At 43.2% G+C, this 132,854-nt stretch overlaps 1 protein-coding gene across 1 annotated transcript; it reads left to right on the top strand.

Annotated features, from left to right (window-relative positions):
* Positions 1–12,124: 12,124 nt before the first annotated feature.
* LOC126456609 (proline-rich protein 2-like) lies at positions 12,125–127,956 on the top strand. Its single transcript, XM_050092353.1, has 4 exons — positions 12,125–12,147; positions 16,833–17,101; positions 125,259–125,641; positions 127,927–127,956. The coding sequence occupies exons 1-4, from the start codon at positions 12,125–12,127 to the stop codon at positions 127,954–127,956; spliced, it is 705 nt and encodes a 234-aa protein (XP_049948310.1).
* The last annotated feature ends 4,898 nt before the right edge of the window (positions 127,957–132,854 follow it).

Raw genomic sequence — 132,854 nt, 5'->3', positions numbered from 1 at the left:
GATGTTGTCGCCAGTGGTCGGCGGAAGGTGCACGTGACCGTCGACCTGGGACCGGACCGCAGCGACGCACGGATGCACGCCAAGACCGTAGGATCCTACGCAGTGCCGTAGGGGACCGCACCGCCAATTCCCAGCAAATTAGGGACACTGTTGCTCCTGGGGTATCGGCGAGGACCATTCGCAACCGTCTCCATGAAGCTGGGCTACGGTCCCGCACACCGTTAGGCCGTCTTCCGCTCACGCCCCAACATCGTGCAGCCCGCCTCCAGTGGTGTCGCGACAGGCGTGAATGGAGGGACGAATGGAGACGTGTCGTCTTCAGCGATGAGAGTCGCTTCTGCCTTGGTGCCAATGATGGTCGTATGCGTGTTTGGCGCCGTGCAGGTGAGCGCCACAATCAGGACTGCATACGACCGAGGCACACAGGGCCAACACCCGGCATCATGGTGTGGGGAGCGATCTCCTACACTGGCCGTACACCACTGGTGATCGTCGAGGGGACACTGAATAGTGCACGGTACATCCAAACTGTCATCGAACCCATCGTTCTACCATTCCTAGACCGGCAAGGGAACTTGCTGTTCCAACAGGACAATGCACGTCCGCATGTATCCCGTGCCACCCAACGTGCTCTAGAAGGTGTAAGTCAACTACCCTGGCCAGCAAGATCTCCGGATCTGTCCCCCATTGAGCATGTTTGGGACTGGATGAAGCGTCGTCTCACGCGGTCTGCACGTCCAGCACGAACGCTGGTCCAACTGAGGCGCCAGGTGGAAATGGCACGGCAAGCCGTTCCACAGGACTACATCCAGCATCTCTACGATCGTCTCCATGGGAGAATAGCAGCCTGCATTGCTGCGAAAGGTGGATATACACCGTACTAGTGCCGACATTGTGCATGCTCTGTTGTCTGTGTCTATGTGCCTGTGGTTCTGTCAGTGTGATCATGTGATGTATCTGACCCCTGGAATGTGTCAATAAAGTTTCCCCTTCCTGGGACAATGAATTCACGGTGTTCTTATTTCAATTTCCAGGAGTGTATTTGTATAATATTTGAACGTTAAGCTACGCATTCAGTGTCGTGCACCAACTTGTGCATTGAAACAGAAGAAGGCCTTTTGCCGTGGTACATGTGATTCTTGAAAATCAACTGAGTTTCTTTCATGTCGTGACAATTTTACCTATTTCAAAATGTAAATTTTGTTTCCAACAGTTTATGTTTCAAAAAGGTATTTAATTTGTAGCTGGTTTTTGATAATATTTCCTCTTGATTTTATTTTTCTTACTCATTACACAAGCCCAAAAAATTTGAGTTTCAAAACACTTTTTTTGTAACTTTAGCTTACTCTTTTTGTTTCTGAGTGAGCTGCATCTCAAAATTCTGTCACTTTTTCTCTATTACGTACTTTTGTTTTTAGTAAGAGATTCTTCTTGACGCAAATTTGTTCCGCTATAATTATAATGCTATATGTAACACAATATTATAATTATAGCAGAACAAATTAATATTGCTTACATTTATATGTTATATAAATTGCATACCAACTCTCTAGAATTTATTTAGCGTCATCATCATTCACGCGCTAATGTGTTCTCCTTCCCTTTTCATTCCTGCTATGAAATGACTCTGGGTTTTCTCGACGCAGCTACCAGCAATAGTCTGTCACCAGTTATACTAACATTCCAACTCCCTTGATATCATTTCTCCATGACACGAATATCCTGATCAAATCTTGCCCCCTGCTTCTCATTGATAGCTCCGAGATTTTCGGGACAGAAGCCCAAATGTGATTTGAGGAACTGAAATTTCAAGCTCATCAGGCAACAATTTTTCAAACCTCTGAAGCATTTTTGAGCAATGTTATAGTAATCTGCACTCTTTTCACTATCCAAAAACTTCGAAACGACGTCATTGAATGCTGTCCACGTCTCGTTTTCATCATACGTCATCGTAGCAACAAATTCGTCATCCTGCATTGATTTGCGGATGTCAGATCCAAAATACACCTTCTTTGAGTTTGCCCTCTGACAAATTAGGAAAACATTTCCACAAATCTTCAAAACATCTCCCAGTTTTAGGAAGCGCCTTCAAAAATTGCTTTATCATGCCTAGCTTAATGTAGAGTCGGGATTTCGGCAAACTGGAGGTTTGTGTCTGATCCCATTTGGATACTGGCTCTGCTGTCCCACTCTTATAGAAAATATGGGTACGTCGTAAATCCTTCCTGGTGGTCAAATACCTTGAATATAAGTCCCCACAGATCATCCACTGATGATCTGAGTACTTTACTTTTGTAAGTTTCAATTGTATGTTTTCTTTAGTTTCTTTTAAGTGCACTGAAGGCCCAATTGTCACTGAAGGACATTTGTAACTATAATGCAAACCAACAGCTTTTAAGCTTCTTTTGAGGAATCAATAAATAGCCTTCAAGATTATTTTTCATGCTCTATTCCACATTAATGTATTAATCCTGGTAAGGAAGGAAAAAAATGCCTTCCAGTTCAAAGTAAGATTTAAACTGAAAGTTTTCCTTCCTATTTTTTGCTTGGACCTAGGTCTCTCGAAAGGTCATTGAGTTCGGACTGATTAAATACATCACGGTTCGGATGTCTAGCACGCCCGAAAGTAGGATCTGCTTCCTCACTCCACTCCGTTGGATCACCATCACTTGATATGTCTGAAGGAAGTACAATTTCTTGTAGTGATTGTAGAAAGTTCCCTGCAGAAATGCTGAACCATGCAGCCTTTATAGCCGTCCATAATTGCAAAGTGTTGCTGGTGCAGGATGTTGTGCACGAACTGCCCTCTCGATTACGAAACACAAATGTTCGATGTGATTCATGTCGGGAGATCTGGGTGCCCAAATCATTCGCTCAAATTGTTCAGGATTTTCTTCGAACCAATCACGAACAACTGAGGCCATGTAACATGACATCGTTGTTTGGGAACGTGAAGTCCATTCAGGGCTCCAACTGGTCTCCAAGTAGCCCAACATAACAATTTCCAGTCAGTGATAGCTTCCGTTGCACCAGACGACACAGTCTAACCCATGTAAAAACATCCCACACCATTCTGGAGCCACCACCGGCTTGCACAGTGCCTTGTTGACGACTTGCGTCCATGGTTTCGCCTACCATCAACTCTTACAAAATCTGATCAGGCCACGGTTTTCCAGTCGCCTAGGGTCCAACCGATATGGTCACGATCCCATCAAAAATGTCGCAGACGATGTCGTTCTCGCTCTGTTCGCAAATGCACTCGCATCAATCGTCTCCAGCCATAGTCCATGGACGCGAAAGTTCGCCGCAGTGTTCTAATGGGTACGTTCGTCGTACGTCCCATATTGATTTCTGCGGTTATTTCACGCAGTGTTGCTTGACTGTTAGCACTAACAACTACACAAACGGCCCTGGCCTTTTATACCTTATGTACGTGATACTGCCGCCGTTGTATATGTGCATATCGCTATCGAATTACTTTTGTCACCTCATCACGTAGGCTGAATACTGTAAATCTAGCCCTCTAATTATATTGATGTTGATGGCTGCAACTGAGCGAATTGAAGAAGCCGCGGTTGCTAATCTGTGTAGTGTAAGATCCTCATACTTGGCCGGAACCTACCTGCGGTTGCATGCCAGCTGAGATGCCCGCTGCTGCTTGTGTAGCAGCGGCGCTGGAAGAATGAGGACGGGACCGCGGTAAATGTGACATTAATTGGCCGTCTGCGTGGGCGGCCATGGGCGCGACATCTCGCCGCTGACGCAGACATCGACGCCGCCCAGCTGAGAGCAGCGCGCGCCATGTTTGAGACGGCGCACCCAGACGCGCGGCTAATAAGCTACCCAATTAGCGTCTCGTCAGCACCTCAATTACGCTAATTATTTGGGTTTTCACGGTGGGCGGTAATCAGCTCAGACCCGGAGTGGGGGGGAGGGGGGAGGGGGAGGGCAGCTGGGATGGTCGCGCCGTCACGTCGCGGCTCAAAAGGGGGGAGGGGGAGGGACCGGAGGAGTGTGTCGCGTACGACGAGACGAGGGTGTACTTCCGGCTAGTCCATCGATCGGATGCTGTGCCGTAGTCCGCAACGCCTACAAGTCTCACACAATGGTCAGACCACCTTGTCTGTGAGTTCCTCTACGAAGATCGCAGTTGGTTACATTTTTCGGACTCGTTTTATGTTGATTTCAATATTTCGGCTGGGTGGCCAAGATAAAAGCAGGCCCCGTGTTGTACTGAACGTGATGGCGTTACTTCTTAACGCTAGGGCGGCGTTCGAGCGGTGTCACGTGACGCCGTGCGCCGATTTAGTTATAAGTGCTGCGTTGTCAACAGTCAGTTTGATGCTTGTTGTGAAGACAGTTGTTAAGAATGCCTTTTTTTCAATCGAGCAAAGAGTGTTTATTGTTGAAACTTCTTTGGATGTAAATCGTTTAAAATGTTAAATGAAAGGTTCACGAAGTTCATTGACCAGAAAATATTGAACCTGTTTACGAGTCTGTGGTAAGGAGTCAACCGAAATCAACTAGACGTTTTTCCTCCCAACTAAACACAAACTAAGGTTACGCCAGAACACGTTGAAAGCAGAATCAGAAAGAAATTATTATTTTCCGAAAGTGAATTGATAACGAGTGATACGAAATGCAGTGTGTTTTGAGCATAATTTTGAAAATAAATTGCCAGTTTCCGGCGAGTAACGCGTAAGCAATGAAGCAGAATTTCAGATATGGTATGTAGCATGTTAGTAAATACAGTAAATAGCCGTTTCCAGTAAAGGAAAATTTATTTATGGTTATATGTCATGTATTCGTTCAATCTCCGGCTAGTCGGTATAACTGCAAGCTTGGTGTATTCACTTTACCGGCTCAATTCGTGTGATTCACGTTCTCACGTTGGTTTCTTTTCTAGAAATTATCCCCAAACTTTCTAAGATTTGTCGAAAAACAGAATCACCTCTAATTTCCAGTGGCCCATCACGCTGCCTGATGAAAATACTGAAGCTCCCAGAAGGGGAAGAGGAAACACAATGACACTGCACAGGTTGAGAGGGTATTGTGGAGTATTTATAGCTTAACGCGTTCGATAGTAATCGGCCACTTTGACCTCCAATAACTCATGTACTATTTAAGTTACGTCCCTGTAATTCACACCAATTTAGGTTTACACTAATAGCTTTCTAAAGACACGGGATCAACAAAATCGGATGAAGCGTTTATATTTTGGAAATTCGTTGCTAGGTGTTACTTGTATAATTTACATTCATATACTAAACTTTAAACTAATAAAGATAGTGAAAATCTGATCACACCATCAGAATCATCGTGCAGATAATAATAATGTACATGTTTCTTTTTGAGGGATCATGATTCATCTGGCTACTATTAATTTCTATACTAACTGTGAAATGTCTGCCATTAAGGTTTCACAAAGTCCACCATCTTTGGCACTACCGGCATAGACATCTCCTCCATCGACACAATGCACCGCTCTCGTCACAGCGGAATTCCCAGCCACGCGGTTGGACCATGCGCTGGAGCTACCCCTCTCGTCCGGCTAACATATGGCACCACGTGTTTTCTGCCGGGCCCTGTCATTGACGAACGTCCTGTGCGGCCACCTCAACTCCGAACGTATAATATTTCCAGGGCGTCACAACTCGCCCGTTACCTCAGAGTATGCAATGTTACTTTTGTCGCTACAAAACCGAGTCAAATTTAAAAAGGACTTGCCGGCCGCGGTGGCCGTGCGGTTCTAGGCGCTCCAGTCCGGAGCCGCGCTGTTGCTACGGTCGCAGGTTCGAATCCTGCCTCGGGCATGGGTGTGTGTGATGTCCTTAGGTTAGTTAGGTTTAAGTAGTTCTAAGTTCTAGGGGACTGATGACCACAGCAGTTGAGTCCCATAGTGCTCAGAACCATTTGAACCATTTTTTTAAAAAGGACTTGGTAGTATGTACCCACCTACCGGTATGGCGTGTCACTCTTTACGGCGTGGATGCATCGGCTGATTCGATTGGGAAAGATCTCATAAAAGCTGTCGTATGCTCTCCTGTCGCAAGCTGGCCCAAAACTGTTGTATTTTCGATATCCTGGATACTGTCACTGGGATGGAATTGGCATCCGAGCTGGCCCCACAGACGTCCTATTTGGGAGAGATCTGGGATCTTCCTGACCTCACTAATACCTCAGCAGCAGATATGTTTGATATCCTGGATACTGTCACTGGGATGGAATTGGCATCCCAGCTGGTCCCACAGATGTCCTATTTGGGAGAGATCTGGGAATCTTCCTGACCTCACTGATACCTTAACAGCACTTGGAAATACGTGTCATGGTGGACAAGCATTGTCCTGTTGAAAAATGGGACCACGATATTGTTGCATGAGAGGTAGCACTTGGAAACAGAGGATATCCATGACATACCACTGTGCTATCAGAGTTCCGTCAGCCACCACCAGTCGTGACCTGAAGTCATCTCCGCCGGCCAGAGTGTCCGAGCGGTTCTAGACGCTACAGTCCGGGACCGCGCGACCGCTACGGTCGCAGGTTCGAATCCTGCCTCGGGCATGGATGTGTGTGGTGTCCTTAGGTTAGTTAGGTTTAAGTAGTTCTAAGTGCTAGGGGACTGATGATCTGAGATGTTAAGTCCCACAGTGCTCAGAGCCATTTTTTGAAGTCATCTCCGACGGATCCCCACGCCATAACGCCCGGAATACCACGGCTATGCCTCTTCTATACAGTGGAAGAATTGGACCCCTTCCCAGGTCCCTGTCGTACTTGCCGATGATGGTCATCCAGACTATTACAGAGTAGTGATTCGTCGCTGAACACAATGTGAGACCATTCATCAGTAGTCACTACTTCGCATTCATGGAATCACTTGAAATGCAGCTGTTTATATTGTGTGGCGTTAACGGAAGACAACGGATGGAGCGGTAATTCCCTACTCCGTCTGCTGCTAGTCTCCGAACCAAGTTGCTCGACGGTACACATTGTTGAAGGAAGTCCATTACTTTTTCTCGGATGTCAGGCGCAGATGTAAAACGATTACGATGTGCTTACTGCACGTTAAGGTGATCCTCACTTGTGATGGTCAGACAAGCTCCACCAGAACTTTGACGATTGATATGGCACCTCTCATCATCCTATGCTGTCCAAAATTGGGCCACTGTCACATCTGAATACTCCACAAACCACGTTATGGTGATCCTCACTTGTGGTGGTCAGACATGCTCCACCAGAACTTTGGCGATGGATATGGCACCTCTCACCATCCCATGCTGTCCAAAATTGGGCCACTGTCACATCTGAATTCTCCACAAACCACTTTATGGTGATCCTCACTTGTGGTGGTCGGACATGCTCCACCAGAACTTTGGCGATGGATATGGCACCTCTCATCATCCCATGCTGTCCAAACTTGGGCCACTGTCACATCTGAATACTCTACAAATCACGATTCGAGCAGCTGGTCAAATGGAGAACAACAATGAAGCCCCTTTCAATCCCTGTCAGGCGCTACAACGCAGTCTCAGACGAGTATGCGGCAGCACATTCGCAGTGATCACTCATCACATATCGCTATCACGCCCTTTGCATGGCTTACCAGGCTTGATAACAATACTTAACACGAAAGCAAAATGGTTCAAATGGCTCTGATCACTATGGGACTTAACATCTTAGGTCATCAGTCCCCTAGAACGTAGAACTACTTAAACCTAACTAACCCAAGGACATCACACACATCCATGCCCGAGGCAGGATTCGAACCTGCGACCGTAGCAGTCCCGCGGTTCCGGGTGCAGCGCCTAGAACCGCAAGACCACCGTGACCGGCAACACGAAAAACACTAGGGCTCTCTAGTTGCAGGTATACCTGTCACATACAACTGCGATTCTTAATCATTTACATATCCACCAATGGTGTGAAAGTGTACAAAGGTACGTTGATAACCGTCCATGTCTTGTGGGTGCTTCACTTGTTTTGTCAGACAATACATTTATTCGATACTTGTGTGCCGTGAATATCGTTACTCCACTGTACGCAACACAACTAGACTGCTGTGACAAGAACGTGATCCTTTGAACAACTACACGTTCCATATCGTAGTGTTTATTGTGAACATAATCTACGGAACCTACTTGCCAAATATGACTGCCTCACTTGTTTTGCTGATGAATTACGAAAAATAAGGAAGAATTGAGGGTTACCAACAGTATTTTTTGAAGTAATTACTGAATTTTTTAGTCCTTTATTTACCGAAGTATAGTTTTAAATGAATTTAAAAACTATTATTTTATGTGTATATTGTTTTATGTTTTAGATAGAACATCATAATACATAAAAAATCTTTTCTCGTTGTAGTGAAGTCTTTCTTGGGACGCCTCACACAGCAGGATCTTCAGACTGCCCGTCACCAATGTCTGTGGACTCCGCAACAGAAAAAAGAAAACTGACTTGTAATGACACTTATGTGTCTTTCTGGTAGTATTTCACACACTGATTTGAATTACAATGTCTAGAAGTCTGTAATGAAATAAATACTTTTAAAGCAGGAAATTATTGCGATTACTGCTGTAGGAATTTGCAAATACAGTACACCCTATCAGTTATATTGTATACGAGAACTCTGAGTTATTGAAGAGTATCCCCCGAGATATGTCTTCTTTTATTATGAGAAGTCAGTTTAATGGTAAACTGATCGATATTTTTAGCTATGTAATTGCGGTCAATCCATATTTACAGTTTGACTGATAAATACATACCTTCCAAAAACGTAAAGACAAAAGGCCTGACAGACGATTTGGAATTTGATTTCTTTGAAATAACTGAAACAGAACAAGATAATCAAACCAATTAGGTGTTGCAATATATTTAACATTTCAGAATGATATCGTTTTAATACTCATGAAACTCCATTATATGCATCACCACTTAGCAGTTAGTGAGCAAGGTAGTTCAAACCAGAGGCAGATGTCCTACGGCATGGAGAACCGCACGAAGTCCATTGGTCGGGTCAACGAAGTGTTACGTGCGTATGAAGGGATTGGGGTGGAGGGGATTCATGCGAATAGAGAAAGATATAAGTTTTTGGTAAGTGGTTCCGTTATCTTCTTCGAACTACGTATCATTCACTGACTAATATCTCATGAAAAGGAGCACAGCACACCTTTGCCGCTTTTTGTCAAACTAGAGGTATATTTCTGAAAACTATTGACGTGCATGAGGGACTTTTTCCTCGTAAAAGAAAACGCTACAGGTTCCTACCTTGCCTCTTTTCAGGAGGTATTCCTTTCACCCAAAGCGTGGTCCGAATCGTTGATTGTTGTATTCATTACTGTACAAGCGACGGACACTTGCGTCCGTCAGGAACTTAACAAAACAGTTACGACAAGTGTCAGTACCTTCGTTTCAAGGTCAGTCAGCGAAAAATTTCTGCAAGACGAAGTTATGATTATCTAGACCCCTTTCTTCCTTTGGGGCACACCAAAGTACGCTTCAAACTTTCGCGGCACCCTTACATTTGATTCTTTTCGTAGATGCAAAAAAGCAAATACTTAAAATACACACAGCACACTTTTTGAATCATTATGAGCGTAATCGCTTACAATGATGGGAGATTTCCTGCAAATTAGGGAACTGCCAGAACGATTCGGTGATAATTTTTTATGTTCTAGATATTTTATCTGCGGAAGACCATCAGACATTAAAAATTTCGCGACACCCACATCGGTTGAGAAACGCTGCTTTAAACAGTACCAACAATGAAGAGTAATGAAATGTTTAAGAAAATGAAAAAAAGGTATTTTCCCAAATGGTTTGCTTTACCAACAGTCTAATCTGTGATGTATTATTAATTTGGACGTATTACGTCACTGTGTGGCGTCGCTGAAAGTAAACCATTGCTGCCTACTTGTAACTAAACATTTCCAGTGATGCTATTGTGGGGTCATGGTGCGCAGTGCCTCATTTCATGTACACTGCCGGAAAAAAAAAATCGTAACACCAAGAAAGAAAGTGCGACTTTAACGAAAGTTGGTACCCGTGTTTCTACATCTGAAGTCTGATGTATATTCAAATTTCCCGCCAGTCGCTTGCGAATGGCGATAGTAGCACCACTGTGAGGATGCAAATAAGGTTTGCTTTAAATACACGCTGTCAGCGTTAGTTACCTTTGAGAATGGACATGGTGAGCTGTTATTAGTCAGGAATACTATTATGGCAACAACACCTCAATGAGTTTGAATGAGGTCTTGTAATAGGGATACGAGAAGTTGGACGTTACTTCTGCGATAACGTGGAAAGACTTGGTAGGAATGTAGCCACTATGTATGACTGCTGGCAGCGGTGGTCACGGGAAGGCCGGTCTGCGGACTGCCATGTACCTCTACCGCAAAGAACGACCATCGTGTTCGTTGTGTGGTACTGGATCATCGTACAGCATCTGCAGCAGCAATTTGAACAGCATCTGGCACCGGTGTGGCACAACGAGCTGTTACAAATTGGTTACTTGAAGGACGGCTTCGAGTCAGACGTTCTGTAGCGCGCATTCCGCTGACCCTAAACCAACGCCATTTGCGACTTCATTGGTGTCAAGGGACAACTCACTGGTGGGCAGTATGGAGGTTTGTGGTGCTTTCTTATGAAATTTGATTCTGCCCCAGTGCCAGTGATGGCTGTGTGTTGGCTAGAAGGAGGCCAGTTAAGGGCCTGCAGATAACCTGTCTGGGTGCTAGACAAACCGGACATACACCTGGAGCTATGATCTGGGATGAGATTTCGCATCACATCAGGAGTAGTCGCGTGGTTATCCCACGTATCCTGAAGGCAAATTTGTACGTGAATTTCGTGATTATACCTTTTGTACTGTCATTCACAAACAGCACTCCAGGGAGTGTTTTCCAGCAGGATAACGCTCGCCCAGATACCGCTGTTGAAATCCAACATGCTCTACATCGTGTTGATATGTTGCCTTGGCCTGCTCGATCACCACATCTGTCTCCAGTCAAATACTTCTACGACATCATCGGATGACAACTCCATTGTCATCCACAAATGGCATTAACCGCACCTGTACTGACCAACCAAGTGCAACAGACATGGAACTCCGTGCCACAAACTGACATCCGTCACCTGTGTAGCACAATGTTTGCACGACTGCGTGGCTGCAGTCAACACACTGGCGTTTACACCGGTTATTAACATATCAGCATTTTACATTTACAATACCTTATCTCGAGCTTAGATTAACCTGTAATCTTGCAAAGTTAACCACTTAAATGTATTCCTGAAATTTAATGATCCTACATTAATTACATTTTGGTGTTGAGTTTTTTTCCGTCTGCATATTTACCGGGTTGGTACTAAATTTACTTCACGTGGACGGTTTCGAAGGTAGGATGCGGGTATAAATACGTAAACTGCTGGTAGTCGGACAATATCTAAGACATGTTAAGTGATGAAACTATATCCCTAAATATTGTAGAAGAACAATTGTTGTCTGTAAGTTAACCCTGCAACACATGTGATCGTAACACACTAAAAGAAGAAGGGTATAATCATGGAAACTGTATGCACATTTCTTCAGTGGAGTGTTAAAGAAATATGAACAAGAAATATAATTTAAAAACTGTACGTATGACCGTCTAAGCTCAGCAATAACTCAGTCAGGCCACGTGCTCTTTCAGCCTGAAGAATAACTGCCAAAAATAAGGGCAGAATATAATTTTCGGAATTATCGTGCCTACTGTCCTTTGACATAAGTGACGCGACTTAAATAACAGTGATTGGTAGTTGCTGAAGCATAGATGTATATGGAATTTCCCCACATTTGTTCTATAAGTCCCCTGATTACGTCCACGTTAACATGTACGTGGATCCTCGTTGTTCTATGCAACAAATTTTTGAAATAAATGCGACCGAATAGAGATTCCTGGTGCCAGAAAGGGTATCAGGCTACCCTCTGCAACGAGCATTACCAAACCCACATTAACGTATCGACTCTGCGAAAACACTGGATAAAGACCAGGAAAAATAAGAAAAAAGTTGCACTTTGCCATCCGAGCAGTAGTACTGTCTAATACTGAGAAATTTACACAACGCATGGTAGGCCTTCTGATGAAGTATCAGAATGGTTTTCTGTCTAGTATACAGGTAAGTTCGAAAACGTGCACCCATATCCATATTCAAAATATTCCTAAATTTTGACGCATCCAGTTCCGAAACCATGCACCGATGTGTAGTGAATCCTTCAAAACTGATCAGCTTCGCATCTCACAACCGTTCACTAACGATGACGGCGTACGAGGTTCCCTCTTGAATACTGACGAAAGCTCCACCCTACACAAGATAATAATCACTGTTTTCTTTTCTATACACCCAGTACACAGGGTGAACCATAAATCCACCGATGATTTTCGAAAGTTGTTTAAAGATTCCTTCTGAGTATTTTGGTCTACGGCACTCACAGTCTCCGGTGGTTCGTTATACAGCAATAATGTAGCTATGATTTTTTTAGGTTTGTCATCGTAGCCACCATTGTAGTCACCATTGAAATGAAGAAGCCTGTAATATGCAATAACTAAACAGTAAGAAACGCGTAGTATTGCAACATCCTCAGACGAAACATGTACACTTTTATTGCACCTTGAGCGTAACAGACGACCGCCACCACGAATTTACCGGTTGAAGGTGTGGCTTTGAAGGTTTTCTCCAGAGGAGGGGTGATGTGGCGCCACTCCATAGATTGCTGTACTGTTTCCGCTTCGAAATGATGAACACATGTTTCATCGCTTGTGAATATATTCGAAAAAACTGTCACGATGAGCTTCGTAACGCGCAAGCCATTCTGCACAGATAGCCCTACAAGGAATCCAGAGAGCACACACCTTTGAGTATCCCAAATGATAGGTGAGGGTGTCAGCACTAGCAAAAGAGACGTCCAGTTGAGCAGCGAGGGGTCTGGTCGTGATACGTCGATCAGTTCGAACGAGAGTGTCCACACGTTCCAAAATTGCACAGCTGTGTGTGGCCGACCTGCACGCTAGAGATCAGACAAGTTTGCACGACCTTGTTGCGATGATGACAGACTCCTCGCCTAACGTCTAGCCGTGCTTTTGTTCACTGACAGGTCCGCCTAAACATTCTCAAAGCGCCTATGAACATCTGCGATGCTCAATGACATATCTCTGCTTGGAACACACCTCCACTACAGATGCCATTTTGAAGCTACCTCACGAAACTGTAAGGACTGAAGCGGGAACATTCCACGATGTCGCACAGCAAATTCGCATTTCTTCAATCGATATTGGCAGGGAAAAAATGTGGACGCCCCCCGTATACTTGTTTTTCGATGTTGAAATCTCGCAATCAGAAATGCGTTTCTCCTAATAATCAGGGAGGCAGGATTTATTTTCTGCAAGCAAGTGATACTTTTTCCAGCTAGCAGAATGTTTTACTATTAGGGAGATCGTCGTATGAAGCCTTTAACGTAGGGCCAATATTATTACAAGCTCTTAAAATGAAAATGAAAGAATAAAAATGCGACACGTGTCGCATTCCCGGTGTTATTATATTTTGAAAATAAAAAAGGTAGTCCAAAGTCTTTGAGGGATCACGCTTTAGCTGCACGTCTGGCGTGGACGAGATTCGTTCTCAATTTGGGTGCCCGTCTAAAAATAATAAAGGAGACTGGATTTTGTTAACATCACAGGTACAAAAGATGAAAGAAACAGCCAACACGAGAGAGCGAAGAAAACTTTTAGTGCGCCTCGTGGCGAAGATAAGGCGATAGTGGATGGATTTCTACTGGTAGGTGAAGTGGGGAGGGAGATGGGTAGTCAATATGAAAGTGGTGTCTGTAGGAGGCGATCAAACAACTGGGAACAACAGGGATCCGCCTGTTACAGTTGGACAATCAGTAATCTTAAATTTGTATGAAGTGACTTGGGAAACGGTACAAGGGAGCCTTGCCAGAATAATGGAGACTCCGTGGCAATAACGTCATATTGTGAGTTGTATGTATGCATACAATGACTTTTTAAAATATTCCCATCTCTTACGCCAACAGTAGCCACGGCTACGACGTTTTCGCTTGCTTGCATAGTGAGTTTTTAAGAAGATCTTTCAAGAACAGGAATCTGATTATTGGAAGTAATACGAGTTTCTCCTTCTAAACTGATGGACTGAATATGCCTGGCATTTTAAAACTTGTGTCTGGCCGGGACGGTGGGGACTTTAACCCAGAACCTAGCTTTCCTCGGCTATGCAAAGGTGCGGGTTCGGTTCCCGATCTGGTATGCAGTTATAACTAGCCAGAAGTTTCGAAACAACACATTTCAAGTTAAACTTTATTTATTTATTTTTGTTGCAAGGAGACAAGAAGGTGCTGAGTGAATGGTGAAGAAATGTAGTCATAGAATAAATATCATCGAAGCCACGTCGGTCAGCAACTTGATATAGCCAGGAGCAATTACTGCTGATCGTTGTTAAGAACTTATTGTATACGTTGAGAGAAGAATTAATTTAATATGCTCGATTATGAAAGCAGATTTTATCTCCTGCTGATTTCACTACATTAAAAACTTTGTTTGCAGTTATATTCATTATAGAACAGAAAAGAGAAATATCACTTTATTGCGATACGTAGTATCATCTAAAATGCAGAGGTTAATTAATATATTCGTTGCTTCTTGGCAACTGTCGGCAATCGATAATTTAAACAAATAGTTGTTCACTGCTACCTTCCTTGATTTTTAAGATTTTAAATAATACATTACATTACATACGTGTCAGTTTTATTACTATTTATTTGTCGATAGATCAATAAAAGGAAACTGGACCAAATTTCAAAACTGAGAAGAGATATCGAAGTTCTTCGGCATACAGTTACTAAAAAGTAAGATCGAAAAATCATATCTGATGACGCGTCTTCTTTGTTACTGCACTTTTGCACTTCTACAGACGCGAAATTTAACCGACAGGAAAAAGATGCTGTGATATGCAAATGATTAGCTTTTCAGAGCATTCACACAAGGTTGGCGCCGGTGCCGACACCTACAACGTGCTGACAGGAGGAAAGTTTCCAACCGATTTCTCATACACAAACAGCAGTTGACCGGCGTTGTCTGGTAAAACGTTGTTGTGATGCCTCGTGTAAGGTGGAGAAATGCGTACCATCACGTTTCCGACTTTGATAAAGGTCGGATTGCAGCCCATCGCGATTGCGGTTTATCATATCGGGACATTGCTGCTCGCGTTGGTCGAGATCCAATGACTGTTAGCAGAATATCGAATCGGTGGGTTCAGGAGGGTATTACGGAACGCCGTGCTGGATCCCAACGGCCTCGTATCACTAGCAGACGAGATGACAGGCATGTTGTCCGCATGGCTGTAACTGATCGTGCAGCCACGTCTTGATCCCTGAGTCAACAGATGGGGACGTTTGCAAGACAACAACCATCTGCACGAACAGTTCGACGTCGTTTGCAGCAGCAGGGACTGTCAGCTTGGAGACCATGGCTGCGGTTACCCTTGACGCTGCATCACAGACAGGAGCGCCTGCGATGGTGTACTCAACGACGAACCTGGTTGCACGAATGACAAAACGTCATTCTTTCGGATGAGTCCAGGTTCTGTTTACAGCATCACGATGGTCGCATCCGTGTATGGCGACATCGCGGTGAACGCACATTGGAAGCGTGTATTTGTCATCGCCATAATGGCGTATCACCCAGCGTGATGGTATGGGGTGCTGTTGGTTACAAGTCTCGGTCACCTCTTGTTCGCATTGATGGCACTTTGGACAGTGGACGTTACATTTCAGGTGTGTTACGACCTGTGACTCTACCCTTCATTCGATCCCTGCGAAACCCTACATTTCAGCACGATAATGCACAACCGCATGTTGCAGGTCCTGTACAGGCCTTTCTCAATACAGAAAATGTTCGACTGCTGCCCTGGCCAGCACATTCTCCAGATCTCTCACCAATTGAAAAGGTCTGGTCAATGGTGGCCGAGCAACTGGCTCGTCACAATACGTCAGTCACTACTCTTGATGAACTGTGGTGTGGTGTTGAAGCTGCATGGGCAGCTGCACCTGTACACGCCATCCAAGCTCTGTTTGACTCAATGCCCAGGCGTATCTAGGCCATTATCACGGCCAGAGGTGGTTGTTCTGGGTACTGATTTCTCAGGATCTATACACCCAAATTGCCTGAAAATGTAATCACATGTCAGTTCTAGTATAATATATTTGTCCAATGAATATGCGTTTATAATCTGTATTTCTTCTTGATGTAGCAATTGTAATGGCTAGTAAGGTAAATTACTTCAGTTCTGAGCAGCGAACGTGAGTTTAATCTGTATTCTAGGTTGAAAAATACCACTGAATCTCTTGAAGTTGCAACGTTGGTGATATAAGTGTTAACGTAGTACGTATATCAATCTGAGGGACAACTTCTCAGGTCTCTGCCATTAATAGTGTCATTTTCTGTCTCGTTCGGGAGACGTAAAGTTGTTGTCAGTAAAATGTGTGCCCAGCGAGGGACTGTGGAGGGATACTGCCCCCACCCTCTCCCAACCCCATGTCATAAAAAATGTTCAAAAACGAACTCATATTCATCTCTGCCAAACAGACGTATCAGCTCATCATTACTTTTAGGCGAACCAAAATATGTAATGGGTAGAGGTTGTAGCATTTGCACACAGAGCCAACTGTCGTGAAATTGCAGAACTGAATCGTCACAGATGTACCAAGCCCCTGCCGTGGTTGACGTAAACTGGTAGGGCCGCGGACATTTTGCTGTGCTGTTTCTGTCATAGTGAGGCGCCTCTCGCAGAGCGCCCCCGCAGGCGTGCGACACCGGAGACGGCGGCGGCGGCGGCGGCGGCGGCGGCGGCGGCGGTGTGGGAGACGTGACGCGCGCGCCGGAAGCACCCACACCCACACCCTGGTCCCCCCATCCCCCTCGCGGAAAGCGATACGGCCGCTCCGCGCCGCCTGCAGCACCCCGCGCAGCGCTGTGTCAGTTCCCACCCGCTGCCTCTCCGCCGCTCCGCAGACGTGTCAACAACAGCCGCGTGTGCCGCTTTCACATTCCAGATCGCGGTGCGTCCGAAGAGATCGGAAACAATATTCTCGACGAGTGTTCCAAAGCGTCGCCGGTCGGGACACGAGGCTGCAACGTTTCCTACATTTTCAGCTATTTTCAGCCATGTTGAATCGCTCATCTACATCTACATCTACGTGACTACTCTGCTATTCACAATGAAGTGCCTGGCAGAGGGTTCAATGAACCACATTCAAGCTATCTCTCTACCTTTCCACCCTCGAACGGCACTCGGGAAAAACGAGCTCTTAAATTTTTCTGTGCGAGCCCTGAATTCTCTTATTTTATCGTGATGATCATTTCTCCCTATGTAGGTGTGTGCCAACAGAATGTTTTCACAATCGGAGGAGAAAACTGGTGATTTCATGAGGAGATCCCGTCGCAATGAAAAACGCCTTTGTTTTAATGATTGCCACTCCAATTCAAGTATCATGTCTGTGACATTCTCACCCCTGTTTCGCGATAATACAAAACGAGCTGCCCTTCTTTGTACTTTTTCGATGACATCCGTCAGTCCCACCTGATGCGGATCCCACACCGCACAGCAATACTCCAGAATAGGGCAGACAAGCGTTGTGTAAGCAGTCTCTGTAGGCCTGTTGCACCTTCTAAGTGTTCTGCCAATGAATCTCAGTCTTTGTTTTGCGCTACCCACAATATTATATATGTGATAGTTCCAATTTAGGTTATTTGTAATTGTATTTACTTGAATTTACAGCCTTCAGATGTGTGTAGCTTATCGTGTAATCGAAATTTAGCTGATTTCTTTTAGTACTCATGTGAATAACTTCACACTTTTCCCTATTCACGGTCAATTGCCACCCTTCGCACCATACAGATGTCTTATCTAAATCATTTTGCAAGTAGTTTTGATCATCTGCTGACTTTACAAGACGGTAGATGACAGCATCATCTGCAAACAACATTGTCTTCTATATCGTTAATATAGATCAGGAACAATAGAGGGCCTATAATACTTCCTTGGGGATGTATATATATATATATATATATATATATATATATGTGTGTGTGTGTGTGTGTGTGTGTGTGTGTGTGTGTGTGTGTGTAGAACGTAAAGGAAAACATTGTTACTAAAAATCTTTCCAATTTACTTTAATTTTTACACATTACTGTAAGAAACGTTTAGACACATATAGCACGTATAGACTATATACTGTTTGATTAATATATAGACACATATAGCACGTATAGACTATACACTGTTTGATTTTTTCATTGTTAGACTTGCTGCTGCCTTACCCTTATTAGATTTTGTTTTTATAGCCTTGTACTCGCCTGACAAGAAAACCTGTTCTTCCTGTCATCACACTTCTCAAATTCCCACTGTATATAACTTCAGAGAATACATTTCCATGCTCCGACTGAGAGAACGCCAGCTTTGTTTTTCCTGATGATGAGATCCTCCTGAGTAACCATCCAGAGGTTCGAATAAGTAACTATTTTACGTCCGGGATATTTTACCGAAGAATATGCCATCATCACTTAACCATAAGGTAGAGTTGTACTTATTCTGTAAAAATAATGGATGTAGTTATCTCTTTCTTTCAGCTGTTCGCAGTACTAGAAGAGCAAGCTCGCTTTAGCTAATGTTACAAGGCCAGATTAGTCTGTCAACCTGAGTGTTCCCGTACAGGCTGCTGCCCCATTCAGGAACCATAGCCCAGTCCGGGCTTCCTTTGTGGTTACATCTTCGGTACGGCTATCTGTATTGTTGAGCCTCACAAGGCATCCCACCTCGGTAAAGTCCACAGTCCACCGATGTTTCCATTTGATTACTGTTAACAGCATTTGCTTCTTCGAAGACATTGATCTTTGCATGATAGTCTGACAAGTTTATTTTAATTATTGTCTTTAGACACGCTGGTGATATTTCTCCAAGCAAAGCAACTTGTCTCTTCTGGATGGCTCAAATTTCGCACGCATAAACTAGACTTGGCTGTACAATAAACTTTTACACTTACGGCTACGTCCGTATGTTCACGTGCTGTTTGTCTAAAATAATCGTCCGTAAGCAACCGGAAACTCTGCTAACACATTTGACACGGTGTCGAATTTCATTGTTTCCATATACCGATAGATGAGTGCCGATATAGGGAAGCTGATGTACATTCCGCAAGAAATCGCCATTACGTGTGATGTAGGGTGGCATTAAGGCTGATACATTTTATGATGCTTGTTTTTATTAAGATCTAGGTCAGCGACTTTACAATCTTCGCTAATAGCAATCAAAGTAACTTGTACATTATCTTCTGAGTTGGCCGAAACAAAGCTGTGATCAGGGTACTGGAGTTCTATAACGCCAGTTAAAGGAACATTGTCCCTGGTCCTTAGTCGTTTTAGGTTGAGCAATCCTCAGACAGTCGTGTGTTGTGTATTTACATCTGAGGGTAATTTTGCTTTCGACCGCTACAGTCGCAGGTTCGAATCCTGCATGGAAGTGTGTGACGTCCTTAGGTTAGTTAGGTTTAAGTAGTTCTGGGGGACTGATGACCTCAGATGTTAAGTCCCATAGTGCTCAGAGCCATTTGAGCCAATTTTGCTTTCACAGGATGGATGAGAATAAGCTGGGGACTATTGGGCGTCCCTGTATAGCACCAACGACTACTCCAAGTGGTTCTTGCTCATCACTAGAGGGAACTGTGGCATTCATGTTGTCATGCGACAGCCGAGAAACCTACATGCATTATTGTGGGCAGCCAATTTAAATGGTATATCTCACAGTGAGTCTGGCTTCACAGAGTTGAAGACCTTGACAATGTGTCTTGAGTGCAGGCGTTTAAGAACTGACAAAATTACGCCAAGAAAAAAATTCTGTCCACCCTTCTTGTCTTGGATACAATGTTATTAATATTTGTCAGAAAAATATGCGACTATGAATTACGAGGGTTAGATGCAAATTTTTAAGTATCAGCTTGATAAATGAAGCTTTGTTCACTAAATTCGGTGATGTTGTTCATCTTCCTCTATCAGGGTGTATACGCGGACAAGGATAAAAAATTCCCGGATTTTGTCCGGGTTTCCCGGTCAAAAATACACTTTCTCCCGGGTGAAAAAACACTTTTTCTGTGTTAAGTGACAGTATATTTTCCCTCAGAACTGCAAAACTTATCAATTCTTTTGAATGGTTATGGTTGTATACACGGTCGTAGAATTACCCGGCACTTTAGAAGACGAAACTCAGGGAAAAAGACACATTTTGGAAATATCTTTGATGAGCAGAAACATGAACGCTGTGTATTTTCGTATTACGAAAGTATACATTGGAATTGCACCAAACACTGCATGTTACTAAGCTAAGCTTTCGCATACAATGTTGATTTTTTGCGCGTGTTACACTTTAAGATATATCACACAAATGTGCCAGTAAAATTTTTAATAATGACATAAATGTCTGATCTTCAGGGTTCGAAATTCTTCTAAAAGGATCGTCATCTTGAATTGATTTTTAAATGAGAGTCAAACGCTCTGTGATTTAAGAAATCCGTGGTACATTCTCTCACATAGTACAACTTACGTAAAAGGATATTTACTTTGAAAGTAACGTTTTTCGAACAACAATTCGCAATATATTCCGCGACCTGTTAGAAATAGGTTCGTTTCAGCAGTTGCCAGAGAGCGCAGATAACAGTCGACAACGCGCTTGCGCAGCTACCATGAAAATGGCTGGTTCAAATGGCTCTGAGCACTATGCTCAGAGCACTTCTGAAGTCATCAGTCGCCTAGAACTTAGAACTAATGAAACATAACTAACCTAAGGACATCACGCGCATCCATGCCCAAGGCAGGATTCGGACCTGCGACCGTAGCGGTCGCTCGGTTCCAGACTGTAGCGCCTAGGACCGCACGGCCACTCCGGTCGGCAGCTACCATGACGTAGCCCGTATGTACGTACGTGTAAAACATTGAAAGATCATAATTATGACATAAAAGAAACAAGACATCAGAGGATATTCCAAGAGCATCGGAATTTTGTGAACCATACTAAAATGTGACATTTTAAGTGCATACTTAAAGCGTACATTCGTATGCCCAGATTCCCAATGATATTTAGCTTTTCAATGTGGTTTTCGGGGTGTAAATTCCCTTGGAGCACCATTACTGTTCTATATTATGTTTGGTTCTTTATTATGGCATAATGCCATACATGCTAGAAGATGAAAACGTGCACTTGAAATGAAGCCAACAGTTGAAACTAGCCAATACTGTGGAATTACATATTTCGTTTCAAATACATTGCCTGCCTCTGCGAAAAAGGTTAATAAAAGTCAAATTTCTTTAGCAAACAGACAAAACTAATTCATTGTTCTGCAAGGCGATTAATGCTTGACATTCAGAAAGGTGGAAACTTTGTAAATTCTAAGGTGTCTCTTATATGTTTATTCTTGTGTACTGTATAATATTCAGCTAATTATTGGTGCATGGGAGCACTCTTGACATCTATAAATGGTCTCACCGAGATATTGAATTTATGTATTTTGGGTTGACTTCTGAGGACTGGTGTTCATGCAGAGTTTTGTACTAAGTGCCGCGTGGAGGGGACGCTCGGTTTGAGGCGCCATGTCACGGATTGCGCGGCCCCTCCCGCCGGAGGTTCGAGTCCTCCCTCGGGCATAGGTGTGTGTGTGTGTGTTGTTCTTAGCATAAGTTAGTTTCAGTAGTGTGTAAGTCTAGGGACCGATGGCTTCAGCGGTTTGGTCGCTTAGGAATTCACACATATTTGTACTAAATTTTGTTTCTGTGCTTTTGTAACAATTTATTATTTAACGTCTTTTTTTCAGATTCGTTTGGAACTTATTACTTGGATCAATTTTAGGTTCTTCATCACTGTGTTTTTCGAAAAGTTCCTACTTACTCATATGTTCCTGTTTACCCATGAGCACTGCAACAGTTGGTTTAAAATAAAAGAAATATTGAATTACAAAAGGTAGACAATATTTATTAATATCTACAAAAGAAACATAAATGTAGTGGCAAATAAAGAAGAAAGATGGTAAATATCAACAAATTAATAATTACATAGCTTTACTTTTTGAGGTGATAATCAAAACTGTATGAATATCCGTGAAGCGTGTTTTGCGCCAGAGACATGTGTCTGCGGAACGAGAGGTTGAGACGTTGAAGAGAAACACTGCATTGGCCTCGTAGTCGTGCAGACAGTAATAGTCCTGTGCGAGGCGCACACTTGTTACGCCGCAGGTGCAAAGTACTCGCGAAATTTTAGCACGCCGCAACATATTACTCATTAAATCAACCAGTAGAGCGTGTGCAGGATGATTATCACGTATTCGATTTATTAGCGCGTCATAGATATAATCGCCTCCGTATTCATCGGAAGAGGAGGCAATAACTCGCGGTGCTATCTGTTGCGGTGAGGTGAGGTGAGGTGATGTATGCGTTGTGTGACGGCACGACATCCCGGCCCCTGCGCCCGTAACGAGCCGCTCTGCCGATAACAACCATTTGCTCGTCATCATTAGCGGCTGCCGGATGCCGCCGGTATATATATCTTCCGCATTTTTCCCTATACGATCCTCAATCATCCAGCGGTGTGTCGATACACTCACAGATGTGTGGACGTGAGCAGTATGGGGCAGAAGATTCATTTTGCTACAGCCTTTGGTTGAGAAAATTTTACCACTGGTCTAGCTAATTCGTTTGTCCAAGAAGCAGAAACAGTATCAATATATTCGTGTAGAGCATGATTCAGCAGCCCCTATCGCTGGGCTTTATGCAACCAAAAACGCCTGCAAAAACCATGCACGACATTTTCATATTCTCTTGTTCATTACTTGTGAACTATTAGTCCTAGAGACATGACGAGCAGTAATTTCTTGTAGGATAATATAGTTAAATTTTGTATTTGGAGACTTTTAGCTGGAGGCCCTAGTTCTCGAAGTATTCAAGGGAAAGGCATTTTAAGGTCACTTTTGTACATTTCTCTTGATTAATTCTAAAACTATGGCCTCTACCGAAAAAATGTCCCAGTATAAAATTTAACTGCATTAAATTTCCAACAAAAAGGCATGTTCACTTTTTGTAGGACTAGTTGTTTGCATGCAACGAGTGAGACAGTATGAAAGGCTTGAGCATGGCATTTGAAGTCGTTGCGGGTTGCATAAAACCAAGTGGTAGGAGCAACTGGAGCACCCTGTGTACTGGGAGTTTCAGAGCCTTAGTATCAAACGTCTTGGGCCACGATCACGTCATGGGGAACAAATTCTATTCGAGACGAAATGATCGCTGACACTTCTCAGTGATGCTAGTCGTCCTTCAGTATTCACCAGCCCTGGGTCGGCGAGTTTCACATTGCTATCAGGGTCTACTAATACGTGGTGCTGCATACTACCTACCCCAGTAAATTGATAGAGAGATTTCCAACAAGAAAACCTTTAGAATGAGTGTGTTTAAGTGGAAAAAGGTGTTTTAGAAGCGGGCCAGGTACTTTAATTTGCTCAGTGTATCCGCTTTCACATGGAGCAGAAGACTGGATTATAGGCAATACTCATTGCATTCAAACCTCTCATAGTGTCTACACTCTGCCACTCTTAGATAACCAATAAAAAAAGGATGCCTAAGATCACCGGGAAGTGACAGTGAACATTTTACCTCTAATAAACGTTCTTCATCAGGACTTGATCTATCACAACTAGATATTTGATGCAAAGATTTTGAAACACCCTAAACATTTTACACACACACACAGGAAATAAAATGAAAATAAGAAATACGTAGTACTATTATTAGTTCTTAAATATTTTACGTGGTGGGAGACTGTAGGTATTTTATTTAGCTATATCAGTTTCCTTTGTGAAGCACAAAACCGTTTTACATATAATTATGATCTTTGGATATTTCAACACTCGATAGAGTAAAAATTTTTCTCAAGTCTGAATACTATCAAACGCTTTCACACCACATTTTCTAACATTGCGTTATGAAAGTTTTTGTCTTTTGTGTCTAACAGGTCCGCTCAAAGCTAAGGTCGAGTAACCTTGACTTGTAGGATTCGTCTGAAATTACGAAATGAGTAGCCGCCATGTCGCCTGTAGAAAAACTATCGGAATTCTTTAATGTGATTTGGAAAAGATGCAGATTTCGTGTTACAGATAAATTTGACACACTAATTGTCGGTGAAGCCGAACAAAAACCTCTCCCCCAATGCTTCCAGTTATTACAATGCAGAAAGCCATGTTTTGCTAATTATTTGGAAATGGAATATGACCAGAGATATCTAAATAATGCACGCTACTCCAAGCAATAATTTTCTTTGAAATTATATTTTCAACTTGAATAGACTTACATGAATCAACAATGAACAATCAAAATGCAAGCTCAAGAGAAAACGTTAGAGGAGAAGTGAATGATTTTACATTGTTTCGTCACATTTATACTTTTACGAAAGAACAAATTTGACCATGTTGTGACATTCTCTACATCATGTATCTGGTTAACTTACAGTTTTTTGTTCTGGTACCTTACAGTGCTACGCACCTTGTCTCTTTATTATTTACAGTTTATTACTCGTATGAAAGGTAGCGTGAAAAAAATACGAAAAATAACTCAATTCAATAAAAGAGGCGTCACAACATACGTTAATACAAATGTTAAGTACTTAAATAAAATGTCGTCAGTTGTCATACAAAAATGTTTTCCACTTGCTTTTAATCTGGTTCACACTGTTTATGAACATTTTTAATCCACTAGGGAGTTGGTCAGACATCATTATGGGTTCATAATAGCCCCCACTCCCACCCTCAGTCTTTGTCTTATGGTTTTTGATTGACACGAGTCATAACAGGAAAGCCGATGGTGAGTTTCTAATGAGATGTGGCGCCACAGAGTCATCCGCTATCTGACTTCTGCCACAGAGAGCACTGAATTAACCCCGACGCCCAGCCGAGTGGGGAGAGGGGCCGTTGGACCGCCACAACGCTGAGGGAAGCAGTGCGCTGCTGGCGTCAGCGTCCGTGACCTCCAATGGTTGCCAGCCTTCCACGGGTCTGATGTCAGAAACGCAGAGCACCAGCTCAGCAGTCACAATGGGAGTCGCCGTCTATACGTCAGCACTGGCCAATAGACAACAGAGAGAGGCGTGGTTGCCTCAACACGATGTATTGAAGTCAATAAAAGTTACTCATAACTGTCAACAATGTTTCCACTGGGTGGGAGAGGGGGGTGACTTCGGCCACACCGCTCTCACCGGATCCGTGGTGTCGTGAGTTCTGACGTCGCCATAATCAGCAGTGCAGGGTGTGATACTCCTTCAGCATGACGTCCAAGCCACAGACTACATTGTCTTCATTTGTGATGATTGAGACTATTCTGTTCTTGTACGGTAACAGTCATGGGGTTGAAGTTTGGGGGTCGTAATTATACGATAGTTACCTTTCAACTGTGGATTTTTCACAGTTTAAAGAAAATTCTAGAAAAGAGTGGTTAGTACCTGTGCGTTGCCCACAGTGCAGTTTACTTGGCCGTCCTGCCCCTTCTGCCGAGTCTGTAGCAGTTATACGGACAAGCAATATAGTGTCCAGATGGCTCATGGATACGCAGAAGACGAGCACCACTTCCTGTTCTATCTGGGTTATTAGGAGATTATTGTTTTGTGATGTTTAAGATATTAATTTTAAGTAAGAAGAAGGCATTGCCAAAATCGGAGACGCAAATTGTCACCTGTGAGGAGGCTATATAGTCGTCGGTGAATCAGGTGGCTCTATTAAGGGCAGATAAAGTGGTCGCAGGCAATAAACTGACGGTGAAATATCAAAAAATAGAGGTGTTAAGGTCACAGGCTCTAGGAATCGATCTGGCAATTGCTAATCTACTTTCTTCCTTCCCTGGTAGGGCATCGGAGGATGTGTTGGCATTTGTGGAGAATCTCACTGGTTGGTTTCATGAATGTTGTTACCGATAGAAAAGTTATGTTTGACAGGGGAAGCAAACTCATTTGTGCGGTGCACAAAGGTGCTACGCAATGTGCAACTTATGACCAACTCAGACAGGGGCTAGAAAGAAGGTATAGCAAGCAGAATAGTGCGCAATTTTTTTCTTGAGCAATTAAATACTGCTTTAAAAAACGCATAACAAACGGTTGAGGATTTCACGGAGGGGTAAGAAACAAAACGTACATACTTATGAGTTACCACAGATTGAGCAGGTAACTAAAGTATTGTTACAGGAGGCCCAGAGACATCGGCTTCGTGCTTTTCTGACACATTTTGCGCTGGATGTGTCCACGAGGGCGCGCATTGGGGCGCCGAAGGATCTCCATGCAGCGATTAGCTTGGGATTGGAGTATGAGAATGCTGATGAGTCCATCGGCGTTAGGGATCCGAGAAGCGTGTTTGTGTCGAACGTAACTTAAAAAAAAAATGGTTCAAATGGCTCTGAGCACTATGGGACTTAACATCTGAGGTCATCAGTCCCTAGAACTTAGAACTACTTAAACCTAACCAACATAAGGACATCACACACATCCATGCCCGAGGCAGGATTCGAACCTGAGACCGTAGCGGTCGCGTGGTTGCAGACTGTAGCGCCTAGAACTGCTCGGACACTTCTCTAGAGGGTTTAATGGAAATAATAGCATAGATAATATGGACCAATGACAGGGCTATAGCTGTAATGAGAGGGGTGGTCTGGGTGGTAAAAGTACCTGGTAACGGGTGGTCTGGGTGGTAAAAGTACCTGGTAAGAAGTACCCGATAAACTCAGGAGGGAACCCCAGCGCCACTGGAAGGAGTTCGCAGTAAAGGTGAATGGAGTAGAAACAAATGCAGAAGCGGAATGTGATGTAGAGGGTGTGGCAGATGGTACAGAATATGTTTTCTTGGACACAGCGTACATGTGTCGGTGGCCTCAAGGGAGTTAGCAGGTAGGAGGAGTTTGAACCAACCGCATTAGAATTTGAGTGAGGTGATATATACCAAGTTTAAGGAACGTATTGAGGCGTAGCGCCGTATACCGATCCTGCCTTGGAGGCGGTTAAGTGGGAGGTGTGTCTCAGAGCTGGATAGTGACAGATGGTGACGCGAGATTGGACGCGCACGTAGTTTAAGTATCAGCCGATAGAGGACAATATTGGATAGGGGACCGATTTAGTTTCGATTGTGCCCACTAGAGTGCACTAAAGTAATAGAATGTTTTTCATAAACTGTTCTAGTATTTTCATAAAGTGTTATTATGTCTTTTTGTGTACGTAAAATGTTATAAATGTGTTTTAGCAGTACGATTGATGCGTGAGTGTGGTTTAAGGTTAATATGAAGATAAGTGATTAACGAGTTATGTAGTGGGATTTAGTGTGGGAACATTTCGAAGAAGTATGGATATGGACAAAGGGGATTTTTCTAGAATAGATTTGTAAAGTACGTTTATGGTAAAGGGAAAGTTAATTCAGGTATAAATAACAATAGTAAATAACTTTATGCATAAACAAAACTTGACCATATTAGATAATTACGTCGCTAAAAAGTGCAGTCGTTAGGTTTACTATTTTGCGATTGGTTATTGATGAAAAGCTCGGACTGACGCGGGAGAATGTTGTTTTGCTATTAGCTGTTGAGTAAAGTGACCAATGGTAAAGCAATATTCTTCGATCGCCTTTCTCTGCTGGTAGAGAAGACAGAGTATTCCAGGGAGGGGTCGGAGCCTAGCCATGAAACAGTTTGGACGTGTGTAATAGTAGTTCCGATGGAAATGATAAGTTGCCGGATATAGCAGTGTTTCATACGTCAAAAGTGTGGTAAAGTGACGGCATAATTATTCCGATGGGTGTTTAAAAATTTCGAAATTTTTAAATGAATTTTGTGACTAGGAAAGACATATATTCCGCGTGCCGTGTTGAGCAGGTCGGTGTCTAAAAACTGTGACTACACTAGGTACCGACAGACTTAATATTTGGCGAGCATTCTCAACCAAAAACAATACGTATTTTTGTAGCTATTACGTTTTCGGGAAATACAACACCATAAACTTGCTAACGTGAGTGAAAGGGATTGTGAGTGACTGTGTTAAGTCTAGCACGGGCTTGGCAGTGATACTTGTTCACCCAAGTTTCAGAATATATTAATTAAGGACAAAATTTCCAACCTTTCATTTCGTGTGAAAACTTTCTCCCGAAACTTAGATTAGTGACTTTCATTGCAGCCTGGTTCACGTCGAAGTACAGTAGGTTTCGCTCGGCTTCCCTACTGATGATCTGCTGAGACAATGTTCACAGGTAGGTGCAGGTTCGTCGTAAAGGGACGGAAGGAACCGCGCCGCCGCAGTATGGAGGTGGTGTCTCGTGTGAAGGAGCAGCTTTTTTGCGTGCCAGCCATGCTTTTTTTTTCAGCCAAGGCAAGTTTTAGACGATTCAACAATGAAGCATAATGAGGTAGAGTTGTGGTTCTGCCTTTTTACAAGTAATCTACGAGGATTATTCTTTTGGAATCCCCCCCTCCCCCACAAAAAGATCCGTCACCATCACTTTAGAAGCTGACAAAATTGTCTTTGCCTTCTTCGGTGCGCTGTGACAAGTCAATGTCCATTATTCTGACTGCCATTTTGATTCTGGTGTGTAATGATGAATCCAGGCCAGCAGTCACAGATCGGGGCACAAGGTGTTGCAGATTGCCATTCAACATCGCCAGGCATGAGTTGAAATGTTATTCCAGATGCGTTTTTTGTCGATTGTGTGCAATAGCGGCATCCTTCTCACACACTGCTTTTTCATAGCCAATTATCCGTGCAGGACATTATGCATTCGCTCAGTTGAGATACCTACAATCTCATCTCTGTGTCGAATTTTTATTCGGCTGTCTTGCATTAACTTATCATGGACTTCGTCAATGGTTCTCTTTGTGGTGACCTCAATTAGACGACTAGAGTGCGCTTTGTCTTCGGTGCTTTCCGACTTCGTTGAAATTCATTAATCCCAAAGTAAGTGGTCTTCGATGGCGGTGCTGTTTCCGGGTGAACTCCATACAATTCTGTTTTGATTTGCGCGGCAACTCAACTCTTCAAATGAAAATGTTTAGTAACAGAAAAAAACTCGGTTTTCTCCATTTTCAATCGCAGTTGACACACTGACCAGTGCAGACGGTTGCCAACAATGAACTGTACACTCTACATTCTTGAAATTCTGTATGCGCTCCTTGGAATAATCAAGATGATCAACCACGAGGGAGCAACGAGTATGTCCCATTCTTTCAAGGCAATTTAGCATGCTTATCAGACCGCCCTCGTAGTTGCCGTTACTCCCACCTACTTTGGGCGGTTGTGCTAAAATGCTAATCGTATGGAAACACAATTAGACCTTTTGGGATCAGTGAAAGACGACCTGTTATTGCCGAAGGCTGTAATTTTCAAAATACCTTGCCAATGTAGTTTGGCTTACATAGAGTTGACTACGAGCACTGTGAAAGAGCGTTCCACTGAACATCAGCGTCGAACTCGCCTTTTGCAACCACGCAAGTCGGCTATTGGCAAACACTGCAATTCCACTGGCATTCAGTAGAGTATGACAGAGTGCACAAAAGGCCGCGATGAGCGGTATTGCAGAGAACAGCCTAGATCCGCGATTCGACTACCGCCGGGAAGTGTGGTCCCTCTGTCAACTTGATTTTGACACATCCGCGGAACGGAACAACCGTAGCACGCTACATATTGCGGAATGAGGCATTTTTTCATCAGTCTTCGATGGATGACCGCAAGTCTCTAGAGGAACGGAAGGTGCCAAATGTTTGGAAAAGAGCACAGGTAGTCCCAGTCTTCAAGAAGGGACGTCGAGCAGATGTGCGAAACTATAGACCTATATCTCTGACATTGATCTGTTATAGAATTTTAGAACATGTTTTTTGCTCGCATATCATGTCATTTCTGGAAACCCAGAATCTACTCTGCAGGAATCAACATGGATTCCGGAAACAGCGATCGTGTGAGACTCAGCTCGCTTTATTTGTTCATGAGACCCATAAAATATTAGATACAGGCTCCCAGGTAGATGCCATTTTCCTTGACTTCCGGAAGGCGTTCGATACAATCCCGCACTGTCGCCCGATAAACAAAGTAAGAGCCTACGGAATATCAGACCAGCTGTGTGGCTGGATTGAAGAGTTTTTAGCAAACAGAACACAGCATGTTCCATGCAGAGACGTCTACAGACGTTAAAGTAACCTCTAGCGTGCCACAGGGGAGTGTTATGGGACCATTGCTTTTCACAATATATATAAATGACCTAGTAGATAGTGTAGGAAGTTCCATGCGGCTTTTCGCGGATGATGCTGTAGTATACAGAGAAGTTGCAGCATTAGAAAATTGCAACGAAATGCAGAAAGATCTGCAGCGGATAGGCACTTGGTGCAGGGAGTGGCAACTGACCCTTAACATAGACAAATGTAATGTACTGTGAATACATAGAAAGAAGGATCCTTTATTGTATGATTATAAGATAGCGGAACAAACGCTGGTAGCAGTTACTTCTGTAAAATATCTGGGAATATGCGTGCGGAACGATTTGAAGTGGAATGATCATATAAATTAATTGTTGGTAAGGCGGGTGCCAGGTTGAGATTCATTGGGAGAGTCCTTAGAAAATGTAGTCCATCAACAAAGGAGGTGGCTTACAAAACAGTCGTTCGACCTATATTTGAGTATTGCTCATCAGTGTGCGATCCCTACCAGGTCGCGTTGACAGAGGAGATAGAGAAGATCCAAAGAAGAGCGGCGCGTTTCGTCGCAGGGTTATTTGGTAAGCGTGATAGCGATACTGAGATGTTTAGGAAACTCAGGTGGGAAGAGAGTAGCTTGCTGTCCAGGTTTCGAGAGGGTGCGTTTCTGGATGAGGTATCGAATATATTGCTTCCCCCTACTCATATATCCCGAGGAGATCACGAATGTAAAATTAGAGAGATTCGAGCGCGCACGGAGGCTTTCCGGCAGTCGATCTTCCCGCGAACCATACGCGACTGGAACAGGAAAGGGAGGTAATGACAGTGGTACGTAATGTGCCCTCCGCCACACACCGTTGAGTGGCTTGCGGAGTATAAATGTAGATATAGATGTAGAAGATGGATGGCAGGAGCCCAGTCGAAATATCGTGGGATGCATTAAATGACGACCGGCTGCAGGCGCAAAATTTGTTCGAACACTGTACGTAGATACTTCTCACAGATCCATCCCAACATTCGCCTCAAGTGAGTTAACCCTTCCGTGTAGTTAATTTATATAGTGCAAGTGAGTTCTCCAAGATGAAACCAATGATCCTACAGCAGTCTCCGGCACTGCAAGGCGTTCAGGTAATGCGTATCGACCAGCGTAAGCAGGAGAGGCAGAAGTGAGTGCGGCCATACCGTACCCGATCACTGTCGGATTCCGTGATATTGGAGAAGCAATCAGTTGCACGCGGCAGAAACACAGAAACAACTGTGTCACGGGGGCGGCGCGCTGGCGAGCAGCGCCCGCATTTAACAGCGGCGAGGCTGCAGCGGTGCGGTGGGCGGACAATTTGTCGGCGATAAACATCTGCGGCGGCTGCAGCGCGGCCCGAACCGGCAGTGACTGCGTCCCATGCCGGCAGATGGCAGGCAGATAGCGGCCTAATGACGCCGCCGGCCATCAGTCTCCATCAGTCAGCGATAGCGCGTGCGGGGCCGCCCAAACTGCGGTTCCATGTCGTCACTTTGCCCCCTACCGACCGCCACGTCACAGCCGCAGCCGGCGTAATTATTTAGACCTACTCGGCGCGATCGCTTCAGCGTGTCTGATCCAGATTTTGAATATAGTCTGAATTTGCTGCGGTCTTGATTTTCAGGTTGTCAGTTCTACAGTCGTAATGAACTCACTGTTGCGTACGACTCCGTACACAACGATAAGGAGAGGTGGGCTACACAGTAGTGCGGCAGGAGCAGAGATGATAAGGAAACACGAAACACAACAAACAGAAGATTTACTTAATATGCATTTTTCCACACAAATGAAGACTCAATGCAAATAATAAAGCGATAAATTCAGTCCATCTGTTACAACAGCAACAATGATGGGGACAGGGCCACGGCTAGGTGGCGTCTGCATAGTTTCATGTATCGATGTGGCTCCAAGCACGATTGAGCAGAGTCGCCGCCGCTGGCCATCCTATACTACTGGCCATTAAAATTGCTACACCACGAAGATGACGTGCTACAGACGCGAAATTTAACCGACAGGAAGAAGATGCTGTGATATGCAAATGATAGCTTTTCAGAGTATTCACACAAGGTTGGCGCCGGTGGCGACACCTACAACGTGCTGACATGAGGAAAGTTTCCAACCGATTTCTCATACACAAACAGCAGTTGACCGACGTTGTCTGGTGAAACGTTGTTGTGATGCCTCGTGTAAGGAGGAGACATGTGTACCATCACGTTTCCGACTTTGATAAAGGTCGTATTGTAGCCTATCGCGATTGCGGTTTATCGTATCACGACATTGCTGCTCGAGTTGGTCGAGATCCAATGACAGCAGAATATGAAATCGGTGGGTTCAGGAGGGTAATACGGAGCGCCGTGCTGCATCCCAACTGCCTCGTATCACTAGCAGTCGAGATGACAGGCATCTTATCTGCATGGCTGTAACGGGTAGTGCAGCCACGTCTCGATCCCTGAGTCAACAGATGGGGACGTTTGCAAGACAACAACTATGTGCACGAACAGTTCGTCGACGTTTGCAGCGGCATGGACTATCAGCTGGGAGACCATGGCTGCGGTTACCCTTGACGCTGCATCACAGACAGGAGTGCCTGCGATGGTGTACTCAACGACGAACCTGGGTGCACGAATGGCAAAACGTCATTTTTTCGGATGAATCCAGGTTCTGTTTACAGCATCATGATGGTCGTATCCGTATTTGTCGACATCGCGGTGAACGCACATTGGAAGCGTGTATTCGTCATCGCCATACTGGCGTATCACCCGGCGTGATGGTGTGGGGTGCCATTGGTTACACGTCTCGTCCACCTCTTGTTCGCATTGCTGCACTGTGAACAGTGGACGTCACATTTCAGATGTGTTACGACCCGTGGCTCTACGCTTCATTCGATCTCTGCGAAACACTACATTTCAGCAGGATAATGCACAACCGCATGTTGCAGGTCCTGTACGGGCCTTTCTGGATACAGAAAATGTTCGACTACTGCCCTGTCCAACACCTTCTCCAGATCTCTCACCAATTGAAAACGTCTGGTCAATAGTGGCCGAGCAACTGGCTCGTCACAATACGCCAGTTACTACTCTTGATGAACTGTGGTATCGTGTTGAAGCTGCATGGGCAGCTGTACCTGTGCACGCCATTCAAGCTCTGTTTGACTCAATGCCCAGGCGTATCAAGGCCGTTATTACGGCCAGATGTGGTTGTTCTGGGTACTGATATCTCAGGATCTATGCACCCAAACTGTGTGAAAATGTAATCACATGTCAGTTCTAGTATAATATATTTGTCCAATGAATACCCGTTTATCATCTGCATTTCTTCTTGGTGTAGCAATTTTAATGGCCAGTAGTGTATATCGTGGCAGCAGAGGGCGCTGAAACCACAGAGCTGCTGCAGGTGTGGGTCAATGGACGGGCAGCATTGTGTCCACCACAAAGATAACACATACAACATTACATTAGATAATCATTAAGGGAAGGGAATGGTTCAAAAGGTCTCTTTACTCAGTCGGGCAGACAACCACTTGGTTGGTTCCTTCGCATGAGGCTGAAATCATCCTTCGTAATCAGCAACCAAGCAAAACACGCCCGCATGCCACTCCGAGCGCCGAGCCACACAGTATACAAGCAGACTCCTGTAACAGAGAAAGGAACACACTAAACTCACGTATCATAATGAGGCAATTATTTACACCAAACCTTTCTCTAACGTGCCCCAGTAGCAACGAACATCAGCACAGTAATGAAGTGATTTAACTTTAGCAGGCTTAGGAAACAGTAGTGAAACAATGCGGCGCTGAAGTCAGCTGGCCAAATTATCACGGAACAGGTAACAAATGCATAGTTCGAATCCTTACGGGTGAGAGCTGGGTTTCTGGAGCATGTTAACTTGAATGACACTACTTGCGATGGCATACACTACCAACATGTTCTAGGCACAATCTACACTGCGACGCCGGCCGCGGTGGTCTAGCGATTCTAGGCGCGCAGTCCGGAACCGCGCGACTGCTACGGTCGCAGGTTCGAATCCTGCCTCGGGCATGGATGTGTGTGCTGTCCTTAGGTTCATTAGGTTTAAGTAGTTCTAAGTTCTAGGGGACTGATGACCACAGTAGTTAAGTCCCATAGTGCTCAGAGCCATTTGAACCATACACTGCGGCACTTGAATTTGTATATGCCAAATACCAGAGAATCTGACACCGTGGTAACACATTTGTCTCTGCAGGAAACGGGGAATCTGACAGATCCTCACCAGTGATAGAACAGGGGAAACGGCCCTTAGTTGCACGGCCGTCGGCTTGATGCTGCAACCGCAGACTGCACCACGCCGTCTTTAGGCCAGGCGCAGGTCGCTGTCCTTTACGACGTACGTCCTCGTCTGCGGCGATAACAGCACTGCGTAACAGCAGGAACACAGCACTGCCTGACCGTAGGAACACAACCACTAGAGGGCCTCTCGTACCTCACGTACGCAGCTTCAAGAAAAAGAGCACGAACGACATCGACAGTCCGACGATAACTGAGTCATTGTCATGAGGAGGGGAGTGATTCAAGAAAAGCAAATTATACAGGAGAAGCAAGAAACTGCAAGAACTTGTATTTGCAAAATGGTTGCAGAAACTCCAAATTAAGTTTACAAATATATTTATAGCATGCTGTTACATTTGTGTAAGAAATATTATTATAGCGTACAAAGACAGCGGTAAAGTGCATGATATTTGATGTCCATCTCGTCCAACATCGCCCAGGATGTGCCACCATATCAAATGAGTCATGCTAACTGTCAGTGAATTAGCATATTACACAAACGTCCTCACTTTTATTTCGACAAAATTGGTTTATAAAACCGAAGATACCTGTTTTGACGATGACTTGGGTTCTATTAAAGGCTAGTGATTTATAACGCGTAAGTAAGAGAAGAAATCATGCAGCCCATTCATTGATTTAACTGTTTCCCCTGCTATTTTTCTGAAAGTTTGATATTTGTACTTTTATTGTGCTTTAATCTGTTGCAGTTGAAGCACTCGACAATGGTCTAAGGCCGAAATCTACATTGTGGAATAAAACCTGTTGTACAGTCAAATGGCGATTACATCTTTCAGAGGCTTTTTGAAAATGTGCTTCCACCACGGTTCCCTTTCATTGCACGAATCTTTTAATTTCGTTCATCAAATTAGATGTTTCAGGATAGTCTGCAATTGTGTCACTCATTATTCAAACCATGAATCTTTTATTTCTATAATGGGGAGCTTATCCCTCACAATTCTAATCCAAGTAGCAGAACTGATCTTCACTGGCGCTGAATGCAATAATTAATCTCATACCGAGGGGAAATGATAGAAATCTTCCTCCATTATCTTTATAACATTGAATGGGTATATGTTTTCCTGTTTCTCGAATCGTACCAGCAATTTGATCAGAAGACAATGGTTGCGGAACATTCTTTCTCCTCTCTTTTATGTAGAAATCTCTGTCGCAAGTCAGGCAGGAATGCCCCGAGACTGGAAATTTCAAGCTGACATTATTAGCCACTGCGTAGATAAGAGCCTTTCAAACCATCCGGTTTTTATTTTGGCTGGTGCAGTCGCCACGCCACACAGACGGTATCAGTCAGTGGTGGATAGTTGTCTTACGCTCAAAGTAGGATCGCCGATATTGCGGAGTCTTCTTTTGTTTCATCTGCGCTGTGTTGATTAAACCAAAAAGAAAATTACCTTGGCTTATACAGTTTTGGTTCCAAAAGTCTGAGTACAGCTTCCGTACGACACGACAATTTCATTAAAACCACGGCAGTTATATTTGCATTTACAAGTAGCCTGTGCAGAGGATCTATACAAATGGGTTAGGTCACAATAAAACACAGAACTAGGTGTTAGCACCGAATGAAATCAAGTAAAATGCTTTGCAGACGGAAAATAACTACAAAAAGGCAGACCAACGTTTATAGCATTTGTAGACTTAGAAAAAGCTTTTGACAATGTTGGCTGGGATACTCTCTTTAAAATTCTGAAGGTGAAAGGTGTGAAATACAGGGAACGAAAGGCTATTTACAATTTGTACAGAAACCAGATGGCAATTATATAAGAGTCGAGAGGAATGAAAGTGAAGCAGTGGTTGAGAAAGGAGTGAGACAGGGTTGGACCTATCCCCGATGTTATTCAATCTGTATATTGAGCAAGCAGTAAAGGAAACAAAAGAAAAATTCAGAGAAGGAATAGAAGAAATAAAAACACTGCAGATTGCCGATGACAATGTAATTCTTTCAGAGACAGCAAAGGACCTGGAAGAGCAGCTGAACGGAAATGGACAGTGCCTTGAAAGGAGGATATAAGATTAACATAAACATAAGCAAAACGAGGAAAACGGAACGACGCTGAATTAAATCAGGTGATGGTGAGGGAAGTAGATTAGGAAATGAGACACTTAAAGTAGTAAATGAGGTTTGCTATTTGGGCAGCAAAATAACTGATGATGGTCGAAGTAGAGAGGACATAAAATGTAGACTGGTTATGGCAAGGAAAGCTCTTGTGAAGAAGAGAAATTTGTTAACATCGAATATAGATTTAAGTGTCAGGAAATCTTTTCTGAAAGTATTTGTATGGAGCATAGCCATGTATGGAAGTGAACATGGACGATAACGAGTGTAGACAAGAAGAGAATAGAAGCTTTCGAAATGTAGTGCTACAGAAGAATTATGAAGATTGGATGGGTAGATCAAGCAGCTAATGAGGAGGTACTGAATAAATTTGGGGAGAAGAGGAATTTGTGGTACAATTGACTAGAAGAAGAGATCGGTTGGTAGGACACGTTCTGAGGCATCAAGGGATCACTAATTTAGTATTGGAGGGATGCGTGGAGTGTAAAAATTGTAGTGGGAGACCAAGAAGAGAATAAAATACGCAGATTCAGAAGGATGTAGGCTGCAGTAGTTATTCGGAGATGAAGAGGCTTGCACAGGGTATAGTAGGATGGAGGGATGGATCAAACCAGTCTCTGGACTGAAGGCCACAGCAAAAAGAGCAACATCTACATAGATAATCTGGAAGGCACCGTATGGTGCGTGGCGGAGGGTACCCTGTATCAGTACTTTCCCTTTCGTGTTCCTTTCGGAAATAGAGCGAGGGAAAAACGACTCTATATGTGCCTCCGTATGAGCCCTGATTTCTCGTATCTTATCTTCGTGGTCCTTACCCGCATTGACAACCATTTGTATGAAACAGGTTCCGGAGGCATTTTGTGATATCAGTAGCTCCTGATGACATCAATACCGCATCAATAACACAGTAATGAACTTTTGGTCGCAGAGTAAAAGCTGGTAAATCGGTGGCTTGCTGACTTACTCCCATATCTATGCCAGCTCACATGAAGTTACCATAAGTGAAGGGCTTATTTCAATAGTGGTACAAGTCCATTACCTCCACTTTTCTGCCTATAATGCTTCTGAAATTAATGATCCAAACAAACAGAAAGAAAGGTTCATCTCTAGCAAGAAGCCATATGCTTGAATATTTCTGATACCTCAACTGCGGATTTTTCACCACTCATTTAACTTTAGAACTCTGTATCTCTAAATGAACAAAAATGGACTTCTACCACTATTGAAATAAGCCCTTCAAGTGCCATCCTGGGTCGTTTGTAAGAACGCAGCCACTCACGATTTTGGCATTTTCTGCTTGTATGCCACTGGCGACGTGACCTATTCGATTAAAAAAAAAAAAATCCGGAATAAAATTTGTGATGACTTACTACCTGTCCCATGCCAGTGCCTCAATTTGTGTTACCATCGACTGGAATTAAAGAAAGAAATAGGAACGCGTTTTCTTTGTTCCGCACTGTTTCGACGTCGACTGGTGAAGACTTCATCGGAACGGCTATAACTGACGCTTTGCAGCGTAACGAACCAAAAGAGCGCTGTTACCCGTCTGGAGGGAGAACCGACAGATTGGCCCCGTCCATTACTGCCGGAGAAGCGGCTGACCTCTGAACCGGAAGGAGTGGTCGGCGGAATAACGAGATCTGGCCGGCGGCGCGTGGCGGACGGGCGGCGGGCAGCCGCGGGCAGATGAGCCGGCAGCGGGCGCCGTCCACCCGCTAATAACTCTGGCCGGCTAATAGAATTTAGCCGACGGATTAAGCGCCGGCCGGCCCGCCATTGTGGGCGGTGTTTTAAATCGGCGCCGAGCCGCGGGCCGGACTTTGTAGCGCTGCGCGGCCAGCCTTTGTGGCAGAGCGCCCGCGGCAGGCGGCGGCGACGGCAGCGGCAGCGGCAGCGGCGCCTAATTACCGCACGGGCCACGGCCGGCCCAGGCGCCGCTCCCCGCGTTTTCCACGTCCCTGGACAAACAAATAGCGCGCCGGGGCACTGCGGAGCGCTGCCGCAGTCGGCACGGTATCGCGAGCTGCCGGGGTGGTCGGCGTTCAGTGGAAACGCCGGCGCAGAGAGAGAACAAAATCACAAGTTAACAACCACCTGTACTCATCGCAAAGTCCCATGAAAGCGACACAAGTTACACGCAGAAATGAAAAATCGATGTGTTTTTTACATACGTCGGTGCTCAGTCTGTCAAAAATTATTTTGAAGAAGTTCGCTATCAAGTCGCGAGGTCATCGGTACCATCGGATTAGGCAATGGTGGGGCAGGAAGTCGGCCGTGCCCTTTCAAAAGCGAATATCCTGGCATTTGAAACTTCCTGGCATATTAAAACTGTGTGCCGGACCGAGACTCGAACTCGGGACCTTTGCCTTTCGCGGGCAAGTGCTCTACCAACTGAGCTTCCCAAGCATGACTTACGCCCTGTCCTCACAGGTTTACTTCTGACAGGACGGGGCGTGAGTCGTGCTTGGGTAGCTCAGTTGGTAGAGCACTTGCCCGCGATTGGCAAAGGTCCCTTGTTCTAGTCTCGGTGTGGCACACAGTTTTAATCTGCCAGGAAGTTTCATATCAGCGCACACTCCGCTGTAGAGTGAAAATTTCATTCTAGAAACATCCCCAAGGCTGTGGCTAAGCCATGTCTCCGCAATATCCTTTCTTTCAGGAGTGCTACTTCTGCAAGGTTCGCAGGAGAGCTTCTGTAAACTTTGGAATGTAGGATACGAGGTACTGGCAGAAGTAAAGCTGTGAAGACGGGGCGTGAGTCGTGCTTGGGTAGCTCAATTGGTAGAGCACTTAACCGCGAAAGACAAAGACATTTGAAACACGTTCATACTCTTTCACGATTTACACTTGACGCAGACGGCTGGGGTACACTCATCCCGGGGGGGTATGGGGTGGCGGCAGGAAGGGCTTCCAGCCACCCTTACAATTAACCATGCAAAATCCGTACTTAAACCTGCCGACCCTACGCACAATGCGGGATTGGTAGGGAAAGAAGAAGAAGAAGTGACAGCTGATGCAGTCTGTACCTGCAAAGGAAATTTCATGCTAAACGTCAGTGTGTGTAAAATTTTCTTTAAGTGGTTATCTACAGCTGATAAAAATTTGGAAAAATTCAGTTTTGTGCCAACAGCTGGTACAAAATGGTTCAAATGGCTCTGAGCACTATGGGACTTAACAGCTATGGTCATCAGTCCCCTAGAACTTAGAAATACTTAAACCTAACTAACCTAAGGACAGCACACAACACCCAGCCATCACGAGGCAGAGAAAATCCCTGACCCCGCCGTGAATCGAACCCGGGAACCCGAGCGTGGGAAGCGAGAACGCTACCGCACGACCACGAGATGCGGGCAGCTGGTACAGTTTTGCTTACTCTCCACCGGTTTCGGAACTGGCTACCAGCTTCACAGAAGATGCTGCGAGGTACGAGACAAGAACAACACAAGTACGTGATTTCCTACGACCTTCAAACATGAAAATAGGCATCAAAAATTGAAACATCTTAAGACCTACATAATGTACATCCATTGGCCCAAAATATGTCTCTGCCAAATCACGGCAATATTAAGTATAAAATGTGACTAATTATCACGATAATTATTTCAGTGAATTTCCGCTGTAGTGGATTTACAAAATGTAAACGAAGCATTAGAGAATAATTAAAATGTACAGCTCTTCGCACAAAAAACTGTTTTTTCTTAAATATTGTACAGTGTCAGCCTGCTGTTGTGGTCGAGTGGTTCTAGGTGCTTCAGTCTGGAACCGCGCGGCCGATAAGGTCGCAGGTTCGAATCCTGCCTCGGGCATGGCTGTATGTGATGTCCTTAGGTTGGTTAGGTTTAAATAGTTCTAAGTTCTAGGGGACTGATGACCTCAGATATTAAGTTCCATAGTGCTCAGAGCCGTTTGTACAGTGTCTGGAGTCCGCATCAAGTTTCAAGAGCATATCCAGAACCCGAGCTCCAGGCAATGGCAAGCCATGTTAACTATGTTAATTTCTGTGTGAATGGTGAAATAGTATCCAGGTTCGAATCCTGCCTCGGGCGTGGGTGTATGTGATGTCCTTAGGTTGGCTAGGTTTAAGTAGTTCTAAGTTCTAGGGGACTGATGACCTCAGATATTAAGTTCCATAGTGCTCAGAGCCGTTTGTACAGTGTCTGGAGTCCGCATCAAGTTTCAAGAGCATATCCAGAACCCGAGCTCCAGGCAATGGCAAGCCATGTTAACTATGTTAATTTCTGTGTGAATGGTGAAATAGTATCCAGGTTTCACGACAGGTAATTCTGGGTGGACTTGCTGATAATCACCATTAATTATGTGCTTCATCTTTCTCCGAACTGATGCTGGATTGATACATCCATCACTAGTAAGTGGGGCAGATCCCTTCTTCTTGTCAAGTTGTGCCACAAACTCCTCTTCTACCCAATTCTATTCAATACCTCCTCATTAGTTATGTGATCTACCCATATAATCTTCACCATTCTTCTGTAGCACCACATTTCGAAAGTTTCTATTCTCCTCTTGTGCAAACTATTTATCGTCCATGTCAGAGACAGCAAAGGACTTGGAAGAGCAGTTGAACGAAATGAACAGTATCTGGAAAGGACGATATAAGATGAACGTCAACAAAAGTGAAACGAGGATAATGTAATGTAGTCGAATTAAGTCGGGTGATGCTGAGGGAATTAGATTAGGAAATGAGACACTTAAAGTAGTAAAGGAGTTTTGCTATTTGGGGAGCAAAATAACTGATGATTGTCGAAGTAGAGAGGATATAAAATGTAGATTGGCATTGGCAAGGAAAGCGTTTCTGAAGAAGATGGTTCAAATGGCTCTGAGCACTATGGGACTTAACATCTGTGGTCATCAGTCCCCTAGAACTTAGAACTACTTAAACCTAACTAACCTAAGGACATCACACACATCCATGCTCGAGGCAGGATTCGAACCTGCGACCGTAGTGGTCACGCGGTTCCAGACTGAAGCGCCTAGAACCGCACGACCACACCGGCCGGCTCTGAAGAAGAGAAATTTGTTAACATCGATCATAGATTTAAGTGTCAGGAAGTCGTTTCTGAAAGTATTAGTACGGAGTGTAGCCATGTATGGTGAGGGTAGCATTCATGTGTAGTAAAGGAGTCCCATCTGACAGTTGGGCTATTCAAGTCGCCTCACACACCACACTGGAATCGGATGTAAGCGAGTCATTGAACAGCACTTTGAGGAAGATCTTTTCTCCGAGCCCTTACCGTCCGTTTTCAAAACCTAAGTGGCCACACGATCTTCAGGAAAAAGACGTCCCTTCGAAAATGAGGAAACAAATGACGGGACACACGTGTGGACTGAGACACTAAAGGAATTATCTCAACATTCAAGTAATTTGAGGAATAGCCACACGGAAATTTGAGCTTACTCCTCCAGATTGTGACCCAGTTGCAATGACACTGCATTTTCGTCAGCAACAACGCTTCTCATACCAGCTTCCGCTTTGCACCACTTTTATTTTCCTCTTTCTCTCTTCCAGTCACGAGTGGTCCGCGGGAATAACCATTGTTGGTAAGCCTCAATGTGAGCTCGAATGTTACTAATTTTACTTCCATTGTCTTTTCGCGAGACATGTGTAGGAGGAATCAATATATCACTTTAATCTACTTGGAACCTACGCTCCCACAACATTTAACAATAAACCAAACCGTGATTCAACGCACTTTTCTTGTAGTGTCTGCCAATGCAACTGTATGAGCGTTATTTCCTATCTAAGTCAATCCTATCTGGGACGGATCCCAGACTGACGAGCAATATTACAATATTGGCCGAACGAGGGTTTTGTAAGTTACCTCCTTCGCAGATGGACTACCCTTTCTGAGGATTCTTCCAATAAATCTCAGCCTGGTATATATTTCTGTGATAGTTCCACTTTAAATCTACTCACAAGAATACTCTCAGATATTTAATGGATGTATTTGCTTCGAGCGACTGTTTTACAGCTGTACAATCGTACAGTAACCGTATTTTCTGCTTCTTTAAGCGCACTGCGTTATATTTTCTCGTGCTGGGGGTCAGCTGCCACTCCCTGCTCAAAGTATCAATTCTCCGTAGGTCCTCCTACATTTCGTGACTATTTTCTAGCGTTGCGACTTCTGCGTTTACAATAGCATCATCCGCGAAAAATCCTCATGTGATTTCCGATATTATCCACTACATAGCTCTCACGTTATGGAAAAGTAGTTGTGCTATAACACTTCCCTTGTGATAAGGCTGAAGTTACGTATACATCCGAAAATCTCCCTTCATTAAGAATGACATCCTGTGTTCTGCGTTCCAAAAACTCTTCAGTGTGATCACAAGGCTGGTCGTATACTCCAGGTGACTTCGTTAGGTGACAGTGCGGAGATGTAGTGAACGCCTTGTAGAAGTCAAGGAGTGCAGCATCCACCAGGGCGCCGATATTTGATACCTTTCGGTCTCGTAAGGAACAGATGACGCTGGGTTTTACAATAATATTGTTTGTGGTATACATGTTGGTTGCTATGTGGTATACATGTTGGTTGCCACACAGGAAATTTGCAACCTGTCTCCAATAGATCCTCGAGCAGATCTTAAATGAACACTCCACCAAAAAATATAACTGTATTAGTATCATTGGTGGCTGTCGATATGTGGTCCGAACTGAACGTCATTTGCTACTATCCAAGAGGCGTCCGTCTGGAAAAGCGTGACTCCAACAGCGAGTAACGTTATGAAGTTGAGTACTGCGCGGAGAGCTGTAGTTATTCATCCACAGAAGATGCCCTACAGTTACGACGGGCTTGGTACGGCTTCTTCCCACATCTGCCACCTCCAATAACATAACGAGATCTTCCACAATGAGATTTTCACTCTGCAGCGGAGTGTGCGCTGATATGAAACTTCCTGGCAGATTAAAACTGTGCGCCGGACCGAGATTCGAACTCGGGACCTTTGCCTTTCGTGGGCAAGCGCTCTACCATCTGAGCTACCCAAACACGACTAAGGCCCCATCCTCACAGCTATACTTCTGCCAGTACCTCGTCTTCCACCTTCCAAACTTTACACAAACTCTCTTGCTCGCAGGGAAGGTTCTGTAAAGTTTGGAATGTAGGAGACGAGGTACTGGCAGAAGTAAAGCTGTGAGGACGGGGGTGAGTCGTGCTTGGATAGCTCAGATGGTTGCCGGCACGGTAGCTCAGCGTGTTCGATCAGAGAGCTGGTTGGAGGTAGCGTTCTCGCTTCCTGCGCCCGGGTTCTCGGGTTCGGTTCCCGGCGGGGTCAGGGATTTTCTCTGCCTCGTGATGACTGGGTGTTGTGTGGTGTCCTTAGGTTCGTTAGGTTTAAGTAGTTCTATGTTCTAGGGGACTGATGACCATAGATATTAAGTCCCATAGTGCTCAGAGCCATTTTTGAAGCTGGTTGGACTATGCAATAAAAAAATAAAAATAACAACTGAATGGAAGGATCAACAAACGAACTTGACCCGATGTTATGTGACGTCCGCAACGACCAAACACAACGATCAACAACGAACAAAATGAAAAAGAAAAAGAAAAAAAGAGATGGTAGAGCACTTTCCCGCGAAAGGCAAAGGTCCCGAGTTCGAGTCTCAGTCCGGCACACAGTTTTAATACGTCAGGAAGTTTCATAACGAGATCTTGTTCACGTTTCAATGGCAACGTCTTGGTGTAGCTGTAGATAAAAGTCACTGTTCTTTTTATTCACTGTTGCGGAAACCTTTTGCACTTTGCCGTTGAAACTTGGTAACAGCGCACAAGTTGACATGGATCTTCCGTACCTGATGTAGTTCTTGTTAGTTACTACCCTGAGTTATTCAGTTTCATCCTAAAAGTTTCCCATTGTTCCCTAAGTAACACTGAGCGTAACAATGTTATATATTATTCATGTTTTGGTTTGTTTTGAGATTTACGAGATAGAAGTACATCCTTATTTTCAGAGTCAAATACCACTTTTCTCATTAATTTAAGATTCATGAACTACCTAAGATTTTCAGGGTAGGCGATAAAAAATAAGAGAAATCGCAGCACTTACGGGAAGACCTAATTGTCGATTCTCCGTCGTGCTGTGAAAGAGTGGAATTATAGGGAAACAATTTGAAGGTGGTTCGATGAAGCCTCCACCAGGCACTTAGTCTAAATTTCAGGTTAATCATGTAGATGTAGATGTAGGCAGGAATGGTTCAATAACATATTTCCACACTAGCGGCTTATCACTTGATCACTTGGCGACCCCTGCAGCGCCCACCCTTCACCTCGGACACTTCCACCCGTGTCCCTGATTGTGACACGCGCTGTACGCGGATCTTGCGCTTGAGCGCGCCTCTGAGCTTCGACCCTCAAGCGGCCACTATTAATTGAGGGGATGAGAGTACAAGTGGGTGATGCAACTGACATTTGAAAAGAAAATAATCGAAACACGCATCTTCAGAGTAAAAGAAATACGGGCGTTTTTCTGCATTGTTCTCTACTCTGTGATGATGAATACAGTGCCTCAGCCGGCCGAAGTGGCCGTGTGGTTAAAGGCGCTGCAGTCTGGAACCGCAAGACCGCTACGGTCGCAGGTTCGAATCCTGCCTCGGGCATGGATGTTTGTGATGTCCTTAGGTTAGTTAGGTTTAACTAGTTCTAAGTTCGAGGGGACTAATGACCTCAGCAGTTGAGTCCCATAGTGCTCAGAGCCATTTGAACCAACAGTGCCTCAACTGCATTTAGGATACAACTAGTACAAGTGAAGTTCCGGACGAAATGATAAATGCTACTATTTTTAATGAAATTTCATATACGATTCCTTAAAACTAGTGCAACAGACTAATGTGCATGCTTTTAAGATTATTTACAGTAATATTTAATGCATGTTTAAACAGACTGTTTTGAAACAATGGATGTACATCTTGACGCAAAATCAGCGTATTGACGCAATGGATCACAAGTCGCTTGAATTTGGCCATAAGTACATGGAATGTGACAATACAAAGAAGCCCTTGCAATGTGTATTTGTTCCCCAAGACAGGATGGAAGCAGTGGAGAAGATCAGCCTAAAGTTTTGCCTAATTGTAATGAAAAGAGAATCCTTTTTTTCAATTAAAGCCGTGGATGTGACAGCAAAAGACAAAGTTGCTAAAGACACTCAAGGGAGCAATATACAGAGGAGGAATATTAGTAGGATCGGAATCAGCAAAGAAAATCCTCTAACAGTGGAGTACAGGTATTCAGTAAAAGGTGATCCTCAGTTTACTGAAGAGTGTTTTAGGAGGCATAACATTTGTCGCCTACCAATACCTCTGCAGCACTCTTTACATCAAGGTGAGATTGAAATCGAATTTGAGAAGTGGAGAAATATTCAGGAAATAACGAACTACATCTCTCCAATTTATCATCAGTTCTATAACAATATATCCCATTCCCAAACAGCAGTTATCATGGGTGTAAGGTGAGAGAGTGGAGAAAGAAGAGGTCATGGTCAATGAAAGAGAAAAAGAATGCTGAGAAATGCGTAAGATAGTGGTACAGCGTAAAGAGTGTTTTCCCAGGAAGGACTTTCTTCAAGAGATACCACGGAAGAGAAGGATTTTGAATCCATATTAAGGCACTGACTGTGAGAGTATTATGACAACGAATAATATTTTATATGTGTTGGAAACACACTAATATATTTTCGTTTCGGTATTTTATTTTATTTGCTATTTACCTATTTTTTCAGCTTGCTACATTTATTTTGCATTAATTGTACACTTATTCTTGTTTTCTAACAAACATGTATTGTACTATGAGCATTATGTGTGTTGTGCCAAAAATTCTTCAGAATAAAACACTGCATAGACAATTTTTTTGCACCTGCACCTCTGTTACTGTATTAAAGTTTTAAGATACAAGGAGTATAAGCACTTTTAATACATTGTAAAAAAGTAATGCACAAGGAATACAACTTATTTCTATACGTACAGATATACAATGGCCAAGTGTACATTAGAGAAAACGTATCTGATGTTTCGATGGGAGCTTACATAATTTATAAGAAGCCATTTAAGTTTGGCGTTCATTTCCTCAAATTGCTTCAGTAAGGACTTGTACCACCAGTACTCTCAGTCCCTCAATTGTGATGAATCCTGTTGGGCACCTTACAGTTGTGACACCCCTGACGCCCCTCTCAGCTCAGTGCCCCAAGGAACAGCTCGTGTCGCTTGTGGCTTACACCGGTTCTTGATGTAGGTTAAATCACATTACGGAAGTCTCTAACGGGACAAAAGTAAATTTAGGTGGAAAGGTTAGGCACCTCAACCAGTATAGTACTTTTCTCTTCTTGATCCAAGTAACACCACCCGAATTCCGTACCTTCATTTGTTTAGCATCCTGCACTGAGAGAAAAAAAACAGTTCTGTACCTCTTCCTCGAGGCCCTCCCGGTCTCACCTTTGTTGCTGATGAGTATCGCCACCCAATCAGTGCACACACGCCCGCCAGCGATCCCCGCCTGCCGCTCGCATACGAGAGGGGCTGCCGATGCGGCACTTGCGCCCCCGCCGGTAAATACAAATGAAGCCGTCGCCTAGGAGGCCGAGGAGCGCCGTGGAGTGGCCGCCCCTCTCCTCCCCCACAACGCCTCGTTATTAATGCTAGAAAAACAAGCGGCGCGGCGGCGAGCCCGCGCGCAGATTAAATTTACACATTGTTACGCCGCCGAACAAAGGTGGTGCTGGTAATGAACCCGGGCCGGCCGCGGCCGCGCGCCGCCTACACTGTCCAATATTTGTGCTGCCACTCGGCCAAATATTGACGCAACCTCTCGAGCTGGTGCCGCCAGCGCCGGGGTAGCAGTGGCAGCGGCGCGCCAGCAGCAGCAGGGCAGCGCAAGACGCAGGCCTCCGTGCCGCCTGTTTTATAATCGACCTCTTCTCACCAGTGGCGAGTCGACCAACGCTTGCGGTGACGAGGCCAGTTCGCTCTGTGGTTAGCTTTGCTAGATGTCAGGTAGCCGTTAACATCCAACAGGCAATTGCATGTACGCATTGTTAAAGATATGTCAACGGCCTAGCCGCACTGGTAATACCGGTTCCCGTTACATCACCGAAGTCAAGCGCTGTTGGGCTTGGCTAGAACTAGGATGGGTGACCGTTTGGGTCTGTCAAGCGCTGTTGGCAAGCGGGCCTCGTGAGGCCAATTGAGGAGCTACTTGACCTCGAACAAGCGCCGCCGGTCACGAAAGCTGACAACGACGAGGAGAACAGTATGCTGTACAGGATGGCCGTATGGGCAGGCGGTGGGCGTTACGGAATAATAGGGTAATTTTTAGAGAAAGGCCATTTATTGGCTAAATCATGTTGAAAGGTATCTTCTGGTAAACCTTGCGGGATGTTGAAAGGGACTACATCTACATCTACATTTATACTCCGCAAACCACCCAACGGTGTGTGGCGGAGGGCACTTTGCGTGCCACTGTCATTACCTCCCTTTTCTGTTCCAGTCGCGTATGGTTCGCGGGAAGAACGACTGTCTGAAAGCCTCCGTGCGCGCTCGAATCTCTCTAATTTTACATTCGTGATCTCCTCGGGAGGTATAAGTAGGGGGAAGCAATATATTCCATACCTCATCCAGAAACGCACCCTCTCGAAACCTACACCGCGATGCAGAGCGCCTCTCTTGCAGAGTCTGCCACTTGAGTTTGTTAAACATCTCCGTAACGCTATCACGGTTACCAAATAACCCTGTGACGAAACGCGCCGCTCTTCTTTGGATCTTCTCTATGTCCTCCATCAACCCGCACTGATGAGCAATACTCAAGTACAGGTCGAACGAGTGTTTTGTAAGCCACCTCCTTTGTTGATGGACTACATTTTCTAAGGACTCTCCCAATGAATCTCAACCTGGTACCCGCCTTACCAACAATTAATTTTATATGATCATTCCACTTCAAATCGTTCCCCGCGCATACTCCCAGATATTTTACAGAAGTAACTGCTACCAGTGTTTGTTCCGCTATCATACAATAAAGGATCCTTCTTTCTATGTATTCGCAATACATTACATTTGTCTATGTTAAGGGTCAGTTGCCACTCCCTGCACCAGGTGCCTGTCCGCTGCAGATCTTCCTGCATTTCGCTACAGTTTTCTAATGCTGCAACTTCTCTGTATACTACAGCATCATCCGCGAAAAGCCGCATGGAACTTCCGACACTATCTACTAGGTCATTTATATATATTCTGAAAAGTAATGGTCCCATAACACTCCCCTGTGGCACGCCAGAGGTTACTTTAACGTCTGTAGACGTCTCTCCATTGATAACAACATGCTGTGTTCTGTTTGCTAAAAATTCTTCAATCCAGTTACACAGCTGGTCTGAAATTCCGTAGGCTCTTACTTTGTTTATCAGGCGACAGTGCGGAACTGTATCGAACGCCTTCCGGAAGTCAAGGAAAATAGCATCTACCTGGGAGCCTGTATCTAATATTTTCTGGGTCTCATGAACAAATAAAGCGAGTTGTGTCTCACACGATCGCTGTTTCCGGAATCCATGTTGATTCCTACAGAGTAGATTCTGGGTTTCCAAAAACGACATGATACTCGAGCAAAAAACATGTTCCAAAATTCTACAGCAGATCGATGTCAGAGATATAGGTCTATAGTTTTGCGCATCTGCTCGACGACCCTTCTTGAAGACTGGGACTACCTGTGCTCTTTTCCAATCATTTGGAACCTTCCGCTCCTCTAGAGACTTGCGGTACACGGCTGTTAGAAGGGGGGCAAGTTCTTTCGCGTACTCTGTGTAGAATCGGATAGGCCTAGGGAGGTGAGGGTGAGCCAGAGCTTATAAATTGGCGAACATTGTTCGCGAAGCTACCGAAAGTTGTTGTCTGCCAAAAGTAAGTCCACAGTGCCGCAGCACCGGGGGAAGCGGGAGATGTTCAATACTACAGGGCGCGCATCCGACTCGCGGGTGAGCAAGAATACAAGAGGGCGAGCCTGGCGACGTACGGCCGGGTATATTCGACGCACCACGCGGTTTCCTCCGCCCTGATTGGTCAGGACCGAGCAAACCGTGCGAGCGGCATGAAACTTTCCAGAGCGTTGCCCGCTAAGCTACGCCTGGGGCGGCGTTACCTCGTCAGCACATGAGAGAGGCGCGTGAACAAGGTGCCCTTCATCGGTGCTGACTTCCTGTTGCTAAACCGTTGGACGAAAGAATTTACAGGCAGCTAACACTGCCGGCCGTGGCTTGGCCGCAATGGAAAAATGAATTTACCGTTTGGAGGCTCATATAATAAAGCAAAATCTCTTATTGTTTGGCTCATCCTTTACAATGCTGACCACACGCCCCTCCACATTCGTATCCAGTGATTCGTATCGGTTGAGGATGCTATGGCGGTTGGTCGGTATCGTTGGGCCTTTCAAGGTCTGTTTGGTTGGAGAGAGGGTTTATTAAAGGTATTTACACCTGAGAGGTTGCAGGGCATTCACACTTCGGATTTAGTTTTATGCCACTTCATGTTCTTAGGGAAGATGATGTTTATTACGATTTGACTTCATACATCATGACGAAATGGTGGGCAGTAGTTTGTTCTTCCTCCCATGCTCCAGGGAAGGAATAACGGTAAGCTTTATCTGTGTTCAAAGGAGCAGGGTGCCGATTTAAACGACTGCAGTAAAAGCACGGCAACGGTGGGCCGAGGGAAGCGCATTTTTTCTGTGGAACCTGGGTGGAAACATTTCTGGACGGCCGAGTTCAGCGGTCTCATTGTGCAGTCACGTTAGTTGGCGCCAGTTGGTCGGCATCTGTGTCCAGGTAGACTGACTAGCGCCGGGAAGTCGCCGCTGCAATGGCCAGTGCAATGTAGTCCGGCAATAAAGCAGAGGTTGGGCCGTTGTTAGGCAGGAAGCCGACGAGACAACTGTGAGCATTCTGCGAATTTCCGTAGGACAGGTCACTAGCGCCCAGTCGTCCAGACTCTGTTACAAAAAATATTTGCGAAAGCACAAGCCTTTAGTGAGTTTAAGGCCTTTCTTTGGAAACTTCGAAACGGACTAACAGGTGAGATAACAAGCTTTTTATGGAGGGGTGTGGTTTCATCCTGGTCATTTTTTTAGCAAAAGACATGGAGTAAACACGTGGGAAAGAGGCCGCAAAGCTGAATCTTTTTTCCTTTTCTCCCAGTTAACTTTAAAGTCTCCGATTGGTCAAATCGGTGTATGCAGAACAAGGGGCGCTCTCCGAGCTTTGAATGCCACGCTCCAGCCCGTGATTGGCTTGTTTTAAAGTGGGGGAAGTCTAAGATGTAAATGGGCTTTTGCCACCGAGCTGAGGAGGAAAGCGGACAGAGAGAGAAGATCACTCTTGTACTGGTGCTTCACTAGTAAAGAACTGCAGGTCTTTACCCAAATGGTGATACTTGTGTCCTTTGCTAGTGTGCCACTTAGAGCCTGTGCCAGTCACGTTCTGAACCGTCAGAGGTACTGCTTGGAGCATTACAGACACAACGAGTAATTCGTGGGTGTACTTATTTATCCTGAGTCGGCTGTCTAAACATTTGACATATTCCGTCACGCATAGTCGTGACACGGAGACGAACTGGTTTGGCAGACCAGCAAACGGGTCCACCTGCACACTGAAATCCACTGGGGTTTCAGAGGCTCATAGGGAAATACCTGCGTTCCGAATTAACCGAACGCGAGACCGTGTACTTTCATTTTACGGGCTCACGCCATTAATAACAGATTGCGGCCGTCCCTGACTTCAGTCGCCAATCACGTCGTGGTGTGTAGCCTTGACCAGCAGGAGGATAAAGTATTCGCTGCTACGGCGTAGGGCTCCAATATATGTTTCTCAGCCCTGTTTTTTCGAACCATATTTTTCTTTTTTTGAATAGTAGAGTATAGATGCTTGATGGTGGCGTAGTTTTTGTGCCATAATCCGGATTCACGTGTATGGAGTCAGATAAAGCGATTAGTGTTCTGGTTAGCGTCATGTATCGATCCCCAGCTGATCACTTTGTCCTCCATAGACCCCATGTTAGTGAAAGCGTTTGTCAAATGAAAATGTTTGTGTGACGTTTCTTTAGTCATTTTTTTGTCTTGTGATGTTAAGAGTGAATAAATCTATTGCCATGTAGATGACAACTCATCCCTGTGTTCTCATTAACAGTATCTTGCCATTTTTATTAAAGTGAAGATTCTAAAAGAAAGTTGATAGTTTGCACACTGTCCAGTCACTTAACTGTGACACTGCCTATGATTGATGTCCATGTGCGATAAAAACTCACGGACGGCAGGTAGCAGCACTAACAGCGGAGGGTATATAAAGCCTGTCAGGGTGACGTAGCATTCGTTGCGATTTATTTGACGTCCAAAAGGTCTTGATCGCTAGCTTTCGGGGCAAGGGTGGAGTCATTTCCGAAACAGCTAAGTTCATAAATTGTTCGCCTGCCACCGTGGTTAAAGTAAAGCGTGGCAATATCGGTGCCGAGGCAACACGAGCCACAGATGACAGGGGTGAACGACGGCTATGGAGGTGTGAACGGGCGAACAGACGCGCAACTGTTGACCAACTGACAGTTCAGACGATCCAAGTGGCAACTAACTGTGTCTCCTCAACGAACGTTCAACGGACGTTACTGCGTATGGGCACCTGCAGCATATGCCTGATTCTGCACCCATGCTCACTGCTGTTTATCGGTGACGAAGCCTGGAACTTGCGCGGCAGTACAACAATTGGACGTATATTCAATGGCGACAGGCTGCCTTTTCAGATGAATCACGTTTCATGCTCCTTCGGATAAATGGCCGTTGGCGTGTGCGCTGTGGAACGTGTGAAAGCAAACAGAATGCTTGCGTTGTGGCCAGGGGAATGCTTTCGTTGCATTCCTGGACGATCTCGTCATTGTGGAAGGCACAACGGATCAACGCAAGTGCGCATCTGTCGTTGGGGAGTTTGTTCACCACTAAATGCAGATTATTTCTCTTCGGCATGATGACAACTGCCAGCAGGACAACGCAAGGTCTCAGACAGCTTACAGTGTAAACGCGTCGTTGGAAGAGCACCAGGCCGAGTTTACCGTACTCCACTGGCGACTGAACTCATTGAATTGAAACCCAATCCAGAATCTGTGGATCCACCTCGGTCGGGCTGTTCGTGCCATGGATCCTCAAACGAGGAACCTAGGGCAGCTGCCCACGGCACTGCAGACGGCATGCAACCACATGCCTCTCAGCACCTTCCAGAACCTCATTGACCCTCTTCTGACCATTCTGTATTTTGACACGAGCTCTCATTTATTTGACTTTACAGCATAAAATCCGCCGGTGTAACTACACAAAACGAGTATTTTTTTACTACGAGGGCTATCCACAAAGTACATAACGTTTTGGAATTAAAAATAAATAAAGTATTGGAAATTTTTTTTATTATATACAGATGAAAGCAACACTTAAATACTACTTTTCTACATAGTTGCCATTTCAATTAAGGCACTTATCGTAGCGATGGACGAGCTTGGAAATTTCTTCGTCGTAAAATTCGGCCGCCTGCACCTTCAACCACGTGGATACTTCTTCTTGAAGCTGTGCGTCGTCATCAAAACGCTGCATAGCCAACCACTTCTTCATTGCTGGGAATAAGTGGAAGTCGCTCGGTGCCAGGTCGGGACTGTATGGCGGATGAGGAAACAACTCCCACTTAAAAGATTCGAGAACTTCTCGAGTGGCATTTGCCGTGTGGGCCCGAGCGTTGTCGTGAATCAGCAAGATCTTTGAGCCCAATTTTCCCCTGCGCTTGTTTTGTATTGCTCTTCTGAGGTTGTGCAGAGTTTGGCAATACCTTTGAGAGTTTATTGTAGTGCCTCTTCCCAGGAAATCCACAAAAATCACACCTTTTCTGCCCCAAAAGACAGTAATTACGTGGTTGAAGGCGCAGGCGGCCGAATTTTACGACGAAGGAATTTCCAAGCTCGTCAATCGCTACGATAAGTGCCTTAATTTAAATGGCAACTATGTAGAAAAGTAGTATTTAAGTGTGGCTCTCATCTGTATATAATAAAAAATTTTCCAATACTTTATTTATTTTTAATTCCAAAACGTAATGTACTTTGTGGATAGCCCTCGTATATGCATTAAGTTTCATTAATTCATAACATCGACAGCGGTAGTTTTTCTTTTTTATTCCGCCATATTTGAAAGTGTCGCCTATTCCAAAGTAATACAATGAAACACTAATGGAGAAAGAAATGCGTATGTTTTAGATGTTACAAAGACATATTTTCAGTAAGTTTACTAACTGTAAAGTAACTAAGGACATTATGGCCACACAAATAAAGCATTTCAGCAGCAAAATACAGATATATGGGGTATTTCACATTCGCCAGAAACTGTATCTTCCACAACCTTTCATCATTACAAAATATACAATATTGACCCTCACTTCACAGTTCACAGTTGATCGATTTCACCACTTCCACGAAACCTTTTGGTATTTTCGATACTTGTAAATCAAGCCAACACACAGTGGCGTCTTCAGACTGCCAAGTCGGAGTTTGTGTCAGAGCATTCCATTCATAGCTTCCACCATACAAATCACACAATTTTCTCCTGACTAAGAAATCATTAAGAAATCATTGTGAGCCATTGAGTAACTAGAAACTTACCCCGTCTGCGAAGACCTTTACGTGAAAACTCGAAAAAAATATAGAGGAAACTGTTATTTCCGCTCGCGAATACCGATGTCGGTGATATAACCGACTCCAAATCATCCTTATAATTTACAAAGTTAACTAAGATGTTTCGTAGGTAATACGTGATAGTTTTTAAATTTTTTACTTCACCATCACGTTATAATGGTTTTTTCAACTTTTATTGGCTCATCAGTTAACTTTCGAACCACTGCAGGTTCATTATCAGATCGTGGGAACTAACGCGAAACTTAAATTGTGTACTATGCAGAGGTCAGTGCTGTGACTGTGGCGCTGGTGTAAATAATTGGACTTAGATGCACTGATAAGTCAGAGCAGTACGGCCGCTACAAACCAAAGAGACTGGATGTAGCATGGTGGCGTTGCGAGCACTTGACGCTGTAAGAAAAGTACCCAAGATGAGCAGAGACGAATGGGAAGTCATTCTAGTGACAATACAGGCAACAAATGGGGAAATCCACTCCGGTGTACGACTTCGATAAAGAGCGGATTGTTATGTTCTGGCTCTCGGATCGAACATCTTGGAAACAACGAAGCTGGTCGGCTGTTCTAATGCTACAGTCACGTGAGCATCTGACGAAAGTGATTCAAAGACAGCAAAACCGCGAGTAGATGATACGGTGTTAGACATCAATGCAACATAAAAGACATGGTATTGTGCAGCTTGCCTGCTCTGCAAAGCAGGATAGGTGGCGAGATGTGCAGATCAGTCCACAGAATGTGCTGCTGGTGTACGCACAAATATCTTGGAACACACCGTTGAGCGCATTTTGTTGAGCATGGGATTCCGCAGTAGATGACCGCCATATCGTCTCATTTGACCCAGCGACATTATCAGCTACAATTGCAGTGACCCCAGAATCGTCGAGATTTAGCTATGGATCAACAGAAATGTTTCACTTGCTGAGATTAATCGTGTTTATTGTTGCACCAGTTTGATGATACCAAATATGCCACATCGAGGAGAATGGTTGCTCGAAGCGTCCACAGTGACATGGTCGCAGGCTGGTGTGGGGACATTCACCTGGGCTTCCATGGGATCTGTGGTAGGAACCAAAATCGCCGTGACAGTTGCGGAGTACGTGACCATCTACATCCCTTCATGCTTAATGATGTAAGGTGGCTTAATTATTCACGTAGTGCCACCCTACACATTCTGTGAGAAGCTATATTTTTTTCGCTTATTCGGTACAGCACCCTAGTAGAGAGAGACGACGAAAGGACACAAGCATTCGACTTTTGGTAAAGTCGTAAACATGTAGCTTTTAAGTTGCATGGGGGCTTAATTAAATAAGATTGGAAATATTTTTAGTAGCTGTTAGTCCGATTACGCAAGTCTCGTAATCGGTTGGCCCTGACTAGTATTATTACGCTATCTGACTGCAACAAACAATGTAAGAAAATTTTCGTAAACACAGTTAATTAATTAAGTCCCCAGCAACTATAAAACCTACAAAACCAATAAGCACAAGAGTAACTGTTCTGTATGTGAGAGTGTGACTCAACGTCCACATCTGGCACGGTTCTTCTCCAACAAGACAAGAATTCTTAAATACCAACTATACTGACGTGACAAAAGAAATTTAGAAAAACTGTAATTGCGCAAGAAAACCAGAATTCACTCTAATACAAGAACACAAGCCAGATGCTTTGTTGACTGAACCTGTAGTGACGCATTATTTCAGACACACAATTAATAAAAGAACATTGTAGTTTTTACCTTCATATATATTGACGAAATGCACTCATTACAATAACATCTGCTATCTCTCCCATCAAATAACTGGATAAAACATTGAACAAACACTCCTTACTACAACATCTCGCTCCAACTTCACGACAACCACGAGCTCTCGACAAGCTCTAACTGCTATGAACTCTCGACAACCACTGACTGCCACGATCTCATAACACGCACTGTCCTCTACGAGCTCTCTACTAGCACTAACTACGACGAGCTCTAAACAAGCACTGACTTCTACGATCTCTTCACAAGCACTGTGGAGGCGGCTTAATAGTACTCTTTGGCGCAATCTCTGGCGCAGTGGCACAGTGTAGCCACCTTTCATATGCCCCTCCTCCACAGGCCAGAATTTGATGGTATTTTTGCCAGCATTGGTGGTGAAAATACCACCAAATTCGTCCACAAAGATACAGACAAAAATAAAAGATAATATTAATACCTAAATATCACATAATTAGTTAAAAATTTTGGCTTTGCACTGACCTTTCACTAACCTAATATATGAAATACAGTAAGCAATACAACTTCTTTTCATGCATGTGGCTTTACATAATAGTTTACACAATATACAAAAAATCAGTTTATACAAATGTTCACATAAAATGCTTTCAATGATTAGTTTATACACAAAAAAAAGACACTAACAGGTGACATCTTTTTAGTAGAAGCAGTTCATCAGTTGCACCCAGTAGAGTTTAGCAGGTACACCCAGCAACAAGTCACATTAGTTCAGTAGAACCAGTCCATCAGAGGTACCCAGCAATGTTGAGTAGGTGCAGACAGCAACAAGTGACTTCATTTCAGTAGAAACAGTTCATCAGTTGCACCCAGCAATGTTGAGCAGGTGCAGACACCAACAAGTGACATCATTTCAGTAGAAGCAGTTCCATCTGTGGCACCCAGTAAAGTTGAAGAGGTACACACAGCAACAAGTCACATTAGTTCAGTAGAAGCAGTTCCATTAGTGGCACCCAGCAATGTTGAGTAGGTGCAGACAGCAACAAGTGACATTATCTCAGTAGAAACAGTTCCATCTGTTGCACCTAGTAGTGTTGAGCAGGTACACACAGCAACAAGTCACATTATTTCAGTAGAAGCAGTTCATCAGTGGCACCCAGCAATGTTGAGCAGGTGCAAACAGCAACAAGTGACTTCATTTCAGTAGAAACAGTTCATCAGTTGCACCCAGCAATGTTGAGTGCAGGTGCAGACACCAACAAGTGACACCATTTCAGTAGGAGTAGTCCATCAGTTGCACCCAGCAATGTTGAGCAGGTGCAGACAGCAACAAGTGACATTATTTCAGTAGAAGCAGTCCATCAGTGGCACCCAGTAAAGTTCCAGAGGTACACACAGCAACAAGTCACATTAGTTCAGTAGAAGCAGTCCATCAGAGGCACCCAGCAATGTTGAGTAGGTGCAGACAGCAACAAGTGACTTCATTTCAGTAGGAGCAGTTCCATCTGTGGCACCCAGTAAAGTTGCAGAGGTACACACAGCAACAAGTCACATTAGTTCAGTAGAAGCAGTTCATCAGTGGCACCCAGCAATATTGAGCAGGTGCAGACACCGGCAAGTGACATCATTTCAGTAGAAGCAGTCCATCGGTTGCACCCAGCAATGTTGAGCAGGTGCAGACACCAACAAGTGACACCATTTCAGTAGAAGCAGTCCATTAGTGGCATCAGCAATGTTGATCAGGTGCACACAGCAACAGGGGACATCTTTTCAGTACAAGCAGTCCATCAGTGGCACCCAGCAATATTGAGTAGGTGCAGACAGCAAAAAGTCACATCTCTCAGCAGAAGCAGTTCCATCAAATTCACTAGCACTGATCACACTGTTCATCAGAGTTTATGAGCACAAATTAAACATGTCCTAGTGGCACCAATCATGTAGAAAAGGTACAGGTAACAGTCCATAATTTTTTTTTTTTTTTACAATCACTGATCACACAGTTCATCAGCAGAAATTAAACACGACCAAATGTCACACATCATGTTGAAAAGTGCAGGTAACAGTTCAGAATATTTATCTTCACTAATCAGACAGTTCAGGCATGAACAATAGTTTGAATACACATACAGTGCTTTTACACTAACATACAAATCATAACAAACACACAAATGATGTCAGATAATTGTCCTATTAACTATTACAATACACAAATACCAGTAAACCTATAATATTCATGGGTGTCAGTGCAAGCCACTACCAACAAACAATTAAAATAATATCTAGGAGATAGGTGGGTAGGATTAGTAAAGGAAAACACACAGAACACACTCACTCATCTCTCATCCACATTAAGTACTACTGTGTAATTGAATAGTGTTAACTGTGCAAATGCAATTCTGTCAAAATTTAATGTTCATCATGTGTATCAAGTAGTACTGGCAGCAATGTATAACAGTCAATAATAGTTAGTCAACGTCATAGTCATCATGTCAAGACCAATGTTTGCCAAGCCAGATCAAAATGTACTGTTGTTGAACAACTGTCAGTGAGCCAAGATATGCAATTACTTCCTCTCTCCAAAAAAAAGTATATACTGCTTAGTTATTTAACAAAGTGTGTGTATAGACTATCTTCCTTCTATTTTAGTGTTCTAGTCTGCTATCTTCATCCTCCTTGTTCCATAAGACCAACAAAAAAAAATATGCTCCTCACTTACTTTACCTCTTATACACCAAAACTCCAATAATCATCAGCATCACATAATCTCAATAAGTCACTAATACTTCTTCAATACGTCGATACATATAACTCTTATCATCAATATCATTTACCTTACCTCTTGTCCACAAAAACTCCAATAATCATCTACTTCATATACTCTCAATACCTCAATAATACGTCGCTACATATAAACCTCAGCACCAATATCATTTCACTTCCATAACAACTCTTTCCTCTAGTCAGTCTCCTCGAACAAGTACAGATAAAATCCTAATGCAACTTCAATTCAGCATCCCATACAATCCGAAGACACAGTGTCCACACACAACCTCTGTGTAATCCATCTGACCCAAATTTTCTACTCATTATAAATTATAAACAAAGAAATGCATACATGACCTCTAACAGACTTAGTTCGAATAACTCTCAGTAATTAAGTACGATTACGGAGTGTGAATGATCATAATATTTCACAGTGTGTACACCACTTCAAGAATCATAGCAGAAGCAAACATGTGGAGTATTTTTTGTGTCAAGTGTCACTTCCTATTTCAATTGCTCACGAAAAATGCAGTGTAATAACTGTTAATGGTCTAAACCTAGTATTGGTATGTCATGTCGTTAGCTTCCTTCCTATTAGCATAAATTTATACAGCTTCCATAAAACCTCAGCTCATGTGACTTCTATGACTTTCTTGTACTAATGTCGTTCGTCGAATTATAGCAGTTCATTTTCTTATCTTAAAATATAAGGCACTGAGCGTAAGCAAAACTTGCAATAGCGAGTAAATATACCAGTAGAGAACAGAATGTCAACAAGTGTATGCAGCACAATCCCTACAACGAGGCTCTGCCAAGTGAACAATCTATAATTAATACAGTAGTGTGACCTAAACTCTATGTTTGTACACTGTACAACAGCATTGCTATATTCTAAATTAAAGAGTAGTTGTGACAACAAAACAGAAATGTGTAAATATGTAATCCATACGCATAGCAGTAAACATATATCTTACGTAATAAACAGGTCATTAGCATCATATCAGCCTAAGCAAATAAACGTTCATATGTCATCTTAATACGTAAACATGAAGGCGCAAGCAGATAAATCACAAAGTATAACCTACATACATAACCACAGTCAGCACAATTAATCAGGTTACCATTACAATTTAAATAAATAAGCACAGCAGACACATAATAAGAAAATATGACATCAGTGAAAAAGCATAGCAGCCAAGCGATGCATAATATACACAAGTTACAACCCAGTTCATTAATCAATAATTGTCAAAATCAGTAAATGTATACAAGCACGTCGCTTCACAAGTAAATCCATAGAACATGAAATTAGCACAAAGTATGAATCACGTAATCGCGAGCAGCAAATTACGTCTAAAGTACGTACCTAAGTGGAAATATGTTACCTGAAAAATAAACTCAATTAATAGTTACCTTTTTTAGTTAATTAGTTTCTTCTTGGAAATTACATTCGTTCTGAAATTTTCTCGATAGCAAGTCGTCTTAACGTCGGACACGCACAGAATTTACCTGAAGTTCTTAAATATTTTATACAACCGTATCCTGAAAAATACTGAATGTTAATAACATAATTCATCAAGTCACTATAGCTTTATACTGAATTTAGTCGGAGAAATTAGACTGAGTATTTGTTTACGGCTGTCAGTGCATTCGCACTGAGCGCTCGATCAGCTGTGGGCGCGTGACGTAGGAAGCAATTGTTCGCGGTCAACGACTGCCTTGTGCGGCGCGCAGACTTGACTGTTGCTTTGAGTATGTGCCGCCGCCAAAACACAGCGCGGTATCCTTGTACTCACCGCATGTTTACATCTAGCTGTTAGTTTCTCACAAGTATGTCATTCCATAAAAATTTTTCAAAAGTATATCATTCAACAAAAATTTTGGAAACTACGAACCTCACGTTTTGTGGTAGGAACAGCATAATTACGAATAGCGTCTATTTTTTTTTGATCAGGAAGAATACCTTCTGTAGAAATAATGTAACCGAGAAATTTCACCTGAGAACGACCAAATTCAGGTTTTTCTAAGTTCACTGTAATGCCAACTCTTGCAAAAATACGTAACAATGAATCCAAAATTTTGTTGTGCTCACTCCAAGAACGTTTCGCAATAAGAATATCGTCAACATATGAAGTAATATTGTCAGGAAGATAAACAGGTAAAATTTCATTTAAGCTAAGAATGAATGCTGCAGAAAATATAGTAAGTCCAAACAGTAATTTTCGAAATCTCATTTAGGTAAATTAGTCAAATCCGGTTATTGTTTACTTACTCACTAGATAGATTGATAGTCGAAGAGTTGGTTTGACAGATGCAAAGAATAGTGAAAGAGTAGGCAGCGGTACAGAAAACTAAAAGAGAAATAGCACCACTACAGCTCGGGGCCCCATGCTCGCTACCGCACATATTCACTTAGAATAGTGAATCCCCTGAGGACTTTAATAGCTGCACATAATTTCTAGTTTGTGACTTAGTGGCAAATTTGGCGGAAGTGCGTACGCAAATTGACCTGACCATGAACATGGATGTATGTCATTCTTAGAATTGCGGAAGATCTTAAATTTCCGGACAGTCAAAAAGTGTTCATAGTCAAAGTTTTCGCCTCGTGGCGACAAAGACCTACCGCGTCTGTCCCAGTCCGAATGTCGATTATTGTCAAGTTCACGCGCCTGGCGCTCTCTTGTTGCTTCTCGTAAATGAAATAAATTACTTTCTTCATACCCCTCTGCTAAACTAAGACTTGTCAATTTATCTGAGTTGTCCTCAACTTTTTCCGATGAGTCACTTAATTGTCCTTTCTGTTTATTTACGTCTTCTGTAAATGTCGCGACTCGGGTTTCGGTGTTGTCACATTTGGTAGTTAACTGTTCACACTGTTGCGTTAAGTTATTTATTCTGTCATTTGGTACGGATTCCTCGATTCTTTCAATTATTTCTTCCTTATCTTTTGCACGTTGTAAATTTAACTCTGAAAATTTCTGTACTATCACGCGATCTCTTTCTTCCTGTTCTCTATCCTGTACCTTTGTCTGATTTCTGTTGAAATTAAGCTATTATTGTGAGCCTTCAAAATCGGTTGTACTTCTTCTCTAATTTCTTTATTTGATTCGTCATTCGTGTATTTGAAAAATGTCCCTGTTCGTGAGCCTAACTGAGTTTCCATTGTTCCCCTATCAGTTTCTAATTCAGATCGTAACTGTGATCCCACTGCTTTCATCTCGGTTTTAGTTGTTCCTATTTCCTTTTCAATTGTTCCTATTTTTAAGCAAAACCGTGTTGTCATTGCTTTCATCTCAGTTCTAAATGTTTTTATCTCTGTTTTAATTGATCCTATTTGTGTTTCCATATCTGTTTTTAATTCAGATCGTAACTGTGATCCCATATTTAATATAGCACTCATCAACTGCTCCATAGTAACTGTTTCAAAATTCTTTTCACCCCTCACATTTCCCACAAAACCAGCTTCCTTCTGCATGGCTGTAAAGCTATCTGTGTTCGATACTATTCCAGAATCTTCTATCGTTACTCTCGTATTCTGTGAATTTTCTGATTGAGAAAAATTTTGAAATGGTTCCGGACTATTTTCCCGACCTTTTACATTGTTTTCAACTCCATTATCCACCACACTGTTTTCCTCTGTTGGCGAGTTCGCCATGTCAACAATTTCGTTATTCTCACTATTCATCATTTTTGCCTTTTTCATAGATCGCGTAATCATTTACAAAACATACAAAAAAATTCGTCACTGTACGAAAATTACACACGGTGACTCTTATCTCAACAATACCATTCAAATGCAATGACTCCCTCAAACACGATTGACGAACAATTGAAATAATTGCACAAGATTGTTAAACGCGTATACAAGGCAATAAAAATTAAATTTTGAAAAATACCATTAGAAGAATGCCAATTACCAAATCTACACATACAAAATAGACTACAATTACTAAACTACAAATTACTACAACAATACTACAGTCTACAATTTTCACAATCAGAAGAATCCAAGGGACGATCCGAAGCAGCGGTCGCCACGTGCATGGGGGCTTAATTAAATATGATTGGAAATATTTTTAGTAGCTGTTAGTCCGATTACGCAAGTCTCGTAATCGGTTGGCCCTGACTAGTATTATTACGCTATCTGACTGCAACAAACAATGTAAGAAAATTTTCGTAAACACAGTTAATTATTTAAGTCCCCAGCAACTATAAAACCTACAAAACCAATAAGCACAAGAGTAACTGTTCTGTATGTGAGAGTGTGACTCAACGTCCACATCTGGCACGGTTCTTCTCCAACAAGACAAGAATTCTTAAATACCAACTATACTGACGTGACAAAAGAAATTTAGAAAAACTGTAATTGCGCAAGAAAACCAGAATTCACTCTAATACAAGAACACAAGCCAGATGCTTTGTTGACTGAACCTGTAGTGACGCATTATTTCAGACACACAATTAATAAAAGAACATTGTAGTTTTTACCTTCATATATATTGACGAAATGCACTCATTACAATAACATCTGCTATCTCTCCCATCAAATAACTGGATAAAACATTGAACAAACACTCCTTACTACAACATCTCGCTCCAACTTCACGACAACCACGAGCTCTCGACAAGCTCTAACTGCTATGAACTCTCGACAACCACTGACTGCCACGATCTCATAACACGCACTGTCCTCTACGAGCTCTCTACTAGCACTAACTACGACGAGCTCTAAACAAGCACTGACTTCTACGATCTCTTCACAAGCACTGTGGAGGCGGCTTAATAGTACTCTTTGGCGCAATCTCTGGCGCAGTGGCACAGTGTAGCCACCTTTCAAAGTAGCCTCAACTCTTGCGCTTGCCCCGACTGGGGCTGGCAATGTTAACGCTACGGGGGGTAATGCGTCGGACAGCAAGACAGTGCTCTGCGAAAGAGTGATATCTACATAGAGGAATGTTTCCTTTACTTAAGGAAAGCGGCAGTTGAACGTTTTCTATGGGAACTACAAGACGCAGCGTCTCAAGGGCTGTTCTGGAACGGGGCTAGAAAGATGGTTAGCCTCTGCCTGTGCCCCCGAACACAAAATAAACAAAAAGTCTCGCGCTTGCTGGCACTCTGTCGAAATCTTGAAATTGCATCGGGGCAGCGATTGCAATCTCAGCAAAACTTGACCAGAGACTGGATGGTGCTCAGAATTATTACCGTCATTGGTGGATGACTTGGACCTTTTCCAAAACTGGAGAGAAAAGTTAGAATTTCTGTTTAGAAACTCTCTGCCTCCTGCCTCCATGAAAGACAGTCTTGCTGCACCTCACGGGCAGCACATGCGAAGACGGATCCAGCACGCTATTAATTGAAGCTCAAAGCCGCCGCTTACGTAGCTAAGTACTGGAAGTTTATTTGGTGAGATTCAGCCAGCAGTGATTTTCCGTGGAAAATTTCAGGGAGCGTGGTATTTGTTAACTTCAGGCAGTTAGTCGTTACGATAACTGTTGACCACACTCAATTGTTTGATTTGAAGGACGCACGACGCACTTTGCATCTGTGAACGGTGTTTGTTCTTCTGATTTCACTTTTCACTAGCACTTTCTAATATATTCTTTGCTTGAGCATTGGTAATATTCATTACACGATCTAAATTGGTACCTAGATCGGAACTAAACATAACTGTTCTCTAACTTTGCATTCATTGGTACCTTGTTGAAGATTTTCCTACTTTAATCCTCGATAGGGGAAACAAAAAATATCGTTTATAAGTGTGCATTTTCATTTAATAGTCAGGTGTCTACCTTATCTGCAACGCGCTGTCGTGTAGTGATTGCCTGCGTGCGAGTACTTCATGTCTGATCACGTTAGCGTGAGCAACAAATTAAAAATTGTGAGGTTCAAATGGCTCTGAGCACTATTGGACTTAACTTCTGAGGTCATCAGTCCCCTAGAACTTAGAACTACTTAAACCTAACTAACCTAAGGACATCACACACACCCATGCCCGAGGCAGGATTCGAACCTGCGACCGTAGTGGTCGCGCGGTTCCAGACTGTATCGCCTAGAACCGCTCGGCCACCTCGGCCGGCAAAAGTGAGAGGAACTGAACATAGTAACGCACTTAATTCAGAGGTAGATTGGTTTGGTAAAGTCTACAATGAACGCGTGGATCGAGAGTGATCATTGTCTCAACAGGTCATTCACGAAAATTCATAACCGCGGACAGGTGTACATTGATTAGCCCGATCGCGCCAGAAAGTCATATGAGATCGGCATGCAAGAGGCCGAGTCTGATTGTCATGGATGAGCCCTCAGGTCTCTGATGAGTTGTCAAATCGTGGACCCTTATCAACATCAGATGCAGCGGACCGAAGAAGCGCCCTAATCCTTCCCTTCACGGTTAGCGTACTCAACAGACAATCTCACCATAGTAGAAGAGCCGGAGCGTCGGCTACTGCATATGACGGAGTTATTCAGCCGTCGTGTAATCGGCTGACCCTCAAAAATACAAGTTCGGCCTTGGCCGCTGCTCCGAAGTAAGGACGTCTGCTTCTACATCAGTGAAAACAACTATGTATTTTTTTCGATCGCTATTAGGACGACATATTTCGTTCGCATCATAATTTGCAGTAATACACTTAAATGCATACTGTCGGTGTAGATTCTTCGGAATTGATGCTTTTCTCTATAAATTATAGAACATTAGGTATATCCCTCGTTGACCACTAGAGAGGGTGGATATGTTACGCCACCTTATTAAACACTCACAACCCACAAGCAGGACGAATTTCCAAAAGCGCAAGAACGTCGCCTACAGAAAGTACAGACAATTTGCGGACGAAAATTCCCTTTACATTTTGTTATCTTTCCAAAAGTCCAGTTAATAATTAACATCATAGCTTCTTGTTTAATGCGCAACATCCGTAATCATATGTCTACATCTACAACTATACTCCACGAGCCAGCTGTCCGAAAGAACAGACGCCATACATTCATATAACTGATTCGTCTAGATGGGCAATCGATCCACCTTCTTCAGTACTTGCGGCCTCCTCCGGGAATCTCAGAGTAGCGGGCATGGAGGAAATGGACAGGAGGCGCTTGATGGGCATGTGTGTCGGCCGTCAGGCGTGCCGACACAATCGCCGCAATGCGATGGACGCCGTGTCCCGGGTGGAGCAGTGGTCAACGCACCTGCCCAGTATGCAGGAGATCTCCGGTTCGAATCCCGATCTGGCACACATTTTCACTCGTCGCCGCTGATTCCGCGTAATTTCTCTATGCAGTTGACATCAGTAATCCTTTCTCTTTTCCTTTCCTTTCTCCCCCTTCCACGTTCAATTTACATGTCTTCAATCAAGTCACACAGCTGGTCTCATATTCCTTAAGCTCATACTTTGTTCATTAGGCCTCAGCGTGGAATTAAATCTAACGGCTTCCGGAAGTAAAGGAACACGGCATACACGTAGGCGTCTGTGCCTACTGCTTACTTGGTTTCGTACACGAACATAGCGATCTGGGATTCACACTATCACTGTTTTCGGAAAATATGTTGATTCCTACAGCGAAGATTTTCGGTCTCGAGAAATGTGACAATATGCCAGCACAAAAAATGTTCCAAACATCTACAAAAGACCAGTGTCAGAGATAATAGGCCGGAAACAGCAGCCGCGGGGAAATATTGGAAGGGCCACACGTCTACATCTACATCTACATCTACATCTACATCTACATCTACATTGATACTCCGCAAGCCACCCAACGGTGTGTGGCGGAGGGCACTTTACGTGCCACTGTCATTAGCTCCCTTTCCTGTTCCAGTCGCGTATGGTTCGCGGGAAGAACGACTGTCTGAAAGCCTCCGTGCGCGCTCTAATCTCTCTAATTTTACATTCGTGATCTCCTCGGGAAGTATAAGTAGGGGGAAGCAATATATTCGATACCTCATCCAGAAACGCACCCTCTCGAAACCTGGCGAGCAAGCTACACCGCGATGCAGAGCGCCTCTCTTGCAGAGTCTGCCACTTGAGTTTATTAAACATCTCCGTAACGCTATCACGGTTACCAAATAACCCAGTGACGAAACGCGCCGCTCTTCTTTGGATCTTCTCTATCTCCTCCGTCAACCCCTACCTGGTACGGATCCCACACTGATGAGCAATACTCAAGTATAGGTCGAACGAGTGTTTTGTAAGCCACCTCCTTTGTTGATGGACTACATTTTCTAAGCACTCTCCCAATGAATCTCAACCTGGTACCCGCCTTACCAACAATTAGTTTTATATGATCATTCCACTTCAAATCGTTCCGTACGCATACTCCCAGATATTTTACAGAAGTAACTGCTACCAGTGTTTGTTCCGCTATCATATAATCATACAATAAAGGATCCTTCTTTCTATGTATTCGCAATACATTACATTTGTCTATGTTAAGGGTCAGTTGCCACTCCCTGCACCAAGTGCCTATCCGCTGCAGATCTTCCTGTATTTCGCTACAATTTTCTAATGCAGCAACTTCTCTGTATACTACAGCATCATCCGCGAAAAGCCGCATGGAACTTCCGACACTATCTACTAAGTCATTTATATATATTGTGAAAAGCAATGGTCCCATAACACTCCCCTGTGGCACGCCAGAGGTTACTTTAACGTCTGTAGACGTCTCTCCATTGATAACAACATGCTGTGTTCTGTTTGCTAAAAACTCTTCAATCCAGCCACACAGCTGGTCTGATATTCCGTAGGCTCTTACTTTGTTTATCAGGCGACAGTGCGGAACTGTATCGAACGCCTTCCGGAAGTCAAGAAAAATAGCATCTACCTGGGAGCCTGTATCTAATATTTTCTGGGTCTCATGAACAAATAAGGCGAGTTGGGTCTCACACGATCGCTGTTTCCGGAATCCATGTTGATTCCTACATAGTAGATTCTGGGTTTCCAGAAATGACATGATACGCGAGCAAAAAACATGTTCTAAAATTCTACAAGAGATCGACGTAAGAGATATAGGTCTATAGTTTTGCGCATCTGCTCGACGACCCTTCTTGAAGACTGGGACTATCTGTGCTCTTTTCCAATCATTTGGAACCCTCCGTTCCTCTAGAGACTTGCGGTACACGGCTGTTAGAACCTCACATAGAGCCAAACAGCCAAGACATTAGCGTGCTGGTCCACCTCTGGAACCTTATACAGCGGTGACAGTCGGCCTGCACGTTGCCCTAATCCTGACGGTGGAGAAACCTTCGTAGCAGGAATTGCTAGGGGATTAAAGATGACGGAGTGTAGTTTCTGTTGACAATTCTGTTCTCCTATCTTCTCAGCCTAATTGCAAACTTCGTTGATGAGCCGTGGAAGTGAAGGTATGAGGAACACTTATTTATCCATAATTCGTGAAGGAATGTTATATACGGTGGCAACCACGGTACTTCTCGAGAAGATATGGCCAAGACCAGCACAGTGTAAAATCCTCGCGCTTCTCTCACTACCATCATCAAAATAATCACTGGAATATAGGCGTACTCGGCACTGTCATTTACAATGATGTGCTGTGGTAATAGACTGCATTAGCGCCTAACAAAGAAAAGGAATCAATGTGCGCGATTACAGAAAACTCTTTCAGCATACAGTTTTTGATGTTGACGAGCAACAGTCATACAACAATTTTTAAATGAATACACCACCATTTCACTGTATCGTTGTTTATTTAATTACGACTCATGTTTCGGCCATTTATGCCATTTTCAAGTGATTGAGTTTATGTCATTAACATATATTGCAGGACATCAAGCTCAAAATAGGTCGTAAAGGAAGAAAAATATTGGCCCTCCACGAAATGTCAGATATAAAATCATCATCTTGTAAAGAGATCAGTAAGTGATAGTGGGAGCATGTCATATTTAGTAAAAACAGATATCTTTCATATACCAAAGTACACCTATTTTTACTAATTATGACGTGCTCTCACTATTATTTACTGATCATTTTACAAGATGATGTTACATCTGAGCTCGATGTCCTGCAATGTATGCTAACTATATTGAAAGGGTACAGTACCGCCCGACATTGAAAATAGGTACGAAATACTTCATTATTTTTGTAAGAACAACACATTTTCTTTTGTAAAATAACTCAATTTCAATTAATACAGCGAAGCCGGATACCAGTGTGGGAAAGAATGACAATTTATTTATTTAATTGATCACATGTGCACTCCCACAAAGTAAATCCCTACATCCAGTTTGGTGAGATCTGTGAAATGAATGAATGTATGGTCGTCTGCTAACCGCAGATAGTGAATGTGAATATATGGTCCTCTTTGAGTCTATCCTTTGGCCACCTTTGGTGGGACCAAAGAGATGAAATTTACCAGAGCTTTGAGCGCCTGAAATGTGGCTGACCAATACGATAGCAAGGTGCTTCCCCCACCTCGACAGAGATGGGAGAGGACCTAGAGAACGGCCATGTTTCAGCACTCTGCCGCTGGACCTTGTGCTGTTAAGACCTGTTTTAGTTGTGCTTCGTAATGACGAAAGAGTGGAGACATGGTATGCATGTGGAATATTTAAGAGTAGTTTGAAATAATAATTTCTCGATTTCAGGAACTTTTGTGGGGAGAATTAAATGTCACGCAGGTAATATTAAAGGGATTGTAGTAATCTTCGGAAGTGACCAACGGTCACAATGAAACCACGTGTAGCATTAAGTTGAAATACTTCCGTGTGCTTAAGTTAAGCTGAATTACTAGCGTGTGTACAATAAGTTGAAATATTTAAGAAATAGCGTGTGTACCATAAGTTGAAATATTTAGGAAATGGCGTGTGCAGGACTTGAAATTAGAGACGAGTACTTCCACGTGGTGAGTACTGTGTGAGTCTCAATCTGTGTATGAGACAAAGGATAAAGAGAAGTACTCGTCCATGGTATCAGTTGAGGTCTCGCATGTGTGATGTTCTTAATATTACTTTGCACGATATGATTCCGTGTGACGCTTGATTCAAACTCTGAGAGAGAAGCAAGGTGAGTCGGCCGTCTATCCAGCAACGCCACTTGGCTTGCATTGCACAGGAAGACGTGCAAATATCTCCAGAGTTCGTAGTAGGAAAGTTGAATTATGAAGTGGGGCAGTGTCGTGTGAAACTGGAATAAATATTGATTGAAGTGGGAAAGATGAAAGTGATAATGTTGTGACTATTCTCTGTGTAGTATTTCATGTTGTAGTGTGGTGTATGTCATGTAATTTGGGTATGTGTGGTTTGCATGGGAGAGTAGCGAGGTAGTTTCAAAAGATTAGTGGGTTATGCTTGTTCCTTCGGTACCGCTCGGTCTGGAGGAAAGTTTAGTGATGATGATTGTGAGAGTCGAAGCGTGAGGTATAATAAAAGATCCGCCATCCTATCCAGAAAGTGCACTGTAGCGTTAAAAGTAATTACGAGACCATAATATAGACGTTCACCATTGTAAAGCCATGCCCACTGGGCCGAATTTCTCATGTGTTATTGTTTTAGGTTGTAGAATTTGTGTGTTTAGGTTAGAGAATTTATCGGAATAAATAAGATAGTGAAAAGAAAAAGATTGGTGACTTTTCCTTCGAATTGTATGTTGTAATAATGTCCCGAATTTATAATGTGTGCGCCATTCATATTCAGTGCGGTGGCCACGTGTCGATAAAAGCCGTTAAATAAAAGACAAAAAAGAAAATGTGGTATTGCCAGTGCGTAGTGTACAGTCAGAGTTCTGTAAATTACTGATAGTCAGATGCGTGTTTCCGTTGCGTATTAATCATATAGGAGGATAACTGGTAACTTAAGTGTGAGTACTAGAGTTCATGTTACTCGATAAATAAGAATGAATCCACTCGCTTGGCAGACCACTCATCTTGCAGGCCTGACTGCTTGATGCCACAGTATGAGAAAGGCATGTGGGTGCCTCTCAATATAAACTCAATCACTTGAAAATGGCTTAAAACGCCGAAAGCTGTGTCATAACTAAACAAACAACAATACAGTCAAATACCGGTGTGTTCATTTAGAAACTCTTACACGGCTGAAGTATTCTTCGGGATGGCTTTACATTTACGCAGAGAATCTTTCAGCGTTGAGGAAATCTATAGCGTTTGAAGTGCCTATGAGAACGAAGATAATGTGAAAAAATGTGAAAGTGAATTCGTTCTTCAAATATACTCTTAACTGTTTATAATTTAAGTAGTAACCAGCCACAAGTACGCTTTAAAAAGTTTAACTCAAGCTACTACCGGTTTCGGATTTTTACAAATCCATCTTAAGATAGTTTCTTGCAGTTTTCCTTTATTTCCCGCTGGCGTGTCGTTCAGTGTTCCTTACTAGTGTGACGCACTAAGATAACCAAAACGTTTTTTGTTCACATTACGCAAAGTTACGATTCTTTTTTTTCGTTTTGAACTTCACAGAAACACTCGTGAAATTATTTTTAAATTAATACAACAGAAAGAAGGAACTATTATTTATTGCAAACTGTGACCTAATATTACAGTACGTAAGGTTTATCATGGGAAACGCTGCAGATATTCGTTTTGAATTCATGAAATCTAGCAGACACCAGCTGTTGATCGAGTATCTATTAGGAAGGGTCCAGTGGCGACAGCAGAGCTGAGTGAGATTTACTACAACAGTCCCAGAACGTTGACAAATAGCGCGTGAATTCTATGTCTCCATGTATAGTCCGCAACTGACTTTACGGTGTGTGGCGGAGGCTACGTTAACTACTTATCATTCTTCCCTTTTTCTGCTCCACCCGCGAATGGTGCATGGGAAACGCGATTGTCTGCTAACTTGCGCATGAGTTCTAACGTCTTTGATTATTATTCGAAGCGTAAATGGTTGCGAAAGCATACTTGACCTTTTATTAACAAATAATCCTGGGCAAATAGTGAGTATTGTGACGAATACAGGTATTAGCGACCACATGTCAGTTTCTGCTAGGCTGAATACCGTAACACCTACAACCAGCAAAAAGAAACGCTAAGTAAATCTATTTAAAAAAGCTGATAAAAAAAATGCTCTTAACGCCTCTTTAAGAGACACTCTTCACTCCTTCCGATCTGATCATGTAAGTGTCGAAAAGTTGTATAATGTTTTCAAAGAGATAGTATCGAAAGCAATAGAGAGATATATACCACATAAATTAATAAGTGATGGTAATGATCCCCCATGGTACACAAAACGGATAAGATCCTTGTTGCAGAAGCAACGAAAAAAGCATGTCAAATTTAAAAGAACGCAAAATCCCCAAGATTGGCAAAGTTTTACAGGAGTTCGTAATATAGCGCATACCTCAATGCTAGATGCTTTTAATAGTTTACACAACGAAATTCTGTCTCGAAATCTGGCACAAAACCCAAAGGGATTCTGGTCATACATAAAGCACACCAGTGGCAAGACGCAATCAATACCTTCACTGCGCGATAACAACGGTGAAGTCCCAGATGACAGTGCCACTAAAGCAGAGTTATTAAACACTGTTTTCTGAAACTCCTTCGCCAAAGAAGACGAAGTAAATATTCCTGGATTCCAATCAAGAACAGCTGCCAAGACGAGAAACATAGAAGTAGATATTCACGGTGTAACAAAGCAGCTTAAATCACTTAATAAAGGCAAGGCCTCCGGCCCAGACTGTATACCAGTCAGGTTCCTCTCAGAGTATTCTGATACAATAGCTCCATATATAGCCACTATATATAACCACTCGCTCACGGAAAGATCGTTACCTAAAGACTGGAAATTTGGTCAAGTCACACCAATACCCAAAAAGGGAAGTAGGAGTAATCCGCTGCATTACAGGGCTGTATGACTAACGTCGATTTTCCGTAGGGGTTTGGAACATATACTGTATTCGAACATTATGAAGTACCTCGAAGAAAACGATTTATTGACACATAGTCACTACGGGTTCAGAAAATATCGTTCTTGTGAAACACAACTAGCTCTTTATACTCATGAAGTAATGAGTGCTATCGACAGGGGATGTCAAATTGATTCCATATTCTTAGATATCCAGAAGGCTTTCGACACCGTTCCTCTCAAGCGTCTTCTAACCCAACTGCGTGCCCACGGAGTATCGCCTCAGTTGTGCGACTGGATTCGTGATTTCCTGTCAGAAAGGTCACAGTTCGTAGTAATAGGTGGAAAGTCATCGAGCAAAACAGAAGTAATATCCGGCGTTTCCCAAGGAAGTGTTATAGGCCCTCTATTGTTCCTGGTCTATATTAACGACATAGGAGACATTCTGAGTAGCCGTCTTAGATTGTTTGCAGATGATGCTGTCATTTACCGTCTTGTAAAGTCATCAGATGATCAAAATGACTAGCAAAATGATTTAGATAAGATATCTATATGGTGTGAAAAGTGGAAATTGACCCTGAATAAAGTAAAGTGCGAAGTTATTCACATGATTACTAAAATAAATCAGCTAAATTTCGATTACGTGATAAGTCACACAAATCTGAAGTCTGTAAATTCAGCTAAATACTTGGGGATTACAATTAAAGATAACCTAAATTGGAACGATCACATAGATAATATTGTGGGTAGAGCAAATCAAAGACTGCGATTCATTGGCAGAACGCATAGAAGGTGCAACAGGTCTGCTAAAGAGATTGCAAATAAAATATACACAACTGCAAGCAGTCACTTTTTTCGTTAATAATGCTTTATTACATTAACCGGTTTTCGGACCCTTTCAGGTTCATCTTCAGATGATTTCGGGAGAATCCGGGAAGTTACATCTTTATTACTGGTAGTAGCATAATGCTGGGTGCTGGTTCTATGGCAGAAAGATGGGTCACACTTTAATGTATCGCCATGACTATAGATTATCTGTCGATATGGATGTAAATTTAGTTTTTACTTACTGCGACACTATAGGCGGCTTTTTTCGTATCTGTCTGCCTCCATTTTGATGTCCAGAACACTTTCACACGAACTATATTAGTTCACACTTTAACAGTGCCACTTTACCAGCATCCAGCATGCGCTTTGCAACTGTTGATTATAACAAAGATCTTGACAGAGAGATATGGCATAAGCCTACTTTGTACATAGATGTAATTTGTTGTTCTTTACATGTGTTAAAGTCGATATAAGAGCAAGTTTTTTCATCAGAATGGTGATAACATGAGAGCACTAGAGAAAATAATAATAATTTACTACAAGAATAAATTTCAGGTGATCTGTTATGTTATTTCTATTTGTATGTTACAGGCAGTTTTTATTTTTTTTTAGCAATTATCATGTTTGGCATTAACATGAATCCCAAGGAATCAATAATACAGAGTTATTGTATCTGCAGTGAGGTGCGGCTGTCTGTATGACTAGGACCTGTATATTTAAGTTAATAACAAATCTTCAGATGAACTGTTGGCTAATTTCTGTTGTTACGTTAACGTGATCTGGAGTATTATCAAGAGCAGATTCTGTTTATTTTAGCTAAAGGTATATGTATAAGAGTTAAAGTGATTGTAATGGATTAAAACTGTTTGAATGGCTGCACATTTAATATTTTAAAAATCATGAACAAAAATTCTTTAACTGTTGACTTATTTTTATTCTAACATTAGAGTGATCTGGGATATTGGTAAAGGCAGCTTATGTTTGTTCCAGCTAGAATTAATATGTGTAAAGTACTGATTTATGTTAGCAATGGAGGGCTTTAACATTTAGAGATATCGTACATGTCTTATTCTGTGGTAATATATTACATTGACACCAGTGTGGTTAGAATGTAAGGAGAGAGGGGGATCATTGGATTGGTGGGTTGGGGAGCTGGTGTAGATTTTATTGGGTGGTTACTCGTTTTGAACTAGTAGATCTTCAAAGTTCTGAAGGAAAAATTTTGTTTCTCAGTTCAGTTTGATCATTGAGTAGGTAGTCAGGTGCTGTATTTGTGTAGACAAATATATCAATTTCTTCAAGAAGGTCATGTATTGTGCCTTTGTTGGCAAAATGTAGTATTCGGAGATTCTGTTCTATGTTGTTTGCAGAATGATTGTGTTGGGCAAGATGTGAGGCAAAGCTGAACTTGTTCAGGGTGTTAAGATGGAGTGCATCCATGTGTTCTTTAAATCTTGATGTGAAGCTTCTACCAGTTTGTCCAATGTAGAAGCTTGGACATGAGTTGCAAGTGAGCTTGTACACACCTGACTTTTGATATTTTTGTATAGTGGTTTTGGTGGTGTGTGTGATTTGATTTTGTACTTTGTTGTTGGTGAAGAAACTTATTTGTATGTCTTGAAGAGGTTGGCAATTTGGTGAGAAATCTTCCCTAGGAAAGGCAGGCTAACAAATGTGGTTTTCTTGTTTCTGGATGGTTGTTCAGCAGTTGGTTGATTTAGTTTTGCTGTATGGATTAGTTTATCTATTATTGCAGGGTTGTACCCATTGGTGGAGGCAATTGATTTAATAATTGCTGTTTCTTTTTGTCTTTCATTTGTGTCCATTGGAATTTTCAGCATGCGATTAACCATTGTTCTGAAGAATGGTTTTTTATGTTGGTCTGGATGGCAAGAGGATTTGTGTATGGTAACATTGGTGGTTGTTGGCCTTCTGAAAATTTGAAATTTATGCTTCTGATTTTTATTTGAGATTGTTAGATCAAGATAGTTAGTGCCTTCTGGTGTTTCATGTTCTACTGTGAATTGGATTTTATTGTGTATTTTATTAAGTTCTTTGGCTAGATTATTTATTTCTTCTGTTGCTCCATTAAACAGAATGAGTGTGTCATCAACATAGCGTTTGTAATAAAGCAGCTTATCTTTTAGTTGTGTTTGGGACCTGAAAAAGTTATTTTCAAGGTTATTGATATATATGTCTGCTAGCAAGCCTGCAAGACTACTACCCATTGCCAGTCCATCTTCCTGCATGTAAAACTTGTTGTTGAACAGGAAGTAGTTGTGTGACAATATGAGTTCCATGATCTCTATGAGTCCATAGATTTCAGCTCTCCCATTGTCCCATGTTTCAGTAGGTTATTTCTTATTAAACTAATTGTTTCCTTGACGGGTATGTTTGTATATAGGTTTAATATGTCAAGAGATGCAAATTTAGCTGTGACTGGGATTGGGATATCTTTTATACTATTGATGAGCTCATAACTGTTTTTAATGGAGTAGTTATTTTCAAATACATATGCCTTGCGGATAATATCATTAAGTTTTTTGGTGATTTTATAGCTTGGGCTATTGATAGAGTTCACAATGGGACGTATCGGACATTCTGGTTTGTGGATCTTAGGCTGTGATCTCAGTTTTGGTGCTGAAGGGTTCATCACTGTACAGTGGTTTGCTACTAATGGTGTCAACAAGAAGTTGCTGTTTTTAAGTAACTTTTTAATTTGATCATGGAATTTGGGAGTAGGATCATATGCTATTTCCTTTATATTATTCTTTCTGAAGAATTCACAAGTTTTGCTAATATAGTCTGATTCATACTGACAGCAGCTGTGTTGCCTGTGTCTGCTCTGACAATGAGGGCATTTTAAACGGAAAGTTTCTTATTTATGTCACATAATACCTTATGTTCAGTATTCATCTTATTGTACATTTTGTTCTGGTGAATGTTTCTCATAATGATGTTGTTTGCCTTATGGGCTACAGCATTTTGTTCATTGTGTTTTAGTTTGGCTGCTGTACATGCAATTTTTGTGTTAACTATGAGGTCTTTAATGTTGCTTTTATTTAGTGAGGGGGCAATGTTGTGCTTAAGGCCTTTTTTTAACAGCTTTAATTCATTACTACTGAAGCATATTTCTGTAGTATTTATCACTTTATCAAAAAACTTATGTTCTGTTTCAGAAGGGATACTGGGGGACCTCACTGCATTCTTTGAAATTAGAGCATTTATCTTTTTCTCGTGTCTATGTGAGAATATAATACGTTCTTTGTTTACATATATATTGACATAGTCTAGGAAGACCATGAAGACATGAGCAACAAGTTTATGGCTAAGTTCTAAGTGCATGTTATACAGCTTTGAATTGAGCAGATATTTCTTTTTGTTAAGAGACCTGATTTCAGTTTTTACCAAATAATTTCACATTGTGCTTTTGCTATCTTGGCTGACATACTTTGACTCGTTATTTTTATTCTGCTATAATTTGGAGTCACGTTTTCTGAGGGACATTTTTTGTTAAATCTTACTGCAAGGATTGTTTTAGTTAGTTTAAGTTTACATTGCCGAAATTCGCGCATTGTTCTAATTACCTGGCGTGGTATCAACAGATTATGCTTATCCATTATGGGTATTTTAGAACCGTGACTGTATATTAATGTAAATAAATTATACACAACTGCAACCAGTCACTTTTTTCATTAATAATGGTTTATTACATTAACCGGTTTTCGAACCCTTTCAGGTTCATCTTCAGGTGATTTCGGGAGAATCCGGGAAGTTACATCTTTATTACTGGTAGTAGCATAATGCTGGGTGCTGGTTCTATGGCAGAAAGATGGGTCACACTTTAATGTAACGCCATGACTATAGATTATCTGTCGATATGGATGTAAATTTAGTTTTTACTTACTGCGACACTACAGGTGGCTTTTTTCGTATCTGTCTGCCTCCATTTTGATGTCCAGAACTCTTTCACACGAACTATATTAGTTCACACTTTAACAGTGACACTTTACCAGCATCCAGCATGCGCTTTAAAACTGTTGCTTATAACAAAGATCTTGACAGAGAGATATGGCATAAGCCTACTTTGTACATAGATGTAATTTGTTGTTCTTTACATGTGTTAAAGTCGATATAAGGGCAAGTTTTTTCATCAGAATGGTGATAACATGAGAGCACTAAAGAAAATAATAATAAATTACTACAAGAATAAATTTCAGGTGATCTGTTATGTTATTTCTATTTGTATGTTACAGGCAGTTTTCTTTTTTTTTAGCTATTATCATGTTTGGCACTAACATGAATCCCAAGGAATCAATAATACAGAGTTATTGTATCTGCAGTGAGGTGCGGCTGTCTGTATGACTAGGACCTGTATATTTAAGTTAATAACAAATCTTCAGATGAACTGTTGGCTTATTTCTGTTGTTACGTTAACGTGATGTGGAGTATTATCAAGAGCAGATTCTGTTTATTTTAGCTAAATGTATATCTATAAGAGTTAAAGTGATTGTAATGGATTAAAGCTGTTTGAATGGCTGCACATTTAATATTTTAAAAATCATGAGCAAAAGTTCCTTAACTGTTGACTTATTTTTATTCTAACATTAGAGTGATCTGGGATATTGGTAAAGGCAGCTTATGTTTGTTCCAGCTAGAATTAATATGTATAAAGTACTGATTTATGTTAGCAATGGAGGGCTTTAACATTTAGAGATATGGTACATGACTTAATCTGTGGTAGTATATTACATTGACACCAGTGTGGTTAGGATGTAAGGAGAGAGGGGGGTGGGTCATTGGGAGGGGGGGTTGGGGAGCTGGTGCAGGTTTTATTGGGTGGTTACTTGTTTTGAACTAGTAGATCTTCAAAGTTCTGAAGGAAAAATTTTGTTTCTCAGTTCAGTTTGATCATTGAGTAGGTAGTCAGGTGCTGTATTTGTGTAGACAAATATTTCAATTTCTTCAAGAAGGTCAAGTATTGTGCCTTTGTTGGCAAAATGTAGTATTCAGAGATTCTGTTCTATGTTGTTTGCAGAATGATTGTGTTGGGCAAGATGTGAGGCAAAGCTGGACTTGTTCAGGTTGTTAAGACAGAGTGCATCCATGTGTTCTTCAAATCTTGTTGTGAAGCTTCTACCAGTTTGTCCAATGTGGAAGCTTGAACATGAGTTGCAAGTGAGCTTGTACACACCTAACTTTTGATATTTTTGTATAGTGGTTTTGGTGGTGTGTGTGATTTGATTTTCTACTTTGTTGTTGGTGAAGAAACTTATTTGTATGTCTTGAAGAGGTTGGCAATTTGGTGAGAAATCTTCCCTAGGAAAGGCAGGCTAACAAATGTGGTTTTCTTGTTTCTGGGTGGTTGTTCAGCAGTTGGTTGATTTAGTTTTGCTGTATGGATTAGTTTATCTATTATTGCAGGGTTGTACCCATTGGTGGAGGCAATTGATTTAATAATTTCTGTTTCTTTTTGTCTTTCATTTGTGTCCATTGGGATTTTCAGCATGCGATTAACCATTGTTCTGAAGAATGCTTTTTTATGTTGGTCTGGATGGCAAGAGGATTTGTGTATGGTAACATTGGTGGTTGTTGGCTTTCTGAAAATTTGAAATTTATGCTTCGGATTTTTATTTGAGATTGTTAGATCAAGATAGTTAGTGCCTTCTGGTGTTTCATGTTCTACTGTGAATTGGATTTTATTGTGTATTTTATTAAGTTCTTTGGCTAGATTATTTATTTCTTCTGTTGCTCCATTGAACAGAATGAGTGTGTCATCAACATAGCGTTTGTAATAAAGCAGCTTATCTTTTAGTTGTGTTTGGGACCTGAAAAAGTTATTTTCAAGGTTATTGATATATATGTCTGCTAGCAAGCCTGCAAGACTACTACCCATTGCCAGTTCATTTTCCTGAATGTAAAACTTGTTGTTGAACAGGAAGTAGTTGTGTGACAATATGAGTTCCAGGAACTCTATGAGTCCATAGATTTCAGCTCTCCCCATTGTCTCATGTTTCAGTAAGTTATTTCTTACTAAACTAATTGTTTCCTTGATGGGTATGTTTGTATATAGGTTTACTATATCAAGAGATGCAAATTTAGCTGTGAATGGGATTGGGATATCTTTTATACTATTGATGAGCTCATAACTGTTTTAATGGAGTAGTTATTTTCAAATACATATGCATTGCGGATAATATCATTAAGTTTTTCGGTGATTTTATAGCTTGTGCTATTGATAGAGTTCACAATGGGACGTATCAGACATTCTGGTTTGTGGGTCTTAGGCTGTGATCTCAGTTTTGGTGCTGAAGGGTTCATCACTATACAGTGCTTTGCTTCTAATGGCGTCAACAAGAAGTTGCAGTTTTTAAGTAACTTTTTAATTTTATCATGGAATTTGGGAGTAAGGTCATATGCTATTTCCTTTATATTATTCTTTCTGAAGAATTCACAAGTTTTGCTAATATAGTCTGATTCATACATGACAACAGCTGTGTTACCTTTGTCTGGTCTGACAATGAGGGCATTTTCAACTGAAAGTTTCTTATTTATGTCACATTGTACCTTATGTTCAGTATTCATCTTATTGTACATTTTGTTCTGGTGAATGTTTCTCATTATGATGTTGTTTGCCTTATGGGCTACAGCATTTTGTTCATTGTGTTTTAGTTTGGCTGCTGTACATGCAATTTTTGTGTTAACTATGAGGTCTTTAATGTTGCTTTTATTTAGTGAGGGGGCAATGTTGTGCTTAAGGCCTTTTTTTAACAGCTTTAATTCATTACTACTGAAGCATATTTCTGTAGTATGTATCACTTTATCAAAAAACTTATGTTCTGTTTCAGAAGAGATACTGGGGGACCTCACTGCATTCTTTGAAATTAGAGCATTTATCTTTTTCTCGTGTCTATGTGAGATGATGATACGTTCTTTGTTTACATATATATTGACATAGTCTAGGAAAACCATGAAGACATGAGCAACAAGTTTATGGCTAAGTTCTAAGTGCATATTATACAGCTTTGAATTGAGCAGACCTTTCTTTTTGTAAAGAGACCTTATTTCAGTTTTTAACCAAATAATTCCACATCAATCTTTTGCTATCTTGGCTGACATACTTTGACTCGTTATATTTATTCTGATATAATTTGGAGTCACGTTTTCTGAGGGACATTCTTTGTTAAATCTTATTGCAAGGATTCTTTTCGTTAGTTTAAGTTTACATTGCCGAAATTTGCGCATTGTTCTAATTACATGGCGTGGTATCAACAGATTATGCTTATCCATTACGGAACAATGGTTAATCGCATGCTGAAAATCCCAAGGGACACAAATGAAAGACAAAAAGAAACAGAAATTATTAAATCAATTGCCTCCACCAATGGGTACAACCCTGCAATAATAGATAAACTAATCCATACAGCAAAACTAAATCAACCAACTGCTGAACAACCACCCAGAAACAAGAAAAAAACATTTGTTAGCCTGCCTTTCCTAGGGAAGATTTCTCACCAAATTGCCAACCTCTTCAAGGCATACAACGTAAATATAAGTTTCTTCACAGACAACAAAGTACAAAATCAAATCAGCCACACCACCAAAACCACTATACAAAAATATCAAAAGTCAGGTGTGTACAAGCTCACTTGCAACTCATGTCCAAGCTTCTACATTGGACAAACTGGTAGAAGCTTCACATCAAGATTTAAAGAACACATGGATGCACTCCATCTTAACACCCTGAACAAGTTCAGCTTTGCCTCACATCTTGCCCAACACAATCATTCTGCAAACAACATAGAACAGAATCTCCAAATACTACATTTTGCCAACAAAGGCACAATACATGACCTTCTTGAAGAAATTGATATATTTGTCTACACAAATACAGCACCTGACTACCTACTCAATGATCAAACTGAACTGAGAAACAAAATTTTTCCTTCAGAACTTTGAAGATCTACTAGTTCAAAACAAGTAACCACCCAATAAAACCTGCACCAGCTCCCCAACCCCCCCTCCCAATGACCCACCCCCCTCTCTCCTTACATCCTATCCACACTGGTGTCAATGTAATATACTACCACAGAATAAGACATGTACGATATCTCTAAATGTTAAAGCCCTCCATTGCTAACATAAATCAGTACTTTATACATATTAATTCTAGCTGGAACAAACATAAGCTGCCTTTACCAATATCCCAGATCACTCTTATGTTAGAATAAAAATAAGTCAACAGTTAAAGAATTTTTGTTCATGATTTTTAAAATATTAAATGTGCAGCCATTCAAACAGCTCTAATCCATTACAATCACTTTAACTCTTATACATATACCTTTAGCTAAAATAAACAGAATCTGCTCTTGATAATACTCCACATCACGTTAATGTAACAACAGAAATAAGCCAACAGTTCATCTGAAGACTTGTTATTAACTTAAATATACAGGTCCTAGTCATACAGACAGCCGCACCTCACTGCAGATACAATAACTCTGTATTATTGATTCCTTGGGATTCATGTTAGTGCCAAACATGATAATAGCTAAAAAAAAAAACTGCCTGTAACATACAAATAGAAATAACACAACAGAACACCTGAAATTTATTCTTGTAGTAATTTATTATTATTTTCTCTAGTGCTCTCATGTTATCACCATTCTGATGAAAAAACTTGCCCTTATATCGACTTTAACACATGTAAAGAACAACAAATTACATCTATGTACAAAGTAGGCTTGTGCCATATCTCTCTGTCAAGATCTTTGTTATAAGCAACAGTTGTAAAGCGCATGCTGGGTGCTGGTAGAGTGTCACTGTTAAAGTGTGAACTAATATAGTTCGTGTGAAAGTGTTCGGTACATCAAAATGGAGGCAGACAGATGCGAAAAAAGCCGCCTATACTGTCGCAGTAAGTAAAAACTAAATTTACATCCATATCGACAGATAATCTATAGTCATGGCGTTACATTAAAGTGTGACCCATCTTTCTGCCGTAGAACCAGCACCCAGCATTATGCTACTACCAGTAATAAAGATGTAACTTCCCGGATTCTCCCGAAATCACCTGAAGATGAACCTTAAAGGGTTCGAAAACCGGTTAATGTAATAAAGCATTATTAACGAAAAAAGTGACTGGTTGCAGTTGTGTATAATTTATTTACATTAATATACAGTCACGGTTCTAAAATACCCATAATGGATAAGCATAATCTGTTGATACCACGCCATGTAATTAGAGCAATGCGCAAATTTCAGCAATGTAAACTTAAACTAACGAAAACAATCCTTGCAATAAGATTTAACAAAAAATGTCCCTCAGAAAACGTACTCCAAATTATATCAGAATAAATATAACGAGTCAAAGTATGTCAGCCAAGATAGCAAAAGCATGATGTGGAATTATTTGGTTAAAAACTGAAATAAGGTCTCTTTACAAAAAGAAAGGTCTGCTCAATTCAAAGCTGTATAATATGCACTTAGAACTTAGCCATAAACTTGTTGCCCATGTCTTCATGGTCTTCCTAGACTATGTCAATATATATGTAAACAAAGAACGTATCATCATCTCACATAGACACGAGAAAAAGATAAATGCTCTAATTTCAAAGAATGCAGTGAGGTCCCCCAGTATCTCTTCTGAAACAGAACATAAGTTTTTTGATAAAGTGATACATACTACAGAAATATGCTTCAGTAGTAATGAATTAAAGCTGTTAAAAAAAGGCCTTAAGCACAACATTGCCCCCTCACTAAATAAAAGCAACATTAAAGACCTCATAGTTAACACAAAAATTGCATGTACAGCAGCCAAACTAAAACACAATGAACAAAATGCTGTAGCCCATAAGGCAAACAACATCATTATGAGAAACATTCACCAGAACAAAATGTACAATATGATGAATACTGAACATAAGGTATTATGTGACATAAATAAGAAACTTTCAGTTGAAAATGCCCTCATTGTCAGAGCAGACAAAGGTAACACAGCTGTTGTCATGTATGAATCAGACTATACTAGCAAAACTTGTGAATTCTTCAGAAAGAATAATATAAAGGAAATATCATATGACCTTACTCCCAAATTCCATGATAAAATTAAAAAGTTACTTAAAAACTGCAACTTCTTGTTGACACCATAGAAGCAAAGCACTGTATAGTGATGAACCCTTCAGCACCAAAACTGAGATCACAGCCTAAGATCCACAAACCAGAATGTCCGATACGTCCCATTGTGAACTCTATCAATAGCACAAGCTATAAAATCACCGAAAAACTTAATGATATTATCCGCAAGGCAGATGTATTTGAAAATAACTACTCCATTAAAAACAGTTATGAGCTCATCAATAGTATAAAAGGTATCCCAATCCCAGTCACAGCTAAATTTGCATCTCTTGACATAGTAAACCTATATACAAACATACCCGTCAAGGAAAAAATTAGTTTGGTAAGAAATAACTTACTGAAACATGGGACAATGGGGAGAGCTGAAATCTATGGACTCATAGAGATCATGGAACTCATATTGTCACACAACTACTTCCTGTTCAACAACAAGTTTTACATGCAGGAAGATGGACTGGCAATGGGTAGTAGTCTTGCAGGCTTGCTAGCAGACATATATATCAATAACCTTGAAAATAACATTTTCAGGTCCCAAACACAACTAAAAGATAAGCTGCTTTATTACAAACGCTATGTTGATGACACACTCATTCTGTTCAATGGAGCAACAGAAGAAATAAATAATCTAGCCAAAGAACTTAATAAAATACACAATAAAATCCAATTCACAGTAGAACATGAAACACCAGAAGGCACTAACTATCTTGATCTAACAATCTCAAATAAAAATCAGAAGCATAAATTTCAAATTTTCAGAAAGCCAACAACCACCAATGTTACCATACACAAATCCTCTTGCCATCCAGACCAACATAAAAAAGCATTCTTCAGAACAATGGTTAATCGCATGCTGAAAATCCCAATGGACACAAATGAAAGACAAAAAGAAGCAGAAATTATTAAATCAATTGCCTCCACCAATGGGTACAACCCTGCAATAATAGATAAACTAATCCATACAGCAAAACTAAATCAACCAACTGCTGAACAACCACCCAGAAACAAGAAAACCACATTTGTTAGCCTGCCTTTCCTAGGGAAGATTTCTCACCAAATTACCAACCTCTTCAAGACATACAAATAAGTTTCTTCACCAACAACAAAGTACAAAATCAAATCACACACACCACCAAAACCACTATGCAAAAATATCAAAAGTTAGGTGTGTACAAGCTCACTTGCAACTCATGTTCAAGCTTCCACATTGGACAAACTGGTAGAAGCTTCACAACAAGATTTAAAGAACACATGGATGCACTCCGTCTTAACAACCTGAACAAGTCCAGCTTTGCCTCACATCTTGCCCAACACAATCATTCTGCAAACAACATAGAACAGAATCTCTGAATACTACATTTTGCCAACAAAGGCACAATACTTGACCTTCTTGAAGAAATTGAAATATTTGTCTACACAAATACAGCACCTGACTACCTACTCAATGATCAAACTGAACTGAGAAACAAAATTTTTCCTTCAGAACATTGAAGAACTACTAGTTCAAAACAAGTAATCACCCAATAAAACCTGCACCAGCTCCCCAACCCCCCTCCCAATGACCCACCCCCCTCTCTCCTTACATCCTAACCACACTGGTGTCAATGTAATATACTACCACAGATTAAGTCATGTACCATATCTCTAAATGTTAAAGCCCTCCATTGCTAACATAAATCAGTACTTTATACATATTAATTCTAGCTGGAACAAACATAAGCTGCCTGAAATTTATTCTTGTAGTAATTTATTATTATTTTCTTTAGTGCTCTCATGTTATCACCATTCTGATGAAAAAACTTGCCCTTATATCGACTTTAACACATGTAAAGAACAACAAATTACATCTATGTACAAAGTAGGTTTATGCCATATCTCTCTGTCAAGATCTTTGTTACAAGCATTAGTTGTAAAGCGCATGCTGGATGCTGGTAAAGTGTCACTGTTAAAGTGTGAACTAGTATAGTTCGTGTGAAAGTGTTCTGGACATCAAAATGGAGGCACACAGATATGAAAAAAGCCGCCTATATTGTCGCAGTAAGTAAAAACTAAATTTACATCCATATCGACAGATAATCTGTAGTCATGGCGATACATTAAAGTGTGACCCATCTTTCTGCCATAGAACCAGCACCCAGCATTATGCTACTACCAGTAATAAAGATGTAACTCCCCGGATTCTCCCGAAATCACCTGAAGATGAACCTGAAAGGGTTCGAAAACCGGTTAATGTAATAAAGCATTATTCATGAAAAAAGTGACTGGTTGCAGTTGTGTATAATTCATTTACATTAATATACAGTCACGGTTCTAAAATATCCGTAATGGATAAGCATAATACTAAAGAGATTGCTTACACTACGCTTGTCCGCCATATTCTGGAGTATTGCTGTGCCGTGTGGGATCCGCATCAGGTGGGACTGACGGATGAAATCGAAAAAGTACAAAGAAGGGCACCTAGTTTTGCATTATCGCAAAATAGGGGAGACGGTGTCACAGACATGATACGTGATTTCTAGTGGCAATCATTAAAACAACGGAGTTTTTCGTTGCGACGGCATCTTCTCATGAAATTTCAATCACCAATTTTTTTCCTCTGATTGCGGAAACATTCTGTTGGCACCCACCTACGTAGAGAGAAATTATCATCACGATAAGTAAGAGAAATCAGGGCTCGCACAGAATAATTTAAGTGCTCGTTTTTCCCGCGTGCCGTTCGAGAGTGGAACGGTAGAGAGACAGCTTGAAGGTGGTTCATTGAACCCTCTGCCAGGCACTTTATTGTGAATAGTAGAGTAATCACGTAGATGTAGATGTAGATTTGGCTAGACGTGACTGGCAGTAGCATGTTGCTCAACTCTTCTTCGATTGTGCGCTATCGGAATTTCAACAATAAACGTCTCCGCCATACCGCAAAGTCACTCTTACGGCGGCTACCACTAGAGCTTGTTGATATCGCACCGACTAAACCACCCTGTGAAGGAAAGCCTCGCTCTTCTTTGGATCTCCTGTATATCCTGTATTAATTCGACTTTGTAAGGGTCCCAGACAGAACAATATCTGAAAATCCACAGAATAATTGTTCTACAAACCACTTATTTCTTGAATGAATTACATTTTCTTCAGATTCTACCAGTAGATCTCAACTTGGGATCTTCCTATAGTTAGCTTATGTAGTTATTCCACTTTAGGTTTTTCGAATGGTTACTCCTAGATACTTTCTGTTTGCAGTGAGTTTTCACCAAAAATATCAGACCAGCTGTGTGGCTGGATTGAAGAGTTTTTAGCAAACAGAACACAGCATGTTGTTCTCAATGGAGAGACGTCTACAGACGTTAAAGTAACCTATGGTGTGCCACAGGGGAGTGTTATGGGACCATTGCTTTTCACAATATATATGAATTACCTAGTAGATAGTGTCGGAAGTTCCATGCGGCTTTTCGAGGATGATACTGTAGTATATAGAGAAGTTGCAGCATTATAAAATTGCAGCGAAATGCAGGAAGATCTGCAGCGGATAGGCACTTGGTGCAGGGAGTTGCAACTGACCCTTAACAGAGACAAATGTAATGTATTGCGAATACATAGAAAGAAGGATCCTTTATTGTATGATTATATGATAGCGGAACAAACACTGGTAGCAGTTACTTCTGTAAAATATCTGGGAGTATGCGTACGGAACGATTTAAAGTGGAATGATCATATAAAATTAATTGTTGGTAAATCGGGTGCCAGGTTGAGATTCATTGGGAGAGTCCTTAGAAAATGTAGTCCATCAACAAAGGAGGTGGCTTACAAAACACTCGTTCGACCTATACTTGAGTATTGCTCATCAGTGTGGGATCCGTACCAGGTCCGGTTGACGGAGGAGATAGAGAAGATCCAAAGAAGAGCGGCGCGTTTCGTCACAGGGTTATTTGGTAAGCGTGATAGCGTTACCGAGATGTTCAGCAAACTCAAATGGCAGACTCTGCAAGAGAGGCGCTCTGCATCGCGGTGTAGCTTGCTGTCCAGGTTTCGAGAGGGTGCGTTTCTGGATGAGGTATCGAATATATTGCTTCGCTTCCCCCTACTTATACTTCCCGAGGAGATCATGAATGTAAAATTAGAGAGATTCGAGCGCGCACGGAGGCTTTCCGGCAGTCGTTCTTCCCGCGAACCATATGCGACTGGAACAGGAAAGGGAGGTAATGACAGTGGCACGTAAAGTGCCCTCCGCCACACACCGGTGAGTGGCTTGCGGAGTATAAATGCAGATGTAGATGTAGATGAAAATGTGATAGAACACTAATAGATATCTTCGGCTATTTCCGTGCTAAATGTTGCATTTATTTAAGCTCTGGGTCAATTGCCAGTCTCTACACCATTGACGAATCCTCCCCACGTCTCCCTGACTTTCGCTAGTTTCTACCGTTACCACATTCTTGTGGAGCACAGCATCACCTCCAAACAGTCTCTTCGAGCTTCCGAAGGTCTGTTATGTACTGGCTACTGAAAGATAATGGTCCAAAAACGCTCTGCTGGGTTACTCCACAAATTAAATTACGTACATTAAATTTACATCTGTCGTTTTAATCCGCGCATAAGAAAGGTAGTGCTATAGTGCTAACAGTTACACCGTTCAAGCAAGTATCATTGAGTTGTGGGGTGAGGGAGATTGTGGGGTGATGGAGAATAGAGTTAAAATAATTGTAGTAGTACTGGAAGGTGGCAACGGCCTTGCACCTTACTTGAGTTCATTTAACGTGACACTTTAGGTTTTGTTGGAGTAATACTCTAAATTACAGTGTAGGAAATCTATGGGGAAACGCATCGGCACGCGAGAATTCCGCGATTTTGTAATTATAAGATTTTGCGGAAAGGCAGTACGCGAGACAGAGCTCGACTACCTCCCCGCCTAGCCGTCGAAGGCCACAGCCTAACGGTATGAATGGTGAACTGGGGGATTTCTGTAATCCGTTTAGAGAGGCCACAGCGGCCGCCAACCTCTGAAGGACATGCGGCTGCAGGTGTTTAAGTATTTACCAAAACAGAGCAGTTGATAGCTGGACGGGCGTTCCTGTGCGTGCTCTTGGCTATGTCCCACTAATTTTACGCCTTCGAGTAACTCAAGTGGGGCAGGCCAGGAGTTCCGAATAACTAACTTTCAATGCAGGAATCTGTGTTCGCTACGATGGGGAATCTTGCCGGGAAAATCTCGAGTGGTCTCTTGGGAGAAAACTTCCAGTAAACGTGTTATTGCCCACAGCTGTGGTTCTTCGCAGCCGGCGAGGGCGGAGTTTACTTGTGAAATTTTGTAGAAATAAAAGAATGGTGGAAAAGAGTTCTGTTCCCAGGCCGTACATTGGTCGGCACTGGAAAACTGGGTATTTTGAGAGTTTGTAGTGTAAAAGTTGAGAGGAGAAAACGAAGGTGCAGAGCGATCTTTCTGGACTCTCGGTAAGGGTCTTCCGTTCTGGGCTCTCGTACTGAGAGCACGTCAGCCAAGTCGTCTCCCGTCTTGGTCTTTCGTTCTGAGTGGACGTTAGCCGCGCCAGCTCTTTGCTGCCGGGAAGATCGTTGCAAATAGAGAAGTTTATGGACAGCGGTCTGTTGTCTGAGTAGTGTAGAGGTCTACTTTCCGAGACGCGACACGCCAGCCGCACAGCCGCGCCGTCGCCGTCGGAGACCGCCGCTGCCACGGGAACGTTACGGTGAGCTTGCTCCCGCTTCGTCCTGTGCTAGGAGTAACGTCAAATAGCTGGATCACGTGCAATTGCTGTTTCCACAGAGGTTTCACGGTACTTTGGGGTGTAGTGGTTCTTCGTATTTTACGTTTTGTGTCGATGTCAGTCGGTCAGCCAAGTTATAAGAGATCGCGTTTTGGACCAATTTTAACACAGTTCACTGCCAGTGCCAGTCAGGAGGATAATTTCTAAATTGTTCATTGTGTTTTATTCAGCATTGATCTGAAGGTTATAATAAAATTATTGGGGTTCAGTAGAGCCTTTACTTTCAGTAGTTGATCCTGAATTCACCCTTTTGCGTTATTTTATTTTTGTGTGTGTGTTTCATGTCATTGAACACTCTAAGTGTTCATGATCATTCATGTTTGGAAGTAAAAACAGGTGTGATTCATCGTCAACGCCACCACCGCAAAAAAAAAAAAAAAATGGTTCAAATGGCTCTGAGCACTATGGGACTTAACTGCTGTGGTCATCAGTCCCCTAGAACTTAGAACTAGTTAAACCTAACTAACCTAAGGACATCACAAACATCCATGCCCGAGGCAGGATTCGAACCTGCGACCGTAGCGGTCTTGCGGTTCCAGACTGCAGCGCCTAGAACCGCACGGCCACTTCGGCCGGCGCCACCACCGCAGATTACTTAGGGGTGACAGGGCCACATTTAAATCAAGCGTTATCCATTTTTGCGTAGAGTTCCACTCCCAATTTCTCTGTAAGTTGTTTGTCAGGGGCGAACACACGCAAAAAGCGGACAAGCAACGGGTGCGGCATTACAGTAATTTCTAATAATATTGTCGTACCTAACAGTAATTACCATCATACACAAATGTATTAACGTGGTATGTATAGTTGTATCGTCTGTTCTAGTTACTTACGCCATGGTTTGATTGTCATTGTGCAGGTGCTGGTAAAAAACGTTGTGTCGTTGCTAAGTGTACAAAAATAGCATGGGGGAGGTGGGACGTTCTGGGGGTTATATAAGCTATGAAATCCAATACGATGGTCATTGGCCGTGGTCATCTGAAGGATGTCCAAGGACTTCCTGGAGAGGGCGAGGCGTGGCAGGCGGCATTTGGGCCGCCCCGCTGTGTCCACTTAATTTTTTACAGCCCGCGCGGCCCGGGAGGCGCTAATGTAATTTACGCAGCGCTGTAAAAGCGGCGAGCTGTCTGTGTGTGCGAGCGTGCGTGTGTGCCACCGTGTGGCCGGCTCCCAGCCTCCGGTCGTCTCAGGACGGCCTGCTGCGCGCCACGCCACCTGTTCGCCGGAGGACTGCCATCCAGGTCCCCACGGGGTTTGTCCGCGCTTCCGTCGCTCGCTTACTCGAGAGCAAGGCAGGCACAGTTCCTTTGTTGAAATACTTGAGCTTAAAAATGCCACTGCCCTGCTCGGATCTCAGATTTAGGTAGCGTGTAGTTACCACCAGTAAAATTATAGCCTGTGTGATGTTAGTGACTTAGGAATCACCTAAGATTCACCAGCTCCTGAATGGGACGTTCAACATTCCTTTCATTGACGCCATTTGTTTGATATCTCGTCTTACCGCTTGTTGTTGTTGTTCTCTCTCCAAAGACTACATTGATGCAGCTCTTCTCACTCGTCTATCCGGTAGAAACCTCTTAATCTCTCCATAACTACTGACTCTGGTCTGGAGCTTCCTATACAATTTTTACTCCCCGCACCTTAATTAACAAACTGACTTCCTGGGTACATCAGGATGTCGCCTACCAATCGATCCCTTCTTTAAGTCAAGTGATAGGGTTCCTGCACTTAACTTAGGATCCACTTAGCAACTAATAAATACACGAAACCCTCCGTTGCCAAATTTACCTTTATTGCAACTTTAATCAACGTGGAAGCCATTAAAACACCAAACATGGAGGCAAAATGTACGCATTTAAAAGCTATTTAAAAAAAGGAATAAATTCACTTAAATTTGTTTCCACAAGAGGAGAATACAACATCCCAATTCGGACGTCGCTAACACATTTTACTGACATTAAATATAACAAGATAAATAACCATACATGTGACGAGGACAAATGAATAACACTATCAATCAATACAGATGAGAATACGACTATATCCACGAAGGTTCGCGTCCTGGCAAGGGAGATACTTAACTTCAACATATAAGGTGATTACAGTGAGCCCTAATTCCACTCGACAAACGTAGTAACGATATAACCGAGACAAATGTACTGAAGGAGAATAGCCGGATGTGCCGTAATAAAAAGGCCACTATCAACTCCGTCAGGACGCGGCCCCTGTGAACACGTCAGTTTCAGCTACCTGCAACATACACAGAGTCATTCGTAGCTTCTTAAAAACAATGAACATGAAAAGGCACAACGCGTAACACACTAATAAAATATAAACGACTACTTCACAGAACTAGCTCCTCTGTAGACAAAGCAAACAGCAGAATATTAATAACATGCAAAATACTTTTAACCTATAACAAACTAAGGTACCACGTAATATAATATCGTCTTGAGCTCATAGAATACTCAGTGTGACTTGCCTCTTTATAGGTCTTACAACTTAACAGTGTCAGCTTAAGCAAACCCGCGAATACAAAACTCGAGATATTACAGGAATAATGATTGAAGCCATTGACAATGTTAAACTGCCACACAGAGGAGACAATAGTAATTTACAGCGGCACACAACAGACCTTACATCTCCAATTTAGTATAATCAGAATAAACAATTTTGTGTATAATAATTACTTACAGTACCATGACAACCTCCGAATAACACACTGGTATCAAAAATGGTTGAAATGGCTCTGAGCACTATGGGACTTAACTTCTGAGGTCATTAGTCCCTTAGAACTTACAACTACTTAAACCTAACTAACCTAAGGATCACACACACACATGCCCGTGGCAGGACTCGAACCTGCGACCGTAGCGGCCGCGCGGTTCCAGACTGTAGCGCGTAGAATCACTCGGCCACACTGGCCGGCCGGTGCCGGTATCGAAAGGCACCTTTAGTAACACAGAGTTCGAGAGCATTCACTTATTGGAAGGGTTTCAACTTTACATCCCTTTCCACATACCTCTCTGTTTACACACTTCTGCAACTGAAGAAGGGCATATAAATGCACATATAACTGACACAGATTTAAGCAGAATAAAACATTACCTTAGTATGGCGCAAATGGCTCCATTTGCTTTACTCGTGGGATATCTTCACCATTCACTACTTCTGAAATATATTCAACAACGCGTGAGAGCAAGACGTCGCCGTGGTATCAGCTATTTACTTCACATAATTTCCTGCACAGACACAAGGCAGACGAAGCGTTTTCACATGCAACAGCGGCGAGCATCACACATTTCCTCCGTCACGCCACAGACATATCTCAATTTCAATGGCCAGTAACAAGAACCTATACATGCCCTCGCAGCAGAAAATCCCCAAAACATAACAGTGCACTACCGCGATACCAAACCCGAGGTCCCATCAAGTCACTGCCGGGATCTCTCGCTGACCCTGCCCATAGCGTACAAGCGTCGTACCACAGGCCTCACGGTAAACGTCAACAAGCCACCTCCGACCCTGCAAATATCCACTCCACTGTCCCTTTTCTCTCTCCTTTAACCACCCGAACACCGGCCTGAATTGTGGAAGGCACAGATGGTGACCCTATAATCGGTGGCAGCGATGCCATCCTAAGTGCGAGAACACTGGCGCCAGCCGCGCCACGGCTCATCAAGCTGTGCCACAAATTTCTTTCCTCGCCAATTCGATTCCGGTCCTCTTCGTTAGTTACCCTCTCTGCCCAGCATTCTCCAGCATTATACACTGGAGCAACAAAGAAACTGGTATAGGAATGCATATTCAAATACAGAGATATGTAAACAGGCAGAATACGGAGCTGCGGTCTGCAACACCTATACAGGGTGTTACAAAAAGGTACGGCCAAACTTTCAGGAAACATTCCTCACACACAAAGAAAGAAAATATGTTATGTGGACATGTGTCCGGAAAGCTTACTTTCCATGTTAGAGCTCATTTTCCTACTTCTCTTCAAATCACATTAATCATGGAATGGAAACACACAGCAATAGAACGTACCAGCGTGACTTCAAACACTTTGTTACAGGAAATGTTCAAAATGTCCTCCGTTAACGAGGATACATGCATCCACCCTCCGTCGCATGGAATTTCTGTGGCGCAGAGGCAGCCCTGGAGAATGGCGTATTGTATCACAGCCGACCACAATACGAGCACGAAGAGTCTCTACATTTGGTACCGGTGTTGCGTAGACAAGAGCTTTCAAATGCCCCCACAAATGAAAGTCAAGAGGGTTGAGGTCTGGAGAGCGTGGAGGCCATGGAATTGATCCGCCTCAACCAATCCATCGGTCACCGAATCTGTTGTTGAGAAGCGTACGAACACTTCGACTAAATGTGCAGGAGCTCTGACTCTGTGTTGATGACGTGATCGCACAATTGCCTGCGGATTCTCGTCAGCCCACACATGTTGATTGTGAAAATTTACAATTTGATCACGTTGGAATTAAGCCTCATCCGTAAAGAGAACATTTGCGCTGAAATGAGGATTGACACATTGTTGGATGAACCATTCGCAGAAGTGTACCCGTGGAGACCAATCAGCTGCTGATAGTGCCTGCACACGCTGTACATGGTACGGAAACAACTGGTTCTTCCGTAGCACTCTCCATACAGTAACGTGGTCAGCGTTACCTTGTACGGCAACAACTTCTCTGACGCTGACATTAGGGTTATCATCAGCTGCACGAAGAATTGCCTCGTCCATTGCAGGTGTCCTCGTCATTCTAGGTATTCCCCAGTCGCGACTCATAGGCTGGAATGTTCCGTGCTCCCTAAGACGCCGATCAATTGCTTCGAACGTCTTCCTGTCGGGACACCTTCGTTCTGGAAATCTGTCTCGATACAAACGTACCGCGCCACGGCTATTGCCCCGTGCTAATCCATACATCAAATGGGCATCAGCCTACTCCGCATTTGTAAACATTGCACTGACTGCAAAACCACGTTCGTGATGAACACTAACCTGTTGATGCTACGTACTGATGTGCTTGATGCTAGTACTGTAGAGCAATGAGTCGCATGTCAACACAAGCACTGAACTCAACATTACCTTCCTTCAGCTGGGCCATCTGGCGGTGAATCGATGAAGTATAGTACATACTGACGAAACTAAAACGAGCTCTAACATGGAAATTAAGCGTTTCCAGGCACATGTCCACATAACATCTTTTCTTTATTTGTGTGTGAGGAATGTTTCCTGAAAGTACGGCTGTACCTTTTTGTAACACCCTGTATAAGAAAAGGATCTGGCGCAGTTGTGCTACAATGGCAGGTTATCAAGATTTAAGTGATTTTGAACGTGATGTTACGAGGTGCATTCAAGTTCTAAGGCCTCCGATTTTTTTTTCTCCGGACTGGAAAGAGATAGAAACATGCGCATTGTTTTAAAATGAGGCCGCGTTCATTGTCAATACGTCCCAGAGATGGCAGCACCGTACGGCAGATGGAATTTTACCGCCAGTGGCGAGAATGAGAACTGTTTTAAATACTTAAAATGGCGACGTTTTCCTTACTTGAACAGCGTGTAATCATTCGTTTTCTGAATTTGCGTGGTGTGAAACCAATTGAAATTCATCGACAGTTGAAGGAGACATGTGGTGATGGAGTTATGGATGTGTCGAAAGTGCGTTCGTGGGTGCGACAGTTTAATGAAGGCAGAACATCATGTGACAACAAACCGAAACAAGCTCCGGCTCGCACAAGCCGGTCTGACGACATGATCAAGAAAGTGGTGAGAATTGTTTTGGGGGATCGCCGAATGACTGTTGAACAGATCGCCTCCAGAGTTGGCATTTCTGTGAGTTCTGTGCACACAATCCTGCATGACGACCTGAAAATGCGAAAAGTGTCATCCAGGTGGGTGCCACGAATGCTGGCGGACGACCACACGGATGCCCGTGTGGCATGTTGCCAAGCAATGTTGACGCGAAATGACAGCACGAATGGGACTTTCTTTTCGTCGGTTGTGACAATGGATGAGACGTGGATGCCATTTTTCAATCCAGAAACAAAGCGCCAGTCGGCTCAATGGAAGCACACAGATTCACCGCCACCAAAAAGTTTCGAGTAACCGCCAGTGCTGAAAAAATGATGGTGTCCGTGTTCTGGGACAGTGAGAGCGTAATCCTTACCCATTGCGTTCCAAAGGGCACTACGGTAACAGGTGCATCCAACGAAAATGTTTTGAAGAACAAATTCCTTCCTGCACTGCAACAAAAACGTCAGGGAAGGGATGTAAGTGTGCTGTTTCACCAAGACAACGCACCCGCACATCGAGCTAACGTTACGCAACAGTTTCTTCGTGATAACAACTTTGAAGTGATTCCTCATGCTCCCTACTCACCTGACCTCGCTCCTAGTGACTTTTGGCTTTTTCCAACAATGAAAGACACTCTCCGTGGCCGGACATTCACCAGCCGTGCTGCTATTGCCTCACCGATTTTCCAGTGGTCAAAACAGACTCCTAAGGAAGCCTTCGCCGCTGCCATGGAATCATGGCGTCAGCGTTGTGAAAAATGTGTACGTCTGTAGGGCGATTACGTCGAGAAGTAACGACAGTTTCATCGATTTCGGGTGAGCAGTTAATTAGAAAAAAAATCGGAGGCCTTAGAACTTGAATGCACCTCGTATAGTCGGCGTACGAGCGATGGGACACAGCATCTCGGAGGTAGCGATGAAGAGGGTTTTCCCGTACGACCATTTCACGAATGTACCACGAATACCAAGAATCCGGTAAAACATCAAATCTCCGACATCGCTGCGATCCGAAAAGGATCCTGCAAGAACGGTACCAACGATGACTGAAGAGAATCTTTCATCGTGACAGCAGTGCAACCCTTCCGCAAATTGCTGCACATTTCAATGCTAGGCCATCAAATAGTGTCAGCGTGCGAACCATTCAACGAAACATCATCGATGTGAGCATTCGAAGCCGAAGGCCCAATCGTGTATCCTAGATGACTGCACGACATGACGCTTTACACCACGCCCGGGCCCGTCGACACCGACATTGGACTGTTGATAACTGGAAACATATTGCCTGTCGAGCGAGTCTCGTTTCGAAGAGTATCGAGCGGATGGACGTGTACGGATATGGAGAGCAACTTCATGAATCCATGGTCCCTGCATGTCAGCAGGGGATTATTCAAGCTGGTGCAAGCTCTGTAATGGCGTGAACAGTTGTAGTGATATGGGACCCCTGATATGTCTAGATACGACTATGAAAGGTGACACTTACGTAAGCATTCTATCTGATCACCTGCATTGTGCATTCCGACGGACTTTGGGCAATTCCAGCAGGCCAATGTGACACCCCACACGTCCAGAGTTGTTACAGCGTGGCTCCAAGGGAACTGTTTTGAGTTTAAACACTTCAGCTGGCCACCAGACTCCCCAGACATCAACATTATTGAGGATATCTGGGCTACCTTGCAACGTGCTGTTCAGAAGGGATCTCCACCCCCTCCACGTCGTGTTGCACCACTTCTGCGTGCTCGCAGACAATATTAGGTAGGTGTACCAGTTTCTTTGGCTCTTCAGTGTGTTTTATTTAAGTTTACAACCTCTCCTTTATGGTCATATTACCATGGTGTTTGTAAATCTCTGGCCTCTCCAGGCACAATTAAGTTAAACATAAAAAGTATGCTGGTTTTGTGTCAAAAGAATGGCCATCGATTACTTTTAATCGAGAACGATAACTCCAGCCAGCATCATTTACACACTCGGCATCATGTGAAGGTGTGTTGAAACCTATAGACAGCTTTATATAGTCGAGAGCCCATGCAGCCTTTGATGCAGCTACATGTCCTACAACTTGCCTTGTGTTGCGCGGAATTGCCACCCCATGCCTCCGCTGGTTTGGCCAATATATCTGCCCTGCACCGCTCGTGGTTCTCCGAACTGCAAAAACATGCAGTCAGTTCCATCACCTCTAATTCCTTCATGTTGTTGTTGTTATGGTCTTCAGTCCTGAGACTGGTTTGATGCAGCTCTCCATGCTACTCTATCCTGTGCAAGCTTCTTCATCTCCCAGTACCTACTACAGCCTACATCCTTCTGAATCTGCTTAGTGTACTCATCTCTTGGTCTCCCTCTACGATTTTTACCCTCCATGGTGCCCTCCAGTACTAAATTGGTGATCTCTTGATGCCTCAGAACACGTCCTACCAACCGATCCCTTCTTCTAGTCAAGTTGTGCCACAAACTTCTCTTCTCCACAATTCTATTCGATACCTCCTCATTAGTTATGTGATCTACCCATCTAATCTCGAGCATTTTTCTGTAGCACCACATTTCGAAAGCTTCTACTCTGTTCTTGTCTAAACTATTTATCGTCCACGTTTCACTTCCATACATGGCTACACTCCGTACAAATACTCTCAGAAACGACTTCCTAACACTTAAATCAATACTCGATGTTAGCAAATTTCTCTACTTCAGAAATGCTTTCCTTGCCACTGCCAGTCTACATTTTATATCCCCTCTATTTCGACCATCATCAGTTATTTTGCTCCCCAAATAGCAAAACTCCTTTACTACTTTAAGTGTCTCATTTCCTAATCTAATTCCCTCAGCATCACCCGACTTAATTCGACTACATTCCATTATCTTCGTTTTGCTTTTGTTGATGTTCATCTTATATCCTCCTTTCAAGACACTGTCCATTCCGTTCAACTGCTCTTCCAAGTCCTTTGCTGTTTCTGACAGAATTACAATGTCATCGGCGAACCTCAAAGTTTTTATTTCTTCTCCATGGATTTTAATACCTACTCCGAATTTTTCTTTTGTTTACTTTACTGCTTGCTCAATATACAGATTGAATAACATCGGGGAGAGGCTACAACCCTGTCTCACTCCCTTCCCAACCACTGCTTCCCTTTCATGTCCCTCGACTCTTATAACTGCCATCTGGTTTCTGTAAAAATTGTAAATAGCCTTTCGCTCCCTGTATTTTACCCCTGCCACCTTCAGAATTTGAAAGAGAGTATTCCAGTCAACATTGTCAAAAGCTTTCTCTAAGTCTACAAATGCTAGAAACGTAGGTTTGCCTTTCCTTAATCTTTCTTCTAAGATAAGTCGTAGGGTCAGTATTGCCTCACGTGTTCCAACATTTCTACGGAATCCAAACTGATCTTCCCTGAGGTGGGCTTCTACCAGTTTTTCCATTCGTCTGTAAAGAATTCGCATTAGTATTTTTCAGCTGTGACTTATTAAACTGATAGTTCGGTAACTTTCACATCTGTCAACACGTGCTTTCTTTGGGATTGGAATTATTTTATTCTTCTTGAAGTCTGAGGGAATTTCGCCTGTCCCATATATCTTGCTCACCAGATGGTAGAGTTTTGTCAGGACTGGCTCTGCCAAGGCTGTCAGTAGTTCTAATGGAATGTTGTCTACTCCCGGGGCCTTCTTTCCATTTAGGTCTTTCAGTGCTACTTCCTTCATAGAACTACGTAACGCCATAGCCTACTACTAGCCGGCCTCTGCCCGTGGGTGGTGGGACACCTGCAGCCCAAATCACGTCGTACACCTTGCCTTCTGTTGCATGACAGTGCCAGCCCGGGCCTTACCTGGTTTAGCCTATACGCCCAGTCTTGGGCCCCGAAAAGACATGTACCCAACTCCTACAAGTGACTAGCTAATACCGTAGGCCACTACGAGCTATCCTCTGCCTGTGGCTAGAACACCTCTTGCCACTCAGGTCCTATGCTCCACCTTGCTCTCTGTTGCATGGAAGTGCCGCCCGAAGCCTTCCCTGGCTTGGACGATATACCTGATCCTGCACTTCTGGATCTCCATACTAGCTCCAATAATATAGCACAGCAGCGGCTCTGATCTTCCGAAAAAACGTGCACTTAGTTCCATCAACTTTAATTTAGCCATGCAACTAGCTATTAATTAATTCAGTATGACAATCAGTATCAATCATCTTTAACAAGCGTCTTTGATCACAGAATACACCTAACCTAATGAAAATGCGCTAATTATGTGTGTCCACCTGACTAATTAAGTACAGGGTGATTCAAAAAGAATACCACAACTTTAAAAATGTGTATTTAATGAAAGAAACATAATATAACCTTCTGTTACACATCATTACAAAGAGTATTTAAAAAGGTTTTTTTTTCACTCAAAAACAAGTTCAGAGATGTTCAATATGGCCCCCTCCAGACACTCGAGTAATATCAACCCGATACTCCAACTCGTTCCACACTCTCTGTAGCATATCAGGCGTAACAGTTTGGATAGCTGCTGTTATTTCTCGTTTCAAATCATCAATGGTGGCTGGGAGAGGTGGCCAAAACACCATATCCTTAACATACCCCCATAAGAAAAAATCTCAGTGGGTAAGATCAGGGCTTCTTGGAGGCCAGTGATGAAGTGCTCTGTCACGGGCTGCCTGGCGGCCGATCCATCGCCTCGGGTAGTTGACGTTCAGGTAGTTACGGACAGATAAGTGCCAATGTGGTGGCGCTCCATCCTGCTGAAATATGAATTGTTGTGCTTCTTGTTCGAGCTGAGGGAACAGCCAATTCTCTAACATCTCCAGATACTGTAGTCCAGTTACAGTAGCACCTTCGAAGAAAAAGGGACCAAAAACTTTATTGGCTGAAATGGCACAGAAAACGTTCACCTTAGGCGAGTCACGTTCATACTGAGTTGTTTCCCGCGGGTTCTCAGTGCCCCATATACAGACATTGTGACGGTTGACTTTCCCGTTAGTGTGGAAAGTTGCTTCATCACTAAACACAATCTTTGAAACGAAAGATACATCTGTTTCCATTTGAGCAAGGATAAAATCACAGAAATCGATTCTTTTAATCTTATCAGCTGCAGACAGTGCTTGAACCAATTTCAGACGATAAGGTCTCATAACTAACCTTTTTCGTAGGACTCTCGATACAGTTGAGTGTGGAATTTGCAGCTCTCTGCTAGCTCTGCGAGTCGATTTTCCTGGGCTGCGAACAAATGCTTACTGGATGCGTGCTACATTTTCATCACTCGTTCTCGGCCGTCCAGAACTTTTCCCTTTGCACAAACACCCATTCTCTGTAAACTGTTTATACCAACGTTTAATACACCACCTATCAGGAGGTTTAACACCATACTTCGTTCGAAATGCAGGCTGAACAACTGTCGTCGATTCACTTCTGCCGTACTCAATAACACAAAAAGCTTTCTGTTGAGCGGTCGCCATCTTAGCATCAACTGACGCTGACGCCTAGTCAACAGCGCCTCAAGCGAACAAATGTACAACAAAATGAAACTTTATAGCTCCCTTAATTCGCCGACAGATAGTGCTTAGCTCTGCCTTTTGTCGTTGCAGAGTTTTAAATTCCTAAAGTTGCGGTATTCTTTTTGAATCACCCTGTAAATACAGGAAATGTATTCGCAGTTGTTAACACGAACAATCATAAGGTGTGTATGGGAAAGGTGAGAATGTGCGTTGGATCAGGCATCAAACCCAGACTTGCTGCTTCTTCACGCGAGCGGTCGTCTTAATTGTTTTGGCTATCCATGTACGATTTACGCTCAGAACCCATCTTCCGTAAGTCATTGTTCCTGCGACATAAGCTGTACTCGCACACACTTTATGTACTCCCGTACAGGAAAAGACATTTTAATTGAAAGTCGTTGCCTGGTATGAGTGGATGAATATGACACTGCAGCGCCTGTTTTGTCGAGAAGAACGATGCAATGTTCAGTCGGACATGCATCGTTCTTCTTAACGACGCAGGTACTGCAGCATCGTTGAAACGCCTGCTAAATCTGCTGGGCGTAACAGATGATTAGGATTGTGGAAAGGACCAAATAAGGTGGCAGTAAGTTTCACTTCAAAATTTTAATTTATTGTAATTTAATAACACTTTTAAACCAAAACGGCACATAGCCGAACCTTTACAACTACGAGTTTCAAAACGCAATTCTTTCACGGCTGAAGGCCTCCAAATCTTAAAAATCAACAAGGTAAATTTCAAGTGACTGAAGACACGCAGTTGAAATTGCAAATAAAATATATATCATAGCTAGGCTGAAAGCCTCAAGGCAAAAGTCGATAGAAAAGATATATACAAGGTGCAATACAAACGGCAGAAGGCAATAATTAAATTTCATAATTTTAAAATACATTACCATAATCTTTTCAGGCAGAAGGCCGCAATGTTTTCGCTTAAGGGGAAATTTTGAAAATAAGGTTTTAAGCGGCTGAAGGCCCACAGTTTATTTTCCAAAAATTCAAAATACCTTAAACCTTTAAATTTTAAGTGGCTAACAGCTCACTTTGGCCAGAATTCAAACTTACTTATACGGGCTGAAGGACTTTGATTTACATAAAGCACAATAAAAAATGATTTCTTTTAAAGCATTGGCTGTAATAGATTACCAACAGACCATTAAACACCCATCAAAAGGACACTATAGACAATGGCACTCAGACGCCTCCAGGGGGAGGAAGGGGGGGGGAGGGGGGGGCGCCCTCGAAACATTAATGTTCACTTAGATGAGACAGGTGGTGGGCCCAACTACACTTGATCCGTCGGTAACCCAACCAAGAGACAGTCTCGGACCGACCGACCAAACAACTTGCTAGCCATCAATCGGTACAGGAAAACTCAAAGTCCAAACCGTTACAGGCGTGATTTATCCACAATGAAATATGTATTAAACTGTCAAAACTACACACCGTGTTGGACAGCAACAACAAGTGAGGAAAGGAGACTGCCTGACATTACGTTAGTGGCCAGGGCAAGTAACCGGAACACTAACGGCCACAAGGCAGAAAATTCCGCTGGTGCACTTGAATTATAGGGAACCAATATAGTTAATTCCATCGCACGGCGGCTACATTTGTCCACTACAGGCACTCGGTGTTGCTCACAGGAAAAGCTCCCCAACAGTGAACCACCGAAACGAACGACACAACATGAACAGACGTGGCCTGGGTGTTTAAGACACCCCTCAATTTTGACGTCCTGTGTCGGTGAGCCACGAAGCTCGTAGCGATCGGACAGCTCCACACACGCTCCGACACTGCGCAGGGACCGCAACCGGAGCCAGCCGACTGCGCCGCGCGGGGATATTCTCCCTGGTCCGCACCAACCGACCGAATACCCACAGAATGCCGACAGCATCTAAAATAGTAGTCAGTGGAAATAACGCCAACTACATACACAACCTGACAAACACTTGCACGAAGACGTAAACGACACCCAACAGTAACTAAGCAAGCACGATGGCAAATCGGGAGTCGATGCACACACACACACAGACGACTCATGAACGATCGGTGAGCCAAAACGCATCGTCCGGTAGGACGACCGACCGACGATCCACCAAGACCGTGTCCCGGCTCAAGTGATGCGTGGAGGTAATGGTTGGGCGATCCATGTCGACGCAGACCTCACAGCTCCAACCGGACTGCATTAGTGGCGCACTGCAACTCCCCGGCTGGCAGGTCCGGACTGCGCTACAGGCGTGATCCAACTGACTGGCAGCCCCAACTCGCCACCCGGACTCTTACGACAGGCAACGAGCGGGAAGTAATAGCAGTCGAGCGGGATGTAAAATACAAGATGGCGGGAACATGAGCCACGCACGAATCATTCGTAAATACATAAAGTAGAAGAAAGGCGAGTCCAAAAGGTTTGCCATCTTTGAACCACCGTGATTATCGGTATTTCGAGTAGCACTACGATGTAGTGCAGACCACGACTATGCGAACATGTAAATGAGGGGAATGATGTTTCCAGATTGGTTTACACTTACCTTTGGGTAGCACGTTTCTATTGTTTTTTTCTTATTTCCTTCGTCGAGGAGGGTCTTTCCGGTTCTTTATTACCAGGAGTTTATGACCGTTGTATGAAGCGACACTTGTGTGGCAATGGAATGTGGACATTTCTGCGAAGTCTAAGGCATTTCACCGAGCGGGCAGGCGCAGTGGTTTCCGCACTGGACTCGCATTCGGGAGTACGACGGTTCAAACCCGGGTCCCGTCATACTGACTTTGGTTTTCCGCGATTTCCCAAAATCGCTTAAGGCAAATGCCTGGATGGTTGCTTTGAAACGCCACGGCCGCCTTCCTTTCTTAATCCGGTGGGACCGACGACGTCACTGTTTGGCCTCTCCCCCGAATCAACCAACAACCAACCAACCAGCTAATGCATTTCATGTAGTTTCTTTGCTTTCACATTCACTGAATTCACCAATTCACAACCAAACTGTCACATTTCATCCTAATCTTTACCTCGCCGGAAGGTGAATAAACCTACCTGAATATGACTAATGAAAAATAAATTACGATCAAAAGCTGATTGGTTGCTGCTTTTACAGCCTCACAACATATTTTAAAACAAAATCCTAGCAACAAAATGGTTCAAATGGCTCTGAGCACTATGCGACTCAACTGCTGAGGTCATCAGTCGCCTAGAACTTAGAACTAATTTAACCTAAGGACAGCACACAACACCCAGCCATCACGAGGCAGAGAAAATCCCTGACTCCGCCGGGAATCGAACCCGGAAACCCGGGCGTGGGAAGCGAGAACGCTACCGCACGACCACGAGATGCGGGCTCCTAGCAACACTCGTTGTAGACTGTAGCACACTGTAGTACACTGCAAGAGGGGAACCAAATTGTTAGTGCGCATGTGTGCGAGCTGCAAAAAGACACTTATCCCATTTAGAGCCCTACACTCTCCAGGAACGTCTATTTGCGGAAGTGTCACTCTGCACTCGTGTTCCAAACCAGATTGTCAGTGCTACCTCTGGACCCACTAACGGTGTCTGATTAATTATGGGCAGCGGGTATAGTTGGCCTGTAAATGGGGCCCTTTCTTCTGCAATGTTTACCACAGGTGGTTTCCCCTTAGGAGGGTCAGCCCATCCACCTAGAAAAGAAACTAAAGAGTATCTTTTATAAACGTGGTTCGTGATTTTCTAGGGAGAAATATATACAAATAAACGCCACCAATCGGTACATGAAAACTCAAAGACCAAACTGCTATGGACGTGATTATCCACAATGAAATATGTATTAAGCTGTCTAAATTACACACCGTGTTGGACAGTGGCAACAGGTGAGGAAAGGACACTGCTTGAAACTACGTTAGTGGCCAGGGCATGTAACCGAAACACTAACGGCCACAAGGCAGAAAATTCCGCTGGTACACTTGAATTTGAAATAAGGTTGTAAGTAGGCTGTTTAGGTTTTTATGTTGGTAACGCCACGTAGCACTCTGTATGAAAATCACTGACTGCTGTGTGCAGTCTGAGGCTGGTCGGCATTGTTGCAGTATTTGCTATTGTAGTGTTGGGCAGTTGGATGTTAAAAGCGCGTAGCGTTGCGCAGTTGGAGGTGAGCCGCCAGCAGTGGTGGATGTGGGGAGAGAGATTGCGAAGTTTGAGAGCGGATGATCTGGACGTGTGTCCATCAGTCCATCAGAGACAGTAAATTTATAAGACTGGATATCACGAACAGGATATATATATATATATATATATATATATATATATATATATAATGACTTTTGAATACTATTAAGGTAAATACATTCTTTGTTCTCTATCAAAATCTTTCATTTGCTAACTATGCCTATCAGTAGTTAGTGCCTTCAGTAGTTAGAATCTTTTATTCAGCTGGCAGTATTGGCGCACGCTGTATTGCAGTAGTTTGAGTAACGATGAATTTTGTGAGATAAGTGATTCGTGAAAGGTATAGGTTATTGTTAGTCAGGGCCATTCATTAGTAGGGATTTTTGAAAGTCAGATTGCGTTGCGCTAAAAATATTGTGTGTCAGTTTAGTGATGACCAGAATAAGTAAAGAGAGAAATGTCTGAGTACGTTCAGTTTTGCTCAGCTGTTTGAAAATCAAATAACGTAAGGGGTTTACCAGCACAATCATTCATAAATTTTTCCAACGGGACGTTTCAAGGTAATATAGTTAACTCCACCAAAAAGAACACTTCCTGAATTTACGTCAGTGGCTAGGGCAAGTAACCAGAACACCAACGGCCAGAAGGCAGAAAATTCCGCTGGTGCATTTGAATTGTAGTGAACCAATATAGTTAATTCCACTTCACGGCGGCTCGATTTCACCACTACAACCACTCGGTGTTGCTCACAGGAAAAGCTCCCCAAAAGCGAACCACCGAAACGAACGACACACCACGAACGGACTTGGCTTGGGTACTTAAGTCACAACTCAACTTTGACGTCCTGGGTCGCTGAGCCACGAAGCTCGTTTCTGGGGTGGGGGAGGGGGTTTCACGACACCCTTCATAATTCCCTTGGTCCGCTCCTGGGACACTGCGTGTTAGTTTATAAGTGATTGTGGCGCTGAAGTTCGATACACTAGAACAATGTGCATTATTTCCTGCAAGATTTTACATTAGCAGTCACTTTACAAGAGCTGTTATCTAAGTACAGTATCGTTCAAAAGTATTTTGTAGTTGAACTGGAAGGCTGGTAGACGAGTTTATCTATATCCTGAATCAAAACAAACGTGTTGTTTAGATGAAAGACTACTTGACTTCGCCACGATTGCATGTATTGACTGCTGAGTGCAAGTAAGCATGGACTTTAACCAAAAACAGTTTTTCCGAGGATTCATTAGTATTTTGCGGAGTTGGAAGACTTCAACAAACCTAACTAAGTAAGGGAAATCTAATTGTGATACTTTTATTTACTTATAGCAATGTATAAAACTGAATAATATTCAGTAGATTTGAGACACATTGTCTTAACAGGACTGAGTCAAGGGCAAACGCAGTCCTTCGTTGCAAAGGAGTCTGGCATCTCAAGATAATTTGTGCGCGTCTGGGCCCGGCTTCAGAAAAAAAGGGACGATAGACGACAGTGGACGAAGTGGTCGGCCCCACAAAACACCCAAAAAGATGACAGGATCATCCGAGGGCAATCGATGGCTGATCCCAAAAAATCAATCTGGGAAATACGTGATGACCTATAGGTAAAATACGGTGTGCAGGTCCATGTTTCGACAGTTAAACGTCGCTTAGCAGATATACATCTGGACGGCAGGCGAACTTCCCAAAAACTTAAGGCAAGCGCGGAAAGCACGAAGGCCAGTGTACTGTCTACTAAGAAGTACCCGTCATAGACCACTGAAGACTGGTCAAAAATTGTATACAGTGATGAAAGCAAGTTTAGTCTCTTACCCGCAGAGGTGACATAGTACGTTCGACGGCAGAAAACAAGAGGAATGAAAGAAAGCCCCGAGTAGCCATGATGAAGCACGGAGATGTAAGTACCATGTGAAATGTCCCCTTAGAAAAATTATACATGACTGTGCTTAAACTGACACACAATATTTTTTAGCGCAACGCAATCTGACTTTCAATAATCCCTACAAGAGATTGGCCCTGACTAAATTAACGTATACGTTTCACAAATCACTTACAAAAATCTTCGTTACTCGAACTACTAAATACAGCGAGCGCCACTACTGGCAGCTAAATAAAAGATTCAAACTACTGAAGGCACTAACTACTGATAGGCATAGTTAGCAAAAGAAAGATTTTGATAGGGAACAAACAATGTATTTACCTTAATAGTGTTCAAATGGTTCAAATGGCTCTGAGCCCTATGGGACTCAACTGCTGAGGTCATTAGTCCCCTAGAACTTAGAACTAGTTAAACCTAACTAACCTAAGGACATCACAAACATCCATGCCCGAGGCAGGATTCGAACCTGCGACCGTAGCGGTCTTGCGTTTCCTGACTGTAGCGCCTTTAACCGCACGGCCGGTTAGTGTTCAAGAGTTATAATATATATATCAGTCCATGATATCCAATATTACGAATTTACTCTTTCTTAATGACACACGTCCAGATCGTCCGCTCTCAAAACTCCGCCATCTCTCTCCCCACATCCACCACTGCTGGCGGCTCACCTCCAACTGCGCAACGCTACGCGCTGTTAACAGCCAACTGCCCAACACTACAATAGCGATTACTGCAACAATGCCGACCAGCCTCAGACTGCACACAGCACAGTCAATGATTTTCATATAGAGCGCTACATGGCGTTACCGACATAAAAACCTAAACAGCCTACTTACACACGGTGTGGGACTGTTCCTCACGAAATGGTGTAGGTCCTCTCGTCCAGATTCATGGGGTAGTCACTAGTCTGATAGGTGATGAAATATTAACACACCATATACCTCACAGAAGATGAAATATGCCTCGTAATTCTCAATTCCAGCATGAGAACAATCCAAACACACTTCTGGTCATGTGAAGACCGTTCCGAAGCAGCACAAAGTAAAGGTATTCGAGTGGCTAAGCCGAAGTCTAGAGTTAAACCACGTAGAACATGTTTGAGACGAGGTGGATAGACGTGCTCGTCAGTAAAACTGCACCAGCAAGGAGGCCTTCTAGAAAGAAGTGTGTGAGCAATGGTAGAAGATTCCGCAGGCGTGATTGACCAAATTGTAGGCTAGCCGTAAAATGCAGGTAAACAAGTATTCAGGAGGAGCAGTGTAGGGGATTGGGAGGGGGTGGGGTGGAAGGGTGTGCTGTGTTAACACTGTTACTAGAGAGAACATCAAATAGTCAAAGCATGGTCGTTAAGGAATTCTGTATTAGAGAACATTTCCTTTCCTCGATATTAACACAGGTGGCAGGGAAAAGGCGAGGGCAGCTCACGCACAGTGCAGGTGCGAGGTATGGGAACGCAGTGACCCGGCCCCACGCTCCTCGCTCCGCCACGGAGCGCCCGTGACCAATCCGCGACCGCCGCCAGCTGTGCGAGTGCGCAGGCGCGCGCTGATAAGCGGCCCGCATTGTCCGCGCTGGCTCTTTACGGGTCCAGCGTACGCGGAAGCCGCGACGACTTCAAAGGCACCGCGGCCGGCTCGCCGCCTCGAAGGCGGGACCGCGAGATGGGCGTCCGCCGCTCGCCTGGGCCGGTCGCTAATGAGCCGCGAGAGCCACTTCCCGGAACCTCTGCCTGCGGGAACAACGCCAGACGTTCCGCCGCCAGTCTTTGTCTCGAGAGCGAAGCATTCTGCCCGACTGAGAGGACCAGTTTAGCGCGTGCGACACACACCCCAACGAGGTGTTTTACAGGAGAGGGGCGTTCAATAAGTAATGCAACGCATTTTTTTCACTGCCAATTTCGGTTTGAAAAAAATTAGGAATTTGTTGTTGAACACCGAGGAATATTTCCGCTGCAGCTGTTATAGTTTCATGAAATTCTGATAGGCGGCAGTGCTATACATAGTCTTCAAAAATGGCGTCTGTAACGGAGATGCGTACCAAGCGGAGAGCTGTCATTGAATTTCTTCTGGAGGAAAACCGGAACATCGCAGGTTTTCATAGACACTTGCAGAATCTGTACGGAGACATGGCCGTGAAAAAAAAGCATGATGAGTCGTTGGGCGAGGCGGCTTCAGCATCGCAGCAAAGTCGTGCAAGCCTTTTCGATCTACCGCGTGCCGGCCGGCCATATACAGCTGTGACTCCTGCAGTGTTGGAACGTGCGGACACTCTCGTTCGAGGTGATCGACGGATCACAATCAAACGTCTCGCTGCATAACTGGACGTCTCTGTTGGTAGCGCTGACATCCTCGTCCACCAGTGGGGGTACTCGAAGGTGTGTGTTCGTTTGGTTTCTCGCCGCCTAACAGAAGACCATAAATAGTTACTTAGGACCACCTGTCAAGAATTCCTTGCGACTTAGGTGGATGATCGTGAAATTTTTTTGTCGAACAGCGTTATAGGCGATGAAACGTGGTTTCATCACTTCGACAGCAACCCATGGAGTGGAGCAACACCACTTCTCCTCCTAAGTTCAAAACCATGCCCTTAGCAGGTGAAGTCATGGCGACGGTCATGTGGGACTCTGGGGCCCTATTCTGTATTGTTCATACCGATCGGTGCAGTAGCTTAGCCTCGGTAGTGACGTCATTTTCGGCTCTTTTTCCGAAGTTACTATTCTGCAAGCTTCTGAGACCTGTTACCGATCAGTCCTCCTGCCGATTTTTCGACAAATGTACCGAGAGGTTTTGAATTTCGGTATGATCCTCTCATTCGGTTCGGTATGATTTATTTACACCTAGAATTTTTTTTTAACATATTGAGTGGTTTAAGCGTCGGATTTAGTGGTTGTGTTACTGAAGAATCACACATTCGGATGGAAAATGAGTTCATAATACACTATTTTCCTTTGTTAGAAATATGGTCTGTGTTGTTGTCACTATGAATAATGCCGGCCGAAGTGGCCGTGCGGTTAAAGGCGCTGCAGTCTGGAACCGCAGGACCGCTACGGTCGCAGGTTCGAATCCTGCCTCGGGCATGGATGTTTGTGATGTCCTTAGGTTAGTTAGGTTTAACTAGTTCTCAGTTCTAGGGGACTAATGACCTCAGCAGTTGAGTCCCATAGTGCTCAGAGCCATTTGAACCATTTTGAACTATGAATAATTGTAACAAAAAAAAATTTCTGTCAATATTCTCTCAAAATACCTGTTATTTTTACGTAATTTAGAGTTTTAAAAAATCATTAAATTTCAAAAGGTCGGCTCTGCTTACGTATATCACATAAGTGTTAGCTGAAATTACTAGTCACTTCACGTACGTTTTTGAGCAAATGGTTTACTTATTAACTATTGAAACTTTTAAGTAACAATGATTCGATTCATAAAAACAAAATTTAAGGAAACGCCTTTCGAGAGCTTGTGGCGTGTGCAGCTACAGAAGTCGTTGTAGTTTTTAACATGCATCTTAAAACATTTAAGTAACAATGCAAAGGAATTTTGTGAAGCTTCATAGAGGAAACCTTCCAAAATTTCATGCATTTACAGCGTACGTCGTTCGGCAACGAAGTCATTCTGCCTCTCTCTCGACTGGGATTATGGGGAATAAAGCGCTTCAGACTAGCGAGTTGTAGTCGCGTAGAGGGCCGTGTCAAAGGTTACTGGTTCGCATACCGCTGGATATCAGATTTTTCTTTCCTCTCCGTGTTTGTAACACATTTTGAGACTTCGTTAATCGTCAGAGTTAAGCATTTTTCTGATATATTCGTTGTTATTTACACGTAAGAACGCACATTCTCAGTAATGAGTATCTTCGATTTCGTGACTTCCATATGTTTAAGTGTCACAAATAATTCATTTCTTTCTGAATGATTAGCAATTTCCGAGTGTGTGGTCAGACAGGAATCTAAAAGCACAACTTAAATTACCGCGAACGAAACTAGCAGCAATCGTCTTTATACTTCAGCTTGTCACAAGTATTTATCTGCGATCGAATCCTTAACAACAGTAGACAGAGATGAAAGATTTCCGCCACAGTATCTTTAGACTATACCACCATATGTGAAACATTTTGGTTCATCAGATGCATGTTATAAACTACAACGAACGTTTGTAGCTGCACTTCCCACACGCTCTCAAAAAGGAGTTTTTTTAAATATTTGTTTTTATGATCTAAATCGTTGATTTATCATATAGAGAAGTGGGGTACTTCATCATTTGGATCTCTAGGTGCTAATTACAACCACATTCTATGCATGTTCTTATTCTTTGACTCTCTTAAACAATTTTTCTGGTTCGTGGAGATGTGTTCCGTCTATGCAATTAATTGAAAGCAGTCTGTTTATTGTCATACGCGTTATGCTTATGCCAATAAACAAACTGCCTTCAATTGGTTGCATAGACGGAACGTACTTCCAAGAATTTTGAAGCAACTACGGACTGACGCAAAACAGAAAAAAATGGCGATTTTTTTGGGTATTTCTATAAATGTATTTGTACAATGTGTACTACACTCCATTCCTAACTCATTTTACGAAACGTGAAATCCAAAACAAGATGTCGATGTGAATAAGAGTAAAATAACATAATGTGACATTCATGACAGTTTCCAGAACACAGTCAATATTTTATCGTTGTCATACATTCATGGAAACACATGATCAGCGAAATTTAAACAATATTACGTACTCTAATCGCTCTTTTCGGCACTGTGGAAAATAGCGTACCTGTGTCAGCTGTTAGCCGCTTCGGGTTCGTGCCCCTGTGATGCTGCAGTGCGCATGCACGGATCTGAGGCAGATTTCTTTTAATTGGTTGGCGCGAGGAGAACTGACGACAGTGTTTTGATTCCTTAGGACCATTCGGCATCACTTCCGAAATGCTTACAGAACAATGTTGGGGATCTACTTCGAAACCAAGACCGTTCGGTGCGCTCGCGTACCGAACCGATCGGCAAAATGGCGGAAAGATACAGAATAGGGCCCCTGAAGGGGTTACGGTGTTTGATGTCCTCCCACACAGTTCAACGATCAACTTTGTATTCTGCTGTTCTCAGTTTGATCTCGTTCTGCATGACAATGCAAGGGCTGAAAAAAAGTCTACATACCTGTCTGGAGCTCACAAAACTTCATTGATCTGTTGTTTTTCATCCAGCCTACAGTCCGGATGTCACACCATCCGACTTCCATCTGTCGGGCCAAATGACTGATGCACTCTGTGGGAAGCAGTACATGCACGATGAGGAGGTTATCGATGCACCAAGACGTTTGTTCCGATCTCGACCACTAGACTAGTGCCACATGGGGATAGAAGCCCTCCCAGTAAGGTGGCAAGGTGGCGTAAGGCTATCGCATTGAACGGAGATTATGTTGGAAAATGTTTTAGGGTAATATGGTGTATTGGAATCTTGAATAAAACCAACCTACCATCAGAAGAAATGTGTTGCATTCCTTATTGAACGTCCTTCATACCGAGCAATTAGGTGATAGTGGTAAATGTCACATACAAGTGTAGTGATAAAGCTTTAAGTGTCACCGTTCAACAACACATTTCTCCCAAGAATGGATGACTTGACGGAGTCCTTGAATATAGAAGTCTTTCATCAAGCGATTCATCTTGAAGAACAACCTCGTTGTCATTCAGGAAGTAACTGCCTTGCAATAATTTCTTAATCAGAGGAAGATATCACTGGGACCCATGTCAGGACAACACGGAAGGGGAGGGGAGGGGGACATGAGGCATAATTTGAGTGCCCAAGAAAGTAGCTTGTATGACTATGTCCCATTCCGAACAAGCTGATACTCTACAGTGAGGCAAAAACATCTTTTGACAGTCTACTCCTTACAAGTGTAATATGTTAGTACCACACCACGATTCTCCCAAACAACGCTAGGCCTCACGTTGACCAGTGACAGTTATGTATTCACCTTTATCTGTTACACTACTGGCCACTAAAGTTGCTACACCAAGAAGATATGCAGGCCATAAACGGGTATTCATTGGACAAATATATTATACTAGAACTGACATGTGATTACATTTTCACGCAATTTGGGTACATAGATCCTGAGAAATCAGTGCCCAGAACAACCACCTCTGGCCGTAATAACGGTCTTGCTACGCCTGGGCATTGAGTCAAACAGAGATTGGATGGCGTGTACAGGTAAAGCTGCCCATGCAGCTTTAACACTATACCACAGTTCGTCAAGAGTAGTGACTGGCGTATTGTGACGAGCCAGTTGCTCGGCCACCATTGACCAGACGTTTTCAGTTGGTGAGAGATCTGGAGGATGTGCTGGCCAGGGCAGCAGTCGAACATTTTCTGTATCCAGGAAGGCCCGTGCAACATGCGGTCGTGCATTATCCTGCTGAAATGTACGGTTTCGCAGGGATCGAATGAAGCGTAGAGTCACGGGTCGTAACACATCTGAAATGTAACATTCACTATTCAAAGTGCCGTCAAAGCGAGCAAGAGGTGACCGAGACGTGTAACCAATGGCACCCCATACCATCACGCCGGGTGATACGCCAGTATGGCGATGACGAATACACGCTTCCAATGTGCGTTCACAGCTATGTTGCCAAACACGGATGCAACCATCATGATGCTGCAGCTGTAAACAGAACGTGGAATCATCCGAAAAAGTGACGTTTTGCCATTCGTGCACCCAGGTTCGTCGTCGAGTACAGCATCGCATGCTGTGATGCAGCGTCAAGGGTAACCGCAGCCATGGTCTCCGAGCTGATAGTCCATGCTGGTGCAAACGTCGTCGAACTGTTCGTGCAGATGGTTGTTGTCTTGCAAACGTCCCTATCTGTTGACTCAGGGATCGAGACGTGGCTGCACGATCCGTTTCAGCCATGCGGATGAAATGCCTGTCATCTCGACTGCTAGTGATACGAGGCCGTTGGGATCCAGCACGGCGTTCCGTATTACGCTCCTGAACCCACCGATTCCATATTCTGCGCCCAGTGATTGGATCTCGACCAACACGAGCAGCAATGTCGCGATACGATAAACCGAAATCGCGGTAGGCCACAATCCGACCATTATCAAAGTCGGAAACGTGATGGTACGCATTTCTACTCCTTGCACGAGGCATCACAACAACGTTTTACCAGGCAACTGCTGTTTGTGTATGATAAATCTGTTGGAATCTTTCCTCATGTCAGCACGTTGTAGGTGTCGCCGCCGGCGCCAACCTTGTGTGAATGCTCTGAAAAGCTAATCATTTGCATATTATAGCATCCTCTTCCTGTCTGTTAAATTTCGCGTGTAACACGCCATCTTCATGGTGTAGCAATTTTAATGGCCAGTAGTGTATAACTGCAGAAAATTAGAATAAGAACAAGCAGGATAGGAAGTATGTGTATCTAACGAGTAATACACCGAGGAAGCAAGAGTCAAGGGGTAGCTTCTAATATCGTGTCGGACCTCATTTTGCCCAGCGTGGTATAGCAACTCGATATGGCATGGACTCAACAAGCCGCTGGAAGTCCATTGCAGAAATACTGAGCCATGGTACCTCTATAGCCGTCCATAGTTGCGAAAATGTTGCCAGTGCAGGATGTTGTGCACGAACTGACCCCTCGATTATGTCACGTAAAAGTTCGATGGGATTCATGTCGGGCGTTCTGGGTGGCCAAATTATTCGCTCGAATCGTCCAGAATGTTCTTTATACCATCCTCGTACTGCTGTAGACAGGTGAAATGGCGCATTGTCATTCATAAAAATTCCATCGTTGTAGGGGAACATGGGGTCAACGAATGGCTGCAAATGGTCTCCATGTAGCGGAATATAATATTTTACGGACCATGATCGGTTCAATTGGACGACCATCTGTATATGTGCATAACGCTGTCCCTGAGTTTTGTCACCTAAGTGTGTGTGTGTGTGTGTGTGTGTGTGTGTGTGTGTATGACACGTGGAACTGCTACGGGAACCGGCGAAATGCTGAGAGTAATGAGGATAAAGGGCAAGGGGCTCTACATCAGTAGTGTCTGGATAAGTAGAGAATTTGGGTCTGAGTGGAGGTGAGCTAGGGTAGTCTGTGCAACTGTGATGACCACTGTGTCCGGATGGTGCATTGCTCAGCGCATCTGCTAGTAAGCAGAAGACTCTGATCTGAAGCCCGGTGTGGAACAAATTTTCAACTTTTCCCATTGATTTAAATCAATTTACACTCTCAGCCAATGTCTGTATGTCCTAGTCTGCTTTGCTTATTTTCATTCGCTACTGACTTACAACGTTATACGAGGGTTGTCCAGAAAATAAGTCCCGATCGGTCGCGAAATGGACACCACAGTGAAAACCCAATGAAGCTTTGCACAGATGTGATGGGTAGTGTCTCTAGTATGACCGTCGATTGCATCAAGACTCTCTTTTCAGTTGTGAGCACACCGTGAACGAGAAAAGGTGCCTAGAACAACGATGTCTCCCACCAAGTAGGAGGGCTAGCTGAGAGGCTTCGCCTTAATGAATGCAGCCCACCTAACACAACTACCACGCACTTTCTTCTTCATGGCAATTCTCGGTCGCACTCTGCAGGGGCAGCGAAGAGGCTCCTGCAGCCTTTACTATGGTAAGAGTTCGATCACCCACAACACAGCGCTAAATGCCTCCTCCTGAGTATCATCTCTGTTCACATGAAACGCTGGATACGAAGACAACACTTGGGCGCAGACTGCGCGCTATAGACCAGCGTAGAGAATTATTGGGAAAGCACAGGCGGCTGCCTACTATGACAGTGGTGTTGGAAATTTGGTACAACACTCCGACAAATGTCTTAGTCCGAGCGGCGACTATGTAAAGAGGTATCTGGAAAGTGTAGCTAGCTCTTGCAAATAGAATGTTTCTGATTTTCACAGTGGTTTCCATTTAGCGACCGATCTGAACTTACTTTCTGGACCACCCTCGTATTCTGGAGTAACTCGTCCCATTTACAAAGGGTATTTTTGGGTCAGAAACGGGCAGTCCGGTAAATATGTGGTGTAAGTTCGCGAATCTCTTGTCGATCCCTGTTCAGGAGTCTGGTAGTTCTGTTAGATACTTCTCACTATTTATTTTTTGTAATGTCGTTTGTTGATAAAAATATGAGCTTATCCCCAAGAATTATCTGCATTCACTCTGTTAATACTAGGCAGAAATCCACTTGCATTTCGGTCGCACTTACTTGACTCTTCTGCAGAAACGCATGCAGTATTTTGTTTCATCCATTTTCAGTACCAGAGGAATTAACAAATCTTGGCAGTAACCCTCCCACATTCATGTCTAAACTAAAGAGTTTTCTTATGGATCACTACTTCCATTCTGTCGAGACGTTTCCGGAAAAATTAAGCTAATTCCTGTGCTACATTGCTGACTACGGTAATATTTATTCGCAGCTTGTTATCTGCATAGGATTCGTCTACATTTTATTTTATCTATGTTCATTTCGTGTTCTGACTCGTTCTATGACCTCAGAGATTTCTCCTCAGTTTGGTCCTACGGAACTAGAGGCGTAAAATAAAAAAAAGTGTCACCTTACTATTTAGTAATTGAGTTGTACAGACTAATAAAAACAAGCTTCACAGATTGCTTGCTCGTCGAAAGCCGACAGCATTGCATAAACGTCTCAGTCTTCAGCAATTAGGAACATTGTTTAAATGTGTCACCTACACTCTGAGCAGAATCACAAAAGGGGTCGCAACGTCAAAAGAACAATCAGCAGAAATAGGGTTGTCCCACATCATCAACCCTTTGTGATCGTGGTGTTCAACAAACTACGGAGCACTTACACCAATGTGGACTGTGTCGTGCAGAATGTATCATTGACGACTTGGCATCTGCAAGTTCTGAAGTTGTAGTGATTGCGAAATAGGAGCTAAAGTCGATAAGGTTGTCATCTTTGTCTTAATTTCTTTTGTTTCAACATCCCTTTAATGTATTCTTCAAATTCCAAAATGCCGTAGTTTATAAGTGATGGTGACGTTGAAGTTCGATACACAAGAACAATATGCATTATTTCCTGCAAGATTCTACGTTATCAGTTACTTTACGAGTGCTGTTATCTATGTACAATCTGGATCAAAGGTATTTTGTAGTTCAAATGGAAGGTTGGTAGACGAATTTATCTATACCCTGAATGAAAACAAACGGGTTGTTTAGATGAAAGACTACTTGACTTCGCTAGGATTGCATGTATTGACTGCTGAGTGCAAGTAAGCATGGACTTTAACCAAAAACAGGTTTTCCGAGGATTCATTAGTATTTTGCAGAATTGGAAGACTGCGACAAACCTAACTGCTTAAGGGAAATATAACTGTAATAGTTTTATTTACTTACAGCGATGTCTAAAGGTGAAGAATATTCAGTAGATTTGAGACAAGTTGTCTTAACAGGACTGAGTCAGTGGCAAATGCATTCCTTCGTTGCGAAGGTGTTTGGCATCTCAAGACAGTCTTCAGAAAACAAAGGGGATGACAGACGACAGTGCACGAAGTGGTCGGCCCATAAAACCACTCAAAAAGGTAACAGGATCATCCGAGGTCAACCGATGGTTAATCACAAAAAATCAGTCTAGGAAATACGTGGTGATCTATAGGTAAAATACGGGGTGCAGATCCATGTTTCAACAGTTAAACATCTCTTAGCAGTTATAGATCGGGACGGCAGGCGACCTTCTCGAAAATTTATGGTAAGTGCGAAAAGTAGGAGGGCCAGTGTACGGTCTGCTAAGAAGTACCTGTCATGGCCCACTGAAGACTGGTCAAAAATTCTATGCAGTGAAGAAAGCAAGTTTAATCTCTTATGCCCAGAGGGGACACAGTACGTTCGGCGGCAGAAAACAAGAGGAACGAAAGAAAGCCCCGAGTACCCACGATGAAGCACGAGGTAGAAGTGCCATGGTGTGGGGCTGTTCCTCATGAAATGTTATAGGTCCTCTCGTCAAAATTCATGGGGTTGTGACTAGTCTGATGTATGGTGAAATATGAACACACTGTGTACCTCAAGGAAGATGAAGTATGCCTTATAATTGGTCATTCCAGCATTATAACAATCCTAACACACTTCTGGCCATGCGGAGACCGTTCCGAAGCAGCACAAAATAAAGGTATTCGAGTGCCCAAGCCGAAGTCTAGACTTAAACCACGTAGAACATCTTTGAGACGAGGTGGATGGACGTGCTCGTCAGTAAAACTGCACCAGCAAGGAGGACTTCTACAAAGAATGGTGTGAGCAATGGAAGAAGATACCGCAGGTGTGATTGACCAAACTCTTGGATTCAACGCCATCCAGGTGTACTGCAGCAATACACGCAATATACTGTACAACCACGTATTAAGCCAAGGACATCATGGATCAAGACTTCTTCTGTTCAGTTCTAACATAATACTTTTGAGCCTAGGCAGTTTGTTCTCTTGTATTTTATTATTAATGCAAAGATTATAATTGTGTAATATGTGTAAGAGAATGAAATACACATTATAACGATTTGGTAATTCATTTCTTTCATTTAAATTTTCTCCTAAGGAATTTGTTTTACGAATTTGTTATCTCTACAAAATACTTTTGAGCGATACTGTATATGTATGTACCTTGTGGGTTGAAGTTTCATGCTTTTGACATAAGTAAATAAATAAATTCGTTTTCAAGCTACAACCATCCATGCTGAGTTGAAAGTGCGCAGCAGCAGTGCGCCGTAATATGACACAGTGGGTCACATGGTAAGGACGCCTCCAGTCTGGTCAAACAAATCAGAAATGACGAAGAACGATGTGGTAGACAACTTCTCCGTGAAGAACTGGGCACGCCGCCGTATCACAGTCTAGGTGAAAGTGGGAAAAGTGTGCACATTTCATCGACCAGTTGTTAAAACATTGGCCAATATTTTGAACATGACAAACGTCGCTGCCTGCTCGGTTCCGGCGCTGCTTCAGAAAGCCTTCAGCACCGAGGTAGAGGCGCAAATGTTGCACTTGTGTCAGGCCAGTCCAAATGAACGCTTTAGCCGCTTAATCCCCAGAACAGAATGCTCTGTGAGTCACTATGACAAAGAAGCAAAGGGAGCACAGGAAAAACGAGGATTCATCACCGTCGAAAAAGATGGCTCAACTGCCATCAGATTATCTGATACTCAGTGTTATTTTGCAACTGCCATGGTTCCTCCAGAAACAGAAACCATTGTGTGGCAAGTATTTCTGGAAGGACGACGAAGTGATTCTGGAGTTGGAATGTTTTGTGAAAATCCAAAGTCTCCGTGATCCACTGTGGTGGAGAAAGTGTCGCAATTAAGGCTGAATGTGTAGACGTGGTCTAACATTATAACCAAGTCATGGTCGTGCTTGATTTTTCGAAGTGCTACTTAAAACTTTGTAACTACCGCTCTACCTCTCAATAATAAACAAAACGTCTGGGCTGTATAATAAGTCTAAACTTTCACTTACAGAGCTTAGCACGGGTCAGGGAGGCGACGCTGTTTAAGAATCATGTCTGCCAAGAAAGAGCATCTCAGTCTATCTTTACAGGATTCAGGTCCAGGGAGGACTTGGGCCTTCCCACACGTCCAATACCTGAACTTTCCAGTTTGCCTGACACATTATCGGTCCTGTGTGGGCGGTGATTGTCGTCCATAAACCAACCGCACCCCTAAACAGACGGATATGATAGGGAATAATCTCCCTGCAATACCTTTTGCATCTGTGTTCGTCCATAGTGCCTAATGGCTACCCACACCGTAACGCCTAGGCCATACTAATAACATTTATGAACATTCTGTGGCGTCTGACGTGTTCCCCTCTCTTCCCTCACTAACTGGTGGCCGGAATCACTTCCCACAGTGAAGCGGGGCTTCGTCGGAGAACATCACTCTGGATCACTTTTGCTGGCCCCCAACCGACATGCTGCCAGCGCCAACGAACTCTTTCTCAAAGACGGCGTGACCCAAATGGGATGCATTTAACAGGCTTCCGAGTATACGAACCAGTCCGATGTAATCGCCACCAAATGGTTCTAGCAGTGACACACGTACCGGTAGCGGTTCCAAGGTCTGCAGCCATCTGCGTGGGAGTGAGATGTCTGTTTCTTTTTGCCACTACGGCTGCATATCTATACTCTTGCCGTGTGATGGTCTGTCTACGACCACCAGAATGCTTTCACATAGCATTTACAAATTCAGCGCCCTTTTTTAATCACGAGATGACACTTTTGGACACACCTATTACTGAGGCCGCAGTACTGACTCCTTGACTGGTGTCGAGCTGTCCAACAACTCTTCCACGATTGTAAGCACTCAAATGATGTCTTGAAGACATCTGGCCATATCACATGAAATGTCGCTCCAATCGGTTTCACAATAATCTTCGTCACACACCACAGTACATGAGCTTACATATACAGGCTTAGCTGCAGTTAATATATACCGCCCTCTACATTGCCTTTTGCTATCATTGGTCGGTGAGCCGTGATGCGGCTCGCGTAGGTGCCATTGCCAGGTTGGCATCGTTTAATTGGTGTTCATTGGTGCCACTCCGTTTGCAAGCGTTGTCTGGCCACTAGTGGTAGTAGCGGCGGTTATCGATATCCAGTAACGGTAGTACTATCTTTGGGGCGACGTTGTGGTGTTTCGGTGTCGTGTGAGTCGGCAGTTCGGTTGGGGACTGACGAGCAGCCAGGTCCTCGCAGCGCAAGAACACGCCAGGAACATTGGCGGCACGCATGCACCGCCGGATGGAAGGGCTGTAGTCGCGAGGTGTACAACCTCTTTGTCAACCGGACCCAGGAAGTTTAAGTTGAGTGGACCTTGTTATATCCTAGCCAGTAATGCCAACCGAGCCCGCTGCCAAAAGGTTGGCAGCATCAAAGTCCGGACGCCGTCCGCATAAGCAGCGCCAGCGATACAGAAAATCGCCGCAAGTCTGCGCGCGCCACCGCTGGCTTGGGGCTTCTTAAGCGCTGGAGTCGCGAGCGCTGGGACAGTTCTGTATTCGCCGCTCAGTTGTATACTCGCCACCGAATTGTGTACTTGCTAGTCAGTTGTGTGTTCATCGCGGCAGAGTTGTTGTTTGTCGTCAGCCGACGCTGACCTAGCCGCTCCGACTCGAACTAGACAGATTTCTGTAGACACCGAGTTCACTACTGTGTTACTGTATCTTCATTAATAAAGATAAGTACCGACTTTTATTTAATCAGAGTGTTTGGGTATTCATCTTTCTGTTCACTGTTCCAGCGGACCGGTCGACCCGCTATTAAAAGTGTGGCGGTGACTTCGTAAGCCGTTTCTACAGCGAATTGCTTGTCGCTACGAACACTGCCACAAAACTGGCGACGAGGACTTCCGAACTCGTGTGCAGGGCTGGTTCGACTTGTTTCTGGTTATACTAATTATAGCGAAAAAAATTTTGGGGGCTGGTTTAATTTGTGTTCACTATGTCTGCCGAATTACAACAGTTGATCTTGTTACAGAGTCAGCAAATACAAAGTCTGGTGGAAGCGATCACCAAACGAGCGGCTAATCCTCCAACACAAAAGGAACAAGCACAGGCAGCACCATCGTTCCGTGCTTTTGAAGCATCCAGAGAAGAATGGCGAGAATATTTCGCGCAGTTGCAGGCGCACATGACAGTCTACAAAATCACAGGTACTGAGCGGCAGCTTTATTTAATTTCCACTGCAGGCGTGGAAGTCTATCGACTACTTTGTAAGTTGTTCCCGGAATCCAAGCCAGAAGCTTTAGAGTATGACGTTGTTGTTAACAAGCTTGCTGAGTATTTCGAGTCGCGAGTTCATGTGGCAGCAGCCAGATTCAAGTTCTTCAGATTAAAGAAACTGCCACATCAATCTAATAAACAGTGGTTAACAGATTTACGGGGCCTCACCCATCAGTGCCGATTTAATTGTGTGTGTGGAGCTTCCTACAGTGATGTCATGTTACGAGACGCTATTACTCAAAACATTGCAGATTCTCGTATTCGTGCTGCTATCTTAAAGTTGCCTGACCCGTCATTAGAGACTGTGATGAACATCATTGAAGCCCAAGATACTTTTGACTATGCTGAGTGTGAGTTAGATCAGCCATGTATTTCTCAAATTGCCTGTGCTAAGCAAGTTATGTCACGCCCGCGGCCCCACCGGCAGAGTCAGACTGTAAACACTAGCCGGCCGCGTCATGTTAAACACATTCGTCAGCCGCGTGTGCAAAATGATAGAGTTAAGTCTTGCCCTAGGTGTGTTCTTGCACATCCTCGTGAACGTTGCCCGTTAAGAAACGCGGTTTGTCACTTTTGTCAAAGGAAAGGACACATCCAGACTGTTTGTTTGCGTAAACGCAAGAACAATTCTAGTGCTGCCCAGCCCATGGATATTCATGTTCTTCAAAGCCAGCCCGCCCAGAAGGTCGCGTTTAAAGACTCTTCCACGGTTCGTGTGGGTAGTAAACTTGTTCGCAATAAGCCACCCACCCAGCCCTCTGCTATGCGACCCAAGCGTAATTCAAACGCTGTAAAACGTAATGTACAGACTGCAAGTGAAGCGGGAGTTGTTGTTCCATCCGCCCAACCCACGAGTTGTCGTAAGCAGCGAACACGCGCTAAACGCGCTGATTTTGTGTCTTCCGCCTCCACTGCACCGATCCAGAGACAGTGTAATAAACTATTTGTGAAACTACGCATCCAGGATAAGACCTTCAATTTTCAATTAGACACTGGTGCGTCTGACTCTCATAAATAGTGCTACGTATGCGGCTATCGGCCGCCCTAAACTTTCAGCGGCAAAACATTCTTTGGCTACGTATAGTGGCGAACAAATTCCGGTGTTAGGTGTATGTAGCGTGCCAGCCACATTCCGTGGCAATACAAAAACAGTTTCATTCACAGTGCTCCGCGCTACAGACAGTGTAAACATTTTCGGATTAGACTGTTTTGACTTGTTTGGCCTGTCTATCCAAGACAATGTGTTGCAAATTAATTCTGTTGTTGTTCCTCAAGACAGCATAACCGATTTGTGTAAACGATACAGTGACATATTTAAAGACGAACTAGGTTGTGCTGCGAACTTTGCCGCTCATATTACGTTAAAAGATAATGCTCAGCCTCGATTTTTGTCGTGCTCGTCCAGTGCCTCACGCCCTCCGGGCGCCTGTAGAAGATGAACTTCGTCGTTGGCAAAACAACGGTGTTATTCAACCCGTTTCAGCGAGCCAGTGGGCTTCTCCCTTAGTTATTATAAAGAAACCGTCTGGCAAGTTACGTTTGTGTGCTGATTTTAAGTCGACAGTTAATCCTCAGACTGTCATTGATTCTTTTCCTTTGCCTAGACCGGACGAGCTGATGGATAAGTTAGGGGAAGCTCGTTTCTTTTCCAAAATTGATCTCCGTGAAGCATATTTGCAATTGCCTCTCGACGAGCAATCACAACAGTATTTTGTCATAAACACGTCGTTGGGGTTGTTCCGTTTTCTGCGTTTGCCTTTTGGTTGTGCGTCAGCTCCAGCTGTTTTTCAGCGTTTTTTGTCACAACTTCTGGCTAATGTGCCATCGTGTTGCAACTATTTAGACGATATTGTTGTGTCCGGTCGGACGCCTGCTGAACATTTCCGTAATTTGGAGTGTTTGTTTAAAGTGTTGTCTCAGGCATGCCTACGTTGCAACATCGATAAATGTTCATTTTTCCTTACGGAGTTGGAGTATCTGGGACATGTTATTAATGCTCAAGGCATTCATCCCTCCCAGTCACATTTAGCAGCTATTCGTGATTTGCCCGCCCCTCGCAATCTGCAGGAATTGCAAGCAGTTCTTGGCAAATTGACATATTATATTAGGTTTATACCTAATGCATCACAGATTGCTGCACCGTTGCATCGTCTCCGCCGTAAGAATGATCCGTTTGTGTGGTCAGCTGATTGCCAATCAGCCTTTCAGCAGCTTAAAGAGGCTTTATTGAATGATCGTTGTCTGGTCCATTACGACCCTAACAAGCCTCTGGTGTTAGCTTGTGATGCCTCTTCTTTCGGCCTCGGTGCTGTGTTGTCTCACCGAGTCGGTAACACCGAACGTCCTATTGCGTTCGCATCTAAATTGCTAAACAAAGCTCAGTGTAATTATAGCCAATTGGACAAGGAAGCGCATCTAAATTGCTAAACAAAGCTCAGTGTAATTATAGCCAATTGGACAAGGAAGCGTTGGCTATTGTGTTCGGTGTCACAAAATTCCATCACTGCCTCTATGGTAGACCATTCTATTTAGTAACAGATCACAAGCCCCTGACGTCACTGTTTCATCCGTCTAAACCAGTTCCTCAGCGGACAGCTGAGAGACTACAACGTTGGGCTCTTTTGTTCTCACAATACCAGTATGAGATACTGTATCGCCCTACAGCTCAGCATGCAAACGCTGACGCGCTTTCTAGATTGCCGATTGCTGCGGATGATGTCTTCGATTCCTCTGACGACTCTTGCCATCAGATTGACGCCGATGAGCATCAATCCCTCCGGGATTTTCCGATTGATTATCGTCAGGTGGCACGTGAGACAGCTACGGATCCTCATCTGAGTTTACTATTACGTTTTGTTCAACGTGGTTGGCCGTCCAAGGCAAAGGACATATCGGATCCTGTGGTTCGTCGCTATTATCCGCGACGTCATCTGCCGTCTGTTTCGCACGGAGTTTTGCTGTTACGCACCGAGAACGACCAGCTTCGTGTAGTGGTTCCCCAAGTGCTCCAATCCAAGGTCCTCGACTTGTTGCATCAAGGTCATTGGGGAGTGGTCCGCACCAAGCAGCTTGCCCGCCGTCATTGTACATGGATCGGCATTGATAAGCAGATTACGCAGATGTCTACAGATTGTTCGACGTGTGCCGAACACCAAGCTGCTCCGCCTCAACGCTATTTTGAGTGGGCACGCCCTGCCGGTCCCTGGCAGCGAGTACATATTGATTTCGCTGTCCATATTGGAATTCTCGTTGGCTCATCGTGATAGATGCATTTAGTAATTTTCCGTTTGTTGTGCCCATGCAGTCTACAACGTCTGCACAAACTATACAGGCGTTGACTTCAATTTTTTGTATTGAGGGTCTTCCAGAAGTTTTAGTGTCTGACAATGGTCCACAATTTACCTCTGCTGACTTTGAAAGTTTTTGTTCTGCCAATGGCATTCGCCATGTTCTTACTCCGCCGTTCCACCCTCAATCGAATGGTGCAGCGGAACGTTTTGTACGCACATTCAAGGATCATATGGACCGCCTTCGTGCTACGCACTCTCGTCAGCAGGCCCTCATCACGTTCCTGTCGTCGTACCGGACCACGCCACGCGACGGCCCTTCGCCTGCGGAGCTTCTCCACGGCCGTCGTCATCGCACCCTACTACGGTTGTTGCACCCCCCGGATCGACCCGCCGCTTCTGAGCATCGCACGCGTTTTCAGCGCAACGACGCCGTTTCTTTCAGAGTTTATCACGGTCGCCGTCGTTGGGAACGTGGTACGTGGTAAGTGTCCAGAGTCGCGGTTTTTATACTGTTCAAGGTGCTACTGGGGTGCACAGGAGGCATCAGAACCAGTTGCGCCGCGCTGGCCGCCCGGATTCTGCCGCTCGTTCTTTGTCCACAGATTTGGTCCGCGGCGGGTTCCAGCCGCGCCTTCCGACTTCGCTGCCGCCCCCAGGGCAGCAGCAGCCGTCGCCGCTACCACGCCGACAGCCCGTCCCGTTGATGCCTTCCGCGCAGCTTCCTCCGGGAGCGCCCCAGGTGGTCGCTCCGGCGCCTGCGGTCCCTCTTCAGTCGCCACCGCCTTCGGAGCTGATGGACGTCGACCCCTCAGCCGGGCCGCCTTCCCAAGCGGTGGCTGTGCAGCCTGTCCTGCAGCCGCTTTCCTTGGACACCCCCAAGGAGTCTGACACCGCAGCGCCTTGTCCGGCGCCCACTCAGCAGCCGTCGACGCAGCGTCAGGATACGCTGCCTCTCTTCGTGGGTCCCGACGCCCCGTCGCGTCCAGTACCAGAAGCTGCGCCCGTGGTCACAGGCGTGCACCCTGACCTCGGTTTTCAGTCGGTGTTTCCCGAGGCCCCGCGCGGCCAATGCTGGGGTGCGGACCGGGGACTGCCACCGACAAGTCTCCGCCCCAGTCTCTTCTGCTACGCCTGCGGCCAGACCCCTCCCCCGCCATCGACGCTCGCCACGTCATTATTCAACGACGGTGCGGCGATTTGGGGGGAGGAGTGTTATATCCTAGCCAGTAATGCCAACCGAGCCCGCTGCCAAAAGGTTGGCAGCATCAAAGTCCGGACGCCGTCCGCATAAGCAGCGCCAGCGATACAGAAAATCGCCGAAAGTCTGCGCGCGCCACCGCTGGCTTGGGGCTTCTTAAGCGCTGGAGTCGCGAGCGCTAGGACAGTTCTGTATTCGCCGCTCAGTTGTATACTCGCCACCGAATTGTGTACTTGCTAGTCAGTTGTGTGTTCATCGCGGCAGAGTTGTTGTTTGTCGTCAGCCGACGCTGACCTAGCCGCTCCGACTCGAACTAGACAGATTTCTGTAGACACCGAGTTCACTACTGTGTTACTGTATCTTCATTAATAAAGATAAGTACCGACTTTTATTTAATCAGAGTGTTTGGGTATTCATCTTTCTGTTCACTGTTCCAGCGGACCAGTCGGCCCGCTATTAAAAGTGTGGCGGTGACTTTGTAAGCCGTTTCTACAGCGAATTGCTTGTCGCTACGAACACCGCCACAAAAGACCTCAATTCAACTAGTGAAACCTCCACCATTGTGAGATCCTACCATTTCCTTGCGTGTTGCTGCTCGTAGTGTCGCCGAGACGAAGAGCAGCTAGTGGAGCGTTTGGGGAAGGCGAACCTTCCTCCACTTCTTATTATTAATTGTTGCATTCTATATGTTATTGTTTGTGAAGTTCAACTAGTGGTATTTTTCCTGCCCTAGTGGCCGCTGACGTCCCCGTTACCTGCCCTGGAGCCTAGTGTATGTTACGGCACTGTACTTTTCCTCGCCTTGCCGCTGCTGTCCGGTAAGGCGTGTAGTTCGACAGCTTCCTTAATTTGGGGGCCGGGTGGTGATTTTTTTTTTTCCTACTCTGGTAGTAGTGGTTCCTTTCTGCTTCCGGATGCCCTAAACAGCCAGAGTCTGAAGACGTAGTGCTGACCGCCGGTTCCGGCTTGCGTGTGTTATTCCATCGTTGCATTGGTCACCGTACGTTAGGTAGATTCAGCAAATGATTACTGTTTTTTACAGCCGACCGGTTGCAATGGATTTTATGGTTGAATTGACCATGATTTCGACTCCTAAACTAAGGGAGTCTTCATCACAATTTATATTACATACGTAAAAAGTTGAGCATTACAGCTCTCGTCATACAATTTTAACACCAAATAGGCCACGTCACATAATAAAACATCCTACGTAAAAGTTTTACTGTCATTTCTAGTTAAAAATTAAAGATTGCCGCTAAGGGCTGCTTGTGTATACTGAAACACGTGACATCAGACTAGTTAAGTTTTTACATATGTAATACAAATTCTGATGAAGCCCCTTAGTTTAGGAGTCGAAATCATGGTCAATTCGACTATAAAATCCATTGCAACCAGTGGGCTGTCTTTACTACAAAAAAATATTTTTACGGTTGCTGCACACAGCTATGTTTAAAGTTGTATTGGTCATGTGTTTAAACTGCCACTAGTCCGAGTTACCATCTCGTGATGTGAACGTAACTCTTGGCTGCCTGTCTCATTGCTTGCGAAGTTTTGAGGGACTTTCCCAGGTCGATCCTTGGAGCAAAGTCTGCGCCCCCCCCCCCTTCCCCTTAGTTTGATCCGATTTGATGATATGAAAGAATATTTTAATGACTGTAATTGCTGGTTGAAGTAGTTTAACTGGTTCTTAAGATTGATATTCAGGCCTTCAGCCGTGAAATAGTTTTAAATTGTCATTGTTGGGGCCTTCAGCGAGAAATAGTTTGAATTTGTTATTAAGGCCTACAGCCGTGGAAAACTTACTAATTTATTGTCACCTTTTATTTGTTGTATCTAAATAAAGCATACGTGATTCAAAAATAAACTAACCAACAGGAATTGATTACGGCCCCGTCCAGAATCACAACCCAACCCTGCGTTCCTTGGTACTAGGTCTCAGTCGAGTGTTCTGTAGCAGTTATCGGCTGTTCCGTAGCAATTGGCATTTGTTCCTTAGCAAGTGTCAGACGTTCCTTAGCTATCGGCAAGCAGTGTATAAGTTTTATTTCTCGTTCACCGTTAATTGTTTGCAGCATGTAACGTTCAGAAACAGTGTCGACTGACTGACTGAAGTGATGTTTGCGAAACAAGAATTTTATTTAAAGGACCCTTTGTTGGTGTTCTCCTTACATAACATAAAGCGAATATGGAGACGATGCTTTGAGAAGCTATGGAAGGCACTAACTACTGATAGGGGTAGTTAGCAAATGAAAGATATTAATAGAGAACAAACAATGTATTTACCTTGATATCATCATATATAAATATAGCAGTTCATGACAAATTTCAAAACTCCGCCATCTCTCTCCCCACACCCACCACTGCTGGCGGCTCACCTCCAACTGCGCAACGCTACGCGCTGTTCACAACCAGCTGCCTAACACTACAATGGCGAGTATTACAACAATGCAAAGCAGCCACAGACTGAACACAGCACAGCCAGTGATTTTCATATTGAGCGCTACGTAACGTTGCCAATAAGAAAACATAAACAGCCTACTTACATAGAGAAAACATAAACAGCCTACTTACATAGAGAAAACATAAACAGCCTACTTACATAGAGAAAACATAAACAGCCTACTTACATAGCCCCCCATGCTCCCCACAAAAAATTTTTACAAATGGTGTTGGGCACTGGCCAATACAGATTTGACAAAAATTTTTCACAATTACAGTAACAAAGATATAAAATGCACACACTTATTGATACAACGTTGGTCAAAAGCTCAAATTTTCTCACAGTCCATAAAGACAGTCCTAATCGTACATAACAGTAGAAGAGCAACATGCTGACAGATAATGGGCCACAACAGAGCAAACCCACAGCAGAGTCAGTCGTAATTTGGAAGAATATTGGTAGGTAGGTCATCACAGAGCAGACCCACTGTAGTCCTGGTAGAGATTACGGTATTGGTGGACCACCAGAGGTGCAGACCCACTGCAGTCCTTGTAGAAATAATGGCATGGTGGGTCATCATAGATGCAGACCCACTATAGTCCTTTTAGAGATGATGGTATTGGTGGGTCATCAAAGATGCAGACCCACTGTAGTCCTTGTAGAGATGGCCAGCAGCCATCTGTTGCGACTGTGCAGGTGCACAATCACCATCGAAGAGTCTTGCAAATAATATAGCAAGTCCATAACCACCACTTGTGCATTCACAAAGTGTTTGGAATTGTCCTTAGAACCAGTAATGCTGTTATCCAGTCCTTTGCTGAATTATTAACACACGTGCAAACACTAACAGTCCCTACTTCTCACATATTGTCCATATACTATGACCAACAGAAACGTGTGCAGTGAAATATAACTAACAAGTTAATAATATCATGAACTGGTGACAATTACAATTTTATAACATAAGAAGACAATAAAAAAGGTACAAAATACATCATTAAAAACATAATAATACAGATAACATTTGTAGTAAAACAGGCTTTACAAAAGAAAAGAAATAGACATATATGTCAGTGTTACAGGAATTATGACATAAGTACATAGATAAAAGATCAGAATAACTTTCGAAACATCAACTTCACACATGAGCATTAACACAAAACAGAGTAAATAATGTCTAAACATCTTTACAAAGTAAATAACACATTATTAATGCCAATTGTATTTGAGGATAACAGTATTCCTCATCATAGTGAATGTAACTTAGTATTAGAAGAGAAAAAAATTCTATGAAACAGTACACAGAGACAGGAAGAAAACAAATACACAAGGGTACACAAACACATAGTGGGATAACACCAATAGGAAAGGACAGGGTTCGTTTTCAGTGTAACATGTGGTACTGCAGTCCAACCCAAAACTTCATATATCTTTCCTCTTATTTCATCCTTTGTTTCCACCAAAAAAATCCTATCCAAGCATGCTTTCTGTATTTATTTCACATATTTCTTACCTCATTATTTATTTCCAAGAAAATCCTACCTATACCTGCTTTCTGTACGTTTTTCGTATAGATTCTCAATGCATTTCTTCCAATTCATCACAACTCATTCTCTTCTATAGACTACCCCCTCTTAAGCTAACTTAAATCTACTGAGCTCAGATATTAAACTAAGGGACGAGGCAATGCAGCAGCACAAAACAATTAATACAAACAGCAATGATAAAAAATACAAATGGCAAAGCAAGCTGCATAAATTACAACTAATATAAGGCAATGAGCAGCAAACAAAACAAAACAAAAATAAATCTGGCTTAGCAGAGTAACACAAATTAAAGTTCAGTAGCACTATGCCTGGCAAACAGCAGCTTATATCTAAACATGACATAGCTCAAGCAGAAAAAATATTACAGTAAAAACAACAATGCAGATAAGGGAAATGCATATTCACATCTTAATATCTATGTAATTAAAGTGGTGCACCACAAATTATTCTACAAAAGAAATTACCAAGTACTTGAAAAGAAAATTATAGATGCAGTTACTGGTATTAGCCCCTTCTTATTGTTCTCTCCATTCCAAGAGCTCCTTTTTCGAAGAATGTGGATCAGAAAATAATTATTTAATAAATCTGTTGACAGAAAGTGTTCACATTAGCAAATGCATTTAATTTTATTTTATGAAACCAATGCTGCAACACAGCTGGAAAACAGATGTCAAATGAAATAAGCAATTACGCAAACCAAAGCATAAAAATATCATTCAATAGTCATGTGACATTTCATAAGTTAGTAGAAATTCTCTCAACTCTCGTAGAAAGACGCTTGTCGTAATCAGGTGTGCAGATGTAAAAATATTTCTCGTCATTTCATTAGGCATTTCAGTAAATATCATAAATTACGAGCTCCACATTATACTTTCAACAAGGAAATGTCAATACCGAGGATAATGGCCTTCCCTTTTTTTTTGTTCTACCTGTGCCGCTGAAAAGGGCTCGCAATAATGGCTTTTTCTCCAGGCGTCTGACACAGCTGGGTGCCCGCGACGCATTACGTGCAGGTGGTCACTTAACTTTCGTACGGAAATATTTACGACAGCAGTTTCTGCTACCGTGGCAGTCTCATACAAAAATATTTCACAGGTCAAGAATTAGCGTTGCAAATCTGTAGAAACAAAATCCTATAAATATAAGTGTCCAAAAAAATTTTCAGTGGCATTGTGATACATTCACACATGATTCACACATGTCATAACTCTTAAAGTACGATTCTTGGTTTCCAACATCCCTTTTCACAAGTCAAGAGTCCCTACCCACTATTCATTACTCCTTACCTTATTACACATATACGTATCCATCGACACTCGTCAATATTTCGTCATTATAAATATGAAGCATAATCAAATAACTCATATAGCCTCAGCCTATTAATCATAAACATACCTCAGCAGCATAATACACATCGTCCTCGTAAAAATAACATCATAACACCTCAGTCAAATCTCAAAATCGTCGTAGCTTCCTCCAATAATTTCAAAACCTAAAAAAATTCTCTGCTCATTTCAAAAGTGTCAGCTGCCTCAAACGTACTTTAAAAATCATGACCCCATACGAAATACGTCATTCAAAGCTCTCATAGTATCACAATGATTCCGAAAAATATGAGCGTTTCTCAAAGTACAGACAAAATACAGTTTCATAAGTGTGAAGTTACCCAACTGTGTAATTGCGTAAACATGTGTCACTGATGTAGTAAAAAAATGTTTATCTCTCAGTTAAATGATCAGATAGCTGTGTAATTTGTGTGTTAGAGAAATATGGTACCGATGTGTAAAGTTGTATAAGCAAATACCATATTAGCTAGGGTTCCTTGTGGTTGCCACACACATGGTACACAAAGTAGGCGTGTACCCCCTGTAGTGGGACGAAATTAAACGTCACCCATCCACCAAGTCAGCCCAGTTTGCAGGTGACTATAAGTTTAATTTAGTTTTTTGTTTATGTGTTTTCTTATTATTTGTAATAAATGTGAATTATCTAAAAGTTTTGTATTTTTTTTATGTGTTTCATGTACGGAGAGATCGGCGCAACGAACGGGGACAGCATCTTCGTTGCCGCGACCAGAGAGGAAATTGCTGGCCGCTATACGTCGCGGGTCGACAGCCAAGGAGCAACAGAAGATCCTGGAACCGAGTTGTTGCGTCGTGTTTCTAAAAATTAAAAATGAATTTTTATACTCTTTTTGTACAACAATGACGTCATAATGAGCTTAATCTTATTGAAATGTTAGTCACTGTCTGTCAACGCTCAAGTTCACATCTGTATGTGTAGGAAGCTAATAAAATAGTGTATGCTACTAAAGTTGAAACACGTGTCTTGAAGATTTATTTATGAAGAGTTATGTGAACGGATTAATAATATATTTGACAAGATTATTGATTCAGACAGCGTTGGCCGAAACTTTGAATCTAAAAAGTTTATTTAATGTGTGATTCTGATATCGATTAGATCAAGATAACGTGTGTCGATATAATTTTCTGAGGAGAAACAAACGAAATTTAAATTCGAAAAAGTTACAAAAACCGATTGGCCCAAGTGATGTAATTCTCTGCACACGACTCAACTGATGTTTTACAGTTTCGTTCAAGAACCATTCTATGACAATTTAAAAAGAATATAAATAATTTTTTGAAGTGAGTGTAACTGACGTGGGTGACGAAGTCTGCACATGGTCATATATCAAACGCAAACCTAAATACGTCGTTACACCGCACCGTGGCGACCTTAGAAACAGGACTTGTGTGCAACTAAGGCACACAGGTACGAAACAAAACATCAAGAGTCCTTCGGAAGTCAACGCGAGTTTTCGTGGAGCCTTCACCAGCCAGCGGCGACTTCGTGGGTGTGGGCATCTGACGGAGCCGCAGCCAAGCAGTACGGTCACGCAGTTGTTCCACGAGAAGGCGCATCTGTTGGGCAGCAGCTGAACGCTGCAAACCCCGACAACCTTTTTTCTCCCTAAACTAGTAGGCCCAGTACGTCAGCTGCGGGGCGTTCCTCC

The sequence above is a fragment of the Schistocerca serialis genome, chromosome 2, assembly GCF_023864345.2.
Source record: "Schistocerca serialis cubense isolate TAMUIC-IGC-003099 chromosome 2, iqSchSeri2.2, whole genome shotgun sequence".
Lineage (NCBI taxonomy): Eukaryota > Metazoa > Arthropoda > Insecta > Orthoptera > Acrididae > Schistocerca > Schistocerca serialis.
Note: the sequence above shows the minus strand (reverse complement) of the source record. Positions and strands in the feature narration are given on the sequence as shown.

What these genes read in the sequence shown, in the direction of transcription:
- LOC126456609 (XM_050092353.1), top strand. Translation starts at nt 12,125, where the DNA reads ATGGTTTTCTGTCTAGTATACAG. An exon ending in GTTTTCTGTCTAGTATACAG is followed by an intron (nt 12,148 to 16,832) that starts GTAAGTTCGAAA and finishes CGCCTCTCGCAG; the next exon opens with AGCGCCCCCGCAGGCGTGCG. An exon ending in CTTTCACATTCCAGATCGCG is followed by an intron (nt 17,102 to 125,258) that starts GTGCGTCCGAAG and finishes CTTTGTCCACAG; the next exon opens with ATTTGGTCCGCGGCGGGTTC.